The sequence below is a fragment of the Pecten maximus genome, chromosome 11 (genome assembly GCF_902652985.1).
Source record: "Pecten maximus chromosome 11, xPecMax1.1, whole genome shotgun sequence".
Taxonomy (NCBI): Eukaryota; Metazoa; Mollusca; class Bivalvia; order Pectinida; family Pectinidae; genus Pecten; species Pecten maximus.
The window spans coordinates 21,961,562-22,096,507 of NC_047025.1; the positions used below are offsets into that span (position 1 = coordinate 21,961,562).

General features: G+C 37.1%; 5 protein-coding genes across 7 annotated transcripts; 2 read left to right on the forward strand and 3 right to left on the reverse strand.

Annotated features, from left to right (window-relative positions):
* The first annotated feature begins 17,523 nt into the window (after positions 1-17,523).
* Positions 17,524-66,749, forward strand: LOC117338357 (alanine aminotransferase 1-like). The gene is made up of 13 exons (XM_033899682.1): positions 17,524-17,904; positions 18,725-18,814; positions 19,324-19,435; positions 20,060-20,190; positions 20,461-20,577; positions 22,087-22,216; positions 23,576-23,655; positions 24,003-24,136; positions 24,802-24,910; positions 25,226-25,291; positions 26,808-26,963; positions 58,157-58,269; positions 58,525-66,749. The coding sequence occupies exons 1-13, from the start codon at positions 17,662-17,664 to the stop codon at positions 58,613-58,615; spliced, it is 1,572 nt and encodes a 523-aa protein (XP_033755573.1). The 5' UTR covers positions 17,524-17,661; the 3' UTR covers positions 58,616-66,749.
* On the reverse strand, positions 34,572-40,677 carry LOC117338360. Its single transcript, XM_033899685.1, has 2 exons — positions 40,417-40,677; positions 34,572-39,571 (listed from the first exon to the last, which is right to left on the reverse strand). The coding sequence occupies exon 2, from the start codon at positions 39,535-39,537 to the stop codon at positions 38,365-38,367; it is 1,173 nt and encodes a 390-aa protein (XP_033755576.1). The 5' UTR covers positions 39,538-39,571; positions 40,417-40,677; the 3' UTR covers positions 34,572-38,364.
* On the reverse strand, positions 44,734-53,629 carry LOC117338358. 2 transcript variants are annotated; one of them, XM_033899684.1, is made up of 2 exons: positions 53,543-53,629; positions 44,734-48,171 (listed from the first exon to the last, which is right to left on the reverse strand). In XM_033899684.1, exon 2 carries the CDS (start codon positions 48,135-48,137, stop codon positions 46,965-46,967), a length of 1,173 nt encoding a protein of 390 aa, XP_033755575.1. In that variant the 5' UTR covers positions 48,138-48,171; positions 53,543-53,629; the 3' UTR covers positions 44,734-46,964. The 2 variants fall into 2 exon arrangements, with proteins under 2 accessions (XP_033755575.1, XP_033755574.1); XM_033899683.1 differs by lacking the exon at positions 53,543-53,629 and adding an exon at positions 49,719-49,825.
* Positions 66,750-89,794: 23,045 nt separating the features above from the next.
* Positions 89,795-116,344, forward strand: LOC117338646 (RNA-binding protein fusilli-like). 2 transcript variants are annotated; one of them, XM_033900004.1, is made up of 13 exons: positions 89,795-90,331; positions 90,885-91,028; positions 93,271-93,496; positions 102,008-102,097; positions 104,575-104,629; positions 105,417-105,527; positions 105,874-106,049; positions 106,366-106,460; positions 108,100-108,315; positions 109,851-110,105; positions 110,364-110,622; positions 111,033-111,322; positions 112,464-116,344. In XM_033900004.1, the coding sequence occupies exons 1-13, from the start codon at positions 90,206-90,208 to the stop codon at positions 112,620-112,622; spliced, it is 2,202 nt and encodes a 733-aa protein (XP_033755895.1). In that variant the 5' UTR covers positions 89,795-90,205; the 3' UTR covers positions 112,623-116,344. The 2 variants fall into 2 exon arrangements, with proteins under 2 accessions (XP_033755895.1, XP_033755897.1); XM_033900006.1 differs by having other exon boundaries at positions 111,033-111,192; positions 112,464-112,577.
* Positions 116,345-127,967: 11,623 nt separating this feature from the next.
* LOC117338273 lies at positions 127,968-134,719 on the reverse strand. The gene is made up of 5 exons (XM_033899560.1): positions 134,214-134,719; positions 133,171-133,267; positions 132,378-132,525; positions 130,304-130,453; positions 127,968-129,822 (listed from the first exon to the last, which is right to left on the reverse strand). Exons 1-5 carry the CDS (start codon positions 134,397-134,399, stop codon positions 129,621-129,623), a joined length of 783 nt encoding a protein of 260 aa, XP_033755451.1. The 5' UTR covers positions 134,400-134,719; the 3' UTR covers positions 127,968-129,620.
* Between the last annotated feature and the right edge of the window lie 227 nt (positions 134,720-134,946).

Here is a 134,946-nt window from a genome sequence, read left to right on the forward strand (position 1 = left end):
TATACAGCATGAATTATTATAACGACTCCAGGCAATGGTATACAGCAGGCCTTCTAATAAAGACTCCAAACAATGGTATACAGCAGGCCTTCTAATAAAGACTCCAGGCAATGGTATACAGCAGGCCTTCTAATAAAGACTCCAGGCAATGGTATACAGCAGGCCTTCTAATAAAGACTCCAAGCAATGGTATACAGCAGGCCTTCTAATAAAGACTCCAAGCAATGGTATACAGCAGGCCTTCTAATCAGGACTCCAAGCAATGGTATACAGCAGGCCTTCTAACAAAGACTCCGAACAATGGTATACAGCAGGCCTTCTAATAAAGACTCCAAGCAATGGTATACAGCAGGCCTTCTAATAAAGACTCCAGGCAATGGTATACAGCAGGCCTTATTATAAAGACTCCAGGCAATGGTATACAGCAGGCCTTCTAATAAAGACTCCAGGCAATGGTATACAGCAGGCCTTATTATAAAGACTCCAGGCAATGGTATACAGCAGGCCTTATTATAAAGACTCCAGGCAATGGTATTCAGCAGGCCTTCTAACAAAGACTCCGAACAATGGTATACAGCAGGCCTTATTATAAAGACTCCGAACAATGGTATACAGCAGGCCTTCTAATAAAGACTCCAGGCAATGGTATACAGCAGGCCTTCTAATAAAGACTCCGAACAATGGTATACAGCAGGCCTTCTAATCAGGACTCCAAGCAATGGTATACAACAGGCCTTATTATAAAGACTCCAAGTAATGGTATAAAGTAGGCCTTCTAATAAAGACTCCAAGCAATGGTATACAGCAGGCCTTATTATAAAGACTCCAAGTAATGGTATAAAGTAGGCCTTCTAATAAAGACTCCAAGCAATGGTATACAGCAGGCCTTATTATAAAGACTCCAAGCAATGGTATACAGCAGGTCTTATTATAAAGACTCCAAGTAATGGTATACAGCAGGCCTTATCATAAAGACTCCAAGCAATGGTATACAGCAGGACTTCTAATAAAGACTCCGAGCAATGGTATACAGCAGGCCTTCTAATAAAGACTCCGAACAATGGTATACAGCATGAATTATTATAACGACTCCAGGCAATGGTATACAGCAGGCCTTCTAATAAAGACTCCGAACAATGGTATACAGCATGAATTATTATAAAGACTCCAAGCAATGGTATACAGCAGGTCTTATTATAAAGACTTCGAGCAATGGTATACAGCAGGCCTTCTAATCAGGACTCCAGGCAATGGTATACATCAGGCCTTCTAATCAGGACTCCAGGCAATTGTATACATCAGGCCTTCTAATAAAGACTCCAAACAATGGTATACAGCATGAATTATTATAACGACTCCAGGCAATGGTATACAGCAGGCCTTCTAATAAAGACTCCAAACAATGGTATACAGCAGGCCTTCTAATAAAGACTCCAGGCAATGGTATACAGCAGGCCTTCTAATAAAGACTCCAGGCAATGGTATACAGCAGGCCTTCTAATAAAGACTCCAAGCAATGGTATACAGCAGGCCTTCTAATAAAGACTCCAAGCAATGGTATACAGCAGGCCTTCTAATCAGGACTCCAAGCAATGGTATACAGCAGGCCTTCTAACAAAGACTCCGAACAATGGTATACAGCAGGCCTTCTAATAAAGACTCCAAGCAATGGTATACAACAGGCCTTCTAATAAAGACTCCAGGCAATGGTATACAGCAGGCCTTATTATAAAGACTCCAGGCAATGGTATACAGCAGGCCTTCTAATAAAGACTCCAGGCAATGGTATACAGCAGGCCTTATTATAAAGACTCCAGGCAATGGTATACAGCAGGCCTTATTATAAAGACTCCAGGCAATGGTATTCAGCAGGCCTTCTAACAAAGACTCCGAACAATGGTATACAGCAGGCCTTATTATAAAGACTCCGAACAATGGTATACAGCAGGCCTTCTAATAAAGACTCCAGGCAATGGTATACAGCAGGCCTTCTAATAAAGACTCCGAACAATGGTATACAGCAGGCCTTCTAATCAGGACTCCAAGCAATGGTATACAACAGGCCTTCTAATAAAGACTCCAAGTTATGGTATACAGCGCAGGCCTTAATATAAAGACTCCAAGCAATGGTATACAGCAGTCCTTATTATAAAGACTCCAGGCAATGGTATATAGCAGGCCTTCTAATAAAGACTCCGAGCAATGGTATACAGCAGGACTTCTAATAAAGACTCCAGGCAATGGTATACAGCAGGACTTCTAATAAAGACTCCAGGCAATGGTATACAGCATGAATTATTATAAAGACTCCGAGCAATGGTATTCCTAGTTTCTCTAATACCCTCTTACCAAAGATAGCCGTAAAATTACCACACGATTGCCACAAAACGATGTCAGTAACCTCTACAAAAACTCTGACAAGAAGCTACGTACTCCAGACAGGTAATTTCCTGTTGTGGTACATAAGTCATGTTTTACAGAAACCCCACAACAACAAAAGAAAGTGATCAACAATCCAGTATGACAAGGCATGACCGAGGTTAAAGTCACGTGAACTACGATAATCATGTGAAAAATACATAGGGAAACAACTATCAAGGTGAATAAATTAATTTATTAAATACCTGACACTATTCTATTTTCATTTTGATAATCATACTTATGAAGACATTGCCGATTGCAGACTTTAAACATGAAGTAAAATAGCTGTAAGTACAGGACATTCACAGTGAGACAGATGTCTGTGTATTACGTTAGTAAAAATTCGACTTTTGGGATGTTGGTGTCCAAGGGATACCAAAACCATCAGCATCAATACTAGCGGTAGCTATAACACGCCAACCATGCAGTGTACCGGGAATTAGAAAAAATGTAACATTGAAGTAAGAAAGAGCATTATATATGGTGACCTCAGCAAAGAGTGAATTTTATAGAATAAACACAAACTGCCTACACAGGTTTTAGGAGGCTCTTGAGATACAAATTATATAGCTTTCAAAAAAGTGTTTGTGGCAATGAAGTTTTTCTTTAATTACATTGATATAAACTTATGAAAGACTACTAATCTAATTACGACAACGGAAATACTGTTGTTTCAGAAGGCATCCATGTTTTTTCACTCAACAATCGCCTTTCCGGTCAACAATAAAAAAAAAACCAATAAAAATGTAGTAATTGAATCGAAAATGCACACGTTGTGCATTTACGATAAGAATTGATTAAAGAACGAAGGCGACTGAAAAGGTTAGATAAATGAGGTAAGGTCGACTGTACATTCCATACAGAAGAAACATAACAATGTAAACATTTGTAACAAACTTCATAAGCTACACAAAACATTGATTACAAACAAATAATGTACCAAGAACATAGGTTACACACATATAATGTACAAAGAACATTGGCTACAAACGTCTAATGTACACAGAACATTGGTTACAAACATATAGTGTACACAGAACATTGGTTACAAACATATAGTGTACACAGAACATTGGTTACAAACATATAGTGTACACAGAACATTGGTTACAAACATGTAATGTACACAGAACATTGGTTACAAACATATAATGTACACAGATTATTGGTTACAAACATATATTTACATTCTGTGTTGCATTTGTCTATATGTCGTTAGTAAACCAAATTGTATTCATGAGACTGTATACTACAATTTACAGTGATTAGGTCAGTGTAGGAATACAGCCCCATGTGTTGCTGGTCAAAACAATGGCCGCCAGTTACTTTCGGCCTGGAGAGATTTCGAATGCTAGCATTTATTATCCACAACACAAAAAATTAAGCAACTTCACAAGTTATGAGAGTAATATTTTATAATTAAAACAATATGTAGTCAACACAAAATAACTATAATCGCCGTTCTTGATCTAAGAATGATCAAATTGTCAATGTCGTCACACTCACAGGGGTTCGTTTCCGAATTTTCAGAAATGTAAGACACGACAACATTAAAAATCCAGTATTTATAAAAATAAAAATAAAATAAAAATCTTGTGAAAAATCGGAAGCATCGACATGGTTTCCGGTTGTGTATGTATATTGGATTTTAGTTTGATGGTTATGCACTGATGTTAAAGGCCTACCTTACAAAATCGAGCCCCTGTGAAGTTGAAAATCGTCTGCTAAGATGCGACTTGAATCTGTTTCGAACGAAATATCGTTGGAATCGTTTTCACCTACTGTCAAGACGACTTTCATTTAGAATTTAGGAACTGATATTCTTCTGAAAACAATGTAAATAAAGTCGATAGAAACTGAAGTACAAAATGTATTTCCGAGGAATCGAGTCTGTCCTGTGCAATACCCGTTCAAAGCCGCATCACTTCTAAATGTTAACCGTATAGCATTGCGCCGAAAAACGGCTTGGATTTTAAACAATCAGAAATTATGCAATTGTGAATAATTTGACGATATCTACAAACGTATATGAAGCTACAGTAAATATGAAAAAATATGAATGTAAATGTAAGCATTGAACTGTTACCAAATGGTAGTATACAGTCGATATGAATACAATTTGGGTGACAGATAAATATTCCATGTCGCCCTAACGGGCGACATTCTATTTATCTGTCACCCAAATTGTATTCATATCGACTGTATACTACCATTTGGTAACAGTTCAATGCTTAAGTAATGTACACAGAACATTGGTTACAAACATATAATGTACACAGAATATTGGTTACAAACATATAATGTACACAGAATATTGGTTACAATCATGGCAATATACTGTACAGAGAACATTGGTTACAAACATATAGTGTACACAGAACATTGGTTACAAACATATAGTGTACACAGAACATTGGTTACAAACATATAGTGTACACAGAACATTGGTTACAAACATATAGTGTACACAGAATATTGGTTACAAACATATAATGTACACAGAACATTGGTTACAAACATATACATTGTAATGTACACAGAACATTGGTTACAAACATATAGTGTACACAGAACATTGTCACGAATACATCTTAATTTACACAAAACAATGGTTACAAAATAAAAATTCAATAGGTAAATTCATCTCTGCACACGTGTTATTGACATATATTGCATGAATTAAGTTAACCTGGGAGTATAAGGTGACGATCGATTTAAAATACATCAATAAAATCGACATCTTTTTGCTAAATGTCTGATGTTTTTACATAAAATGCTTCTAATGAGGGGCGTAATACGCATTAAATCGATCTTCACCTTAATATACACTGTAATACCCGTGTTCGTCGTGATTGTGGTAGAAACACTACATGAGACATTTATTTGCATTTGGCGACACAATAATTCTTAGATTGTCTCTAAAAAGACAAAATTGACTGGGCAATGACATCCGATCGACTGTCATATTTCTTCCCCCCCCCCCCCCCCCCCCCCCCTTTCTAATAATGGAATAAGCGCCGAAAGTCATCGTTTAAGGATTAACTTAATGTTGCTCCAAGAAGTTTCTGGTCGGACTTGCCGCAAATGGGTGTCCCTTGGGGAAAATGAACACGCAGAATTTCCCCAATTATACTAACCACCAAATATACGTTGTATTCTTTCATCATACTTGACCTCCCTCCTGTCATGATAAGGTGTGTGTGAGGAATACCGGAGGTGTGGTGTGTGGGGACGTCAAGTCGCCGGGGACTGAAGAAGAGAATGAAATATGGTTTCGGAGGTCTTGATAAATGGGTATATATTTGTTTGTGAAGCTCGACAGTTTGTAAAAATGTGAAATATGTGCAGATGATTGATTAAAAACATACTGAATGGATCCGTTTTTCATCTTAAAAACAACGGAGAAGAAACTGGAAAAGAGAAAAGATCAATTTTCGAAATCCATGAATATTGACAAACCAAATATTTATGAAAGCTGTCCTAAAACAAGCGGCAATTCTTTTAATGAACCCGCGCATATATAGATTGCCGATGAATAGTATGACTCAGTGCTACACTCGTTATCTCCGGGTACCGATGATGAGAGTGACATTTAATAACGGAGCTATTTCGAGAGAATCTACTACAACCATTTCCTCCTGTATGTTATATACTGGAATACTTAAGGAAGATAAGTCAACAGCAAAGTCAACTACAACCTAAAAAAATGAAATTAAAACCCAATAAAACCCGTGGATCTCATGAAATGTACGAAGTACACCATATCATGTGTCCGTCCCAAGAATTTAAGATACGATGTCAAGTTGTGTAATTGATTTAGTCTCAACACTTTTTTCGGGATATATTTTATGGATATTTAAGAGAGAAATACGAGGATGTCTCAAAAATTCTTTTTCTCCGGAATAAAGTTGGCGCCACCGATGTAATCATTCGAAAACTATTGTTGCTAGAAAGAAAAGAGTAATGTGTTATATAAATATAGGATAAGATCGATTTATCTGCATACATTTTGAATACCAAAGTGGACAATTTCTGCTGTCTCAAGTTAAAATTGTCGTCGCTGGCAGGAAATCGCCACTCTATATTGGTTTCCTGGAAATGAGATCGCCATGGACAGGATGTGACTAAATGGGTGTTTATAGATTTTGTAAACTTGAAAGCTATGGAAAGGTCTCTCTCATATATATATATTGACACAAATGTATGTAATGTATTCGGCTGAAAATGAAATTAGTGATTACGTACAGGTACCACGTGGGCTAGGTCAGGTCATTGCTTAATGTCTTAACTGTAATCTTAAGTATAAGTAAGGACTTGAAACTGGTGTTGGAAATGTAACAATAATAAAATCCACAAAAGATGAAATAATTCGGGAATAACAGTATCCTGGCCCACATGTGGTTATCTGCGTGATGTTTCCTGTAACTAGAACAGGTGGTGAAAAGTCTGTTGTTTATTGAACGTCTCTGCCAAAACCAGGTTGATATGAGGATATGGGTTTAAGAAGAACACAACAAAATGCAAGTTCTATGTGATACAGTTACTTTATAAACTGACACTTTCTTTTGTGTGCATTAGAGAGCATTGCAGCTCTTATTTTGGCATGGTAAAGCATACGTTGATTTGGAGTTAGGATATTTATTTTTTGTCTTCCTCATTTTCCCAGGCAATTACTTATATCCAAATTTCATACGCATTACAGTTTGTTCCTATATCATCACATTTAGGTCATTATTAGCGAGACGAACTCAAAGGACATCTCTCAGCGCTACGTCACCGACATGTCATGTCGCATGCACAGTGGCATGACATCTCTCCCGACACCCAGATATTTCCTAATTGTGTATCCCTTCCATAGCTGAGCGTCATGCAGCGAGCATCCAGACACTTAATGATTTTGGTTGATATGCCATGACCTGGGGACAGAATCCTTAGTCTTTCACAGGGGGGACGCTCAACTCAAAGGCCAAAAGTGAGATATGGTTCAAAGAAATGTTCGACAGAAAAAGATTTAAATTGAGAGAAGACAATTAAATCACAGATTTGGTCGCCTCTTCCTAATGTTACTGACCCTGTTAAATACTAGCCGCAATATACCACTCGACTAGAGAGATCTGTTTAGCTCGATCGGTTGAGCGTAAGACTAGTAAGCTAGAGGTTCCGGGTTCGATCGCAAACGGAGGCAGTGATTTAAATCTGATTATTAACCATGAGCTCTGTTACATATGCCGTGGTCCTGATGGGATCTGTTATCGCAGCGATATGAAGCGCGCGGCACCTGTTATCATAACTGAGGATGCTTAAATATGTCACTGGACTTGATGATACACGTATCTAAAAATACCGAAGTTCATATTTTTCGGCATAGCCGTATAATATTCTTTTGTCACCGGATATGACGCGACAAGTGGCGTTACTGGTCAAGATGAAGTATGTGTTTGGTCAATGTAGTGTTAAATGCAAAATGCGGTTATACAGTTAAAAACGAAACAAAATATTGAATGGAAGCTGAATAAATGGTGTATTTTTTCAAATGACACATTAATAAAATTATATTCCTGATTCAAATGCAGTCTTATTATCACCAAAAATGATTCAAACTGATTTGTTATCATTGCTAAAATGCATTAGTTCGTTAATTTATTTTACCAGCAGTTTTACATTATAACCACCAGCATTAAAACTATGCCGTTTATCTTTTTTAAAGATATTTCTTGTTGGTATACAGTTCGCTGCCATATAATTATGTTTTGAAAACATCCACAATCAAGTTTCACATATTATACCTCCCCGTTAAAGTGCGGAGTGATTCGACCTTTAACATTGTGAGACATAAATTAGACCGTGCCTACATTGAAGGAAGCGAGGTAACTCACGTGGGAAACATTACGCTGGGTAATCAAGCAGTTAACGTAGACTTCTCGACTCTAACTATCACTACAAATCCACATTTGTCTCCACATTCCTGTTAAGTCACACAAATAGAACACAACTGATCCCAATACCATATCACCTCAGGTGACTCTTAATCTGTTTGTCTAATTCTAGTTTTGTTGATTTAGTATATAAGTATTTATAATATATTTCAAATGACGCATTTAGGCGTCAGAGGTTGGTCCCTGTAATGATGAAATGTGCGAATAAAAACTTGACTTTTGATATAAAAAAAAAAAAAAAACAAAAAAAGCAAACAAAAAGAAACAAAAGAAACAAAAAAGAAAAAACAAACAAACAAAAATACACGTTAATTGTTTTGAATGGCTTGGCATTTTGATGCGGGAAGGACGTTGTTGCTACACATGTTGTCCTGTTGATCGAGTTGTGGTCTTTATCTTTACTTTCCTCCTACAAAACTGGATGTTGTTTTTCTTTCTTTCTTCCTTGACATTGTCTCACTTCTGGTCTTTAGTTGAGCGATTTATTTTGATAACATGCTAGGGATATGTTCAGGATTTACATAATCCTTTGATATGTTAAGCGATATTTTGAATATTAGATTCAAAGTTCTTGGCACACCAAATCCGACGTGATAATGGGATGAACAACAAAAAATCTATGTCCTTTCTGATGACGTTATTCTGATCACGTTATAGAGGATGGTCCTTTCTGATGTCGTTATAGAGGATGGTCCTTTCTGATGACGTTATAGAGGATGGTCCTTTCTGATGTCGTTATAGAGGATGGTCCTTTCTGATGTCGTTATAGACGATGGTCCTTTCTGATGTCGTTATAGAGGATGGTCCTTTCTGGTGACGTTATAGAGGATGGTCCTTTCTGATGACGTTATAGAGGATGGTCCTTTCTGATGTCGTTATAGACGATGGTCCTTTCTGATGTCGTTATAGAGGATGGTCCTTTCTGATGTCGTTATAGAGGATGGTCCTTTCTGATGTCGTTATAGAGGATGGTCCTTTCTGATGTCGTTATAGACGATGGTCCTTTCTGATGTCGTTATAGAGGATGGTCCTTTCTGATGTCGTTATAGAGGATGGTCCTTTCTGATGACGTTATAGAGGATGGTCCTTTCTGATGTCGTTATAGACGATGGTCCTTTCTGATGTCGTTATAGACGATGGTCCTTTCTGATGTCGTTATAGAGGATGGTCCTTTCTGATGTCGTTATAGAGGATGGTCCTTTCTGATGTCGTTATAGAGGATGGTCCTTTCTGATGACGTTATAGAGGATGGTCCTTTCTGATGTCGTTATAGACGATGGTGCTTTCTGATGTCGTTATAGAGGATGGTGCTTTCTGATGTCGTTATAGAGGATGGTGCTTTCTGATGTCGTTATAGACGATGGTCCTTTCTGATGACGTTATAGAGGATGGTCCTTTCTGATGTCGTTATAGAGGATGGTCCTTTCTGATGTCGTTATAGAGGATGGTCCTTTCTGATGACGTTATAGAGGATGGTCCTTTCTGATGTCGTTATAGAGGATGGTCCTTTCTGATGACGTTATAGAGGATGGTCCTTTCTGATGTCGTTATAGAGGATGGTCCTTTCTGATGTCGTTATAGAGGATAGTCCTTTCTGATGACGTTATAGACGATGGTCCTTTCTGATGACGTTATAGAGGATGGTCCTTTCTGATGTCGTTATAGAGGATGGTCCTTTCTGATGTCGTTATAGAGGATGGTCCTTTCTGATGTCGTTATAGAGGATGGTCCTTTCTGATGTCGTTATAGAGGATGGTCCTTTCTGATGACGTTATAGAGGATGGTCCTTTCTGATGTCATAATAGAGGATGGTCCTTTCTGATGTCGTTATAGAGGATGGTCCTTTCTGATGTCGTTATAGAGGATGGTCCTTTCTGATGTCGTTATAGAGGATGGTCCTTTCTGATGACGTTATAGAGGATGGTCCTTTCTGATGTCGTTACAGAGGATGTTCCTTTCTGATGACGTTATAGAGGATGGTCCTTTCTGGTGACGTTATAGACGATGGTCCTTTCTGATGACGTTATAGAGGATGGTCCTTTCTGATGTCGTTATAGAGGATGGTCCTTTCTGATGTCGTTATAGAGGATGGTCCTTTCTGATGTCGTTATAGAGAATGGTCCTTTCTGATGTCGTTACAGAGGATGGTCCTTTCTGATGTCGTTATAGAGGATGGTCCTTTCTGATGTCGTTATAGAGGATGGTTCTTTCTGATGTCGTTATAGAGGATGGTCCTTTCTGATGTCGTTATAGAGGATGGTCCTTTCTGATGTCGTTATAGAGGATGGTCCTTTCTGATGTCGTTATAGAGGATGGTCCTTTCTGATGTCGTTATAGAGGATGGTCCTTTCTGATGTCGTTATAGAGGATGGTCCTTTCTGATGTCGTTATAGAGGATGGTCCTTTCTGATGTCGTTATAGAGGATGGTCCTTTCTGATGTCGATATAGAGGATGGTCCTTTCTGATGTCGTTATAGAGGATGGTCCTTTCTGATGTCGTTATAGAGGATGGTCCTTTCTGATGACGTTATATAGGATGGTCCTTTCTGGTGACGTTATAGAGGATGGTCCTTTCTGGTGACGTTATAGAGGATGGTCCTTTCTGATGTCGTTATAGAGGATGGTCCTTTCTGATGTCGTTATAGAGGATGGTCCTTTCTGATGTCGTTATAGACGATGGTCCTTTCTGATGACGTTATAGAGGATGGTCCTTTCTGATGTCGTTATAGAGGATGGTCCTTTCTGATGTCGTTATAGAGGATGGTCCTTTCTGATGTCGTTATAGAGGATGGTCCTTTCTGATGTCGTTATAGACGATGGTCCTTTCTGATGTCGTTATAGAGGATGGTCCTTTCTGATGTCGTTATAGAGGAGGGTCCTTTCTGATGTCGTTATAGAGGATGGTCCTTTCTGATGTACGTTATAGAGGATGGTCCTTTCTGATGTCGTTATAGAGGATGGTCCTTTCTGATGTCGTTATAGAGGATGGTCCTTTCTGATGTCGTTATAGAGGATGGTCCTTTCTGATGTCGTTATAGAGGATGGTCCTTTCTGATGTCGTTATAGAGGATGGTCCTTTCTGAGTCGTTATAGAGGATGGTCCTTTCTGATGTCGTTATAGAGGATGGTCCTTTCTGATGTCGTTATAGAGGATGGTCCTTTCTGGTGACGTTATAGAGGATGGTCCTTTCTGATGTCGTTATAGAGGATGGTCCTTTCTGATGTCGTTATAGAGGATGGTCCTTTCTGATGTCGTTATAGAGGATGGTCCTTTCTGGTGACGTTATAGAGGATGGTCCTTTCTGATGTCGTTATAGAGGATGGTCCTTTCTGATGTCGTTATAGAGGATGGTCCTTTCTGATGTCGTTATAGAGGATGGTCCTTTCTGATGTCGTTATAGAGGATGGTCCTTTCTGATGACGTTATAGAGGATGGTCCTTTCTGATGTCGTTATAGAGGATGGTCCTTTCTGATGTCGTTATAGAGGATGGTCCTTTCTGATGTCGTTATAGAGGATGGTCCTTTCTGATGTCGTTATAGAGGATGGTCCTTTCTGATGACGTTATAGAGGATGGTCCTTTCTGATGTCGTTATAGAGGATGGTCCTTTCTGATGTCGTTATAGAGGATGGTCCTTTCTGATGTCGTTATAGAGGATGGTCCTTTCTGATGTCGTTATAGAGGATGGTCCTTTCTGATGTCGTTATAGAGGATGGTCCTTTCTGATGTCGTTATAGAGGATGGTCCTTTCCTGATGTCGTTATAGAGGATGGTCCTTTCTGATGTCGTTATAGAGGATGGTCCTTTCTGATGTCGTTATAGAGGATGGTCCTTTCTGATGTCGTTATAGAGGATGGTCCTTTCTGATGTCGTTATAGAGGATGGTCCTTTCTGATGTCGTTATAGAGGATGGTCCTTTCTGGTGACGTTATAGAGGATGGTCCTTTCTGATGTCGTTATAGAGGATGGTCCTTTCTGATGTCGTTATAGAGGATGGTCCTTTCTGATGTCGTTATAGAGGATGGTCCTTTCTGATGTCGTTATAGAGGATGGTCCTTTCTGATGTCGTTATAGAGGATGGTCCTTTCTGGATGACGTTATAGAGGATGGTCCTTTCTGATGTCGTTATAGAGGATGGTCCTTTCTGATGTCGTTATAGAGGATGGTCCTTTCTGATGTCGTTATAGAGGATGGTCCTTTCTGATGACGTTATAGACGATGGTCCTTTCTGATGTCGTTATAGACGATGGTCCTTTCTGATGTCGTTATAGAGGATGGTCCTTTCTGATGTTGTTATAGAGGATGGTCCTTTCTGATGTCGTTATAGAGGATGGTCCTTTCTGATGTCGTTATAGAGGATGGTCCTTTCTGGTGACGTTATAGACGATGGTCCTTTCTGGTGACGTTATAGACGATGGTCCTTTCTGGTGACGTTATAGACGATGTTCCTTTCTGATGACGTTATAGAGGATGGTCCTTTCTGGTGACGTTATAGACGATGGTCCTTTCTGATGTCGTTATAGAGGATGGTCCTTTCTGATGTCGTTATAGAGGATGGTCCTTTCTGATGTCATAATAAAGGATGGTGCTTTCTGATGTCGTTATTCTGGTGTCGTTATAGAGGATGGTCCTTTCTGATGTCGTTATAGGGAATAGGTAGTAATGTCGCCAACATGTCTTCGACATGACCTTTTATTGAAATGACACTATAAATGTCTCTTTCGTAGTCCCGTTTGAAGGGTCGTACTTTACGACCTTAACGATTTGACAGGACGTTATCAAACCGTCTAACTAATCATTCCAGACGGAAAAATATAGAAATAAAATCGATAGTTAAAGTCACCTTGTATGTATATTAGGAAGGTTATATACTTTATATCCCAGCATTGTTCGCGTAAGGTACAATGCATATTATCTTAAAAAAAAACCTGTCCTATTTGTAAAATTTGTAAAAATCAAACTCACATCTTTTTCGACGCTCGGCCTTTTGCACTAAATTTACAATCAAAAGTAACATTCAGACGACTTATTCTTGATTTCGAGTTTACTCCCGGAAATAGGTAAAAGGGAATGATGTCTGATGGAGTTATCTTAAAACTCATTAAAAGAGAAACGCCACCCCAGACTTAGTAGTTATATATGACATCACCCATTAAGATAGAATGAAATAAGTTTTTATTCTAATTCAGGACTACATAAACTACATAAAGTCCTCTATAACAGATTCACAATAGATACATGACAGATCAATACATTAGTTACTTTATCCGGTTATATGTCTATTGCTCTCTGTGTTCTGATTGTAGCTTTATAATTGAAATAAAATTCTTGATTTAAAAAAAAAAAAAAATTATTGCTGACACTACATGTTCTGTCAGTTCATTCCAAATTGTTATTGTTCTGATCGAAAAATAGTTTATTCTTAGCGCGGTAGTTGCTCGTTGAGGGAATATTCTTTTTGTGTGTCCTCTTCAGCTGTGGCGATCGGATACATCTTTCCAGAGTGATATGGCAGTGAAGCATTCCTTATCATACATCTGACTTGTTGTTTTGTATACTTCAATCATCTCCTCTGATTCCCCTAAAGGTCAGCGTTGGCAGCTTTAGTTTCTCCAGCCTCTCACTGTAGGTTAGGTTCTTCATTCCTGATAGACACTTTGTCGCTCTCCTTTGAACACCCTCTACCTTATCAGATTGTTTTTGTACTGAGCCTTGTGGGATTCCTGATGTGACGTTGGTCCAATAGGAATCTGCACCATTTACAAATACATTTTGCTGTCGGCCTTTCAAGAATGATGATACCAAGAAACCATTTGGCTTGAAAAGTTATATGAACATAATGCATTGATGAGTCTGTTGTGTGGAACCGTATCAAAGGCTTTTGAGTAGTCCATGTAAATACAATCTATAAGTTGTCCTTTATTCAAAGCTTCTGTCCATTTATCCAATACTTCTAATAGTTGTAGACATGTTGATCTCCCCGATATAAAACCGTATTGCTTGTCCGAGAAGAATTTGTTATTCCTCATGAATTTAGTTCCCTTACTACGAACTCCAGAATTTTACATACCACAGACGTTAGGCTAACTGGCCTGTAGTTACCAGCTTCACTTTTATCTCCCTTCTTAAAGATAGCAGAGACTCGAGCTTTCTTCCAATCGTCTGGTAGTGTTCCTGTTGAAAGTGATTGGAGGGTAAATGGATCTGATAATGGTGCCGTAGTGTTTTTGAGAGACATTGGGTGTAGCTCGTCCAATCCAGGCGACTTTTCTGGTTTCAGGCTAGTCAGCAATTTAAACACCATCTCGCATTGGCATTTCCTCGGTTACCTCCTGTTGTTTTTGTTGAGGTGTCTTTTTCATTTGTGGTGTTATACCTTTTCATACATGTACGTGATCATGGTAACCTGTTCATACGCGATATCACCTAAACATAAGTGTATCACATATTCATAACTGACATCACTTATTCGTAAGTGAATTTTCCTATTCATAAGTGATATCACTTATTCATAATACAAAATGTAGCAACCCCTATTCAAAAGTGTATATTTGTATATTTAACATGCATCAGTTAAACGACTTTGTGATATCCTTTAGAAGTTTAAATGGTGATATCACTTAATTATTGATATATCTTATTATTCATAGGCCGAATTCTACAATTCCCGAGGTTGAAATCTAAGGTGCATAGTCCCTTTAAACGACTTAGCGACATCACTTATTGAATAAGTGATATTATTTAGTCGTTTAAGTGATATTGCCACTTAGTGACATCACTCAGTCGTTGAAGCGACGTCATATTAACAACTAAATGTTTTATTTTAATCAAAAGTTCATACAATATTCAAGAAACTTTTACTTCGAATTTACACAACCGGATGCGAGAAGATTAACATTACTGTAGTTAAGCAACATTAATATATTCGTATCGTTTATCATTGCATCAATACCGTTCGAATGAAAAATAATATTTGGAAAGTTAAGTTTGATTTCGTTCCCCCTTAGCAGCTAGGATTTTTTTGAAAAAAAAAATTGATGGCAGTTTTGACGGGGAAAAAAGATTTTGTTTGTAAATTGGAGCTAAAAAAAGTTCGCTCCTTTAAGATTACAAAAAAAGTTTGATTTAATACATTAAGAAGAGTCGAGGTTTGTCCGAGGTTTCCAGAAAAACGTGGTCGAAAAACTGCATATGCAGTTGTTTTTTGCCCAGTGTCGGACCGATTTCATCGTTAGATTTTGCGTTGCTTTTTGTTTATTTTGCCAACGCAATGTTAGCCCATAAAACAAATCCCGACTGCCTGATGAAGCACAGGTGGCCCATTGAGACAGCCCACTTGACCTTGTAAGCTTAGGTGTAACGTGTCGGTAAAACCATTAGGTACAAAGGTTAAGGGGAGGAGACATGAATATAGCCGGATTCAAAGAATGAAAGGTTGGGCAACTTTGATTGTCGATCACAGGAAAACAATACGTGCAGTCAAAATGGACGAAGAATTGAATGGTGCATCCATGATCTCAATGGGCCACCTGTGCTTCATCAGGCTGTCAGGATTTATCAAATGGTATGTAGCAAAGCTCTAAAAAGTGTCAAGGCGGCTACGGGCCAACACTGTGTTGTCAAAATAAACAAAAAGTAAAGCAAAATCTGACGATGAAATGTGTCCGATACTGGGCAAAAAACAACTGCATATGCAGTTTTTTGACGACGCATTTTAGGAAACTGCGGACAAACATTTAGTGCTTATGCGTATTTTGTAGAGGCGTATATGGGCCGTCGTATTTTGCCCCCGAATACTAGTATAGGTCTAATTGTTTTTCGGCATAGCCGTATAATTTTCTTTTGACCCCGGATATGACGCGACATGTGGCGTTACTGGTCAAGCTGAAGTATGTGATTGGTCAATGTAGCGGTAAATGCAAAATGCAGATATGCATTTAAAGAAGAGACAAAAGATTGAATGCAAGCTGAATAAGTGGATGTATCTATTCAAATGACACATTAATAAAATCATATATGCAGTCTTATTATCACCAAAAATGATTCAAACTGATATAATTTTGTTATCCGTGCTGAAACTGCGCATTTATTATTTCGGCATAGCCGTATAATTTTCTTTTGTTCCCGGATATGACGCGACAGGTGGCGTTACTGGTCACGATGAAGTATGTGATTGGTCAATGTAGCGGTAAATGCAAAATGCAGATATGCAGTTAAAGACGAAACAAAATTAAGATTGAATGCAAGCTGAATAAGTGGAGGTACATGTATCTATTCAAATGTCGCCTTAATAAAATCATATTCCTGATTCAAATGCAGTATTATTATCACCAAAAATGATTCAAACTGATATAATTTTGTTATTCGTGCTGAAACTGCGCATTTATTAATTAGTTCGTTAATTTATTTCACCAGCAGTTTTTCATTATAACCACCATCATTAAAACTATGCCGTTTATCTTTTTAAAGATATTTCTTGTTAATATCTAATAATTGTGTAATTTACAAATTCACAAATTATTGTGTGAAATCCATTCTAACAATAGCATAATAAAAGTGGTTGTGATGTATTAAATTGTTGTTTTGTTTCAATCTGTTAATACTTAATATATACAATGTACAATTGGGAGCAAACTAAACTTGGTACCAAGTGCACTTCGTAGTGCACACGTAGTGAACAACGTAGTGCTTAGACTAAACATCGTAGTGCACTTGAGTGCACTACGATGTTAACTCCAGTGCACTACAATGTTAACCCAAGTATTGCTTTATTTTAATAAACTTATTGATCACACCAAAAATCCTTAATTATCTCCCTTCACTGATATTTTGCTGATATTTACATTAGATCTGTATCCTTCTTATCAATTAAAAGATCAAAATTTTATAAACTGATATAGGCCTAGAGAGCAACGGGTGATGAAATCACAAATATTAACACTTTATTTTCAAAACGAATGAAATATTCACCATGCCATTGGAATTTATTTTTTTTAAATTGAAAAGTTCAAATGGAAGTAAAAATATTAAAGAGTTATTAAACTTTAATATAACGGATATGAAAAAAAAAGGTTGTTGCTGAAATGTTTTACAAAAAATCCACCCGGAAGTTAATGGTCGGTGCCTTAACAGAGTGTTAGAGTGACCTCCCTTCGTATAACAAAATATCCGGTTTCATTTCAACATTTTAGCGACACGTTTTATGCTGTTTACTTGTGGTTTATTGAAGTGAGTCCAGTTGTGAGTGACCTGGCATCACCTTTTGTATGTAAGACGCTCCGTGCAAACTGCTACAGCCGTCAGAATGTTTCGGAATTGCTCGGCACGACTGTGTCGAATTTCACCTGTTTGTCCTCTATCTCAAACCCAGGTCAATGGGGCTTTATTTTGTAAACAAGGAAAGCACAGGCGCTTCCACTCACAAACACCATGCCGTGGAAAGGTACTGACGATAGACAATATGAACCCTCATTTGAGGGTGATGGAGTATGCTGTGCGTGGCCCGATTGTCATCCTGGCGGGTAAAATAGAAGAGGAGCTAAAAGCAGTGAGTGTGAAAGATGATGCCTAGGCGGGGCACCGTGTAAACAAAAACAAGAAGGATTGAAAGTGATAAATTTGTAATAGGTACTAGTAATTCGACTTTTAAATGGTTGTGACCAACGCATTGAAGATAATGTCAATAGAGAGAAAGAGATTTAGGTCGATTCCGCGAAAGCTAAAATGATATACATACTTTTGTACATACAATGTATGCTGTTCATAGATTTAATTGTGAGTTGGTACAGTGACAGGACAAGTGCAATTGTATGTTTTTTTAAACACGTTTTACTTTAAAAAATCAAAAGGAATATTAGACACATTGAGTATTTCTCAGTCTTGGAGATAATGTTGATTTTGAAATTTTCAAACCAAATTATCAATCTATTCTTACCATTGATAATTAATGTTAATTAGATTCTAGTATACTTTTCATTGAATATGCATTTGAAGATGCATGTTTTATATTTTGTGACTGCTTTACAACTGAAATTATACAGGGAAACTGTATATATATATATTACAACAGAAAATATATAATTATATTTGTTTATACAGTATTTTTTTGTTATCTTGGTACAGAATAAGCTCTAGCCCAAGTTTCCTCTGGCTCTGACACCATGTCTGATGTAGGACATGGTGTCAGGGCCAGAGGAAACTTGGGCTAAATATACTCATGTATGTACATGTAAAAGGAAATGGGGATTCATGATTCATACTATTGTGAAAGGAATGCATTATGAGAAATATGGTAAATTGTTAATTATCAAGGGCTTTATATATGTATGTCTCATGTTTATCCTGAAGTATTTTATTTTATTTTTCAGGGTGTGAAGAAGCCTTTCCCAGATGTGATCAGAGCCAATATAGGAGACTGTCATGCTACAGGACAACAACCCATCACATTCCTCAGACAGGTTGGTACTTTTTATACCTAGTACATCTACCCAAATCACTCTGCTACAGGACAACAACCCATCACATTCCCCAGACAGGTTGGTACTTTTAAACCTAATAAATGTGTCCAAGTCACTGATCAGGATAAATATTTGTTTCAATGAATAGTTGTTGTTGAATTGGAATGCCACATGTGAATGAAAACGTATGTATTGTTTTTCATTAAACAAATGTTACATACATGTATTAAGCTATGACGGAAATGATTTTTAACATTTTGACAAAAAAAAAATTACAACTGCAATGATTTCATTCAAAGCTCATTCAGATTGTAATTATCAATTATGTGGTATATATGTTGAGATATGTTCATGTATATATGTGATTTAATGTTAAAAAGTTAATTAAATACAAAATATGTATTAAGTTTTAATATAGAACAATATATTGTATATAATTAATATTCTGTGTTTGGCTTTTTATTTTATTATTAATATTCTATATATTTAAACATTCTGTGATATTGTAGGTGGTGGCCTTGTGTACAGACCCAGGTACACTAATGAACGACCCACGTTATCCATCTGATGCTAAGGAGCGAGCCCAGCGTGTCCTTGATAGCTGTGGAGGTGGTAGTATAGGTACGTGACCAGTGATTTTCTCACCCTTATTTCACAGGGGCCTTGACCTTTGATGGGCATTGGGGGAATACAGTGGTATCTTCTGCTAATTTGGGAAATATCATCAACAGATCTTTTTTATGTTTAATTTCAGTGAATAGAAACCAGTAGCATGAGTCCGTTTGCTTGAAATTCATTCTGATCAACATTTTTTCATACTAACTGATGTATTCTTTAACGATTATAGATTGAGAAAAATATATGAACATGAAATTGGGGAAATACAACAAAATCTCTATAAGGGAAGAGGCCTATATTTAGTTTCCAAATGTACAAAAAAAAATCCCTGGTGACATGTATATCATCATACTCATGGGATAGGTTTCTTGTGATATGAGTTCGATGTTTTGTGTGTAATTTATTCAAGCTTAGAACTGCAGTCTCACGAACCATTAAAGTAAACTATTTAAAGAAATATGGATTCTACTTGTCTAGAGCTCAAAATTCTCCTTCAATTTGTACTTTGTTAATTCAAAGAATTAAACTATATGTTAATTGATTGAATTAAAATATAAATAACTTAATGTGTGAAGAGGATGTCCTGTTAAGTGTGTATATAATTGTAGATGACTGTTGTGTTTCCAGGTGCCTACAGTGACAGTTCGGGGGTACCCTCGGTGAGACAAGACATAGCTAACTATATCCAGGAGCGAGATGGACTCCCTGCTTCCTCTGATGATATATTCCTGTGTACAGGTGCTAGTGATGGTATCAAGGTATAAAATAGTTTTATACAACAAATTTTCTGTGGTGAAAAATATGAGGAGAACTAGTCAGTCTGGCAGTTTGCCATTGGCAGTGTAAGGATATATCTAAATATTCATCATCAACAAAGAGTTACTTTATTTCTGTGGGCGAAATTTTTACACTTTATGTATTAGTGAAAAGTGTGAATATTTCAAAGTATGAATACTGTCTTTGAACATGATCTAATAACATCTTACTATTATTCTCATGTGATTCCATAGCTGAATGTTTTATTGTAGACAATAATGAAGATGTTGATGACTGGGGAGTCGGGTCGTGGTCGGGCAGGGGTGATGATCCCCATTCCCCAGTATCCTCTTTACACAGCAACTATAGCCGAGTACAACGCCTATCCTGTAAGTTTTCTATGTACTGTGTCTCTGTGTCTTTCTATATACCTTTATTGTATTTGTCTAAACACACCACAGTGTTTCCTTATCTATGCAAATCCTTCATAAGTTTCAGATCTACAAATTATTACATACCAATGTAAGGTTCTCGTGACTTTCTTAAATATATGTATACACTTTGGTTACAGTCTGTTTGAGTCTCAGGCCAGACTCATGATAGCTTTATCGTTTGTCTTGCATTATGCTTTAAATTGCCGAATGTTATATTTGTTCTACATTTGCATAAATAAATTTTTCTTCGACCATCTGATGAGAATTGGCTATTAAAATCGCCCTTTCACCCTTTGTTCGTTGTCGGTCGTTCATCCTTCTATCCGTCCAGCCAACTGGCCATCTGTAAACACCACTTGTTACGGCTGTTTCTCATAAAGTAATCTAATTAATTATTCTCAAACATAGGAAGGTTCCCCATGGTTCCTATTTGTGCATGTTAAATTTTGAGACTGATCAGAAAGAAAATGGCTGAAGATTACCATTTTGATTTTTGACAATTGAAGTTTATTATTGGTATTTTTGAGATTATACCCAATAGATCTTTCTCCAATATCATGGGTAGATTTTCTTTTGTCCTTCATTGTGTATATTCAATTTTGAGACTGATCAGAAAACAAAATGGGTGACAGTTGGCCATAAATGTTGACAGATGAAGTTTGTAATCACCATTTCTAAGAAATGATCTAATGAATGTTTCCAATATGTTGTTTGTTATTATCATTATTACATTCTTAATGACTCATCCACACTGAAAAGGTCATAAGGGCCAATGAATAGTAAGTGTAACAAGTATTAAATGGAACAATATCAATCAAACAAAATATTTCAAAATCTCTTGTGACACCACACTTCAATAAGTAAGAATATATTCATATGAACCATGCTAAGATGGGCAAGGGCAACCTTGTCTTGGCCATTGTCTCTGTAGCAAGGAGACCATTCACCAATTGTTGCTTTAATCAAATATAATCAGTTATCTACATGTATATATTGACTCCATTCATTTTTCAACTGTGATATTAAACATGGTTTAAACGGTTTTAAATCAGTGAAATTATGTAGTAACATGAGTATTTTTTGTATAGAGATAGTGTCCAGATATCTGAGGTTCTGTAAAACAGACAGTCAGAATAGATCCTTTCTCTCAGTACATTGTTGGGTCAGATGTGTTCCAGGGTATTGTGGATAGTGTGGACTTCTGCTGAGAATTTTGAAGCATCATTTTGTGGTTTATTCTTTGTCACTTGTAATACTTGTTCAATATTGAGAATGAAGAACTTAAATACAGTAATGTTTTGTCAATGTCATTTATGTCAAAGAGTAAATATGATGAAAAAAGGGAATAGGAGAAAAGATCACTCTTACAAAGAACCAATAAAGAACTTTCAATGAAGGGTGTCAACATCACTCTGGGATCTCCTGTTAACATAGATATCAAATGGATGACGTTGTGTTTTCCAGATAAAATATTACATGAATGAGGACAAGAATTGGGGACTAGATGTAAGTGAACTGAAGCGATCAGTCGATGAGGCAAGACCAGAGTGTAAACCCAGAGCTATTGTCATTATCAACCCTGGCAACCCAACAGGTAAGATTTAGTAACCAGACAACAAAAGAGGTAGGCTTTACTGGTAACCTGACAACCCAACAGGTGAGATTTAGTAACTGGACAACAAAACAGGTAGGCTTCACTGGTAACCTGACAACCCAACAGGTGAGATTTAGTAACTGGACAACAAAACAGGTAGGCTTTACTGGTAACCTGACAACCCAACAGGTAAGATTTAGTAACTGGACAACAAAACAGGTAGGCTTTACTTGTAACCTGACAACCCAACAGGTAAGATTTAGTAACTGGACAACAAAACAGGTAGGTTTTACTGGTAACCTGACAACCCAACAGGTAAGATTTAGTAACCAGACAACAAAACAGGTAGGCTTTACTGGTAACCTGACAACCCAACAGGTGAGATTTAGTAACTGGACAACAAAACAGGTAGGCTTTACTGGTAACCTGACAACCCAACAGGTAAGATTTAGTAACTGGACAACAAAACAGGTAGGCTTCACTGGTAACCTGACAACCCAACAGGTAAGATTTAGTAACCAGACAACAAAACAGGTAGGCTTTACTGGTAACCTGACAACCCAACAGGTAAGATTTAGTAACTGGACAACAAAACAGGTAGGCTTTACTGGTAAGAGGGAGAAGTTTGAAGATTTCCCTACCGGAAAAATGATGTTATTGGATAGGTTTATAGCATATATTAGCACACCAATACTTGAAAGTCAGTAACCCTGATATTTACAGCGAACTGGGGAACCCCCACCTGGGAAATTCCCGCCTTTTTACATCTGGAATCCTATGTCTTTCTATTTATACCAGGAGTGTATATTTTTAATTTTCAAAATCCCAAGCGCCTTCTCTTTATTCTCATATATAGAAAGTACCCAGTTCATATGTTATTTACTCAGGAAAACAGCTACAAACCTAAGGAACACATTTTCTTCAGGGACTTGGTTCAAGCTAGGTGAAACACCAGCTGTGATTGGCTGAATAAGTAGTGCAAGACCTCAAATAAACAGGAGTTATCTCCCCTATTTATTTCATCACATTGTTCTGTTGTTTTCCTGATGTCACAAACCAAAATGACTCCAAACTACATTAGCATATGTATCAATGTTTGTAGTAGGGTAACACTATACTCAAACATAAATCTGACATTCGACTGGAAATCTTTTTCTCAGGAGGTAGCATTTTATGAGTGATATCATATCACATTAAGACATCATTTCATTATAAAATACCATTTACAGAGTTATGTTTCAGCGTTACTTTGTTTGATTAGAATGATTGTTCTGAACCACTCACAGTAATTTGATGTGTATAAATCACTATGGTTGAAACATTCTCACTTGTCTACATAAAAGCATTCTTGACTTTTAGGTTCAGTTTTATCCAGAGAAAATATTGAAGATGTTATAAAGTTTGCCAAGGATGAAGGACTTTTTATTTTGGCTGATGAGGTAAGGAAATAAAAAATGAATATCTTAACCGCCAATCTTAATGATCGATTCTATATTCGAGATGAAATAGGAACACTTTGGTACTGAATTATCATAAAACGATACATGTTCATTTATTTAACAAATCATATCAGGCTATAATTCTATTATTTATACTTGATGGCTTCAATGGAAGCTTACCGTGGGAAACCTACTTCGTTTGTCCGGTGACCAATACCATTTTGCGTCCTTTTAGAGTTTTGAACATTGATCACTGATATGGAAGGCATGTACATAATACAGGTGTATATTGTTACCTGTGATTTGGTTAAAAATAATACTTTATATTTTCTAAATTCTCTGTCCAGGTATACCAACACAACGTATATGCTGAAGGATCTGCCTTCCACTCGTTTAAGAAAGTGTTGACAGAGATGGGAGGAGAATACAAGGATATGGAGCTTGCATCATTCATGTCTGTCTCCAAGGGATACATGGGAGAGTGAGTATTGACAGGACAGTATTACATGGGAGAGTGAGTATTGACAGGACAGTATTACATGGGAGAGTGAGTATTGACAGGACAGTATTACATGGGAGAGTGAGTATTGACAGGACAGTATTACATGGGAGAGTGAGTATTGACAGGACAGTATTTTAGAGGAGAGTGAGTATTGACAGGACAGTATTACATGGGAGAGTGAGTATTGACAGTACAGTATTTCATGGGAGAGTGAGTATTGACAGTACAGTATTATACACAGGATAGTGAGTATTGACCAGACAGTATTTCAGAGGAGAGTGAGTATTAACAGGACAGTATTTTAGAGGAGAGTGATTATTGACAGGACAGTATTTCAGAGGAGAGTGATTATTGACCGGACAGGTACCACAACAAGGGAAAATACACTGAGGATTATAGACAGACATTCATGTTTAAGATGACAGTATACTATACTTCTCATACTATGCCCTTGTCAGTGTTACATATGAAACAAATGATTAATTATTAGAGGTGACAAAAAATTATGGTGGCCGATTGTTACTGTTAAGTGTCATATCGATGTATTTTACAGGTTAGATAATATCCATGATAACTCCAACCTCTCAGTATCCAGATTTGTCACAGCAATACCATACCTTAATGGTTCCTTTCATGTTTTGCAGATGTGGATTTAGAGGAGGTTATTGTGAGGTCATTAACCTTGACCCTGAGGTTAAAGTTCAACAGTTGAAATCAATATCAGCCAAATTGTGTTCTTCTGTGGCTGGACAGGTAAATTGATGTTATATCTGCTTCGTACTCAGGTATGCCTTGTCCATACAGTTGGGATCAATTGTGAAACATTTATTACCTGGTATATGTAACAAACAAAACTAAAACTATACAAACATAATTTTGTGCTATGGAAATAATTAACGTGTGAATGAAGTCATTTAAACATTTATTTAATACATTCTAAAATTATTTTAAGTTATGTTTAGTGCGGGATGAATTTTGCTTATTTGACATGTTTACTGTGCAAACAGAAGACAATGGTGATATTGTGTTTTTCCTCATTGTTTTATTATTGATGGATGTTATTTGTAGGCAGCAATGGATGTAGTGGTGAACCCCCCTCGCCCAGGAGAACCATCATATGATCTGTTTATTAAGGTAAGTGTACAGGTGAACCTTAATATTACCTGCTTAATATAAATGCAACAAGTTTATATTAGATTATAGTAATCACTGCATGTGTTTGTACATGTCTGTCTGTGTTCATGCTTCCATAACACCTACCCATGTACAAGATAGCTCATGAACGTTTTGAGAGATTAATAACAATAATTGAATTTATTCAGGTAAAATAGGCATATAATTACAAGATATCACAATTTAGAGTAAAACATAGGATTGAGATAACAATGCAGCCTGTACTTAGATATTTTATATTAAGATTGAGTATAAGTAGAGTTTTATCAGGATAAAAGGTTTCCGACATCAATCCTTGTATATCAGAGTAAACAATCTAACCATAAAATGAGACTGACTATTTTTAGCAGATGAATATAGATATAAGTAAGTTGTATAATAGGAGTGATATGTGCCATATATATATAGAAAACAATATATCATACCTAACAATTATCTACAGTGGCAGACGTACAGCTTCTTGTAGTATCAAACTATCAAATATAGACACATAGTTATTTTCAAAGATATCAAATATTGAAAAAAATAAATTAATAAACATACCAACATATCATTTCTTTTCTGTTTACAGAAATTAAAATTTGAAATTAATATGCAATGTCACAAGTCAAGCTTGATGGTAGACAAAGAGATCATCCAATTCATTTTTTTGCTTGAAATGCAACTTTTTTTTTTGCATTTGCATTTGGTAAAGAGTTCCAATCTTTAGCAGCTGAAAAGAAAAAAGTAGATGTGTTTTCTACCCTTGAGATAATTTGAATTTCCCTATCAAGTACCATATATGTATATATACTGAGGGCATATCTCATTAAAGATGTTAAATGCATTATTTAAATGAAGTTGACAAACTTTTCCTTCTACATTGAGCATATCAATTTTTTGAAGCTCAGTAAATGTAATTCTTGTCCAAGTTTTTTTGTCCAGTTTAGTTGACAATTGATAGTTCTGGGAGGAAAAGAATATTGAAAATTTTGAAGATTGAAGTTACTAGACCATATAAAGGATTTAGGGAGAAGATGTAATGATATTTATTGTCAATAAGCCAAACCTGACAGGAATTCAAAGCCAGGGTTAGGATTTCAGGGCATTTATGTGAGAATATGATAGTACTGTCGTCCACATAGAGACAAAATTTACATGATTTAGTCCATAAGTTCTACAGTTGATGAGGTTTTAGTGATCATCAGTCGAGGATAAGGGATCCAAGGTCACACTTTACCACTTTTGAAAAATTATTTAGGATAGTAATCAACATGCACCATTTGCTGATGACAAGACAGGAAACATCTATTCCCTCCCTGATTTTTTTTGTATATATACTGTATGTTTCAACAACAGATGACTTATTGTGTAATACATTGTTTTTGAAATATACAATCTGAGAAATTCAAAATTATGATGTTATTCCAGTTTTTACAACAAATACTTGTCATACTATACCGATATATAAAAGATATTCTGACCTTTTCATTTTTAGGAAAAAACGAAAGTCCTGAATGATCTGAAAGTGAAAGCAAATATGGTGACAGAGACATTTAATAGCATGGAGAGATTTTCATGTAACGAAGTTCAGGGAGCTATGTATGCATTCCCCCAGATACATATGCCAGAGTCTGCAATACAGGCTGCTAAGGTAGGTCATCACTATATTCAGATAATATTTAGACGGACCGTTGATGATGTAATGCAGTATTCAGAAGATAAAAATAAACCTGTTGGTTGAATTGATGCGGGAAAAAGTATTTATAAAGCTCTTGGGATTTTATGGCAAAAACTTTTAAATTAGACTTTTATTTTGGTTTTAAAAATAGAGCCTACCATCAAGTGGGTTATTTTTGAGAATTAAAATTTTAGTGTTTTTACATAAAAATCAAGGGTTACATTTAAATGGAATTAAAATTTAGCTGTTTTGAAAGTATGTCTAGATTAAAAAAAAACCAAACATCTCTAAGACAAAGGTAGCATAGATGAGGAGCAAACAATACAGTGAGAACCTTGTAGTACAAACATTGACTATTTAGATGGTGAAGTTCTTATCTCTGTTAGGCATAGAATATGATGTAGACATTGACAAGAAAACCAAAAATTCACTGTACGTGTTGACTTTAAAAACCTGCCACCATGTATTTCTGAGTCAGGTGATAAAAAGTATCTTGAATTTGTTACACTTCATATGAGATTTTATGAAACTCATCTCCAAGTTAAAATTTTTGGAAGCCTTGTCCATATTAAGATGGATGGGAGACTTAAAGTTGGCTATAATAATGCATGGTACAAGAAGAGGTATATCTTATCAACATTATTGTTGAAACCAAAAATTATGGTATCGAAGACTTTTAAATGAAAAAAATCCTCATTCATGCTCATATGTTTCACTACGTCAACGGCGTCTGCATCAATGTTTTGTTGATATCTGTGTCGGCGATGTCCGCACAGAGATTTCCGTGTGATAACTCAAGTTCCTTTGAGCCAATCAAACTCAAACTTAATGCATATCTTCCTTACCAAAGTGCTCGCTTCCCAGTTGGGATTACTTTTAAAGTTCGAAGGTCAAGGTCACCGTTACTAAAAATAGAAGATTTGTTTTCTTGTGATAACTCAAGTTCCTTTGGGTCCATTAAACTCAATTTTCATGCTGTTACTAAAAGCTTACTATAAATAGAAAATCTGTTTCTGGCAATAACTTTTGTAATCATCCAGCTGTCTGCGCAGACGACACATCCAATTACGTGGAATTCTTGTTTGTCATCAGGGAATGTAAGATACTGTTTATAAGAATGCCCAAAGAAAATGGAATGCAAATTTCAGTATCGATGAAGATACATGGGAAGATATATGAATTCTTACAACAAACAGAATGATATTAAAGAATTCAAGAACACTTATCTTACCCGTTTTACCTAAAAGTAATTATATAGATAAGATACAGATAAGCACACTGAAATAACGAATACATCATCAGATCATTTAAAGCATTAGCTGGCATGGATTCTGATTCTTCATTCATATACAATACATGTATATGAAAAACAATACATTTTCATTTGTAGGATGTACTCGTCACTGACAATTCAGTGGATACACTGTTACCATTGCTTAGTCCTAGTACAATATGCCATATTCCTGGGTATCAAAACTTTTAATAATTGGTTCAACATAATGTTTGATGTGGTGTGTATACCTTGATTTATTTAGAGTTATTTACATTCAGTATGCTTGAAAGTATTGACGAAAATTGTATTTATTTTTTTATAAGACATTAGCCTTATCACAGTGTTTAGTAATGTCGGGGACCCCATAACCACAGATTGTACTCTCCGATGTTGGATTTTTTCTTCTCTTCTTCTCGTATTCTTTTAAATAAACGCGATCCATGCTATATTTACATAAATCCAATATTGTTACGATCTTCTAAATTTTTAAAACTTTAAAAAAAAATTCTCCAAAAACCTCACAGAAAAAATGTTGTAGATGGATCTATATTCTGTTTGTGTTGTTGTTAAAACGGTTGATAAGACCGTGCCAAGAACTGTCTGACACTTTCCCGCGAAAACAGCTGTTCTCTCTCTGACGTCACTACCGGGTAAATACATGAAAAATATGCATTTTATATTATTGCGTGCTTTAACAGATAAAATAAAAAATAATCATAATGTAAATATAAGGAATGTTATTTATTTTTCAACATTCATGGGGGCATAACAACATTGGCTTTCTGGACATATTTACCGTGAATCGCTAACTGTCCAGAAGCTAATGTTATTATGACCTCATGAATGTTGAAAAAATAAATTTCATTCCTTCAATAAATTTAGGTACCCAAGAATCGGGATGTAGAATGATAGACCACCCAGGTGCTCTTATTAAAGGATTATTTATCTTATTTGGAAAGTTATAGTGTCCTATAGTCTTCACAGGATTGCAGACAATTAATCATAACACACAAAATTTCCGAAGAAGGCATAAATAAAAACTGACTGGGAGAAAGACACTATCGTGCTGTCCGTGCAGGGAACCATGTTGTCCATTTAGTGTAATACCTGACCGGTTTAGATACTAAGTCATAGCTCATCAGAGGTAAAGTAAGTGGAGTCTGCAGCCCTTTTATAGAGTTAGACAATACAGAGACAGTCCACTAGCACTCCATTTCAACTTCCAATCACACTTCAAACTGGAAACGATCAGAATACTACTAGATAACCAACTCTTTACCATGACACCACTAGGGAGCAATGTCCAAGGGTAATTGTTGTATCCTACTAGTTACACCAACTCTTTACCATGACACCACTAGGGAGCAATGTCCAAGGGTAATTGTTGTATCCTATTAGTTACACCAACTCTTTACCATGACACCACTAGGGAGCAATGTCCAAGGGTAATTGTTGTATCCTATTAGTTACACCAACTCTTTACCATGACACCACTAGGGAGCAATGTCCAAGGGTAATTGTTGTATCCTATTAGTTACACCAACTCTTTACCATGACACCACTAGGGAGCAATGTCCAAGGGTAATTGTTGTATCCTACTAGTTACACCAACTCTTTACCATGACACCACTAGGGAGCAATGTCCAAGGGTAATTGTTGTATCCTACTAGTTACACCAACTCTTTACCATGACACCACTAGGGAGCAATGTCCAAGGGTAATTGTTGTATCCTATTAGTTACACCAACTCTTTACCATGACACCACTAGGGAGCAATGTCCAAGGGTAATTGTTGTATCCTATTAGTTACACCAACTCTTTTTTTATATTTCATTTTCAATTGCATCATTCATTTCAACATTTCATTTACATCATGTTACATATCGATTCATCAGTAAATTCCATGAGTCATATTATTGAAATTGTTGGATTTAGATAAGGATAGATCGGACACTTTCCCACTTTTGCCGGGTCTTTTGAGCCATACTGGTTGGAAGATTGTAGACCGAATATAGATCTAAATTTCTATAATTCTTAATAAAGGTTTTACAAGTTTCCCAATTTAGAATTTGTTGGTATTGTCTTTGCAGAGATATGTACAAATGTATTTCTTAATTAAAAGAATTACTAGATTAAGACCCATTGGTTGTCTATCATCTGTGACACCAAGTAGGAAAGAGTCAGGTTTCCTTTCTAGCCTTATATTATAACATTGATAAAGAGAGTTAATAAGACTTGTCCATAATGATTGGCTATGAGGACAATCCCAAAAGAGATGGCAAATTGTTTCTGGTGCTCCACTACAAAAACTGCACTCTCCGTGTTCAAGAACTTTCATTTTTAATAACATTGCATTAGTAAAGAACACTCTATGAGTAATTCTATATTGGAGACTTTGTTGTTTAGAGTCATTTGTTTCCTGAAACGGAATAACATGGATTTTTTCCCACTCGTTTTTGCATAAAGATATATCGAACAAGGTATGCCATCTCTCATGAGTTTGAACAGGCCATTCTGCCACCTTTAAAATAATCTTTTTATAGAAGTATCTTGATGGTTTTTCAATACTTTTAACTTGATTTAAGTTGTTATGTACAATATTTTCAATATTTTGTCTGTAGTCATTGACCAATCTCTTCCAGCCTCTTGGAATGGCCCTAATGAGACCATAGAAGTTCATGAAATTAATGTGAACTTGATATTTTTGTATAAATTGTTCATATGTCAAAAAAATTCCATTTCCATCAACAAGGTCCTTTACATAGTATATATCAGCATCACATAATTTCTTTTGAAAAATAGGGCGTCTATTTATTTTAATAGTTTCATTAAACCATAAAGGCTGGAAGAGAATATCCCCAGGGGCTGCGGGGAGGTATTCATAAAGAGAACCCCAAATCTGTAAAATTCATCCCAAAAAGGTCCCAAGTTTTCCCTTTTTCTTAATTCTGTAAGACCCAAAATTGGTTAAACTCCATATTTTATCGCAACCATATTTTTCAATATGGTCAATGAATAGTTTTTTCCAGTCTGAATGGTTATCATAATCTAAACTTTTTTTATCCATATTACTTTTAATGCTTTAAGCCACTGTCTTTATAGTCTGCTATTAAAAGATTTCTTTTTAATTTATCTACATTGCTATTCCAGATAAGATTATAGAATAGCTTTTTGAAAGACTTCAGTACTTTTTCATTTGGGCTTGCAAGAACTGTCAAAACTTGCACCATGATAGGGAACGTTACTTTACCAATGATTGATAAATTCCTGAGAGACGAATTAGACAAAAGATTCTCTATTGCTTTTAATTTTTCAGTGAAATTGCTATCAAAAATATTTTCTTTGGATAAATCATATGTGATTCCTAGTAGCTTGAATTTACCACTGTGGTTCCAATAAACTTTTGGAGGTTACACCAACTCTTTACCATGACACCACAAGGAAGCAATGTCCAAGGGTAGTTGTTGTATCCTACTAGTTACACCAACTCTTTACCATGAAACCACTAGGGAGTAATGTCCAAGGGTAATTGTTGTATCCTACTAGATACACCAACTCTTTACCATGACACCACAAGGGAGTAATGTCCAAGGGTAATTGTTGTATCCTACTAGATACACCAACTCTTTACCATGACACCACTAGGGAGTAATGTCCAAGGGTAATTGTTGTATCCTACTAGATACACCAACTCTTTACCATGACACCACAAGGGAGCAATGTCCAAGGGTAGTTGTTGTATCCTACTAGTTACACCAACTCTTTACCATGACACCACTAGGGAGTAATGTCCAAGGGTAATTGTTGTATCCTACTAGATACACCAACTCTTTACCATGACACCACTAGGGAGCAATGTCCAAGGGTAATTGTTGTATCCTACTAGATACACCAACTCTTTACCATGACACCACAAGGGAGTAATGTCCAAGGGTAATTGTTGTATCCTACTAGATACACCAACTCTTTACCATGACACAACTAGGGAGTAATGTCCAAGGGTAATTGTTGTATCCTACTAGATACACCAACTCTTTACCATGACACCACAAGGGAGCAATGTCCAAGGGTAGTTGTTGTATCCTACTAGTTACACCAACTCTTTACCATGACACCACTAGGGAGTAATGTCCAAGGGTAATTGTTGTATCCTACTAGATACACCAACTCTTTACCATGACAACACTAGGGAGTAATGTCCAAGGGTAATTGTTGTATCCTACTAGATACACCAACTCTTTACCATGACACCACTAGGGAGCAATGTCCAAGGGTAATTGTTGTATCCTACTAGATACACCAACTCTTTACCATGACACCACAAGGGAGTAATGTCCAAGGGTAATTGTTGTATCCTACTAGTTACACCAACTCTTTACCATGACACCACTAGGGAGCAATGTCCAAGGGTAATTGTTGTATCCTTTTAGTTACACCAACTCTTTTTTTATATTTCATTTTACATTACATCATTCATTTCAACATTTTGTTTACATCATGTTACATATAGTTTCAACAGTAAATTCCATGAGTCATATTATTGAAATTGTTGGATTTAGATAAGGATAGATCGGACACTTTCCCACTTTTGCCGGGTCTTTTGACACTTTTGCCGGGTCTTTTGAGCCATACTGGTTGGAAGTTTGTAGACCGAATATAGATCTAAATTTCTATAATTCTTAATAAAGGTTTTACAAGTTTCCCAATTTAGAATGTGTTGGTATTGTCTTTGCAGAGATATGTACAAATGTATTTCTTAATCAAAAGAATTACTAGATTAAGACCCATTGGTTGTCTATCATCTGTGACACCAAGTAGGAAAGAGTCAGGTTTCCTTTCTAGCCTTATACTATAACATTGATAAAGAGAGTTAATAAGACTTGTCCATAATGATTGTCTATGAGGACAATCCCAAAAGAGATGGCAAATTGTTTCTGGTGCTCCACTACAAAAACTGCACTCTCCGTGTTCAAGAACTTTCATTTTTAATAACATTGCATTAGTAAAGAACACTCTATGAGTAATTCTATATTGGAGACTTTGTAGTTTAGAGTCATTTGTTTCCTGAAACGGAATAACATGGATTTTTTCCCACTCGTTTTTGCATAAAGATATATCGAACAAGGTATGCCATCTCTCATGAGTTTGAACAGGCCATTCTGCCACCTTTAAAATAATCTTTTTATAGAAGAATCTTGATGGTTTTTCAATACTTTTAACTTGATTTAAGTTGTTATGTACAATATTTTCAATATTTTGTCTGTAGTCATTGACCAATCTCTTCCAGCCTCTTGGAATGGCCCTAATGAGACCATAGAAGTTCATGAAATTAATGTGAACTTGATATTTTTGTATAAATTGTTCATATGTCAAAAAAAATCCATTTCCATCAACAAGGTCCTTTACATAGTATATATCAGCATCACATAATTTCTTTTGAAAAATAGGGCGTCTATTTATTTTAATAGTTTCATTAAACCATAAAGGCTGGGAGAGAATATCCCCAGGGGCTGCGGGGAGGTATTCATAAAGAGAACCCCAAATCTGTAAAATTTCATCCCAAAAAGGTCCCAAGTTTTCCCTTTTTCTTAATTCTGTAAGACCCAAAATTGGTTAAACTCCATATTTTATCGCAACCATATTTTTCAATATGGTCAATGAATAGTTTTTTCCAGTCTGAATGGTTATCATAATCTAAGCTTTTTTTTATCCATATTACTTTTAATGCTTTAAGCCACTGTCTTTATAGTCTGCTATTAAAAGATTTCTTTTTAATTTATCTACATTGCTATTCCAGATAAAATTATAGGATAGCTTTTTGAAAGACTTCAGTACTTTTTCATTTGGGCTTGCAAGAACTGTCAAAACTTGCACCATGATAGGGAACGTTACTTTACCAATGATTGATAAATTCCTGAGAGACCAATTAGACAAAAGATTCTCTATTGCTTTTAATTTTTCAGTGAAATTGCTATCAAAAATATTTTCTTTGGATAAATCATATGTGATTCCTAGTAGCTTGAATTTACCACTGTGGTTTCAATAAACTTTTGGAGGTTACACCAACTCTTTACCATGACACCACTAGGGAGCAATGTCCAAGGGTAATTGTTGTATCCTCAGTCAGTCATATTGTCATTTCCGAAGAAGACAGTATAATACTTAATACATTTCTGTTTTGAATAAAAGCTTTTCTTAAATTCAATCAGTAATAGTGTTATCACACTCCAAAGTCAAGTTTTGCTATCACTAGGCACGACCGTTTCTGGCAAAAATATAGTTTGTGGAAATAAATACGAAATGAGCAATTTAATTTCAACATTTTAATCAGTATATTCCACTGTAGTGATATTCATTCACATTTCATGCAACAAAACTACATAAATTGTTGGAAAGTTAAATTGATCAATCGGGTTTTTAATCTCGTTGCACAAAATTTCGTGACATCAAAGTTATTCTTGATTTGGTGACTTCTGAAAAAATGTTATTTAGTGACATCACAACCATTGATCTTGCTATCACTACACCAACGGGAATTATATGAGAATTATAATCAGATTACTTTCTATATTGTCTGGTTAGATTACATACTGACAATGCAGAGCAAATAGTCAAGGGACACATGTAGAGGGGAACACATGTCGGAGAACATACAGGGGTGGTGGGACACATGTGGAGGGGAACACATGTCGGGGAACATGCAGGGGTTGTGAGACACATGTGGAGGGGAACACATGTCGGAGAACATACAGGGGTGGTGAGACACATGTAGAGGGGAACACATGTCGGGGAACATGCAGGGGTGGTGGGACACATGTAGAGGGGGAACACATGTCGGAGAACATACAGGGGTGGTGAGACACATGTAGAGGGGAACACATGTCGGGGAACATACAGGGGTGGTGACACACATGTAGAGGGGAACACATGTCGGGGAACATACAGGGGTGGTGAGACACATGTAGAGGGGAAAACATGTCGGAGAACATACAGGGGTGGTGAGACACGTGGAGGGGAACACATGTCGGAGAACATACAGGGGTGGTGGGACACATGTAGAGGGGAACACATGTCGGAGAACATACAGGGGTGATGAGACACATGTGGAGGGGAACACATGTCGGAGAACATACAGGGGTGGTGAGATACATGTAGAGGGGAACACATGTCGGGGAACATACAGGGGTGGTGAGACACATGTAGAGGGGAACACATGTCGGAGAACATACAGGAGTGGTGGGACACATGTGGAGGGGATCACATGTCGGAGAACATACAGGGGTGGTGGGACACATGTAGAGGGGAACACATGTCGGGGAACATACAGGGGTGGTGAGACACATGTAGAGGGGAACACATGTCGGGGAACATACAGGGGTGGTGAGACACATGTAGAGGGGAACACGTGTCGGAGAACATACAGGGGTGGTGGGACACATGTAGAGGGGATCACATGTCGGAGAACATACAGGGGTGGTGAGACACATGTAGAGGGGAACACATGTCGGGGAACATACAGGGGTGGTGGGACACATGTGGAGGGGAACACATGTCGGAGAACATACAGGGGTGGTGAGATACATGTAGAGGGGAACACATGTCGGGGAACATACAGGGGTGGTGAGACACATGTAGAGGGGAACACATGTCGGAGAACATACAGGAGTGGTGGGACACATGTGGAGGGGATCACATGTCGGGGAACATACAGGGGTGGTGGGACACATGTAGAGGGGAACACATGTCGGGGAACATACAGGGGTGGTGAGACACATGTAGAGGGGAACACATGTCGGGGAACATACAGGGGTGGTGAGACACATGTAGAGGGGAACACATGTCGGAGAACATACAGGGGTGGTGGGACACATGTAGAGGGGATCACATGTCGGAGAACATACAGGGGTGGTGAGACACATGTAGAGGGGAACACATGTCGGGGAACATACAGGGGTGGTGGGACACATGTAGAGGGGAACACATGTCGGAGAACATACAGGGGTGGTGAGATACATGTAGAGGGGAACACATGTCGGAGAACATACAGGGGTGGTGAGACACATGTAGAGGGGAACACATGTCGGAGAACATACAGGGATGGTGGGACACATGTAGAGGGGAACACATGTCGGAGAACATACAGGGGTGGTGAGATACATGTGGAGGGGAACACATGTCGGAGAACATACAGGGGTGGTGGGACACATGTAGAGGGGATCACATTTCGGGGAACACATCGACAATAAATTCAAGGAAATACTTATGTCTAAACAACTGTAATTCAGTCTAGCTAATAATGAATATATGATATATGTATATAATGCCTCTCATTCTCAGAAGTTCTCAAATTATGTAAGTCCTAAAACTACATTAAAATAATATGGAGTAAACAGTGAAAAGACGAAACAATGATGAGTAATTTACTGGTATACTTACATGTATACGTACATGCTTATGAGTAGTAAAAACTTACTAAGGGTCACTTATTAATGCATTTTGTTTGTAAGAATAAATGAGAAAAAAATGGTTCTTCACAAGAGGGGCTTATTAAACAACCATTTCCTACACTGGAATGTCATGTGACATGCACACTGACTAGCCCGAGTATCATCTGGCCCTGCCACCATGTCTGGTGTAGGTGTCAGGGCCAGAGGGAACTCGGGCTAGCGCACTGATATGCTATCACCCCTGCTCAATTACTGACACTTAAATGTTAGATGATATCTGAGTTAATAAATACGTTATAGGTACATTAGTATATCAGTTGAACTAGCAATGGACATAAACACATTCATCAGCTCAACTAGGCATTGATGAGTCAATAACTGATAAAATTACATGTGCATTAGTATATGAGTCGAACTAACAATCGATAAAATTATGTGTGCATTAGTATATTAGTCGAACTAACAATGGACACGATTCTCTCACAAGCTAAACGAGTTATTGATGAGTCAATAACTGGTTAAAATATATGTACATACAGTAAGTTTATTAGTCAAATCAACAGTGAACACAGTACTCTTATTAGGTAAACTAGTTATTAATGAGTCACTGACTATAAAAAATATAGCAGTATACGAAGTCCAACTAATCATAGATATGTACTCTTAAAAGTTAGCCTGTGTATAGATATGCAACAACTCCTTAAGTAATCTATAAATAGAGATGATGCAATAACTCATTAAGTTATTTATATATAGATGATACAGTACATTTTGTAACCTTGTAAGTTATCATAATGTACATATATATACACTCGCAGTTTACGCTAGGTAAGGATGCCTCAATGACTGGTATACTTAAATGTACAGCAGTTTATGATACGTCGATAAAAACATGGGCACAATGTTAATGCTGTCAGTAGTTACACTAATGACTCAATGAATGAATGGCGGCTTCCACATTCTAATTAAATTGTTAGATGTAATTTTTCATTTCTAGATAGTAACATCCCTGCTACGCCTATCTGCGATGCTTATGTCCCGTATGTATTCGATAATCAGCGGCTTGTTCCCATCATCACGATTTCCGTGACAAATGTCAACTACTGACTGAATATAAACAAAGTGTCCAAAGATGCACGTTGATGGAGATCATTGGAAAGTTCTATTTCCTTTTGCGATATAAGTCAGACGTACTCGATGCTCGTTGAAATGGCTAGTGGCTCCGTGGTTCTCACTTTGAGAATGTGACTAAACTGATTTGATTTAGATTTGTATGGTCGATGACGCAGAAGAGCCTTACTCCACTAGAACGCATGATCTTATTCTTGTTCTCAATTGTCTTCTCCATGCAGATATAGATTTTTTTTGTTCATATTTACCCTAGTTTTATCGGTTTTGAATTAGAATTACGATTTTGTTATTTTGATGGCATTCCCTGTTTTTTTGTTTTGTTGGGTTTTTTTTTGTGTTTTTTTTTTAATGAATGAAACCCTAACATTATAACATTTGCTAACCAAGGCGTGTTCAGGCCAGATGGAAGTATATCCAGGAAAATACCCAGTAGGAAAGCCTCATGCTGACTAGCCAACCTCTTACACTCGGGTTTAGATATCCTTCCTCTCCACGGAACAGGCTCATATTAGATTGTGTTGATCTACCCCAATTGCACACAGGGTACGTCCATCGTAGAGGATAATTTTGGACGCTCGCGCGCGGTGCTCTTACAAGATCCCCTCCCAGTCTTCCATACTTCTCGTACATCTTGCAGGTCAGACGGTGGGATCAAGATCTGATCGTCCTTCCTGTCTGATTTACCCTTAAAATACTTCAATGTCACGGGTGGTGTCGAGACGGGCGTGCAGTTTTGGTCAGTAACTTGGTAATTGTACAGTATATCTCCCAGTGGCTGTCTCCTATTTGGGACCACATACGTTAGCTTCACCGTTATGTACCTACTGTCCTCTGTAAATAACGGAATACCTGGACATTGTGCCGGCGGGAGAGGATTGAGTATCGATGCTTGTGTTATATTGTAACATGGCAGCGATTCCCCAGATAAAGTGGGCACCTTCATCATCCATACGTATTGTGCTGTGACGAGGAGCCCTACTGACTGAGACTGACTAGGTAATCTTGTTATGGTTTGTATACTCGTAATATTCAACCATTGATCACTAGTGATACTTGGAAGGGCTGAAGATTTCATAAAGATATCCACTCCCAGAAGATACCGATCTGCTTCTGGGCCTTCCAAGCCATGGCTGTCAAAGTTTATCCGTGCCTTTGCGAAGTTGGTTTCCAGGTAAAAGACAACTGCGGAAAATGCTAATATTATGGCTGAAAGAATTAATGTTGCTTTGAAGCAGCATTTCCTTAGTTTCCCTTTTTCGTCTTTTCGGCAGTATTTCACCAACATGATGATAACTGCTATAATTACCTCAATTATTGATGATGATGCCTTCATTATTTGTACGATGTTGGTGACGTCTTCTCGACACAAAGCAATGACAAAGTTGATGAGGACCTGAGGCAAGTCTTCGATCAATAGTGTTATAACTGTCATCACATCTGAGATATCAGATAGTAAATCTGTGTTCCATTTGTAATCGAGTATGTCGATAATCAGTTCTATCAGGAAAGTAATTGTCCCTATAATACAGAAAACAAATGATGCGGTGACCAGTTGATTTTTCTGTGGCCCAAACACCAAGCCGTCCTCTGCATTCTTGATGTCGTCATAGAACACCCAATCCATTATAAAGTCGCTCAAGTTACAACACAGGACCAACACAAATGCCAGTTTTAGACACTTAGGATGATTTGCCATCTTGATTTTGACTTTTTTGGGCAACTGCTAGATTCTGAAAAAAAAAAAATTCTTTCAAGTTGTTATCAACAGTTTACGTAATAATATTTCCCATCTCGCATTTACAAAATCTCCATAGCATGATTTCATCCGGCGTGCCCGAGAACGCAAACCATACGTAATTCTCAGCTCAATAAACAAGCACTGGCTACAACGCTAGGTATAACTTCCAGAGAATTGTTCTGATATTATGTTCAATGTAAATTATTAACTCTTCATTATGCCATATAAATATTCCCCTTTTTTTCCGGAAGACCTTTATCAAACATTATTTGCAGTAGATACGAAAACAGAAGTTGAAAAATGACGTCATGTTACCATGGTTTCCATTCGCTGGTATTTAATAGGTGAATAAGGATGTTGATAATCTAAATACGATTTCTAATCGGAAGAGTATTACACTACATGTATTGTAATGCGCATGAGCAGTGAAACCCTAAATGACAAGATGCTTGGTGTTACCTGAAATATGACTCCTGTCAGAATCTTTTACCTTTTACTCATATAATTTACATGTTTTTGTGTCGTTTAAAGCTTATTTTCAAAGATGGCAAATTGAAAATAAATTTTATTCTACTTATATTCCTCAATGTGTAGTAATATTCTTAAGTAAGTATAGTGGAACGTCTACAATTATCAAAATAAATAATCAAGTTCAAATCAAGTACATCCTTTTCTGTTATGGATATCAATAACACGTGGGAAGAACACATTTCGGCCGATATCACTTTCCGAAAACACATTTTGTCAGAAAACGAAAGTGAAAGATGTGAACGTAAATTCTAAGAATAAGTTATTCATAGTAACATTTAGTGCTAATATTTGATTTAAAAAACTTACTTATGTATTGGTTTCTTCTGTACAAAACGGTGACCGTCTTCTATAACAATCATAACAGATCTTCCTCTCTAAGAATCCTAACGAGACTGCCTTCTCTATAATATGATTCTTTTTCGCTAGTTTAAGAATAGCACCGGAATTCCGATTCTATTAATAGATTGTGAAAACCTGTTAGGACGCCACGTGGACGTATGTAATTGGATCAAGCTAGATCTATAAAAATATTCATAAATTAAATATATCTTGTTTTTATATGGTACATTGAGGCGTACTATCTCCTTAAAAAATGCTTTAATGCATTTTTTTTTTATAATTGATCATGCCGTTATAATGTTATATCAAAGCAAATGTATGGGTTTGTACTTTTATAGTGTTTAGAACTTGTTTTGGCTCCACGTTGATGTTACCTTCTCATTATTAACTGAAGTATAGTATTATTATTATTATATTAAAGGTAATGTTTGGTTTGTACTTTTTTTGTTGTTGTTGATAGCTGCCTCCCTGATATAACAAAATTAAATATTTAAAGTGAAAGTGAATCTACTGTTCCGAGAAAACTTCCATACTATGATTAAGTAGAAGACTAGATTATGTCCCTGAGGTTTCAGTAATCATGACGCGTTGTACTAACGCATTCTGAATACTTAATTATACATCTTTGAAAATCATTTTCATATATTCATGTTATTTACATTGAAAAAGTCCATTCAAGTTAAATTGACCTTCTGAATTACTGCTGTAAAATATAAAGAAGTAAGTGTCTTGTGTGTCTTTCTTGCAATCCTTTGAAACATTTTTAGAAAGCAGAGCTTATTGACAAATATTATAAGATTAAAGACCGTTTTTATTTATAAAATAATATCAGTCACCTAAGCAACAGTTTATTAGTCAAAATGCAATGATATTATATAGAGTTTGTGCACCTTTCAGAAATGTACTGCTGTAAATATCAATCTGAGTATAAACTTTAGTGTGCAAACCACAATGTTATATGGAAACTGTACAGCATAACCGTGTAACACTAAGGTTACCCAGCTGTTTATGGTGGTTTATGTATTGAAGTAATCAACAAAATACACGAGAACTTGAATTTGGAAAATATACGAACCATATAATACATTTTAGTACTCGTGAAACAAACAAAGAACTAAGCGAGAAAATATCGTTATATAATCGGAATTAATATTTGATTTAAAAAACTTACTTATGTATTGGTTTCTTCTGTACAAAACGGTGACCGTCTTCTATAACAATCATAACAGATCTTCCTCTCTAAGAATCCTAACGAGACTGCCTTCTCTATAATATGATTCTTTTTCGCTAGTTTAAGAATAGCACCGGAATTCCGATTCTATTAATAGATTGTGAAAACCTGTTAGGACGCCACGTGGACGTATGTAATTGGATCAAGCTAGATCTATAAAAATATTCATAAATTAAATATATCTTGTTTTTATATGGTACATTGAGGCGTACTATCTCCTTAAAAAATGCTTTAATGCATTTTTTTTTATAATTGATCATGCCGTTATAATGTTATATCAAAGCAAATGTATGGGTTTGTACTTTTATAGTGTTTAGAACTTGTTTTGGCTCCACGTTGATGTTACCTTCTCATTATTAACTGAAGTATAGTAGTATTATTATATTAAAGGTAATGTTTGGTTTGTACTTTTTTTGTTGTTGTTGATAGCTGCCTCCCTGATATAGCAACATTAAATATTTAAAAGTGAAAGTGAAACTACTGTTCCGAGAAAACTTCCATACTATGATTAAGTAGAAGACTAGATTATGTCCCTGAGGTTTCAGTAATCATGACGCGTTGTACTAACGCATTCTGAATACTTAATTATACATCTTTGAAAATCATTTTCATATATTCATGTTATTTACATTGAAAAAGTCCATTCAAGTTAAATTGACCTTCTGAATTACTGCTGTAAAATATAAAGAAGTAAGTGTCTTGTGTGTCTTTCTTGCAATCCTTTGAAACATTTTTAGAAAGCAGAGCTTATTGACAAATAATATAAGATTAAAGACCGTTTTTATTTATAAAATAATATCAGTCACCTAAGCAACAGTTTATTAGTCAAAATGCAATGATATTATATAGAGTTTGTGCACCTTTCAGAAATGTACTGCTGTAAATATCAATCTGAGTATAAACTTTAGTGTGCAAACCACAATGTTATATGGAAACTGTACAGCATAACCGTGTAACACTAAGGTTACCCAGCTGTTTATGGTGGTTTATGTATTGAAGTAATCAACAAAATACACGAGAACTTGAATTTGGAAAATATACGAACCATATAATACATTTTAGTACTCGTGAAACAAACAAAGAACTAAGCGAGAAAATATCGTTATATAATCGGAATTAATATTTGATTTAAAAAACTTACTTATGTATTGGTTTCTTCTGTACAAAACGGTGACCGTCTTCTATAACAATCATAACAGATCTTCCTCTCTAAGAATCCTAACGAGACTGCCTTCTCTATAATATGATTCTTTTTCGCTAGTTTAAGAATAGCACCGGAATTCCGATTCTATTAATAGATTGTGAAAACCTGTTAGGACGCCACGTGGACGTATGTAATTGGATCAAGCTAGATCTATAAAAATATTCATAAATTAAATATATCTTGTTTTTATATGGTACATTGAGGCGTACTATCTCCTTAAAAAATGCTTTAATGCATTTTTTTTTTATAATTGATCATGCCGTTATAATGTTATATCAAAGCAAATGTATGGGTTTGTACTTTTATAGTGTTTAGAACTTGTTTTGGCTCCATGTGGATGTTACCTTCTCATTATTAACTGAAGTATAGTATTATTATTATATTAAAGGTAATGTTTGGTTTGTACTTTTTTTGTTTTGTTGATAGCTGCCTCCCTGATATAGCAACATTAAATATTTAAAGTGAAAGTGAATCTACTGTTCCGAGAAAACTTCCATGGTATAGATAATGTGTATTTCCGTTCAAGTATTAATATCTAATCAAAGCGCCGAGGTCGCTGATGGACGATGGACATATCATTATTCAGTGATTGTGTTAAATAACATGTAATACTCACTAAACACTCGTAGGGTAGGAGTAATGTTCAGTGGTCAAGTGTGTGTTATCTCGCCTGTACACATTGTCAATGTTATAGTTATACCTAGACATCTGCCGTCAGTAATAATTACTACCGTCCTAGACTGATTTTGTAACAAGTATACTTATACCAGTATGCTGAGGTATTACATGCATTTATACCGAGTTACAACTGTCAGAATGAACAGTTCATTAGAACTATATTCTGTGATAAGGTATCCATACACAGAAATCGTAGAATTCAGAGGGAACTATGAAATTAGGAAACAGCGGAAGTTATCGACGAGGAACTTTCACCGTTCATTCACCGTCAAAAGCGAAAGTATTTCATTTTCAGTTTTCATTTCAATGTTAACTCACGACAGTCTCGAGATGTACTTGTACCATCCTCAGGCATATCAGTACGATACTAGAAAAGCGTATAGTTTCCTGTCCCTTTTACGATTAATTTTTTTTTTTTTATTTATTCAAATTTCGATTTAATTGTGTTGATTCTGGAGCATTATTCGGCAGTTTCCGTCCAATAACTGCAAAAAAGTCTTAACGAATTTTCTTCAAACTATGTAACAAGGTTAGATGCCTTGATGGCTAGCCAAATTCGATTACCATTTTTGCCGGACTCTATTTGACTGAGTTATGGCCCCTTGAGTAACTGTTTCCGTGAAATAACAGTTATTTCCCTTTTTTCTTCAACAAGATTAAATGCCGTTAGGGCTCCGCCAAGTTCGATCGCCGATTATCATCAAACTTAGTAACAAAGTTATCGCCCCTTGATTTTTGAAAACATTGTTTTTACCCTTAAATAACTTTCTCAAATATTTTCCGAAAGTCTGCAAACTCATAGGAACAGGATTCACTGTATTAAGGGCTTAGCCAAATGTGTGATAGAGTTTCGTAATGGCAGATGAGAAGTCTTGCAAGATATTTTACTTTACCCCGTAATACATGTTCAATAAAACATCAAACTTTTGTAGAAGGCTTTACTTTTTTCTTCGTGTTACAAGTGATACATTTTGGTTCAACAGAATGTATCATTTTGTCGAGTTATAATGACATGTTTACCCCTTACCTCAAATGTTTTTCCCTTCAATATGTCAGGAAAGCGGTATACAAATTCCTCGTGTTTTTTTTTTTATTTATTTAAATATCATTACTATTCTTAGCTAAGTCTTATGACGTAAAATGACTTAAAAAACAAAAATGATTGTCTGAAGTCATTCGAGATACATTGATTTATTCTAAATATACAGTGGCCTAAAGTGTTATAAGAAAATTTAAAAATATTATCTGACATGAACAATACTCGCATGACGTCAACAAAGAACGCAAGCGAGATTATGAACTGATGTCCGTGATGCGACGTCCATCTTTTATTCTTTCGGTGTCAACTAACCTAAATACATGGCAGTGATATTGGTGCTGTAGAATACGTGGGTGAAGGGCTTCCAAGTTCGTTCAAATAAATTACGCTGACCTCCTTTCAAGGCCAAAAGTCAAATGCTGTAGAGGTTTTAGGTCACTCCTCACTCTTAGGCTGGAGTGGTGGAACCAAATAGGGGATATAGATGGAATCGTGCGCTTCCATCCGAGCCAAAAAGAGTGATTAATATATGTTGATATCACTTGTTTTGCATTTGTTATAAGGTATAAATTAGAAATATATCCTATAAATAGCTTCAAGTCTAAGCGTCCAAATGGATTTTCATTAAAATTGGTTCGAAGCATTTTTGGGTGAAGACAGCAGAGAATACTGACGCCAAAACGAAGCCGTAGTTCATACTCAAAATCCCCAAAACAAGGGCATTAAACGAACAAAATAAAGGTTTGTGAGAAGACACAATTGTTTTTCCATAATCACTGAAATATCCTAGAACACGATGCAGGCCCTGTCAGTCTGGCCATATTGTTAAACACCTTCCCATTAACCTAGAGGACCAGGGTCATGACGCTGGACCAGTAACATGCTCGGATGAAGGGCTACAAGTTTTGTCAAAATGAAGACCATTGATCTTGTTTCAAGGTCACAGAGGTCAATTGTTTAAGCATCTTCCGTCGATCAATCACGTTAACCTAAAGGCCCAGTGTTCGTGATATAACCTAAAGTCCAATTGTTTGTGATATAACCTAAAGGCCCAGTGTTTGTGATATAACCTAAAGACCAAGTGTTTGTGATATAACCTAAAGTCCAATTGTTTGTGATATAACCTAAAGACCCATTGTTTGTGATATAACCTAAAGACCCATTGTTTGTGATATAACCTAAAGGCCCAGTGTTTGTGATATAATCTAAAGGCCCAGTGTTTGTGATATAATCTAAAGGCCCAGTGTTTGTGATATAACCTAAAGGCCCAGTGTTTGTGATATAACCTAAAGTCCAATTGTTTGTGATATAACCTAAAGACCCATTGTTTGTGATATAACCTAAAGGCCTAGTGTTTGTGATATAACCTAAAGACCCAGAGTTTGTGATATAACCTAAAGGCCTAGTGTTTGTGATATAACCTAAAGGCCCATTGTTTGTGATATAACCTAAAGACCCAGTGTTTGTGATATAACCTAAAGGCCCAGTGTTTGTGATATAATCTAAAGGCCCAGTGTTTGTGATATAACCTAAAGTCCAATTGTTTGTGATATAACCTAAAGACCCATTGTTTGTGATATAACCTAAAGGCCTAGTGTTTGTGATATAACCTAAAGACCCAGAGTTTGTGATATAACAGAAAGGCCTAGTGTTTGTGATATAACCTAAAGGCCCAGTGTTTGTGATATAACCTAAAGACCCATTGTTTGTGATATAACCTAAAGGCCCAGTGTTTGTGATATAACCTAATGACCCAGTGTTTGTGATATAATCTTAAGACCCCATTGTTGATGATATAACCTAAAGGCCCAGTGGTTGTGATATAACCTAAAAACCCATTGTTTGTGATATAACCTAAAGACCCAGTGTTAGTGATATAACCTAAAGGCCCAGTGTTTGTGATATATAACCTAAAGGCCCCGTGTTTGTGATATAATCTAAAGGCCCAGTGTTTGTGATATAACCTAAAGGCCCATTGTTTGTATGGTCGATGACGCAGAAGAGCCTTACTCCACTAGAACGCATGATCTTATTCTTGTACTCAATGGTCTTCTCCATGCAGATATAGATTTTTTTGTTCATATTTACCCTATTTTTACCGGTTTTGAATTAGAATTACGATTTTGTGATTTTGATGGCATTCCCTGTTTTTTCGTTTTTTTGTTTTTTTGTGTGTGTGTTTTTTTTAATGAATGAAACCCTAACATTATAACATTTGCTAACCAAGGCGTGTTCAGGCCAGATGGAAGTATATCCAGGAAAATACCCAGTAGGAAAGCGTCATGCTGACTAGCCAACCTCTTACACTCGGGTTTAGATATCCTTCCTGTCCACGGAACAGGCTCATATTAGATTGTGTTGATCTACCCCAATTGCACACAGGGTACGTCTATCGTAGAGGATAATTTTGGATGCTCGCGCGCGGTGCTCTTACAAGATCCCCTCCCAGTCTTCCATACTTCTCGTACATCTTGCAGGTCAGACGGTGGGATCAAGATCTGATCGTCCTTCCTGTCTGATTTACCCTTAAAATACTTCAATGTCACGGGTGGTGTCGAGACTGGCGTGCAGTTTTGGTCAGTAACTTGGTAATTGTACAGTATATCTCCCAGTGGCTGTCTCCTATTTGGGACCACATACGTTAGCTTCACCGTTATGTACCTACTGTCCTCTGTAAATAACGGAATACCTGGACATTGTGCCAGTGGGAGAGGATTGAGTATCGATGCTTGTGTTATATTGTAACATGGCAGCGATTCCCCAGATAAAGTGGGCAGCTTCATCATCCATGCGTATTGTGCTGTGACGAGGAGCCCTACTGACTGAGACTGACTAGGTAATCTTGTTATAGTTTGTATACTCGTAATATTCAACCATTGATCACTAGTGATACTTGGAAGGGCTGAAGATTTCATAAAGATATCCACTCCCAGAAGATACCGATCTGCTTCTGGGCCTTCCAAGCCATGGCTGTCAAAGTTTATCCGTGCCTTTGCGAAGTTGGTTTCCAGGTAAAAGACAACTGCGGAAAATGCTAATATTATGGCTGAAAGAATTAATGTTGCTTTGAAGCAGCATTTCCTTAGTTTCCATTTTTCGTCTTTTCGGCAGTATTTCACCAACATGATGATAACTGCTATAATTACCTCAATTATTGATGATGATGCCTTCATTATTTGTACGATGTTGGTGACGTCTTCTCGACACAAAGCAATGACAAAGTTGATGAGGACCTGAGGCAAGTCTTCGATCAATAGTGTTATAACTGTCATCACATCTGAGATATCAGATAGTAAATCTGTGTTCCATTTGTAATCGAGTATGTCGATAATCAGTTCTATCAGGAAAGTATATGTCCCTATAATACAGAAAACAAATGATGCGGTGACCAGTTGATTGTTCTGTGGCCCAAACACCAAGCCGTCCTCTGCATTCTTGATGTCGTCATAGAACACCCAATCCATTATAAAGTCGCTCAAGTTACAACACAGGACCAACACAAATGCCAGTTTTAGACACTTAGGATGATTTGCCATCTTGATTTTGACGTTTTTGGGCAACTGCTAGATTCTGAAAAAAAAAATCAGAACATTCTTTCCATTTGTTATCAACAGTTTACGTAATAATATTTCCCATCTCGCATTTACAAAATCTCCATAGCATGACTTCATCCGGCGTGCCCGAGAACGCAAACCATACGTAATTCTCAGCTCAATAAACAAGCACTGGCTACAACGCTAGGTATAACTTCCAGAGAATTGTTCTGATATTATGTTCAATGTAAATTATTAACTCTTCATTATGCCATATAGATATTCCCCTTTTTTCCGGAAGACCTTTATCAAACATTATTTGCAGTAGATACGAAGACAGAAGTTGAAAAACGACGTCATGTTACCATGGTTTCCGTTCACTGGTATTTAATAGGTAAATATCGATGTTGATAATCTAAATACGATTTCTAATCGGAAGAGTATTACACTACATGTATTGTATAGTTGTAATGCGCATGAGCAGTGAAACCTTAAATGACATGAATGCTTGGTGTTACCTGAAATATGACTCCTGTCAGAATCTTTTACCTTTTACTCATATACTTTACATGTTTTTGTGTCGTTTAAAGCTTATTTTCAAAGATGGCAAATTGAAAATAAATTTTATTCTACTTATATTCCTCAATGTGTAGTAATATTCTTAAGTATAGTGGAACGTCTACAATGATCAAAATAAATAATCAAGTTCAAATCAAGTACATCCTTTTCTGTTATGGATATCAATAACACGTGGGAAGAACACATTTCGGTCGATATCACTTTCCGAAAACACATTTTGTCAGAAAACGAAAGTGAAAGATGTGAACGTAAATTCTAAGAATAAGTTATTCATTATAACATTTAGTGCTGGCATGCCCTACATCTTCAAGCCGATGGTGTTGTGCAACAGGGACATGTCTAGTCATATTAAAAACTAGTCAGAAATACCTTACTATGATTAAGTAGGAGACTAGACATGTCCCTGAGGTTTCAGTAATCATGACGCGTTGTACTAATGCATTCTGAATAATTAATTATACATCTTTGAAAATCATTTTCATATATTCATGTTATTTACATTGAAAAAGTCCATTCAAGTTAAATTGACCTTCTGAATTACTGCTGTAAAATATAAAGAAGTAAGTGTCTTGTGTGTCTTTCTTGCAATCCTTTGAAACATTTTTAGAAAGCAGAGCTTATTGACAAATATTATAAGATTAAAGACCGTTTTTATAATAATATCAGTCACCTAAGCAACAGTTTGTTAGTCAAAATGCAATGATATTATATAGAGTTTGTGCACCTTTCAGAAATGTACTGCTGTAAATATCAATCTGAGTATAGACTTTAGTGTGCAAACCACAATGTTATATGGAAACTGTACAGCATAACCGTGTAACACTAAGGTTACCCAGCTGTTTATGGTGGTTAATGTATTGAAGTAATCAACAAAATACACGAGAACATGAATTTGGAAAATATACGAACCATATAATACATTTTAGTACTCGTGAAACAAACAAAGAATTAAGCGTGAAAATATCGTTATATAATCGGAATTAATATTTGATTTAAAAAACTTACTTATGTATTGGTTTCTTCTGTACAAAACGCCTTCTATAACAATCATAACAGATCTTCCTCTCTAAGAATCCTAACGAGACTGCCTTCTCTGTATGATTCTTTTTCGCTAGTTTAAGAATAGCACCGGAATTCCGATTCTATTAATAGATTGTGAAAACCTGTTAGGACGCCACGTGGACGTATGTAATTGGATCAAGCTAGATCTATAAAAAATATTCATAAATTATATATATCTTGTTTTTATATGGTACATTGAGGCGTACTATCTCCTTAAAAAATGCTTTAATGCATTTTTTTTAATAATTTATCATGCCGTTATAATGTTATATCAAAGCAAATGTATGGGTTTGTACTTTTATAGTGTTTAGAACTTGTTTTGGCTCCACGTTGATGTTACCTTCTCATTATTAACTGAAGTATAGTAGTATTATTATATTAAAGGTAATGTTTGGTTTGTACTTTTTTTGTTGTTGTTGATAGCTGCCTCCCTGATATAACAAAATTAAATATTTAAAAGTGAAAGTGAAACTACTGTTCCGAGAAAACTTCCATGGTATAGATAATGTGTATTTCCGTTCAAGTATTAATATCTAATCAAAGCGCCGAGGTCGCTGATGGACGATGGACATATCATTATTCAGTGATTGTGTTAAATAACATGTAATACTCACTAAACACTCGTAGGGTAGGAGTAATGTTCAGTGGTCAAGTGTGTGTTATCTCGCCTGTACACATTGTCAATGTTATAGTTATACCTAGACATCTGCCGTCAGTAATAATTACTACCGTCCTAGACTGATTTTGTAACAAGTATACTTATACCAGTATGCTGAGGTATTACATGCATTTATACCGAGTTACAACTGTCAGAATGAACAGTTCATTAGAACTATATTCTGTGATAAGGTATCCATACACAGAAATCGTAGAATTCAGAAGGAACTATGAAATTAGGAAACAGCGGAAGTTATCGACGAGGAACTTTCACCGTCCATTCACCGTCAAAAGCGAAAGTATTTCATTTTCAGTTTTCATTTCAATGTTAACTCACGACAGTCTCGAGATGTACTTGTACCATCCTCCGGCATATCAGTACGATACTAGAAAAGCGTAAAGTTTCCTGTCCCTTTTACGATTAAATTTTTTTTTTTAATTTATTCAAATTTCGATTTAATTGTGTTGATTCCCTCAACATTTCCTTTCAATCGATAACAGTCCTGAACGTCTGAATGGAAGAAATTTGGGTCTGGAGCATTATTCGGCAGTTTCCGTCCAATAACTGCAAAAAAAGTCTTCAAACTATGTAACAAGGTTAGATGCCTTGATGGCTAGCCAAATTCGATTACCATTTTTGCCGGACTCTATTTGACTGAGTTATGGCCCCTTGAGTTACTGTTTCCGTGAAATAACTGGAACAGTTATTTACCTTTTTTCTTCAACAAGATTAAATGCCGTTAGGGCTCCGCCAAGTTCGATCGCCGATTATCATCAAACTTAGTAACAAAGTTATCGCCCCTTGATTTTTGAAAACATTGTTTTTACCCTTAAATAACTTTCTCAAATATTTTCCGAAAGTCTGCAAACTCATAGGAACAGGATTCACTGTATTAAGGGCTTAGCCAAATGTGTGATAGAGTTTCGTAAGATATTTTACTTTACCCCGTAATACATGTTCAATAAAACATCAAACTTTTGTAGAAGGCTTTACTTTTATCTTCGTGTTACAAGTGATACATTTTGGTTCAACAGAATTTATCATTTTGTCGAGTTATAATGACATGTTTACCCCTTACCTCAAATGTTTTTCCCTTCAATATGTCAGGAAAGCGGTATACAAATTCCTCGTGTTTTTTTTATTTATTTATTTATTTAAATATCATTACTATTCTTAGCTAAGTCTTATGACGTAAAATGACTTAAAAAACAAAAATGATTGTCTGAAGTCATTCGAGATACATTGATTTATTCTAAATTTACAGTGGCCTAAAGAGTTATAAGAAAATTTAAAAATATTATCTGACATGAACAATACTCGCATGACGTCAACAAAGAACGCAAGCGAGATTATGAACTGATATCCGTGATGCGACGTCCATCTTTTATTCTTTCGGTGTCAACTAACCTAAATACATGGTAGTGATATTGGTGCTGTAGAATACGTGGGTGAAGGGCGTCCAAATTTGTTCAAATAAATTACGCTGACCTTTCAAGGCCAAAAGTCAAATGCCGTAGAGGTTTTAGGTCACTCCTCACTCTTAGGCTGGAGTGGTGGAACCAAATAGGGGATATAGATGGAATCGTGCGCTTCCATCCGAGCCAAAAAGAGTGATTAATATATGTTGATATCACTTGTTTTGCAATTGTTATAAGGTATAAATTAGAAGTATATCCTATAAATAGCTTCAAGTCTAAGCGTCCAAATGGTTTTTCATTAAAATTGGTTCGAAGCATTATTGGGTGAAGACAGCAGAGAATACTGACGCCAAAACGAAGCCGTAGTTCATACTCAAAATCCTCAAAACAAGGGCATTAAACGAACAAAATAAAGGTTTGTGAGAAGACACAATTGTTTTGCCATAATCACTGAAATATCCTAGAACACGATGCAGGCCCTGTCAGTCTGGCCATATTGTTAAACACCTTCCCATTAACCTAGAGGACCAGGGTCATGACGCTGGACCAGTAACATGCTCGGATGAAGGGCTACAAGTTTTGTCAAAATGAAGACCATTGATCTTTTTTCAAGGTCACAGAGGTCAATTGTTTAAGCATATTCCGTCGATCAATCACGTTAACCTAAAGGCCCATTGTTTGTGATATAACCTAAAGGCCCATTGTTTGTGATATAACCTAAAGGCCCATTGTTTGTGATATAACCTTAAGACCCATTGTTTGTGATATAACCTTAAGACCCCAGTGTTTGTGATATAACATAAAGGCCCATTGTTTGTGATATAACCTAAAGGCCCATTGTTTGTGATATAACCTAAAGACCCAGTGTTTGTGATATAACCTAAAGGCCCATTGTTTGTGATATAACCTAAAGGCCCAGTGTTTGTGATATAACCTAAAGGCCCATTGTTTGTGATATAACCTAAAGGCCCAGTGTTTGTGATATAACCTAAAGACCCAGTGTTTGTGATATAACCTAAAGGCCCAGTGTTTGTGATATAACCTAAAGACCCATTGTTTGTGATATAACCTAAAGGCCCAGTGTTTGTGATATAACCTAAAGACCCAGTGTTTGTGATATAACCTTAAGGCCCAGTGTTTGTGATATAACCTAAAGGCCCATTGTTTGTGATATAACCTAAAGACCAAGTGTTTGTGATATAACCTAAAGGCCTAGTGTGTGTGGTATAACCTAAAGGCTCATTGTTTGTGATATAACCTAAAGACCCATTGTTTGTGATATAACCTAAAGGTCCATTGTTTGTGATATAACTTAAAGGCCTAGTGTTTGTGATATTCGACCTGTACCATAATGGGATGATTCAACGAGAAAGTTATGACCATCATATTATGTGAGTAGTGTAGGAAGCACGGATGAAGAGCAAACATTTGTTTAGATTAATAGATTTGACCTACTCTTATATTTTGGAATAAAGGGGTAACCAGCTAAGTTTCATGAATGACAGAAATCAATTTTAAAGTTGCATTAGTAGAAAGTGAGCGATACGTGCCAAGCAGGTCTCTTGTTATACTTCGTCACGACAATCTCTTGTGTGAAGTGTAGATGCGCTTTCGGGATGTAATTCACCTAACACCAATGAATTTACTTCCATTCAGAAATAAAGATGAATATGATAAATTTGAAGACTTACTAGTTTCTTTTTAAATGTTTCTATCGGTGTCTGCCTTTTGTGATCGTTCCAGCTGTTATGCCCTCTGTGATAATTCTGGCGATGAATATCGCATGCACATTTTCTAGCGGTGATGGTTGCCTTCGGTTACCCTATCAGTGACTGGCTTTCTGTGAATAACTCTAATGGAAATCCACATACATTCTAGTGAGGATTTTCATACTATTAATATACTGAGTATTATTGCTCGAACATGCACCGTGACCTTTGGAGAACAAAGGTATAGGATATACAAAATACATTTCAGTCTTACACCACTACATCTGCTTAATGAATAAGTAATGCTAATGTTTACTATACATGTTATCTATGGCCGAGGTGTTTATTAAAGAGTGAATATGTTTATTAAATGTAATCATTCATAATTGTGTGTTTTATGCACAAGTTATGAAAAAAGTTCATTGTCTTCCTTTTCTTTTATGAACCCATTTAGCGACATTTGGCGTAACATAGAAAAGTTTTAACGTGTACACATGAGAGATATTGCATGTGAGCGGAGACGTACTATGCACACGGACTTGGACTATACAAAAACTGGGTTCGTATAGAAAGAAAAGTACATGTGCGCGTCCTGTATAACAGCTTACGACACCTTATCGTATACGATTACGTTAGCACAGCGAATGTTTATTAGAACCGTGTCCATTAAGAGATCATTTTGTTACGTGATCTATGGATAGGGTGATCGGGTGGCACGGTGGTAATATACTTGCCTTTCACCAACGTACCAACAGGAGTGAACGTTTGAAAATTGTTGTAGTATGTACAGCCATTATGTAAGTTTGATCATACATATAGAGCGAGATGGAATACCGGCACTCTAAAGTCCAACACAGTCGAACACGCGTTATTTTTTAATGTAATATATTTTAGGGACAGATAATAACGGACCTGCTGATGTTTATACAGGCCATGGAAGTCTGTATCAAGGCTCGTCTAAAAACAAGATACAATCACCAGATCCATCCTCATTTAACAAACGAACAATTCTGGTCAAAGAGGCTCAGACGATAAAGGAAAACATCCCAGAACAGAATATTACGATACAGTGTACATGAGCAACCTACAAGTTAACATGGAGACTGAAATGTCTGCAAAACAGAACGACAGAAAGTACATGAACTGTTCAATAATATTGCATTAGCTGTATACAATAAGTCAGAATATCCCGTAAGTTCCGATATATAGGAATTAGTGACATGTTGAGATTTACTATAGATTACAGGAGCACCAAACTACCGTCGATCTGTCACCAACACAGGGACCTGGCACGGATCCTCAAACCACGGCCCATACACATGCGTTAAAGTATTCAGTTCTTTTTTATACTGAATTCATTATTTTGGAAACATTTTCCTATATAACCAACTATTTCAGTTTTTCAAGAATCAGACTCTGCCACTATATACTGACAACGGGCAAACCAGTCGTCCCACTCCAAATATGCTGAGCGCTTAGCAGGAGTAGCAACTACCATTTTTAATGACTCTGGTATGTCTCGGCTAGGGGATAGAACCGAAATCATTGCTAACAGGGGCAAACGCTCAACTAAAGGCCACAAGTGAAGTATTGTCAAGGGAGACACTACAGGTGGGGTGCCCAGTTGGGTGTCTTCGGCAATATGCTTCAGTGAGGAAGCACTATAAATCGGCAAAAGGTCCGGCCTATCACAAGGAGACTTAAACAAACATACCCAGCCTCCCAAAACACACATACGCACTCACCACACGCATAACATATCGCACGCACGAGAGGCCGTCCTTAAATGACCTTAGCTGTTGATAGAACATTTAACAAATAAAACCCAAACCCAAACTCTGACTCTGCCACCTAGACTGGCTCCCTGTCTCTAGAATATTAAAATTATAAATAAAATCGACCTTTATGATTTTGGTCACTAGGATATGTCTGAAAAATTTCAAACTAAGGGCAGATAATCTAGTATTAAAATTTAGTGGAGCAGTTCTAACAAAAAACATAGGGGCTGGTGGCCAGTCCCTCTGCCACCTATCCATGGGTTTTTATTATATTATCAATGTAGGAAGAATTAATCAATGTGTTGTGTTATTATGTTTTCACATCCTGAAACTTTTAATCTTAACTTTTAGTCATACTGAGTCGGAAGTTAATTTTGTACAACGATATAGATAAAATAATACTTAGAATGATAAGTTCTTAATTTGTGAAACAATACGTTTTATTTCAAATGAGCAGATGCAATATGCGCGATTTAAATGAACATGCATAGTACGCGTCCGTTAACAAAACAAGTACGTTGTACGTCCACACTCAGAACTGGAATTGTCTATTTGCTGAATCCACCAGCTATAAAGCGTTAAAATATATTGGCCTGATCTACCGAGAACCTTCCAGCGGCCTAGTATTAAGTTAATTAAAAAGTACAATGACCATGACAATACTAGTGAAAAAAAAAAGCATAATGGACATCGTTCTTGAATCAGCAAAGTGAACTACATTCGCTATTTGTTTTTGGAGAAAACGGAAGTGAAACAATGACAGGGTCTGTTATTGGGAAAATTAAATTCGATGGTAATGTAACGTTTAGTCATTTGTAATCAGGGGCACTTTTTATCATTTTTACATAAGTCGAAGATAAGCGTAGTGATATACCTATTAAAATATGAAATTATCATAATATTAAAATTGTATCAAGGGCAGACAGCTGTATATGAGTTTTTTGTATTAATGCAAAAACATAATTCTCGCTATAAAGTTTAGGGTAGGAAACTACTTTTGCCTAAGATTGACTCAACAAATGCTATTTATACTCTATTATCAGGCCTGTACTGAGTGAATCAATCAAAAGATCGTTCTAATCAATTTTGGAATATTAAACAGGAATACAGGAATATTGTTTGAAAATATCTTTCAAGCGGGAACGAGCGAGATGTTCTTTTTACAAAAAGCGGAAGTTGCATTTGATTGATTGAAGACTATGTCGCTCTACAGTATAGCATATATCAACATCAGATATGTGTTACGTACTTGAAACGTCATTTGACATAAATTGAGTAAATTGATATCATCTTAAATTTCAACGAGATTTCAACGAAATTTTATTTTTACTCACCAATACTTCGTGTGGAACAAGAGCTCAATGCAAACCGCAAGACAGACTCGTGATGTTTGGATTGCATCAGGGATATGATTTCAGGAAAATCTTCAAATTACATTGGAATTGAACTTCTGAAGACCCTTTCTTCGTCGTCCCCATAGGCGACTCTTTAGATGAGTATGCGGCCTATTGAAAGATTAACGCTATGACAAAAATGGCCGCTAAGTAATAATTTGCGTCGAAAACAATGTACAGAATCTGTATTTAGCGCAACCATGATTAAGTGGAATACTTTCAGATCGATAAACCACTAACATAAGATTACCACTAACACATGAACGTTTTAAATGTATATACATTATATCGACGTTATATTAAATGTATACCTTATAAAGACGTTTTATCATATGACTACCGTTATATACGGTGTCATAAACCCATCACATAAATTTTCTTTATGACTCGTTTAGAATTTTTTATTTTTGCTCGCCAGAGGCTCGCAAAAATAAAAAATTCAAAACTCGTATCATAAATCTAATATGAAGGGAAACTCATGACAGATCCTCTATATATTAAATGTACACCTTATATCGACGTTATATTAAGTGTTTACCTTATATCGACGTTATATTAAATGCACACCTTATATCGACGTTATATTAAATGTATACCTTACACCAACGTTATATTAAATGTATACCTTATATCGACGTTATATTAAATGTTTACCTGATATCGACGTTATATTAAATGTACACCTTATATCGACGTTATATTAAATGTTTACCTGATATCGACGTTATATTAAATGTTTACCTGATATCGACGTTATATTAAATGTTTACCTGATATCGACGTTATATTAAATGTACACCTTATATCGACGTTATATTAAATGTTTACCTGATATCGACGTTATATTAAATGTACACCTTATATCGACGTTATATTAAATGTATACCTTATATCGCCGTTATATTAAATGTACACCTTATATCGACGTAATATTAAATGTTTACCTTATATCGACGTTATATTAAATGTACACCTTATATCGACGTTATATTAAATGTACACCGTACACCAACGTTATATTAAATGTACACCTTATATCGACGTTATATTAAATGTATACCTTATATCGACGTTATATTAAATGTACACCTTATATCGACGTAATATTAAATGTATACCTTATATCGACGTTATATTAAATGTACACCTTATATCGACGTTATATTAAATGTACACCTTACACCAACGTTATATTAAATGTACACCTTATATCGACGTTATATTAAATGTACACCTTATATCGACGTTATATTAAATGTATACCTTACACCAACGTTATATCAAATGTATACCTTATATCAACTTTAAATGCACACATCTTTTATTGAAGCTATGGTTTTTACATTGTGTTTATTATTTTGAATGAGACATCTACATTTATGATCTTCAGTCTATATTGAAAACTGTTTTCTTGTATTAAACAGGCATTGGGTAAGCCTGCTGACGTAATGTATTGTGAGAACCTGCTGCAAGAGACTGGGGTATGTGTTGTTCCAGGTTCTGGATTTGGACAAAAACCTGGCACATACCATTTCAGGTAAGTTGAAAACATTCCGATTGTTTAATTCTATATATAAACCTTGGATTTCTACCACGCTGTCACGAAGGTGATTTCCTAGTAATATACGATACGGCTAATTGATAATTAACATTATTTTAGCAGTAGTACTGTAGTACTATTCACCGTGCGTGTTTATTCGAAATCAAGCAGGGTGTGAATACGAGAAGCACACTGTCATTTAGTTACCTCTTCTCATATAATGTTTACCACGAGTTGTTTTTTAATTCACAGGACCACCATTCTTCCTACTGTTGAACAACTGGCAGATATGCTTGAACGATTCAAAGTATTCCACGAAGGATTTCTGCAAAAGTATAAGTAGGGTATTTCAAAAGGAAATCGAGTGGAGTATTCTACTAGAAAGACCCTAAATATTACACCTAGATCTGCTCACAGTTACCAAAGCATATAACATCCTGTTAAATTTTAAGATATACAATACATGCCTGTTTGTATCATTTAGATATTGATTAGTTATCCCGTAAATATGAGTGTGTTTATCTTATGTAAATCCTGTAATAAATATGCTTTTGTTTATTTTATGCCCAGCTATTTAAGTGGAGAGGTATTAAGTGGTTGACATTTGATTTTGATTCCTAAACGCATTATTTCAATCCGTTTGCCTTTCCTCCCTGGGTCCATTTTTATGAGACTACAGGTCTCGGTTTTGCGTTAGTGTGATCTATATTTGACGTTCCATTGATCTTGTTTTTTTTTCACGACCTATATTTGACGCTTCGCTTATCTTGATTTTGTCTGTGAGATTAATTCACTCATGTTCTATTAAAGCGCAGTATAAACATGTATCTGCTCTACAAACATTTTGACTCAATCATATTTTTTTTAAAGAATTGTCTTACTCAAATAAGCATTTCATACCAAGAAATTTAAGTATGATTTTATTTTCTGCTTTTTAAATGACTTGGGTCTTCCTCACTGCATGTAATTCCAGAACGTTTTAATATCAGGACATTAACTTCAATGACCCAATAGTCTGTGATAATTTTGAACGACACATTTTGGAGATATACCATTTCCACCTAATCGGCCGTAAATAGTAAACCAGTATTCGTTCAGCGTTCATTTGTATGTTTACTCATGTCCTGGTGCTTCCCTTGGTCCCAAGTTGTGTCCATAATTTTGAGTATTATCGAGAAAACAAAATAGCCAACAATTTTTCATATTGGATTTTGACAGTTGAAGTTGTTTGTTATTGATACTGTAAGATGGGATTAAAGAAATATATGTCTTACACGAAACCTCTAAAGATCATTCAATGATGGGTACCAAGATCCCTCTGGGATCTACTTTCTGGTATACATTTAAGTTTTTGAAGTTTTAAGATAAAAAAAAAAAAAAGAGATTATATTCCAGGCAATGGGTTCACGCAATTTTCTAAATTGCTTTTAGTTTTGTTACAGGTTTTTAATGAGTTTTTTGTAGATGTATAGTACATTGTCTACTAGTCGACACCAATATGATGTTAACGCTTCCGTGATGTTCGAAACACAAGAAGGTTCCAAGACAATCATGATTGTTATGGCTTTAAAAACAGTATAAACATATATTTGTTGACAAGTGTCTTTCTTCACTCATGACTAAAAATTCGGTTATATTTATGTTATAACCAAACCCTGCTGACAGCGTTTTGTACAGATACTGTACATCGGTAGGATCGGTAGTGTAAGGACTTACCTAATATAGAAGGTGTCAGTAGCCGGTATGATAGGTAGTGTAAGGACTTACCTAATACAGAAGGTGTCAGTAGCCGGTAGGATCGGTAGTGTAAGGACTTACCTAATATAGAAGGTGTCAGTAGCCGGTAGGATCGGTAGTGTAAGGACTTACCTAATACAGAAGGTGTCAGTAGCCAGTATGATAGGTATTGTAAGGACTTACCTAATACAGAAGGTGTCAGTAGCCGGTAGGATCGGTAGTGTAAGGACTTACCTAATATAGAAGGTGTCAGTAGCCGGTAGGATCGGTAGTGTAAGGACTTACCTAATACAGAAGGTGTCAGTAGCCGGTAGGATCGGTAGTGTAAGGACTTACCTAATATAGAAGGTGTCAGTAGCCGGTAGGATCGGTAGTGTAAGGACTTACCTAATATAGAAGGTGTCGGTAGCCGGTATGATAGGTATTGTAAGGACTTACCTAATACAGAAGGTGTCAGTAGCCGGTAGGATCGGTAATGTAAGGACTTACCTAATACAGAAGGTGTCAGTAGCCGGTAGGATCGGTAGTGTAAGGACTTACCTAATACAGAAGGTGTCAGTAGCCGGTAGGATCGGTATTGTAAGGACTTACCTAATACAGAAGGTGTCGGTAGCCGGTAGGATCGGTAGTGTAAGGACTTACCTAATATAGAAGGTGTCAGTAGCCGGTATGATAGGTAGTGTAAGGACTTACCTAATATAGAAGGTGTCAGTAGCCGGTATGATAGGTAGTGTAAGGACTTACCTAATATAGAAGGTGTCAGTAGCCGGTATGATAGGTAGTGTAAGGACTTACCTAATACAGAAGGTGTCAGTAGCCGGTAGGATCGGTAGTGTAAGGACTTACCTAATATAGAAGGTGTCAGTAGCCGGTATGATAGGTAGTGTAAGGACTTACCTAATATAGAAGGTGTCAGTAGCCGGTAGGATCGGTAGTGTAAGGACTTACCTAATATAGAAGGTGTCAGTAGCCGGTAGGATCGGTAGTGTAAGGACTTACCTAATACAGAAGGTGTCAGTAGCCGGTAAGATAGGTATTGTAAGGACTTACCTAATATAGAAGGTGTCAGTAGCCGGTAGGATCGGTAATGTAAGGACTTACCTAATACAGAAGGTGTCAGTAGCCGGTAGGATCGGTAGTGTAAGGACTTACCTAATACAGAAGGTGTCAGTAGCCGGTAGGATCGGTATTGTAAGGACTTACCTAATACAGAAGGTGTCGGTAGCCGGTAGGATCGGTAGTGTAAGGACTTACCTAATATAGAAGGTGTCAGTAGCCGGTATGATAGGTAGTGTAAGGACTTACCTAATATAGAAGGTGTCAGTAGCCGGTATGATAGGTAGTGTAAGGACTTACCTAATATAGAAGGTGTCAGTAGCCGGTATGATAGGTAGTGTAAGGACTTACCTAATACAGAAGGTGTCAGTAGCCGGTAGGATCGGTAGTGTAAGGACTAACCTAATATAGAAGGTGTCAGTAGCCGGTATGATAGGTAGTGTAAGGACTTACCTAATATAGAAGGTGTCAGTAGCCGGTAGGATCGGTAGTGTAAGGACTTACCTAATATAGAAGGTGTCAGTAGCCGGTAGGATCGGTAGTGTAAGGACTTACCTAATACAGAAGGTGTCAGTAGCCGGTAAGATAGGTATTGTAAGGACTTACCTAATATAGAAGGTGTCAGTAGCCGGTAGGATCGGTATTGTAAGGACTTACCTAATATAGAAGTTGTCAGTAGCCAGTATGATAGGTATTGTAAGGACTTACCTAATACAGAAGGTGTCAGTTGCCAGTAAGATAGGTATTGTAAGGACATACCTAATATAGAAGGTGTCAGTTGCCAGTAAGATAGGTAAGTATTTACGATATGAGAAGGTTAACCCACAACATCATAAAACGGAATCATGTTAATCATGAAAATGGTGTAAACACATTTCTAACTGTAGGTTTTAAAAGAAAGAAAAGTTGCAACAAAATAGTCTGCATATTGTATATAAATTATTTTGTTTAATTTACTTTGAAGTGTGGTCAGCATTTCCTTTATCAGAGTTAGTAGTTTCAGTAGTTGTGTGTTTTGGAGTCGACTTTTATATGTATACACCAATAGGCTCGTTTACCAATGTTGACTGATACAATTTGTTTGTGTCATTGAAGTTGACAGTTACATACCTATATTTTTGTTTGCTACAATGAAAGCACGGGTTTGTTGCATTTGTTATCAAAACCACGGGTTTGTTAAAGATATTTACACAGGTTAACTAGTGGTCCAAGAAGTAATTGATTAGAATGTCTGATCTTGCACGCTCTTATATATTTGTGATATAATAACCTTTGTTTCCGCGCTAGAAATGCTCTACGTACTTCACCTTTCTTTCTGTGGTAGACATCTTCAAAAAACTTCTGACATATTTTTTCTTGTGAAATATCAAATTCGATTATATAATAGGAATTTTGTGTAATAATGGTAGTGTAACCTGCTTTAAAGTTTTATAAAAATAGCCTACAAATTAAATTTTCCGTAATGTTAAAATATCAATAGACAATATATATACAATATATGTATTTTAAGTTTCACCATACTTGCACTGCTATTGGTGACATTTGAATTGTGGCAAATTTGTTTTACGCTCCATGTTATAAACTAAAGGCAAGATAGCGCTTTATACATACAATTTGATTTGATCTGCATTATAAACCACACATTTGTGTTTCTGTAAATCATATCATGTGTTGAAAATATCGGTTCGTAAAATACAATCTTGTTTTATTACCATGTAAAGTACAATGCGTTGTGTTGACACAGAAAAATCGTAGAATACAATGAAATATATGCGGACATCGTTCAGTAGTGATACACAATATTTGTATGCTTACTCTCAATTCCAACCTTGTGATATACTTTACGGAAGTTAATACATGTCTGGGTTATACTCAGGTAAGTGGATGCATCGCCATTACAATAACTATAATTATAATATTTCTGGAGACCATATCCTCAAACAGGAGTAATATTTTTCATGGGAAGTACTTTATTTTACTGAAATTACGATCTTGTTCTCAACTGAATCTCATTTCCCCTCAATTCTTTGAAAGTTATGTTGACAATACTTATCTATAAACTCCGTAGGTGTTCCAAAGTTTTACTTTAAGTAGTTATACATTTGTTTTATTGCACATGCATTTACTGTCTGTTACGATGTATTCATCCGCCTAGATCTTGTCCTTTATTTCAGATTTTCTCATGCAGTATTGGTGAAATCTGTATATTAAACATTGGAAATAAGACATAATATCTCAAAAGGATTAATTCATCCTAGTCGTGTTATTTTCTATAGATTATTATAAATAATACTATAATATAATATATATATTTATATATATAATATAATAATACTATAGATTATTTTAAACTTTTGTATTAGATATTATAATTTTATGTAAAATGACACCCGTCATTATGGAAATAAGGCATTACTCAGATCGTTTTGTTGCTTAACTGCTTGATATCAGATCACAAGATTTATGAGCAAATATCACGTGACTATCTATATAGTTAGGAATTTGATCACGTGATTTATTGGGGAAGTGCACATGATTACCTATATAGTTATATAAGATCACATGATAAATCAGCATAGATCACATGACTATATGTATAGTAAAACAGATCACGTGATTTATCTATAAAGGGGATCACGTGGTATAACTGCTTACAGTGACCATGCCACATCATTTTGATGTCAATGGCAAAACATTTGTGATTGCTATGAACAATAACATTTTCTATCCGACAGTTTTGTTTCAGCGTTGCAATTTCATCATGAAGATATTAGTGAATGAAGGCAGCGCTATTTATAGACACTAACTTTGATAAAATAAACAAGCATTAATAATGTTTATTTGGTTGTAGTATGTCAGAGGACAACAACTTTAGTTATTATATTTTATCTTATTATCGAAATAACCACAAGGTATATGTTACCTCTTATATTGTTTTAAAATATATCATTCACATATTATTAAGTCTTCTTGTTAGGCATTTTAGAACTTTTTAACCTGTAGGCAGAATGTTCTATTTTTTTTTACCAAATATTGTTATTTTGTGACACTTTAGCGAGCAGTATACCAAACAGGAGCTTGTGTGGAATTAGTCAAAATTGCATTCTTACTTTGAATAATTAAGTATCGTTGAGAAAATATATATTTAATCTTGTACTCCATACTGGGACTGTAATCCGGAGCTTGCATCATTTCCGTACTACTTATTGTACTATAAGTTAGCATAACATCACGGAAAATATATCTCACAGTTTGATAAAGACACCTCATCACAAAATATAGATGACAAACACTTAATTAACCACAAAACTTGATGACGAACACCTCAAAGGAAAACTGTATGACAAACACCTCCAAGAAAAACTTGATGACGACACGAAACGCTACATCATGTGACAGAATATATCATCACAGTAGCGGAATGTCATACATGTGATATTATTCAATGATATACTTTGTTTGTGTTAATACAATGAGGCCTCAGGGAATATCACCTTTCTCATGTTAACAATTCCTTGTATTAACCGTAACAAAGTCGATAACTGTTTTGTTATAAGAAAAGATTCCTATAATACCATTTTTGCTAAGTTCTAGGTTTAAAGCCGAGAGTTCTCAGGTTAACAATTCCTTGTTCAACAAGTCTTTTGGAGGAGTAAAAAAGTGAAAATGAAAAAGACCACTTCAAGACAACATATATTTCTGTACATGTACATGTGTTTTTAGAATGTTGAATACAAATACGAAGACTTATTTTTGTGTTTTGTCAAGATATTGATTGATTTTTTAAAAATTATATGTACCAAAAATACGAATAAGGTATTTGAAATGTTCTAGACGTAGGTATAATTTTCATGAACATCAAAACCGAAATGTAGGTGTTATGATAATAAATAAAATACATTATTTATCTTACTGCGTTACGTATAATCTGTCTCTAATCTTAAAATAATTTTGTATAGGAAAAGAGCACTTTACGTCTGCAAGAAAAATCAAACCGTGTATGCATTACAAGACATTTGTCAAGTACAGTGCACTTTTACTTGAGAAATGAATGCTTCCTGCTTTCATATCAAGGGAGGTAATTACATGTAATCTTATATATTATCGGTCTGCATTTGTATTTGGAAGTAAATGTTAGGCTGGAAAACACCTAGTATGATCGTCAGTCATTATAATCACTCATTATCATAAACCATTTGGATGTTTTTTAGACATATACGGACAGTAATGATGTTATTTATAAGTATTAAAATGCCTTCCTAGGAAAGTTATTGCCCTGTAATTCTCACGGAGTAGCAGACAAATTAAATCAGTGGCGTTATTAGTAACACGTTAGTAGCACGTTATTAGTAACACGTTAGTAGCACGTTATTAGTAACACGTTATTAGCACGTTATTAGTAACACGTTAGTAGCACGTTATTAGTAACACGTTAGTAGCACGTTATTAGTAACACGTTAGTAGCACGTTATTAGTAACACGTTAGTAGCACGTTATTAGTAACACGTTATTAGTAACACGTTAGTAGCGCGTTATTAGTAGCACGTTAGTAGCGCGTTATTAGTAACACGTTAGTAGCACGTTAGTAGTAACACGTTAGTAACACGTTAGTAGCACGTTATTAGTAAGACGTTAGTAGCACGTTATTAGTAAGACGTTAGTAGCACGTTATTAGTAAGACGTTAGTAGCGTGTTATTCAATTTGTCTGACATCCTGTGAGAATTATACAACTATAACTTTCCAAAGAAGACAGTTTAATATTTATATTTCCGTTTTAAATTTAAGTTTTCTTATATTAAACTTGTAACAGTGTTATCACATTTAAAAGTCAATGGGACCTGTTCTTGTGACGTCACAGGTATACATGACGTTCTCGTTAATTTCAACATTTTAAAAGAATTATTCCGCCGTGAGGATTTTCACCTTTTACATCTCGTAACTATATAAAATGTTGCGAGTTACGGTGCTCAATCGGGGTTTTTAATCTGGTAGCATGAATTTCATTACGTCACAGATACATATAATGTAGTGACGTAAGACAAAACACGTCATTAAGTGATGACGTCTCGATCATTGTTCTTTGTGTCACTTCACCCATAGGAAGTTATGTGAGATTTATGATCTGGTAACTTTCTATTTTGTTTGGTAAGGTTATAAAATGACATTGCAGTGTAAATGGAGATATTCAAACATATCGTATTGTCTAATATGACAAATTGGTGAGAGACACGTTCTAACAACATACGAGCTCTTCTCCATACATACAGCATAATAGAAATACATCACGAGATATACACTGTACATTACTCGTGTTCACAGAAGTTTACTAAAATAATAATATAACAGATTATTTTCTTTAAATCAATTTTTGAAAATGATTTAAAGAGAAATTAGATGAGAGGCAAGTAGAGAAAGTATAGATTCGGTGCCGATGATAAATGGTTCGATTGTAATATTGTAACGAACAGGAGTCTTTAACAGAACCAACTTCCTTTATTAACGATAGCGTCTACTCTAAAACAGATAAACATAAACATTGGATTACTGCCCTTACCACTCCCGTCACGAGCGGTAACTCTTCTGTCCTTGTACTGAACTCGACTCCTCAGAACTGTTTCATTCAGAAAATCTACAAGCATGTGAGACAGTGTATCCTGTGAAAGTAATAAAAGCACAAAATCAGTACGTTTGTTTATTATTATTCTGATCATGCTGTTTTAATTATTTTATACGGTTTGTAAATAAATCTAACCCTTACGAAATTATCATAAATGCTGAAATGTTCCTAGTAAAGCAAAATGTATCGTTTTAAAATTGACACCACCAAACGTTTGTGAATTTCGAATATATCAACCATTTCATTCGGCATACAACGTTAAACACAATGTAATGATGTTGACGATTATAATGTGTGGTGACATTAACGCACTATACAACATGGAGGAATAACGCCGTCAAAAATTAATAGAACTCGGTGCCATACAGCTGTTTTGTCATTCTTGGACTACTTAAATATGTGAAAATCCAGAAAGGAAATCAGGAAGATCAAAGCCTGCAAAATGTTTATGTATATATTTACATCAGAATCATGGTGTCTGGAAATTAGAAAATATTATAGAGGTAATGGAATGCGGGTGTATATTTTGAACGGGCGCCGCTGTTCTCAAGCAGTTAAATATTTATGATTCTTTTTATATATTTTTGGAACAATCTAATCATTTGATATCGACTGACATGTATATGCGAAAGTATTACGATCAAGAATTGGAAAATTCACAATTACGGACTAGAACGTCACATTAATCACACATATTATTAGGGAGCTGTCCCTGTCGGATACGTAATAGTCATGATATATCTAATCATATCCCTCTCCAGGCTTTAACGGTGTACGATTACCTAGCACTGGTCTTTATAAACCGTTATTGTATTGTGTGATGTGGCCTATTATAACATTATTTGTTTCTTGTCTATTCCGTCTTTTCGTAATGAAGAGTTATCTGCTCTTGTGAGTAGGTATTAATTGACATTAACGTCATTTGTTTGTGAGAACACGACGTAATTTTTTCGCAAAAAGTAATGACTTAGCAATTAATTTGGAGCATATTAATCTGCATTGCGAAAAAGACGGAATCTAAATAATAACAATAGCTTCTCTGAGCTGGATTCCTTCCATCTGCCTGTCATAATAACAGTACCTACAGAGAGCTGGACTTCTATACAACAGAGCGTTATTCGGTCTGTGAGCTATCCAAACAGAGATGACAGCATTGTGCCACTAGTATGTCAAAAACTTATTGTATAACCATGAGCATTTCCGTTGTTTTATCGCAATCCTTCAAAAACGATAATGCGCATTCCCCATGGACGAGTAAGACGTCGTCCTACATATTGTATTATAAAATGTACTTTGAACGTTTGATGTATAAAATGCAATACTCTGGCTCCGTGTAAACATTGATTTGTCATTTTCGGTTTTTCGTAAGAAATTTATCAGAGTTAGATGATTATATATATAATTAATAAACGGGTTGAATCAATTCAAAATTCTATGAAAACGAGTGTCATACCCTCCATATAGACTGCTTTACACGATTTACCATTTCAGTAAGATTTATGCAACGGGTGTTGAGAATTCTTTATTTCAGCGAGCCTCGTGCCAACAGTAACGAAAATTTCGCGACGAATGTCATAGTCTTATATAGAGTATCGATTTTAAAAAATATTTATTTAATATTAATCAATACAGTACTGTCCATGCTGATTTAAATCTCAAATAGTTAAGGAGTGTGTCTGTGTGGATATTGCAATACGAAAACTAGGAGAATCTATAGATGTTAGTACATTTGTAACTGGCTCTAAAGAGCTTATTGTGACTGATAAAAAAATATATCAAATATATTTGCCATTTTCCTGTGTTCCAACCCATTGAACGCCTAAAACGCTTTTTTACCCGATTCGCTTTGCAAACAGATACATACAAATAAATGTATGTTGGATCCTGTTATCACGTGATTCGGATAGATATGACAACTGGCTACCTTCTTTAAGTTCTCAAAATATTAACTTCGGCAACTTCTACGTTCAATTAACATGTAGAAACAGAGTACATGGCATTGTATACAATACACAAATACATATACCTTTCTCTGGTTTTAATTGGAATAGCTTTTAACAATTCCACAGATACCTAATCATTATTGACAATTGCAAGCACTTAGAAGTAATGATACTGACAATACACGACAATGATGGTGTGTAGTGTGTCTCCGTACGTATTGTTTGGTCGGGGACATGTCTAATGTTTCACGGCTACCTGTATAGAATCTATTTGTTCGGTCACAATAAACAACAGTACATACCAGGTCTTTGTCCCTCAGCTATACGACACAGAACACACAAAGTGTACAATACCATGATCTTCTAGATCACTTTCCTTTCTCGTGGAAACAAAGCAACTTTTGTTCGTCGTTGACAAACATATACTGATTATATCGAAGACGTATACAGCGAAACCTATGACTAGTTATGCTAATTATCACCATAATTATAACTAATTATAATCTAAAAATTGTCTTTGTCTTGAATCTAGTTAGGACACGTTAGTTTGTACCGTTTGTTTAAAAAGAAATTTAAGAAATATTTGTTGTATGTAGGTTTAGGTATCTTCTTGCATAGACTGACTTTTCATTATGAACTTAAAACATAACGACGTTTTTTTTTTTACTAAACATGTATGCACACCAAATAGCAATAATGTGAAATACATCAATATATTTGTCTATATCACAGAACAAGCAATCCTTATAATAAAATGACAACTCGTCCACTTTTTTTTCGCAAATAATTCGTGATCAATGTAAACATATTTATATATCTGTCTATCGACAAGTTGCTTCGAATGACTTCTAACACAAGTGTTTCGCCAACGTTTCACCAAATTTGAAAACAAGTTTGACTGGTTCTTTGGTTTAAGGTATCCAAGACTTTATTAGGTGTATGAACTGAGAAATGTTAAAACGATGTAGAAGAAACATGAAATAGGAGACCTCAAAATAAGGGTGAAGACATCATGGTCTGCAAGAAATCAAAACAACAGGGAACATATTATGAGCTGAGAGATTGGAGAGTTCAAATATAAAGGGGAATATATCAATAACTGGGAGAATTCAAATATAAAGGGGAATATATCAATAACTGGGATAATTCAAATATAAAGGGGAATATATCAACAACTGGGAAAATTCAAATATAAAGGGGAATATATCAATAACTGGGATAATTCAAATATAAAGGGGAATATATCAACAACTGGGAAAATTCAAATATAAAGGGGAATATATCAACAACTGGGAAAATTCAAACATAAAGGGGAATATATCAATAACTGGGAGAATTCAAATATAAAGGGGAATATATCAACAACTGGGAAAATTCAAACATAAAGGAGAATATAATATTAAATTGGAGAGTACGAAACAAAGGGGAATATACCATTAACTGGGACAGTTCAAAACAGATGGTAATATACCATTAACTGGGACAGTTCAAAACAGATGGTAATATAACATTTACTGGGACAGTTCAAAACAGATGGTAATATAACATTTACTGAGAGAGTTCAAAACAGATGGTAATATAACATTAACAAGGAAATTGAATTATATCATAACTGAGTACACAACGAGGCTGTATCGCACCCTGTCCCACATGTGGCTACAAGCAGGAACCGTAATACTGTCTCCGTGGCTGAAGTCATGACGTCTTCTGTCACTACATGCAGGGGTCATAATTTCTCCTATCACCACATCTGGCTCAAGTCAGGGCGTCTTCTGTCACTAAATGCAAGGGTCGTGATAATGTCCCCCGTCACCACATGTGGCACCTATCATCTTGGAAGAAAAACAGGTGAACACATTCAATTATGAATTTAGTTATCAACACAGTTTTATGATGGGAAGAGAGCACATTGCGTGATGGCTGTAAGTTCTTGGGAGGGGATGGGTCATTGAGATAAATTAAGTGCTGGATAATAAAATTAACAGCACTAGAACATCGTCAATAATCAGACTATAAAGTAGGCGGTCTAAGATGGATCCGTCGTGTGGTATGACCCTTAAGTTTAAAAACGAACACTTTCATCGAAAAAAACTATTATGGTCATAAAGGAGACATCAATAAGAATGTTAATTATTTTTTTCAGCAAAGTGACCTTTTAATTGATACCACCAATAGCGGCTAACATTTTTTGACAAAAGGAATTATGTGTTTTAGTATATGACAAGATGAAAAAAGACGTGTACGTTTATTATGTCTGGTTTGCATCTTTCTAAATGGACTCCAAAAAATAACGTTTGATGTGTTATTGTAAGCATTGATACATTATGTATGTTATAATTGTACATTAATGTTTTATAATTGTAATGGGTTACTTAACCTAGTGTTCTAATTATACAAAGTGTCTCCATTCTACTCTAATTATAATAAACAGTCTCCATTGTAATCATAATGATTAGTTTTAATGTCTTAGCTGTTGTGACATTTTTATCTACGTTTAATATACATTTTATTCCCGCATATTTTTCTTTTCAACCTAATTTTCTGAATTTTCCTGTTAAATGTTTCATACAGTACATGATATGATGTGTTTCTTTTTGCAATCTCCCTTTTCATTATATCTTACCCTTTGTTTTGCAGTCTCCCACACCATGATGTCTTCCCTCTGTTTTACAGTCTGAGTGCCAGTCTCCCACACCACGATGTCTTCCCTCTGTTTTACAGTCTGAGTGCCAGTCTCCCACACCACGATGTCTTCCCTCTGTTTTACAGTCTGAGTGCCAGTCTCCCACACCATGATGTCTTCCCTCTGTTTTACAGTCTGAGTGCCAGTCTCCCACACCACGATGTCTTCCCTCTGTTTTACAGTCTGAGTGCCAGTCTCCCACACCACGATGTCTTCCCTCTGTTTTACAGTCTGAGTGCCAGTCTCCCACACCACGATGTCTTCCCTCTGTTTTACAGTCTGAGTGCCAGTCTCCCACACCACGATGTCTTCCCTCTGTTTTACAGTCTGAGTGCCAGTCTCCCACACCATGATGTCTTCCCTCTGTTTTACAGTCTGAGTGCCAGTCTCCCACACCACGATGTCTTCCCTCTGTTTTACAGTCTGAGTGCCAGTCTCCCACACCACGATGTCTTCCCTCTGTTTTACAGTCTGAGTGCCAGTCTCCCACACCACGATGTCTTCCCTCTGTTTTACAGTCTGAGTGCCAGTCTCCCACACCACGATGTCTTCCCTCTGTTTTACAGTCTGAGTGCCAGTCTCCCACACCACGATGTCTTCCCTCTGTTTTACAGTCTGAGTGCCAGTCTCCCACACCATGATGTCTTCCCTCTGTTTTACAGTCTGAGTGCCAGTCTCCCACACCACGATGTCTTCCCTCTGTTTTACAGTCTGAGTGCCAGTCTCCCACACCATGATGTCTTCCCTCTGTTTTACAGTCTGAGTGCCAGTCTCCCACACCACGATGTCTTCCCTCTGTTTTACAGTCTGAGTGCCAGTCTCCCACACCACGATGTCTTCCCTCTGTTTTACAGTCTGAGTGCCAGTCTCCCACACCACGATGTCTTCCCTCTGTTTTACAGTCTGAGTGCCAGTCTCCCACACCACGATGTCTTCCCTCTGTTTTACAGTCTGAGTGCCAGTCTCCCACACCACGATGTCTTCCCTCTGTTTTACAGTCTGAGTGCCAGTCTCCCACACCACGATGTCTTCCCTCTGTTTTACAGTCTGAGTGCCAGTCTCCCACACCACGATGTCTTCCCTCTGTTTTACAGTCTGAGTGCCAGTCTCCCACACCATGATGTCTTCCCTCTGTTTTACAGTCTGAGTGCCAGTCTCCCACACCACGATGTCTTCCCTCTGTTTTACAGTCTGAGTGCCAGTCTCCCACACCACGATGTCTTCCCTCTGTTTTACAGTCTGAGTGCCAGTCTCCCACACCATGATGTCTTCCCTCTGTTTTACAGTCTGAGTGCCAGTCTCCCACACCACGATGTCTTCCCTCTGTTTTACAGTCTGAGTGCCAGTCTCCCACACCACGATGTCTTCCCTCTGTTTTACAGTCTGAGTGCCAGTCTCCCACACCACGATGTCTTCCCTCTGTTTTACAGTCTGAGTGCCAGTCTCCCACACCACGATGTCTTCCCTCTGTTTTACAGTCTGAGTGCCAGTCTCCCACACCATGATGTCTTCCCTTGTTTTACAGTCTGAGTGCCAGTCTCCCACACCACGATGTCTTCCCTCTGTTTTACAGTCTGAGTGCCAGTCTCCCACACCATGATGTCTTCCCTCTGTTTTACAGTCTGAGTGCCAGTCTCCCACACCATGATGTCTTCCCTCTGTTTTACAGTCTGAGTGCCAGTCTCCCACACCACGATGTCTTCCCTCTGTTTTACAGTCTGAGTGCCAGTCTCCCACACCACGATGTCTTACCCTCTGTTTTACAGTCTGAGTGCCAGCCTCCCACACCACGATGTCTTCCCTCTGTTTTACAGTCTGAGTGCCAGTCTCTCCACACCACTGATGTCTTCCCTCTGTTTTACAGTCTGAGTGCCAGTCTCCCACACCACGATGTCTTCCCTCTGTTTTTACAGTCTGAGTGCCAGTCTCCCACACCACGATGTCTTCCCTCTGTTTTACAGTCCGAGTGCCAGTCTCCCATAACCACGATGTCTTCCCTCTGTTTTACAGTCTGAGTGCCAGTCTCCCACACCACGATGTCTTCCCTCTGTTTACAGTCTGAGTGTCAGTCTCCCACACCACGATGTCTTCCCTCTGTTTTACAGTCTGAGTGCCAGTCTCCCACACCACGATGTCTTCCCTCTGTTTTACAGTCTGAGTGCCAGTCTCCCACACCACGATGTCTTCCCTCTGTTTTACAGTCTGAGTGCCAGTCTCCCACACCACGATGTCTTCCCTCTGTTTTACAGTCTGAGTGCCAGTCTCCCACACCACGATGTCTTCCCTCTGTTTTACAGTCTGAGTGCCAGTCTCCCACACCACGATGTCTTCCCTCTGTTTTACAGTCTGAGTGCCAGTCTCCCACACCACGATGTCTTCCCTCTGTTTTACAGTCTGAGTGCCAGTCTCCCACACCACGATGTCTTCCCTCTGTTTTACAGTCTGAGTGCCAGTCTCCCACACCACGATGTCTTCCCTCTGTTTTACAGTCTGAGTGCCAGTCTCCCACACCACGATGTCTTCCCTCTGTTTTACAGTCTGAGTGCCAGTCTCCCACACCACGATGTCTTCCCTCTGTTTTACAGTCTGAGTGCCAGTCCTCCCACACCACGATGTCTTCCCTCTGTTTTACAGTCTGAGTGCCAGTCTCCCACACCACGATGTCTTCCCTCTGTTTTACAGTCTGAGTGCAAGTCTCCCACACCACGATGTCTTCCCTCTGTTTTACAGTCTGAGTGCCAGCCTCCCACACCACGATGTCTTCCCTCTGTTTTACAGTCTGAGTGCCAGTCTCCCACACCACGATGTCTTCCCTCTGTTTTACAGTCTGAGTGCCAGTCTCCCACACCACGATGTCTTCCCTCTGTTTTACAGTCTGAGTGCCAGTCTCCCACACCACGATGTCTTCCCTCTGTTTTACAGTCTGAGTGCCAGTCTCCCACACCACTCATGTCTTCCCTCTGTTTTACAGTCTGAGTGCCAGTCTCCCACACCACGATGTCTTCCCTCTGTTTTACAGTCTGAGTGCCAGTCTCCCACACCACGATGTCTTCCCTCTGTTTTACAGTCTGAGTGCCAGTCTCCCACACCACGATGTCTTCCCTCTGTTTTACAGTCTGAGTGCCAGTCTCCCACACCACGATGTCTTCCCTCTGTTTTACAGTCTGAGTGCCAGTCTCCCACACCACGATGTCTTCCCTCTGTTTTACAGTCTGAGTGCCAGTCTCCCACACCACGATGTCTTCCCTCTGTTTTACAGTCTGAGTGCCAGTCTCCCACACCACGATGTCTTCCCTCTGTTTTACAGTCTGAGTGCCAGTCTCCCACACCACGATGTCTTCCCTCTGTTTTACAGTCTGAGTGCCAGTCTCCCACACCACGATGTCTTCCCTCTGTTTTACAGTCTGAGTGCCAGTCTCCCACACCACGATGTCTTCCCTCTGTTTTACAGTCTGAGTGCCAGTCTCCCACACCACGATGTCTTCCCTCTGTTTTACAGTCTGAGTGCCAGTCTCCCACACCACGATGTCTTCCCTCTGTTTTACAGTCTGAGTGCCAGTCTCCCACACCACGATGTCTTCCCTCTGTTTTACAGTCTGAGTGCCAGTCTCCCACACCACGATGTCTTCCCTCTGTTTTACAGTCTGAGTGCCAGTCTCCCACACCACGATGTCTTCCCTCTGTTTTACAGTCTGAGTGCCAGTCTCCCACACCACGATGTCTTCCCTCTGTTTTACAGTCTGAGTGCCAGTCTCCCACACCATGATGTCTTCCCTCTGTTTTACAGTCTGAGTGCCAGTCTCCCACACCACGATGTCTTCCCTCTGTTTTACAGTCTGAGTGCCAGTCTCCCACACCACGATGTCTTCCCTCTGTTTTACAGTCTGAGTGCCAGTCTCCCACACCACGATGTCTTCCCTCTGTTTTACAGTCTGAGTGCCAGTCTCCCACACCACGATGTCTTCCCTCTGTTTTACAGTCTGAGTGCCAGTCTCCCACACCACGATGTCTTCCCTCTGTTTTACAGTCTGAGTGCCAGTCTCCCACACTCACGATGTCTTCCCTCTGTTTTACAGTCTGAGTGCCAGTCTCCCACACCACGATGTCTTCCCTCTGTTTTACAGTCTGAGTGCCAGTCTCCCACACCACGATGTCTTCCCTCTGTTTTACAGTCTGAGTGCCAGTCTCCCACACCACGATGTCTTCCCTCTGTTTTACAGTCTGAGTGCCAGTCTCCCACACCACGATGTCTTCCCTCTGTTTTACAGTCTGAGTGCCAGTCTCCCACACCACGATGTCTTCCCTCTGTTTTACAGTCTGAGTGCCAGTCTCCCACATCACGATGTCTTCCCTCTGTTTTACAGTCTGAGTGCCAGTCTCCCACACCACGATGTCTTCCCTCTGTTTTACAGTCTGAGTGCCAGTCTCCCACACCACGATGTCTTCCCTCTGTTTTACAGTCTGAGTGCCAGTCTCCCACACCATGATGTCTTCCCTCTGTTTTACAGTCTGAGTGCAGTCTCCCACACCACGATGTCTTCCCTCTGTTTTACAGTCTGAGTGCCAGTCTCCCACACCACGATGTCTTCCCTCTGTTTTACAGTCTGAGTGCCAGTCTCCCACACCACGATGTCTTCCCTCTGTTTTACAGTCTGAGTGCCAGTCTCCCACACCACGATGTCTTCCCTCTGTTTTACAGTCTGAGTGCCAGTCTCCCACACCACGATGTCTTCCCTCTGTTTTACAGTCTGAGTGCCAGTCTCCCACACCACGATGTCTTCCCTCTGTTTTACAGTCTGAGTGCCAGTCTCCCACACCACGATGTCTTCCCTCTGTTTTACAGTCTGAGTGCCAGTCTCCCACACCACGATGTCTTCCCTCTGTTTTACAGTCTGAGTGCCAGTCTCCCACACCATGATGTCTTCCCTCTGTTTTACAGTCTGAGTGCCAGCCTCCCACACCATGATGTCTTCCCTCTGTTTTACAGTCTGAGTGCCAGTCTCCCACACCACGATGTCTTCCCTCTGTTTTACAGTCTGAGTGCCAGTCTCCCACACCACGATGTCTTCCCTCTGTTTTACAGTCTGAGTGCCAGTCTCCCACACCACGATGTCTTCCCTCTGTTTTACAGTCTGAGTGCCAGTCTCCCACACCACGATGTCTTCCCTCTGTTTTACAGTCTGAGTGCCAGTCTCCCACACCACGATGTCTTCCCTCTGTTTTACAGTCTGAGTGCCAGTCTCCCACACCACGATGTCTTCCCTCTGTTTTACAGTCTGAGTGCCAGTCTCCCACACCACGATGTCTTCCCTCTGTTTTACAGTCTGAGTGCCAGTCTCCCACACCACGATGTCTTCCCTCTGTTTTACAGTCTGAGTGCCAGTCTCCCACACCACGATGTCTTCCCTCTGTTTTACAGTCTGAGTGCCAGTCTCCCACACCACGATGTCTTCCCTCTGTTTTACAGTCTGAGTGCCAGTCTCCCACACCACGATGTCTTCCCTCTGTTTTACAGTCTGAGTGCCAGTCTCCCACACCACGATGTCTTCCCTCTGTTTTACAGTCTGAGTGTCAGTCTCCCACACCACGATGTCTTCCCTCTGTTTTACAGTCTGAGTGCCAGTCTCCCACACCATGATGTCTTCCCTCTGTTTTACAGTCTGAGTGCCAGCCTCCCACATCACGATGTCTTCCCTCTGTTTTACAGTCTGAGTGCCAGTCTCCCACACCACGATGTCTTCCCTCTGTTTTACAGTCTGAGTGCCAGTCTCCCACACCACGATGTCTTCCCTCTGTTTTACAGTCTGAGTGCCAGTCTCCCACACCACGATGTCTTCCCTCTGTTTTACAGTCTGAGTGCCAGTCTCCCACACCACGATGTCTTCCCTCTGTTTTACAGTCTGAGTGCCAGTCTCCCACACCACGATGTCTTCCCTCTGTTTTACAGTCTGAGTGCCAGTCTCCCACACCACGATGTCTTCCCTCTGTTTTACAGTCTGAGTGCCAGTCTCCCACACCATGATGTCTTCCCTCTGTTTTACAGTCTGAGTGCCAGTCTCCCACACCACGATGTCTTCCCTCTGTTTTACAGTCTGAGTGCCAGTCTCCCATATCACGATGTCTTCCCTCTGTTTTACAGTCTGAGTGCCAGTCTCCCACACCACGATGTCTTCCCTCTGTTTTACAGTCTGAGTGCCAGTATCCCACACCACGATGTCTTCCCTCTGTTTTACAGTCTGAGTGCCAGTCTCCCACACCACGATGTCTTCCCTCTGTTTTACAGTCTGAGTGCCAGTATCCCACACCACGATGTCTTCCCTCTGTTTTACAGTCTGAGTGCCAGTATCCCACACCACGATGTCTTCCCTCTGTTTTACAGTCTGAGTGCCAGTATCCCACACCATGATGTCTTCCCTCTGTTTTACAGTCTGAGTGCCAGTCTCCCACACCACGATGTCTTCCCTCTGTTTTACAGTCTGAGTGCCAGTCTCCCATATCGCGATGTTTTCCCCTTTGGTTTGCAGTCTCCAACTTAATGATGTCCCGTTGTTTTACAGTCTTTCCTTTTGTTACCGTGTCATGATGTCTTTCCTTTTGTTCTTCCTCTAGATGCCTAGATATAATATATTATATTTGTTGATAATTGTACGGTTATTTTTATTTATTATTTTGCCTAGTGTACATATTTAGTTACACTGTACGAACATAGTTATTAACTGTACCGTATATATAAGTTACACTGTACGTACATACTCATTAACTGTACCTTATATATAAGTTACACTGTACGTACATAGTTATCAACTGTACCTTATATATTAGTTACTAGTACACTGTACATACATAGTTATTAACTGTACCTTATATATTCGAGCTCTTCTCATGCATTTCTCATTTTTGTCGTTATCAGAAATAAAGTGGGTTTTGTTATTATTATATAACTGACCTCATTATAATTATAGAACGTAAAACAACTCCAAAACAACTCTTAAACGCCAGTAAATCAGTACAACGTTACAGTTGTCTGGCTGTATCTGGAATGCCCTCCCTACGACCTCCCATCATGAACAGTTTTTGTGAAACGACTGGGACAGTAACCTTTCCTCGGGCAATTTCTTTGACATTGGACAACTTTTAAGCCTTCCTAGATGAATAAAAGGATTGCAGTATTTTTATATATAAATGGACAAGTCTGCGGATTGTACAGGGTCACTCTGTCATAAAGAACCACTAGATGTTATGATAATACCCGCAATTTATCAGTACTTTATCGTCATCCATTTATTTCTGTTTTCTAAAACTAGCGTGCGTGTTTGTGTGCGTGTGTTAGTATGTTTGTTTGTATGCGTGCGTGCGTGTTAGTGTGTGTGCGTGTGTTTGTTTGTATGCGTGCGTGCGTGCGTGAATTATATTAGATAAAGTTAACAAACAACAGACACAATACATGTATAACATCATTCTTGTAAAATTATATTTCTCCTTGACAGTGGAAGGCGTGTCTTGAGGGAAAGGCTATAGCAAGAATCACAATGGAGATAACATCAATTTGGCGAACTGAAATAAATATTTTCAAACTTCTGATAAATACTGACTGTTAATTCTTGTTTTGGTTTGATTTTCTGTTATATTATGCAAAATATTAGTCATCTTTAATTATCAGCATTCTTGTCATGATGTAGGTACGTGTACTCTATTCATTAAAACAGCAAACGTTGTAGGCCTATTTAAATACGAGCCGAAAACTCTGTCTTAGTCATATGTTCATTGTCTCTCAGTGTTGACAAACGTACAAGGAATCCACCAATATTGTGTAGTAACGGAATGTAACACAATGGTCTATAGGTAATGTTAACGCTGATCGCCAACTTGTGTGTTATAATTACTGTCGTACACAGTAATGACTTCATTTGGCGAGGATAGCATGTAAAGGCATTACGACACCACGTGACTACTTCGCTCTGTAGAGCTCGAGTAACAATAACTATGTCACACTCGTACTCAATCTAGTCTAGTTACACGGTAATGGGCGCCGCGGTTCCCCGTGGTCAGCTATACAGGTACCACAGAAGAGGTTAACTATATATTGTAGTAACACAGTGAGGGTCAGTTCCTCCCCGGGTCAGCTATACTAGTAACACAGTAAGGGTCAGTTCCTCCCCAGGTCAGCTATACTAGTAACACAGTGAGGGTCAGTTCCTCCCGAGGTCAGCTATACTAGTAACACAGTGAGGGTCAGTTCCTCCCCAGGTCAGCTATACTAGTAACACAGTGAGGGTCAGTTCCTGCCCTGGTCAGTTATAGCAGTAACACAGTGAGGGTCAGTTCCTGCCCTGGTCAGTTATTCTAGTAACACAGTGAGGGTCAGTTCCTCCCCAGGTCAGCTATACTAGTAACACAGTGAGGGTCAGTTCCTCCCCGGGTCAGCTATACTAGTAACACAGTGAGGGTCAGTTCCTCCCCGGGTCAGCTATACTAGTAACACAGTGAGGGTCAGTTCCTCCCCGGGTCAGCTATACTAGTAACACAGTGAGGGTCAGTTCCTCCCCGGGTCAGCTATACTAGTAACACAGTGAGGGTCAGTTCCTCCCCGGGTCAGCTATACTAGTAACACAGTGAGGGTCAGTTCCTCCCGAGGTCAGCTATACTAGTAACACAGTGAGGGTCAGTTCCTCCCCAGGTCAGCTATACTAGTAACACAGTGAGAGTCAGTTCCTCCCCAGGTCAGCTATACTAGTAACACAGTGAGGGTCAGTTCCTCCCAAGGTCAGCTATACTAGTAACACAGTGAGGGTCAGTTCCTCTCCAGGTCAGCTATACTAGTAACACAGTGAGGGTCAGTTCCTCCCCAGGTCAGCTATACTAGTAACACAGTGAGGGTCAGTTCCTCCCCAGGTCAGCTATACTAGTAACACAGTGAGGGTCAGTTCCTCCCCGGGTCAGCTATACTAGTAACACAGTGAGGGTCAGTTCCTCCCCGGGTCAGCTATACTAGTAACACAGTGAGGGTCAGTTCCTCTCCGGGTCAGCTATACTAGTAACACAGTGAGGGTCAGTTCCTCCCCAGGTCAGCTATACTAGTAACACAGTGAGGGTCAGTTCCTCCTCAGGTCAGCTATAGCAGTAACACAGTGAGGGTCAGTTCCTCCCCGGGTCAGCTATACTAGTAACACAGTGAGGGTCAGTTCCTCTCCAGGTCAGCTATACTAGTAACACAGTGAGGGTCAGTTCCTCCCTGGGTCAGCTATACTAGTAACACAGTGAGGGTCAGTTCCTCCCCATGTCAGCTATACTAGTAACACAGTGAGTGTCAGTTCCTCTCCAGGTCAGCTATAGCAGTAACACAGTGAGGGTCAGTTCCTCCCATGATCAGCTATACTAGTAACACAGTGAGGGTCAGTTCCTCTCCAGGTCAGCTATACTAGTAACACAGTGAGGGTCAGTTCCTCCCCGGGTCAGCTATACTAGTAACACAGTGAGGGTCAGTTCCTCTCCAGGTCAGCTATACTAGTAACACAGTGAGGGTCAGTTCCTCTCCAGGTCAGCTATACTAGTAACACAGTGAGGGTCAGTTCCTCCCCGGGTCAGCTATACTAGTAACACAGTGAGGGTCAGTTCCTCCCCAGGTCAGCTATACTAGTAACACAGTGAGGGTCAGTTCCTCCCAAGGTCAGCTATACTAGTAACACAGTGAGGGTCAGTTCCTCCCCAGGTCAGTTATACTAGTAACACAGTGAGGGTCAGTTCCTCCCCAGGTCAGCTATACTTGTAACACAGTGAGGGTCAGTTCCTCCTCGGGTCAGCTATACTAGTAACACAGTGAGGGTCAGTTCCTCTCCAGGTCAGCTATACTAGTAACACAGTGAGGGTCAGTTCCTCCCCAGGTCAGCTATACTAGTAACACAGTGAGGGTCAGTTCCTCACCAGGTCAGCTATACTAGTAACACAGTGAGGGTCAGTCACTTCCCAGGTCAGCTATACTAGTGACACAGTGAGGGTCAGTTCCTCCCCAGGTCAGCTATGCTAGTGACACAGTGATGGTCAGTTCCTCCCCAGGTCAGCTATACTAGTAACACAGTGGGGGTCAGATCCTCCCCAGGTCAGCTATACTAGTAACACAGTGAGGGTCAGTTCCTCCCCAGGTCAGCTATACTAGAAACACAGTGAGGGTCAGTTCCTCCCCAGGTCAGCTATACTAGTAACACAGTGAGGGTCAGTTCCTCCCCGGGTCAGCTATACTAGTAACACAGTGAGGGTCAGTTCCTCCCCAGGTCAGCTATACTAGTAACACAGTGAGGGTCAGTTCCTCCCCAGGTCAGCTATACTAGTAACACAGTGAGGATCAGGGAATTCCTCCCCAGGTCAGCTATACTAGTAACACAGTGAGGGTCAGTTCCTCCCCAGGTCAGCTATACTAGTAACACAGTGAGGGTCAGTTCCTCCCCAGGTCAGCTATACTAGTTACACAGTGAGGGTCAGTTCCTCCCCGGAGCAGCTATACTAGTAACACAGTGAGGGTCAGTTCCTCCCCGGGTCAGCTATACTAGTAACACAGTGAGGGTCAGTTCTTCCCCAGGTAAGCTATACTAGTAACACAGTGAAGGTCAGTTCCTCCCCGGGTCAGCTATACTAGTAACACAGTGAGGGTCAGTTCCTCCCCAGGTCAGCTATACTAGTAACACAGTGAGGGTCAGTTCCTCCCCAGGTCAGCTATACTAGTAACACAGTGGGGGTCAGTTCCTCCCCAGGTAAGCTATACTAGTAACACAGTGAGGGTCAGTTCCTCTCCAGGTCAGCTATACTAGTAACACAGTGAGAGACAGTTCCTCCCCAGGTCAGCTATACTAGTAACACAGTGAGGGTCAGTTCCTCCCCAGGTCAGCTATACTAGTAACACAGTGAGGGTCAGTTCCTCCCCAGGTCAGCTATACTAGTTACACAGTGAGGGTCAGTTCCTCCCCGGAGCAGCTATACTAGTAACACAGTGAGGGTCAGTTCCTCCCCGGGTCAGCTATACTAGTAACACAGTGAAGGTCAGGTCCTCCTCGGGTCAGCTATACTAGTAACACAGTGAGGGTCAGTTCCTCTCCAGGTCAGCTATACTAGTAACACAGTGAAGGTCAGTTCCTCCCCGGGTCAGCTTTACTAGTAACACAGTGAAGGTCAGTTCCTCCCCGGGTCAGCTATACTAGTAACACAGTGAGGGTCAGTTCCTCCCCGGGTCAGCTATACTAGTAACACAGTGAGGGTCAGTTCCTCCCCAGGTCAGCTATACTAGTAACACAGTGAGGGTCAGTTCCTGCCCTGGTCAGTTATAGCAGTAGCACAGTAGTGAGTAGCTGATAATTCATGACAAAGTGTTTTAATTCATGTTTTATTTCAGTAAGCATTATACATTGGTGTGTTTTCGTCTAGCGTATCTTCTTTAAAGACCGAAAACATTGGTTGTGTATGCCTGGATGATTTATTTTGATCCATATATACCCCATATAGGTAGCGATGTTATCTATCTAGAAATGTGAACTACAGCTATATGCCTCAGCCTGAAAAATATTTGTAATAAAACTCCGTTGATTGACAGAAACTTAATTTTGAGATGATATTTTTGCTTTTCCATAAGACCAGTCTTTATGTCATTTATCGGGAGTCATGAAAAGAAAAATGGACGTCATCTGGTAGATTAAGCAGGAACTGCCCGGAGGTGATGTCATTGAGGTAGTCGGCCGGGTATACTACCTACTGATAAAGATCACGTTCTGTATCCGACCGCTATCCCGGGGCCACGTACAGCCAGGCAATGTATAGATAACTCGTTAAACTTTCACTGAATACACATTCGTAAACACATACCCTAGCTCCGTATAGATGACTTTAAAATTCATCACACAGTTTCAGGTTTAAGAATACTATATTTTACCCAGTGTGGCTCTGTTGCGTTTTATCCAGAGTGGCTCTGTGGCGTTTTACCCAGAGTGGCTCTGTGGCGTTTATCCCAGAGTGGCTCTGTGGCATTTTACCCAGAGTGGCTCTGTGGCATTTTACCCAGAGTAACTCTGTGGCGTTTTACCCTGATTGGCTCTGTGGCGTTTTACCCAGAGTGGCTCTGTGGCATTTTACCCAGAGTGGCTCTGTGGCGTTTTTACCCAGAGTAACTCTGTGGCGTTTTACCCTGAGTGGCTCTGTGGCATTTTACCCTGAGTGGCTCTGTGGCGTTTTTACCTAGAGTAACTCTGTGGCTTTTATCCCAGAGTGGTTCTGTGGCGTTTTACCCAGAGTGGCTCTGCGGCGTTTTACCCAGAGTGGCTCTGCGGCATTTTACCCAGAGTGGCTCTGTGGCGTTTTACCCAGAGTGGCTCTGTGGCATTTTACCCAGAGTGGCTCTGTGGCGTTTTTACCCAGAGTAACTCTGTGGCGTGTTTACCCTGAGTGGCTCTGTGGCGTTTTACCCAGAGTAACTCTGTGGCGTTTTTACCCTGAGTGCCTCTGTGGCATTTTACCCAGAGTAACTCTGTGGCATTTTACCCTGAGTGGCTCTGTGGCGTTTTTACCCAGAGTAACTCTGTGGCTTTTATCCCAGAGTGGCTCTGCGACGTTTTACCCAGAGTGGTTCTGTGGCGTTTTACCCAGAGTGGCTCTGCGGCGTTTTACCCAGAGTGGCTCTGCGGCGTTTTACCCAGAGTGGCTCTGCGACGTTTTACCCAGAGTGGTTCTGTGGCGTTTTACCCAGAGTGGCTCTGTGGCGTTTATCCCAAAGTGGCTCTGCGGCGTTTTACCCAGAGTGGCTCTGCGGCATTTTACCCAGAGTGGCTCTGTGGCGTTTTCTGTTTCATCGTATCTTATGATGTTATATCGTCGTTATATTGTACAAACGCTTCGTAAATAACCAGGAAATATAACAATAAAGACGTGTATCATTAACTTATGTATTTTGCATGTTTGAAATATGTGATTCTGCTTGTCCCCAGACACCCCTCGTACTGTCGTGGTAAGACAGTTTACTCCCATTTCTCTCGATAACAGATTGTCCAGTGTGGTAAGAAGGAAACTTCGCCAAAAACGACTGTAACTCCATACAGTAAACAAACGAGCAAACACCCGACCTGTTTTGTTAACCTCCAATCACCATGGCGATTGCCGACGAGTATAGATGACAAAGGTATTTATCCATGTAAATGACAATGAGGTGTGGTGGTGCAAGGAGTCACGGTCACGTGATATTGAAAATAGTTTAAATAACAAACAAACAATAAATGATAACGTAACAGTCATACATATAAACAACTAATCGCCATCATCCAAACGAAAGTTTATGTGAAAAACTCAATATCTGGATTTTATAGAATTATCTGAGTTGATGATTGTGTTTATAAAACACACACACACACAACTACTACAATAACGTTTATAGTTACGGCGCACATGTTACACGTAATTGAGAATAAACAACCGCTCACAGATAATAAAACATCACATAGCAGACGAGTATTGATGAATACGTCTCGTCCAGTCTCGTCAACAGTCGGAATTGCCCCAGATGTCACCAGGCGCATGCGTTACAATACGCAGACCTTTGAGAGAACAGCTGTTGTCCAATCGTCAGGGCATGTTGAGGTCCGTGACTAGGAGGGTGGAACAGCTGGTAGAATCCGGTTTCTGTTAGTGAAGTGGACGGAAGCCGCGTCACAGCTGGAAGGGTTAATTTTAACCCCTAAATAGTTCTCATTGATGTCCAGCGCGTTTTAATCAAGAGAGATGTATTAAACATAACGGTATCGAATCGATATAAGATAATTTTTTACAACCAGGCGTCAGCTTGAAGAACAGCTCGTGTGCTAAACTAACTGAGGAGTAATATTATAATAATCATCTGCTTGGACTTCCATTTCAAATCAGAAATAAAGGAACTGGGTATTTTGTAGTAGATTATGTATTTGTGCGTTCACCTATGGACGCAAATAATACCTATATCAACAGTGCGAATACACACTAGGTTTTCCTATGCGAGTGTGTATGGTACACAACGAAAACCCGTAAAAGGATGTATTCTTTGTGTTTTAAAGTACGATTTAAAACAAAATGCTGCGTTACATGTAAGTTTGACGTCGATCTCACTAACAATTCGCTGTTATTTTCAATCAATTGTTGGGTTTTCCTTACATATTGTCATCAATGTGTGTCAATATGTGATGTCTCTTACCCACCTTTGATTTGTTTGTTTGTTTGTTTTTTTTTTATCCTCCCTAACAATTTTAATGGCTAAATTCCGAGTTTTCCAGGTCCCGTTCCATCAACGTTCCTTAACTTATGGAAATTCCTTAACAGAATTTTCCCCCCGGGAAAGCGTTATTGGATACCGGGGGAAATCTTACTTAATGAACGTTTCTTAGATAATGTTATTCTTTCCTAAGGAAAAAAAATCAAGTTTAGGGATTTGGGGCCAAAATTCATAAACAGACAAACTAAATCATCCGTCTAGTTTACGGATACGATATATAAAATGTACAGTCTTTATACAGACTTAAAGGGTAATCTTCTGTCTTAGTCTGTAAGCTATTAGTCGCCATTGTTTTAATTAAATTTTATTATTTATCATCACTATTATGTATGCAGCAATAAATTAAATGTTGGTTCGCTAATCCTGACAATGTTTTCATTCCTTTTTCCGACGAAAATCTGTTTTATAAGTGAATTCTCGTTTATCCGGAATACATTGACTCTGGATAGCAAAATCCGGATAAACGATCCAGAATTTTTCTTACACCTTGTTATATTCTCCCTGGCGTTTTGTAATCAAGTGTATGGTTTATTGGCGATTGATTGTACCTATATATCTATATAAGTGTCTACACACGAACCATATTGACTCTGTCAACAACTTACGTACAGCTAGAGTCAATGATTGACCACTACAGACCCGAGTGCTGAGGTAGTGTTGTCCTAACTGTTTCCAGTAGTGTGTACACGTCACATTTAATCTGATTCAGAAGTGTGCACTCATTGAAGGCCATCCCGTTAACTGTTCATAGACTAAATACATACTTCACAAATATTTGTACTTGCTTTCTTGTAACACACTGTTCACGTCGGTATTTGTTCTACACTACTACAAAGGGTTTGAATCTTAAAAGGAACAGACCTCGATCGAACATAAAAATAGTCTGAGAACGTATATATATATATATATATATATATATATATAGACAGCTGCCCACTGTCAAACTGATTTCTGTACTTTTCTTGAGGTGGATATGTGATTATATAAACATAAGAAAGATATATTAACCGAGATGAAAACAGAGGTCAATACCAACGATTTATATTATCACATATCAACCGAAATAAAAGCTTAAACAAACTGGACGAAGAAGGAAATCGTTAAGAGATGCGTCAAACATAGACATTATTATTGGAACATTAAAATTAAAGTGACGTTATAAAAGTAATATATCATTTTAACCTTTTGTTTCTAAAATAATAACATCGATCTTAGATTCACACGTTATGATAAATTAGTTATGAAAATGGACAGCGATTTTCACTCAGGTCAATTTCTTCTGCATTTTTATTGTTACAATTTTATATTTCCATTTTGTAATGTTTAGTCATCAAATTACATCTGTATAATTATAAAAGTGCTAATAAAGTTGAATTTAATTCAATTAATACGCGATTCGGTAAGAGATAAAAAGAAAGAACAATTCTCCTCAGTTAAACGTCAGGAATTCTATATTGAGTTGTGTAGGAACTTATAAAGCGGGTGTCCCATAATGGTAACAAAAATCCTACTGCACAGGTGGATTACTGGGCAGAATGCACACAATACCGTACGTAACTTCAAGCTAATTTTCAGATAATATCTTAATTAATACCAATATATTCCAATACCGTAACCTAAACCTCCGGGTCATTCACTTTGACCATAAAGTCGCCGCGGCGGCTTCAGCCTCTGGACCAGTCAGACACCCAATTGAACCGCCGCGGCGGCTCCAGTCTCTAGACAATCCAGACTTCCATTGAACCGCCGCTGTAGTTTTTGCTGAACAAGATAACAGTTCGTGTTTTTGTCTTTTTCATCGCATACGAGTTTTACATCGCCATACGTTATTAAGTATACCTGATGCAATCTATTTAAAACGACCGTAAATAACGTACCTGTATATTCGCACAAAAACTTTATACGGGTAGTATAATACACATATAGATACATACATCTCTAGTCATCAAGACCGACTAATCCAAACTGAAATTTCGCGAGGAAACTGTCGGCCCATTAGTAGGGAATAAATAGATAAATGTCAACCATGTCTGTACTAAATACAGCAAATAAAGTGATATAGAAAATAAATAGCCGTTGGCCATAACTTTGATTTGTGTTTGTGAAATAGCGTATGTCCATAACGTGATACCCATGAAATAGGTCAACTTCATAATTTGTTGTGCTGTCCATTTTTTTTTAAATGTTTTAAAGCGAGCAAAATATTATTAAGTTTTCAGAGCTATCGAATATTGTCAATAGCAAAATTTTAAGCAAGTTTATCAAAATAATTGTCTTATCTGCTAACAGTTGTATGTTCACATTCAAACAAATAATGATATTCGTCACCGATTTCATTAAAACATAGATTACAAGTTCTATTTTCTTTCGGTATTCCAATCCATCTTCCAATTTCTATAGGTAAGCGCATATTTGAAGTTCTAAATTTAATAATGATTTGTCTTTCTTTTTTGGATAAACTGGTCTTGTATTCTTTGTTTCAAAGCAAACTTTAGGTAATCTCTTTTAATGTTTTTTTTTTTTTTAATATTGTGTGATAATCCCAAGTTCATACCAGTTTCTATCAATATATTATCAACATTCTTTAACCATTTGTCTTCCATGATTCCATTTGCCGGTAAATCAAACATTATGTTAAACATAGCACTAGACAGATAACTACCAGTTATCAGTTTATGCCAAAGCATAATTAATCTTGTTTTAACTTCTTTATTAATGGAAATCTTCCGATTTCACCATATATCATGTAATTTGGCGTACTTTTTCAATACCTAGTATACGCTTGCAGAACTCTATATGTATTTTTTTGATGACACTTAAATTTTCAAAGCCTCATACTTCTTCTGAATACAGAAGCATCGGTAATTTCGCATTCTGAAAAAACTGCTAATATTACATATAATTGTTACTGTAAAAACTGCTAATACATGTATTATATATAATTGTTACTGTAAAAACTGCTAATACATGTATTATATATAATTGTAACTTTAAAAACTGCTAATATCATGCATTATTGTAAGCCAGCCTCGGGACCAGGTACACATCCAAGTGTTTCATTTACAATGAATTCTTGGAGCAAAGTTTAACTTCATATTCGTGCTATTTTCATTCCTTTTTTGTTTCGAACAAAATGGAAACAAAAACAAAAACAAAACAAGAAAACTCTGGCATACGTTTCAGATTGACCCGTATCAAGAAACATACATATGCACGCTTTCTGACATTTTGTCGTTTTCTTTTCTGGTAAAATTGTAGTTAATTTCTCGGTTAGCAATCCGCATCCATTCTAATGGAGCCTGACACAGAGACAAGATGAGGGGCTAAAATTTTGAATTAATTTAATGACAACTTAATTGTCACCAATTACCGATGGGAATCGAGTAAATCTTGAGCCCCGGCAATTAGCACTAGTTGACTGGTCCAGTATTACCGGCGATTGACGGTATTGACACCCAGTGTCATATCGCTGTCTTTGTTAACCCTCAACACATGCCCCGTCCATAATTGTCGGGGAGTTTCATTATAAATCTGGTTATTAATTGTAGTAACCGTTTATTGGCTATAAACACGTGTGTTCCGATGATATTGGAAGGAACATATGCGGGATAACGGTACACACACGCATAACTGTTCTTTCTACATCATGGTGTACAATTACTCGCCAAAATGAGATAATTTGAATAATAGGTATAATTTGAGCTATTATCGTCTGAAATCGTCTGTAATCTGTATTGTAGGGCTCGCTACACGTAAAATCATGCATATTCTGGCGATATGAACATGTATACAACTGTGTCAAGTGCCATAACAGACCCGGGGGACTCGTGCTCGGAGGGACAGCCGCTAGAGGGCGGTACCGTAAGACTATAGAACTAAAGACGGCTACAAAAGACAGTCCAGCACCCACGGGGAACAGATTTTTTGTGGATTGTCAGGTGTGAATATCCCGGGGATAGAGTTCTCTACTGAAGCGATTACGAGCTGTATATAAGTAAAGGATATGTAATTTGGAGCTCATAACTTTGTTATTGTCCTGTGGAACACTAGTGCGATCCTGGATATATATGTCTGTGTGGTATCCGTGTCAACATACTTACTGTAGTACTCAACATACCTCGACTAACTCGCTACTGTTGTCTTGTCTGATTTAAGCATTTTTTATCGGATCAAAAATTTGCACTGTGAATAACAGACACACCGAAGTCCATTATACTTGTGAGGTGTGTTGACACTTCTTCTCGCCGCGGCCTTACAGAAGAATGTTTAAAACCCACTCGGGTTTGTCTTTACCGGGACGTTTTGTATTTAAATGATCTTCTTCATTGATTAGCACTACTATTGTGAACAATTTAACACCGTAACAGCTTATTCAGGAAACTTTACCTATTCTAGTGTTATCTCTTTTCGGAACTGTGCGTGCGCAGGGAGTCCCTTACTGCCACGTTAGGGCGAACCTCTGTCTGGCCAATAAGATTGCTCAGGGATAAAAAAGAGCGCGCTGTCGTCACAGCTGGTTGGGTCGAGTGACAAAACATTTCGTTTGCATTAGAGTTAGTTATACAGGTGAGGATCGTACACCGGTGTGGATGTGTGCCTCACTGTGACACTACACTAAACCAGCATGGCTGCCTCTCACCTTCTCATATGTTTCTGTGTGACGGCAGGAAAGAACGGAGAAGATCTAGGAGTGGACGAGCAACAGATAGTCGTATTCGTATCTCTTCTTTTCGATGTGACCAACTGTAAGGTATGTTACCTGTGAATAATATTTTATAAAACTTGAGAGAACATCTGAAGTAGTGTGTAGCTATTTATAAACACCCTCATCCGGCCCTACACGGTGACAGTAGTATCTAGTTTTTGATAACACGTTTCTCCCCAATAGGGACTCGTATCGCTAACTTAAGCTGCTTGTATTCTTGTTTTAAATGTGCACGTATGGTAGTGTTAAACTTACTCCTGCCACGTTGTTCTTGCAGCGTAAACACACAGCAGTATGTTGACAGCTTTACACCTGTGTATTTACACCTGTTTGGGGAGGGGTGTAACTCCACCAAATGTTTGTAATCAAGCACGTGTATTCGTTCGCATAAATATCCACATATCTCCATACTGATTAAAAACTTTGGAAACTTTTACAACCTGTAATTAATTTCATGCCTGTCAGATAGCTTGGCCCCAGCGTTAATGTCAGGCTACTGTATATATACACAGAGCATCATAAATGCTTCTGTATACGTTTTTATATTATATATCACAGGATTCATACCTGTATAATGGTCACGTATATTTATTAACAGGTCGTCGCCGTACAACACCAGTATGTCCGACCACAGCCAACAGAACTCTCAGAAACCGTCCTTACTGAAGAATGTAAACTCGAGACAGGATTAGATGAGGATGTCATAAAGAATTCTCAGCCCCTCGAACACGTCCTCGATGAGGTAAGACATTATGTGAACTCAACACGTTGCATCCTTATTCCACTCTCCCCTTCCAACAAAACCAACCGTAAATCTACCATATGTCATTTACAAACTTCAAAGCCGAATGCCCTAATAAAACGGACTACACAGGAGTTGGAAAGTTGATTGAATGTATATTCTAAACGTTTAAAATTTCTTTTCCCTGATATTTTTAATGTGAAGTAAGAGGTAAGATGTGGTTTGCTGAATGCTGGCGAACGAAGTACACTAGACTGTATTACTGGACCAAGGTGGAGCATCTCATGTCCACATTTATAACTAGCCCCAATGTATGTTAGAAAACTTCTTCAACACTGAGCAGTAGCGCGTGTCGCCCAGATACACAAGAGCCATTTGATCAATACACCGTGAAAATAAATATTGTGGCCGAGGAGGAATTACCTGCATTAAATTCACTGTAATATGTGTCACAGGAGGTTTATCAAGGACACGCCCACTTTCTGTCCTACTATATATGATACGGACTGTTTATGATTCATACAAATATCTTTGGTTACATTAATTTTACTCCTTTTCTAGCCAATATAGAAATGTATATGTAATTTGGATCGATTGGTGATATTTGGATTTTGGCTTGTTTACTTGAAACACGACACCACATTTCACTTTTAAGTGTTCCTCATATATAAGACACTAAATTTAATTCAATATATACTTTTTGAAAACGACGTTGTAAACTGGTATCCAGTCCGATATTAAAACAAATGTTTTAAACTGTGAAACTAGATTTTAAATGGTAATATGTTGGACATTAAGTTGACCATGCTTAGCGGTCTGTAAACAGCTGTTACATCAACTGTCCACGTGTTCGCGGTATATAGACATGGAAACAGGCCTGTGTAATATTAATATAACATATAATACAATTCACGCTACCACTTCGCAACCTGTTGCATCAGTAGTATCGATTTTCCGACAGGTAACTTCAAATTTTCCGCATATCGTAACTTAAGCCTGTAGCAGGTTTGAAGAAATTAGAAAATACAGTTCCATGCACGTGCTTACAGTTATATTTACTACTGTTTTTGTTAGGCGTTTACTTTTTTTACCTTTTGTTTTTTACTGGTGTGAGGAGGGTCATGTGATCGTGATTTGTTTACGTTTCCTGTAAAATGTCAGTCCTCTCGTACGATGAGAACCCATGTGTAACCTGTCCGACCACCATTGTTATACAGAGATTATAACGGTCAGGGACTTAACAGACGGTCCTATTATCTAATCACCTGACACACGAACAGGTGTCTCCACAGGTTAGGATAGACCACGAATAAATGAAAAATACTGGCGAGGATTTTAAACAAAATGGATAAGATAAAATCGCAGTATAGACGTGACGGTGATGTAACGGTCGCAAATCAAACCCTGTTTCTATCCCCGTCCAGTGGCCAGCTCACACGGCCCAGAATGTCCATCGGATAGGGATAAGATTATCCCTTATAACTCCCAGACCATATCAATGTTTTACACACAAATAGAGGTGAAGGAGAGCGTTTGTGGACAGTGCCTTATCGGAACATCTGACTACGGACGGGTGTTACTTCTCACACTTTAATTACATGCGATGAGAACCACACAATATGGTGGTCACGCAGACATACCTGTTTTTCAGTTTGATCAACAATAATTTTAAAAACAAAAATGCTATGCCAACAAATTTAATGACCTAGATCCCGAAGAATGCACTTGTTCACTTGCGAATCTTCCTACATTTTTAACCCGACCTAGACACTGATTTTATAAGTGAATGAATGCAATTCAGGTAAACAACACAGCGAAGTTAAAGACTGGCAATGTTCTCATAGTTTAAAGTGTTTATTGAACGAAAATAATTACCCAGGGGCCACATAGCGTGAATTTAACACTAACAAACGCTGGCTAGGGTAGGGCATGGATGACGGCTTCTGGTGACATTTTAAAAGTATACATTATACACGAGATATCTCAATTACTGCTAGACACGGGCTGTATGTGTTAATCTTATAACCCCCACAAAGGCTTTCGGAAGAGGGCGTTCGGGAAGGGGGTCCTTCCATAGAAGGGGGAAGGCGGGGATGGAAGTGATTGGGGGGGGGGGGGGGGGGCTATCCTCCCATAAAATACATATACTGTATATCCTTTTGACCGTATCAACTGCCACTACTTCCATTCAAATATTAAATATACTTTCATTATATTTTGTTATTTTCTTTTTGTATTATAGTTCGAAAGATTTCTCTCAGCAAAAGGAGTACACCCCGAGAACGGTGGCAAATCGTTTTGCCTATTGACTGATGGCCAGTCACATCTACGTCAGTGTCTTCATCCAGAGGCCAGTAATAAAAATGTTTCCATACCCAGCTACTTTAACAAATTCTTTGATCTGAGGAAACAGTTCAGGAAGTTTTACAAAACGGACAATATACACAACATCAAATCTATGATAGATTGTATCCTTTTTACCTGATATTAGTGTGTCTATTGGAATACCTGGTTCGGTAAGTATTTATTTATATACTGTGTTAAACTCGTCTTACTTTTCTGATCTCACTGTGGTGAGCCAGCTGTCAGTAACGTCCATCTGTTGACCTCCGGATGACCTTGACCGAAAGTGTTGATGCTTTTTTTACCTGTATCTATTATTGATATGATGACGAAAACAATACCCAGACCCTGTCTTATTAATTATCACCAATTATACACGATAACGCCACATATAAAACATCAGTTAATATTTATATATGCACCGAGTAGATATGGCCTAAAATAGAAACAAGAATTTTGTAATATCATTTGGCAAACCGCAGTGAAATAACCTCCATTCCTATGTAATACACGGATCACACGAAAGCTCCACGGGTCGAAATAAACTCACTAGGAATGTTTTAATTCAGGACGAAGTAATGGAAACCTTTTGTCAATGAGAAACCTACCCCGAAAACACACCAGTCCAATTGTGGAAGACACGATCAAACTCTGATAACATTGACGGCTGATAATACTGGGTGTTACTTGGAAATGTCTTAAACAAGTTTGTTATGACTGACAGAAACATTTTCTAGTCAGGATACTTTTGTTTCCCTGTTGCCTCTTCTATAGACGAACACAAATTTAAAATTTAGATAGGTGTCGTCTGCTTCTGTCAAAAACTGTGACGTCACATAACTTTACACTGAAGTGTAAAGCATAATCAACTAATTGTGACAGAGGAGGACATCCTGTGTCATATTTATAACGTGGAACAGCTAAATCATAAAAAACTTTTTGGTAATACCCTCGTTAAATAGCATTGTTGCGATGTGTACTTTATCCCCTACTCAGCGCGTGAGCTCGTGAGCTCATTGATCAGAAAGGCTTCTGAACAAATGACATTGAATTGCATTGTATAATACGTGGAGTAGTTGATACCTTAAATGCAGGTGTAAGTTTCAAGTCGAACTTTTTTATTTCGTTTTACCTGTAATCTTAATAATAGGATATGTATGTTTGGATAACATCCGGGCAATCTATAAGAAAAAAATGAATCCCCAAAACACAGCATAAGTTAATACGAAATTAAAACAATTATCAAAGTAAATGTGAAATTATTAAGAAGAAATACACCGTAAATTTTAATGATATCAAACTTAAGATGATTTTAAATGGACGGCTAGGACTTACAATATCATGATCTACTCAGAAATAAATGTCAAATATCAGTCGTTTACTGAATAAGTCTATTATACATGCATGATTCTCTCATTATAAATGAGTAATAAAAAATGCGGAATAATAACAAACTAGGTACAATGAAACGGAAACAGGATTACGTCTTACCTAATTGAAAGCGAGTGTATTTTAAAGTTTTGTCGGAGAATATATACTTATCACAGTGTTTGTTCAGGGAGGATTAACTATCAAAAGAGACAAAATAAATGAAAAATGGTTCCTTCAAATTGCCATAGGGGCTGTCGACTACGTTCCTGACATGTTTAAACTGTAGATTATAAATTGAGACTTTCTAATGAACTTAGAACTTGATGTTACTGTATATAATCGCACGGGACGTCGGTAAATGGAAGCGAATAACAAAAAGCGTAAGGGAAGGGACAAAGAGACACATCACCGCCACGATATGCCCTTACTGAACAGTGTTTCACAGATTGTGTACAGACATTTTTAATTTGGAAGGTTAAAATTTTAAATAGCCCACATACAAACTGGTTTTCATAACATTCAGCCGTAGCTCTGAGGGTTGGTTTACATAGCTAGTGACATTCTTTGGGTGTCAAGCTTTAAGCCTAGAGTTATCGGTCGGGTAGATGTACCCCAAAGTGTGGGGTCATGTACCCAGGTGCTAGGGACTTCTGGTCATTACCATATACGTAAATCTTCATTACGTGACGTTACTCGGCTGTCTGTCCAGTCCGACACTCCCCCCTCCCTTTCCCGACCCTATAGACATCTCTATTGCGGATCTGTCCCCCTATAGTCGTACTCGAGTGTTGTGTTATTGGAAACCTCTTATGCCGACACATGTTCGATACCTCACTGTGTATGTAATTCCTTCGGGATAGAAGTGTTACTGGGTTTGTAAGGCTTCGCGTGATAATCGTCTGCTAGATCAAAAACAACCCGAATCTGTATTTTAATACAATTTTACTTTATATCCATATGGTTTGTTTATACAAGTGTCATGTCTACAGTTCCTCAAAAATAGAGATATGAACAAATAACAGAAACATTGAAGGAACATACACTCAGCACGACTAATTAAAAAGACCGCTTCATATTTAAAATACTGCGAGTCATCTACCAAATATTTACATTTTAACGCAGTGTTTACTGTTGCGAAAATGCAATTAACAAAGTCAAAGTAAGAGCTTGAGAGGTCTTTAATTAATCTTTACTGTCATGTTGTCACTATTTTAAGAGAGCTATGGATGTTCCTTTTTATGGATATTAGCTGTAGACGAGTAGACGAATGGCCCTTTTTATAAAATCTGGACTGAAATGGTTCAGTGGTGTCGCACATCCATAACAACACGACAGAAGCACTGGTCGGTGAATCCATTGTTGTGTATTCCTGACGTTAGTCGCCACCAGGATAGTTCTCTATTGCCTCTCAACTTGTAAACAGTGAAAATGAAATCGCTTCAAAGAAGAAATAGTGAAGTACCTGGCGACACAGGTCGAAGTTTTATTAATTAGTACACCTGACAGGTGTTTTGGCTTCTACCATCTGTTCTAGAAAATATTTCGGAAAAGAGCCCGAACGTTGAGACCTAACATTACCACGAAATTCAAGTGAAGTTTTTAGTTTATTGGGTGAATGACAGTGCGACACTATCCCGCTTCCTCGACAAAAGTCCCCCCAGTTCGTGGTGTCACCATGTAAACACGACGTTTGTCTGGTGTAGAACATGCAGTGTTGTAAGCATGCCAAGCTTAACTGGGAAGTGGAAGCGGTTTTTATCGTTATATATTAACAGTTTGTATTTATTATAAAGTTATACAATATCAACCATTACAATATCATTTCCTCGTAGCAATGTTTTAATTTTGAGACCAAACATAAAGAAAATACAAGTCATTACGTTTCTAATGGGTTAAGAATATATAAAATAACATCCTGTGTTGTTTTCCTCGTGTTGAACGGAGCATTAAACATCCAGACTGCTTGATAACCTGCACGATATTTTGTTGCCGCCCGAACAAGTAGTACGAGCGACACACCAGTTTATGTGTAAAGGCCCGAGGCGATGTTTCCTGTGGACAGTGATGGATGGGACAGAATTCGGGGACTTTTGCCACGGCGCATTTCCCGACCTGGGGCTAAAAATGACTAGCATACAGAAGGCGTTATAATGTACAATTGTAAATACAAGTGTATATATCTATTTTCAATTAACACATCCACGCATACAATCTGAATTCCATTGGAATGTGTAATGGTGCGTTAACTGTACAAATAGTAACTACCGCTAACTTGTTGCTTTCTTCTCTTTAATTCCTGTCGACTTGTAGTCGATATCTCTCGGACTAGACTTCCTGTGGAAAAGTCACCCTTCATACATGTACGCAAGGAACAACCCTTAGCTTTCAAGGGAGTTCCTCGTCTAACTTTGTTTTATGAATTCGCAAGACGCAATTTAAGTCTTTTCGAATCATTCAACGTAAACAATTTGATGACAATTTTGGAGGTCATGTCTACGAATTTCATTGTCCACAATTTCACACTGAGAAAGTTTAATTATCATTTATAAATATACTAATTTCAGACCTTAGTCTTACAAAGTATAATTATTTATATCTTTGAGAGCTAATTTGATTGAGAAGTTTAAATTCGAATTAAAAGCTTTAAATACAAAGCACCCCTGAAAAACTCAAGATTCCGATGATATTATTCTACCTAAATAAACACCATTAGTATGTGCTAAACATAAGAATAGATTTACTTGTACAGCTGACTAAAATAAGCCGTGTTCTTTTAATTAGATAGCGCACTTGCTGTACTCTTTACTCCATACAATGGAAATAATCAGTTGACGTTAAACATTCTAACTTTAGAACGCGTGTAGAGTCTGGGTGATACCGATATAGTTAAAGCGAAATACTCTGTGTTTTCTATTTCGGTATTTGTTCAAATGCTTTGAATTAAAACTGTTTTATAGTGTATCTGTTAGTGTATAACACACAAGCCCGTATAAATGACTCCAATACGGTAGTAGGACATTCCGAAGTATTTTCACTTTTAGCGATACGATCGAATGTCTCCCTAATGTGTTCATTCACATGGAACAGTGCTACAGGTTTCTGTCCCTGTCGTTCACACGTACAAACGGGTAGATACCAAGTCAAACGTCAACTTCGGGGTAATTTGTAACGATCTGCCCTACTTCTCTCATCAACCACAGGGTGTTCAGTATGAATGGCTCAAAGAAAAATATGAAAATAAGTCAGATCAACCATTTCTTGCACTTGAACGTTTAGAAGTTTATGATTGGCGATGATACAATCTATATAATTAATTTAAAATTTAAATTACACATATTCTTATGATTAATTTTAACCCCTTGAGATGTGAATCTGTTCAAGGTAGAAGTTTAATTTATGTTCAATGTCAGAGTTTAACGCCGAGATGGAAATATTTTCTTACCTGTATCTACATTGTGGATTAACTGTCAGATAAGGGCTCGTGGCATACGTTTTACGGGATATCGTAAGAGCCTAGAGGGCACATATCGATAAAGATCGATAATAGCCTGATTGATTTTACGGACAGGTAACAGCGCTGACTGTAAGATATATGGAGTGGAGATCAAGTTTGTTTCTTTCACCTGTCAATATAAGCCAGAAATTTCACCGTGATGTGACTAGCTGTAGGGATCTCTGGACACATCCAAAGATTTATCCCGGGGCGTTGTGATACACTGAACATCAACAAACACACTTGTCCTTATTTGTCTAAAAATATACAGGGAGGAAGGGAACAATGTGCGCATAGTAAGGCTTCAAACGAGCTCTAGACAAAATATCTCTCATCTCGGGAAAATGTCTTATGACAACAATAGGTAGTTAAAGCTAACATACATACAAAACGCCTTTAGGGTTGTAGAGGATTGAAAGGGAGAGAAAACTAGAAAGATACTCATCAGGAGTATATGTATAGTGTATTAGATTCAATAAAAACGAGCTATCATCCAAAATATCATATTAGGCTTTAGCCATTACCAAAAAGAGTTAAAAAGAATATTATAATGCTGGAAGTTGTTTGAAGGAGGACAGAGTAGCGAGAGAGATGTGAATTTGCGGAGATACGTTTTGATTTGATGGGGAGGATATGCGAGCATAATTGGACAGCGTTATATAACGAGGTCCGCACGATGACAATGGGGCAGTGTTGGTTAGATATCATCCTCTGTTAAAGGTACACCAACTCGACATTAATGCCCCAAATACGGGCCTCGCACAAACAGATTAGCATAACATTCGCTGATACAACGTTTATTGGTCGTAAAGAATGTCGTCGGTTTTTAAAGATTAATGTAATTGTATATATTTTATAGAAAGTTTAATACAGCTAGCAGCACAATTTGCTAACATTGGACAGAAGTAAGAATTCATTTTATGACATTAATTGCGGAAGAGAATCCTTTCATGTAGAAAATGAAAAAAAACCGAACCTAGGTATATTTCTGTGTGATGTTTTCTGAAGATGCGAGCAATCTGTGGAGTCATCCGCCTCTTCATGTTATAAATGGGATGGATACGCCCCCTAATATGTCCACTGCCAGTTAACTTACAATACAGGAAGGATTACTTTTAGTCTCGTTTTTTGCACCATTTGCAACGTTTGTGTTCATGTTACTGTAAAGATAACTCATCTAAGATAATGCAAACTATATGATGCTGTTATTCAGTTAGAAATTAGCGAACAACATAAATCCGGTAGACTAGCTGGTCTAGCATGTCAACATCAATGACAGTCTATATTTGTTCCAAACCTACTGAGCACAACAGAAAGGTGGGACAGTCGTTACGGGGACTGTAAAGGTGGTCTGTTTTTATTTCAAATACTAAGTATACTTTATTGAATCTAAATAATTGAATGGAAATTAGGAAACAGGATTTATATATGCAATCCTTCTCCCCGCACTGTTTGTATATATTTGGTCAGTTGTTGCATTCCGCTACAGTTTCTTCTCTGTTCCACCTCATGACTCCAATATACCCTAACGCGCATTATATCACCAAGAAGTATGTTCGATTACCCATTTTCCAAGCGTCAAATTCATTTTCATCAGACCTGACCTCTTCCTGCCCACAATGATCACACCAATGACTTCACAGGCCGATCCAAACGTGTTTGTATTGTTTGAGTCACAATGCATTTGTCACCTAGTATGGCCACTGACCAGGTGATCATTGGGCATTGCTGACCAGTGAAGCTTATTCTACACATGGATGTGATAAGATGTTGTGTATAGACATTGACAAAGTGTAGCAAACGTCCTCGAAACAGGCCCCTACACGGTGGACAGTGATGGTTATCCGGCGTGTAACAAATACTAACGTTTCACTGTGCTTTAGATTGACTGTGATAACTAATGACTTTATGATGACGTAGATAGACATTTCCCGTTATCTCGTGCCTCCGAGACAAAACGGTAGGTCATATATACACAGGGTAATTAACCATCACACCTAGCTAGGGGGCGCTGCGCCATGTGGCCTCCAAACAGTCTGTGTCCACATTCGACTCCAGTGACACAAATTACTTCACCTTTAAAATTTGCTTGAGACCTATACCATATCATTCTAAACACACATATTTCAGACATATACTATATTTTTCCCCGGAATTCTGATAATCTGCCTAATACAATATGTTGCATTACCACAGTGTGAAGTCCTTTCTGATCATTTTGAGGTTGAAATGCAAAAATAAAAGGTTGCTCATTTTTCATATTCCCGTTTTGTGTCTTTGCGGGTCAGGATTTAGCTCATGTTGATGATCTGATATATTTTTGTTTTATTTAGATGTATAGAGACTCAGAAGTGTGCAGTGCTCGAGTAAAAGAGGTTGAACACACGTTTAAATTTAGATACGACTGTCATGTAATTGTCTCACATCACTCATTAAAATTCGTTTGCATTCTGCATTCATCACACTGCTTCAAATATTTAATATGTATGGATGAATTCGTCGACAAAACAAAAGACTCCTAAGTGATAAACGGGTCTCATGCTTTGTGAATTGATCTTTCGTGATATAAAACAAGCTAACTAGGACATGCTTGTCAACGCCCCTATTATTTATGGGAGTTTATAAACATATTCACAGACAGAATCATAATCATTTGATCGTGTTTGAAATCTAAACCAAAATAACGTTCTTCACAATGTTGCAGAAGATCAGCTGTGATAAGTTGTAGTTATTTCAAATAGAATTTGGCTTCTTAGTAAAATTAAAACAAAACAAAAACACTTGAATTAATTTATTAACACAGCTCCTGCTGCCTTGAAGTAAAGTCATCCGATTTTCCACAGCTTTACGTAACTTGCATTATAACCATGCATGTAAGATTTACATACGGACCACCACAATGTGAAAGTAAGCCCACCCTTCAGACGCGGATTATGTCACTTGTGATGGAGCAAGATAGTTGATGGTGATGAAAAAGTTTCCTTTCTCCAAGATTTTCAGTTTATGTACGTCTCCCAGATCGTATCAGCTGAATACGTTTGAAAATTGAGACTAACTAGGTCAGAGGAAATGAGACAGCGTTTATCACGTCTTGTTAAACAGCCGGATTGGTAGTACTAAAGCTCCAAATAAGGCTAATGCCTAATATTATTAGCATATTACATATCATTTTCGATCCGGGTCAGAGCCATTATGATTTCCAAGAGTTCAAAAATTCTTATCACAAGTATCAAGCTGGTGTGGTTTATCTATGTCATCATCACTTTGCATCATGTAGCCTTTGACAAGCAACGCTTCACACTTGTGCGAAGCGTTTCCTCCTATTACTGTATGTGATGTCCTTGGCTTGATGCAGTTACGGAATCTGATATTTTTGACAACCTTTCCCTTATAAACTCTGAATCCGTCCTCAGTTTACAATTTTGTTTCGTCGTAATATGATCAGATGGACAGTGATAAAGACACCATTCCCTTACTAGTTTTTGCACAATAGCTTTATCAAGGATGCTCGTTATTGGTGAAATGCTTCTTGATGAAGCCATATAGCTTTGTGTCAAATCTAAACACATATGGTAAACTCCAGATGTGATATTTGCCGTCCTTATATTGTTTTCATCGAAAAGAAAGACCAACATCTCTTTGTATAATTTTCTGATCAACAGCCAGAACGATTTAGTCTCGGTCTGTGGAGGATTACTCGATTCTAATGTTTTCATTTTCTATAAAATACATCATTTCAACAACCGTTACTATCCTTGACCCACTGCCTTAGATTTAGGATTACAAGAAGATCATTCTGTGGAATATGGTGTCCGTCAGGTTCAGGAAATGGCCTGCATAGTGCAACGACTCATCAATGATGGTAAGTACTATTATACTATATTGTACTGTAATAGTACTATACTTACAGTATGTACCTATCATGTCGGTCACACAGGAGGAACTGCTTCTTTTGTGTCTACTCTCATTCAGGGTTTTTTTTCTTTAATATATTATCCCTTGATAAAACTAGTATGCTGAAGGCACCGACACAATGGTATTCCATCATTTCTTAATCCTCACACGTGACACGAATGCAATTCATGTGGTAAAGTTTTGTTGTGCGATTATCTGGAAAATGAAACTTAATTAAAGATACGAATGTAAATGAAAGAATAATATTTAGAAATGGAGTTGTGTTGTATATTTATACAAACCCTTAAGCAGTACGCGTTTTACAGGTACATACATCCGATTAAAAGAATTACAGGTCCGTTTAGTATACTGGAATTATCCTGGAACTAAATTATATAAACACAGAGTAAAATCACCTGTCACAACAACGGTAGGATCATTTCTCGGGATTATCTGGTACATAGGCATTCTCTTTAGCTCATGCTTTGTAGGTTTCTGACAGATCAGGGGTTTACGGACTACACAGTAGAGCAGTAAGAAAGGTCCCATCAAGTTTACATAAATGATTGGAATGAATTAACTCACGACCCATACTTGGTGAAGCATTTGTTTTGTCATACACACCTTAATTCCAAATAAGTGCGCTTCAGTTGAAATTATGACTTGATATCTGATACAAATAGAGTTTATACCGAGTCACTGCGACATTCCATTTTCTTTCAGAGATGCTTAATTTATTTTTGTTTTATTCATGTCAGTTTAAATTTTCTTTTTCTTTGTTTAGATAGTCTATATTCTATTTCTTTTTATTCAGACACTCTAAATTCTATTTTCCCTCAGACAAGTTAAAAATCATATTTTTCCTCGTCCATACATGTTGAAATAATATTTTTCTTCATTAAGACATGTTAGAAGTCTATCCGAATTCGCATTTTTGTCCAATAAACTAGTTTTGTTGTGAATGTTTTAAAAAACTAAATCATTTCAATGATCACACACTAACAGAATCACTTATCAACTCTTGAGATCTTCTGTTGAGTTGTAACAAGTCGTGTACTGAAATGTGTTCATTTAACACATTATTTAACACGCGATATGAATCCCACTGCTCGAGAAACATTTAAATACTGTTCAGAAATCATTAGCCATCGCTGATACTTATCACTATGCCGTAGAAGGTAATCCTCACCGATCTAGAAGACACTAGTCCCATAGGTATGGTCAGGTCAGCCATTGTCCACAGACATTGTTTGTCGGTGACAGACATTCCTGTATTGTGGTACGTCTGTACAGATGATATACTGTAGACAATGGCAGTACTCAGGTGGCGGTACAGATATGAAATGTCGGTGTAAAATCAGCTGCAGTTATTGATAACGTGATGGCCTGTTTCGATTTGATATATTGATTAGAAGGTCTAATAACGGTTCCCTCTGATGTTTTTGAATTTTCTTTATGAAGTGTCGACAGATACGCTGTCTTGCATCATTGCTTAGCTGTCTGAAACAAAAGAATATTGTAACTAGTTGGACGATAACGGAAGGTGTTAAGCCTTATCTGTGAACCCAGCACCGGTCCGGAACATAAACCTAGTACATGTTGTTTCTTGTTTTGATTCTCTAAACTATGACCTATTTAGTTTTATTTTGTTTCGAAAAACTTAGTATTGTTTCTTCCACATATGCTGTCATTAAAATACTAAAACCATTTTAAGATTTTAAGTTACACTTAAAAACAATTGCTGATTAAGATTTCATAAATAAGTACGATTTCTTCTGTGTTTTCGCGTTACAGTTGGACTTTAGTTATAAATGTTACTGTTTTATATTAAAATATCCACCAGAGTTAAAGTATAATGAAATAGCTAACAATTTAACGCATTGGAAATTCGGAACTTCTATGGTGCCTATTTTCATTGTGGCCTTAATTTCGTAGTTTACATATGGAAGTGTTGGGATTTTGTTTCGTGTTATTATTGCTTGTTATATAAGTCAATTGTAAATAATAAAGAATTGTTCAGCACATGTTTGTAAGTACTACATCATCCCATCATCAGTGAAAATCGGATGCTGAATGTGATCTATATTTTAGGTTCCAATGCCTTGATTAAAGAGAATATTCTACTTCATATTACATGTATATTATTGTTTCATTATCATCTTGACACATAATACATATATTATTCTTCTAACTATCCATTTATTAATTTATTTTGGCCTGTAATTATGTTGCGGTATTAAAATATTTTTGCATTAGAGGACTGTTGCGTTAGGAGAGGCTTACGGGTTGTATCTCTGTAGGTTACCGTGCTGGATATCAACAATAGGCTCCTGTTTGTAATGTATTCCGATCAGATTCGTCATGATTCTACAAATAACACTAAACCAAATAATGCATGTAAATATCATTACTGATGCACTTACAGCTATTGATTGACATTTGCAGGTCATTCATTTGTGGACCCGGACATAATTAATGAGAGACTGGAACCAGGGATTTGGTGAGTCGACTAATACAGTGACATGTTTTATCATGATAACAATTTACATTAACACGTTTTATCATAAGAAGAAATGAATCTACGGTAACGTGTGTCAATTTTGAAGTGAGAATCTGTTGCATGCTTGGTAAAGAAAATAATTAATAACTTCAGTTTACACAAGCTGAAGTGAAGGAACAGTAATATTGTTCCAAGGCTAGTGACGAAAGCCCTTCAAGCAAGAGGTTACCCTTTGTTGGGCACGAGTTTTATTGATATCGTGCATTTAATGCATGTACTAGCTATCCGGTCAATACATCGTATATAGTTTTATCCGCTTTCTGACGAGGGCGTACTCGTGACTCATATGGAATGATGGCGACATCTCGTTCTGACCAGATGTTACCACTGTGCTGGACCAATAACCGTGACTATTTTAGCCGTCTAAATCATAACTACATTTAGCTATCATGATAGTGCATCTATGAGTTATGACACTTATGTGTAGGTATTGAAGAATGCATTCACAATTCCCCTTCAAAGAAATCTCCTCTCGTTATAATGTTAGATAATTTTGCGTCCTTGTTATATTGTTGAAATAAATTAAACTGTGGCTATTGATAATTATCGAGGCAGAGAATATAAATTATATCCGATTTGATATGGCGGCGACGCTTTGGAATTCTCCAACGTAATTGAATACTGTTTGCTTTATTTCTATATACCTTAATTAGGGTAAGACCAATGGAAAATAAGGTACCATGTCATAATTTAAGTGCTTCATTCATTACTTTTTGTCATTTTTCAGCTCTAAGTCTGATATTGTTGACGACAATTCTGTTGTACGAGCACGTGGTTTGCCATGGCAGTCATCAGACCAAGATATTGCACGGTTCTTCAAAGGACTCAATATAGCCAAGTAAGTTATTTAAACCATAAATATACTGTGTTAAAGCCATTAAGTCAAACTCGCGCATTATATATATACAGTCTGTATATACATTAGTTGCTCATTTCCTCATGTTTTTAGAAGTGCATATGAAAATTATTCAATCTAATTTATAAAACGTATACCTTGATTTTTTCACTGTTAGCTATTTACCATCCACTCTATAGCCTATTTGATATTCCCCCTTCATCACGAAGGCCATGTTCCAGATAATTGCCGACATGGTAGATTTTTTGACGATTTCTTGTACGCAGTATACAAACCCAAATAAGTACTTTGCAACACAGCATTAACACTGGTCATCACTTTTTATTAGGGGAGGTGTGGCCCTTTGTCTCAGCCCCCAGGGCAGAAGGAATGGAGAAGCCCTAGTCAGATTCCAGGATGGAGAACACAGAGACCTAGCCTTGAAAAGACACAAACACCATATAGGACAGCGATACATCGAGGTGTACAAGGCGTCAGGCAAGGACTTCGTGGACGTAGCAGGAGGTTAGTTCATTAATATTCAGCCTAGATATTAATATTTCCTACCGCTGTATATCAGAATATAGTGTGAAGATATCAATTCAAACGACTATTTTAATGTCCCTTTTAGTATCATATGTAGAATCAATGATAAGTTTGTTAGCTATTACATTTGTACTTAAATGCGTCAGGTAAGGAGATTGAATTGGGTATATAATTCCATCAAATTAACATAATACATCGTTGTCATTAATCAGTAAAGATAGAAGAAAGATAAGAAGCTGAAATGAATATTTGAATTGTGAATCTATTACTTATGTTTTGATCTTTTCGTATTTAGGAAGTAATACTGAGGCGCAAGCATTCCTTTCTCGTGGTGGACAAGTCATCATACGCATGCGCGGACTTCCGTTCACATCAACTTCACAGCAAGTGGTAGGTCGACCGGTACATTGGTAATGGGACCTAACATTAAAATCTATGCATGGACAACAATAATTAAAATATATCATGCACTTTTAATTGTTATCGTTAAATAAATATTTTATTATATTGTGATGATATGTCCATCCCGTTCGCTTGTAAACAACGGTCAGACAGAACCAATTATATTTAAAAGAACTTAGATGAAGGCAAATTTATAAACCTTATTTCGTCAAGGTAGAATATTCCTGTCTGACTGGTGTTGAGAGTTGGGATGATATTCTTTTTGTTGCAAAGAGTGTTTTCTGTTTTTGGTATTTGGGGATGGTAGTTCTAGTGTGATAAACAACGAAATGTTAACATAAACAAATCAACTTGCTGCGTTTTTTCAGTTTGAAGGCATAGTTCCTAAGCTATGCATTAATGTGCTATGAAGGTAAGTAAGCAATACAGAAGGTCATGGTTAGGGTTTCTGAGTGTGGAAGGGGTAGGGTTTGGACGGGTTGGTGCCAAAATGTGGAGTCGGAAAATTTGGTGTTAGTGACTGGTCCAACGGTATATTGCAAGTTTTACAAAGGTGCGGGGCGACAAGGTTGCTGGCTCAGTATAATATATGGAATTCTCCACCTAGGCGTGGGGATGGTGATTATATACTTATTGTAATATTGTGGGTAAATAGGTCACTCTCATAATTATCTTTCATTTCATGTATCTTACCCTTTCAAGAGTATCTCAAAATGAACTGATAAGTCAACTGATAGAGAAGCAAGTGTGTAGTGTGATTATGATCACAGTAGTAAAGCACAATACAACTCACTTTATATAGTCACGTGGTCACGTACATCACCTTGGTGATAACAATGGTGACAGGTGAATGGTCTAACGTCCTAATATCAATAGTTAGTTTATGTGTTTACATGTCAAATAAGCACAGTCAATTGTAACCAATGACATCATTTATATTCAGTTATCATAATTATGTAAAGTAATTCAAATTTTGATGATAGATAACTATTAACAATTGTTAATGTACTTTAAATGTGATTTGACGATTTGTATAAGTAGTATAGACCTTTCACACACATGTTATAGGTATGTTTTGTTCTCACAAAGTAGTACAGTTTTACAGGTTCATATTAATTATGATTAGGCTTTAATTAACACTCATTACAGTTAGTAAAGTAGCAAACGGTATATTTATATTATTGTTACAGAATTGTAGAGTAATCTTGAGTCTAGATTTGTATTCTGTCCGTGAACATCGGAAGTGAGATTCCTTTAGTCCATATATACAGTGATTTCCGTAATATCAAGTGTCCGCAACAATGAGATTCCACTGCTTGTTATCCATTCCCGTTCAGTTGTTATGATATAAATCTCGACATATTGTACATATTCCGAAAATATCTGATATTATATCAGACAAAATTGTTTACAAGAATATTGCTGTTTTTGAAATTGAAAATAAAATTAATAAAAAAACGTCGACGTTCGAAAAATATGACAGTTCATTTTGAGATATCTCCATATAGACTTACGACAGAAAAAATACAACGGTATCGGGTCATTGGAGTGCTTCTTACTGCATGATGGTACAGAGTTACGTTAAATCATCGACCGCTGTTGCTATTATATGTCTTTGCGCTTACAGCTAGAATTCTTTGCAAGAGAACCCAACCCGTGCACAGTTTTGGATGGCGAGGAAGGAATCCTGTTCGTTCACTACCCGGATGGAAGATCCACTGGAGATGCCTTTGTACTCCTGGCCTCCGAAGACGAGGCTTGCAATGCCCTTAAAAAGCACAGAGAGATAATGGGAACTCGCTACATAGAACTATTTAAAAGCACGACGGCTGAAGTACAGCAGGTACTACCTCTAACGTCAAACATAAGGGGGCGGGTTTCCATGACAACAAAAACAAAGAGGAAACAATTGTCATGCTAAAAGGGCGGGTATATGAGGGAATATTTGAGGGAAACAAACATTCATGATAGAAGAAATGATTTGACAAAGAACCCGTATTACCAAACTGAGTTTTAGTTTTCTTTTGACTCGGTTCAGTATTATATTGATATTGAAATTTAATTTAGTTAAGATTATTATTCAAATGTTATAATTGTATTGTCATTTGCTCTTCGCTTTTATTGTCTGGGGTGTTTTTGAAACTCGTAATGTATGTTGGGGGTGTGAAAAAGCGTGATCGGATAGAGTTTAAGCTTTTGTGCAAAAGACGACATTTGGGTCCGGATTATTATGGGATGGAGCTGAACTAACGGCAGAGATCCCTAGCTAACACCAGTGTGTTATGGTATTCTACTTGCATGCATATAACACTAACAAGGTGAATGTCTACACAAGTCTCGGTTACATCTAAATATAGTTCCAACTTTATTTTCTTTTAATTATATTCTATTAATATCAGAAATAGGAGTTGAAATAGAAATGAAGGCATTTACAATGAACGTTTATATTTCTATAAATACTATCTTATAACAGAGTCGTATATGATACAGTAATATCTTACCTACAAGCTTATACATTTATTATGAAATGTCATAATTCATGTTATATTATTCAGTGGAGAGCTGGAGTTCATGTAGTTGTAAAGTTCATAAATAATTTACATCATTTGCAATTTATCGGTGATATATTCAGTACGAAGCAATTTTATGTGACACCGGAAATACAAGAAATACTACTACTATGGTTGGATTAATAAGTAATGTTAAAATTTGTACGAGTCTAACCGTATTGATTTATATACGTGTTGTCGAGAAAAGCCGTCGTAGTGGATAAGTTAGTAACAATTCTTCTAATCCTTAATATTTTACTTTATTAAGTGCCGCATATCAACAGCTTCATTGTATAAAGATTTGCATATCCCATCACGGTAGTGACAGCCACACAGGTTGTTTATGATTAAGGAGTATGGGTCTCGTAAATCAGTTGCATTGGTGTCAGCTCTCTGGCAGTTTTATGTTGTCTCGACTCTCATTCATCGCATACAATTAAGAGAAGAAAATGCCCGAGGATTATGCATCTTTGTTGCCTCTGGTATAACATATCACGATATTTAATCGTGCGTGAATATGAAGGTGTAAATGTTGATGTTTTTTTTTAAGAAATCATATTTCATTGTACAGATATTACTAACACATATTTTATATGGATCGTTCTTAAGGGGTAAATTGAATAGTATTAAGATAGAGAACTCCTACACAGTTTAAGCTTAGATCGTTATTGACATGTTTAAATCCAAATAAAAGAAAAGTTAAAGTAGAGAACTCTCGTGCAATTTAACCATTGTTTAGATGTAATTAGCTTAGTTTGACCTACAACACTGTTATATTGTTCAAACACAGTAAATAATGACATAACAATGTTTCCATGTCGATATCCAGGTTCTGAACCGCAGCATGGACCCCCGCAATCCAGAACCCCTTGAGACGCAGTTACCTCCTCTGATTGCACAAATTCCTCAGCAGGCGGCGCTGCCTTACATTCCACAGAATCTCATCACGAGTGGCACAAAGAGAGATTGTGTGCGTCTGCGCAATCTGCCAAGTGTTGCCCAAGTGACAGATATTTTGAATTTTCTGGGAGAATTTTCACAGTTTATCGTCTACCAGGGAGTCCATATGGTTTATACTGCACAAGTAAGTATCATCATTATCAGTATATTAATAAAACGTAAGCTTGTGTTTTTCCCCCCGACTCCCCTCATGGTTTTACTTATATGTTTGAACTTTGATCATCTTAGCTTCACTGACAAGTCATAGAAGTACATTAGTTGTATGGCGCAGTTCTATCTATTATTTAGGCGTTCTTTAAATGTACTATTTACTTGTTTTCATTCATACAATAATACACACAGAACAAGAATACACCGTCTGACCTATATACTTCTATTCCAGGGCGAACCTTCTGGAGAAGCCTTCATTCAGATGGACTCTGAGGAGGCTGCGCAGCTGACAACGCTGAACAGATACAAAAAGGCGATGATTTTTGGTCAGAAGAAGAGAGTTATTGACGTGATTCAGTGCTCTGGTGAAGACATGAATCTGGTACTTACTAGTGGTATCAGTAGTTTTCCACCAGCTATTCAACAGGCCGCCATACCCCAACAACCACACACCCAGCTCGTTCAACGTCAGCTTATATCGCCAGCCTTACGTAAGTACTACCTACATTATTCTTTTAAAGAATTGTAAAAAAAATATTCTCGATTGAATGAATTGCATATCTGTGGAAACCTTTGAAAAGATGAGTTCAGTTCTTGATATAGTTATAACTGGATATATATACACATGTAGTATAACGATTTTGACATGTCTCAAAAGTATACAAATGGAAATTTTCGTATAGTTTAGAAGGGACGGACCACAAAATATATTCGACACGGCCACAGTATTCGATCCAACAGTGTTCTAATCATCAGTGTTTAATTTACTACAGATAAAGAAGGGGGAAATCGGGACCGAACGAAACATTCGACTATTCCGATGTATTTAATTCAAGCGTGTTTTACCGTATATGGTTTATGCTGCCAAATTTTTATTGATGAAGAAATAATACATTTTCAGATCCTGCCCCAACCATGATTCCGACATCGGCGTTATCTGCACTAACGACACCTACGCTGCCATATGCTCACTTGCCACAGCCCTTTCCGGCGGCCTTTCCACCAGCGACAATGACACCAATGCCACCACGGCCGGCGTATTACCCGCCAATAATTTACTGGTACCCTAGTCCTCCTATCTCTCCACAGACTATAGTTTCACACACAGGGCCTTGTCCTGTCGTCTTGCGAGGCCTCCCTTTTAACACCTCCATGCAAGATTTAATGACCTTCTTCAATGGCTTTCCAGAGGTATGTCATAGTTCTCCTCCCGGTCAACAATCATTTTCGATTTCGAAATTTAAAACAAAATGTTATTGAAAAATTAAGAAAATTTGAAATTAAAATAAAATTTGATCTCGATGAATTGAACATTTTTATGTTTGAGAAAAAAACTTAAGCAATTTTTGTAAGTCAGTATTTCAACAGGACCGTCCCAAACATAGGAGAGTAATGACCGACATCTTGTATGTGTTTTGTGTGTTTATTGGCTATTTTACACTGCTTCTAGTTAGACAAGTTTCCATAACACTGTTTTCTGTTAACCTTCTGTGGACTTTTTTTCTATCTTTTTTACTCGGTACTCACTCATTACTAAACACAACTGCGCTACAACCACTCACAGGCTTTTCGTCCTCAAAATGTCTACATTTTTTTCAAGCTTTGCTAAGTGTCTTTGAAATATTAGAAGTTTAGACGCAATTAAAGCGTTTTGCCGTTGAGAATAACACCGGTATTTCGCTGTAATATCTTTATTTAGAATCAGTTGATTTATTATTAAAAATCACATATTAAAATGAAATTACGTATTAAGTAATTGAAGGCAGCATTCAAGTTGCAAGTAATATTTCAAAGACACTTTTAATACACTTAACTACTACATATGAATATCTATGTAATCACTAAGCTATGTATAGTCATATTGAATAAGTGTATATTGATATTTATCATACAGCCACATTTCATAGTGTCTTCATGAAAATACATTCAGTATAATCATATTGCTAGCGTTTAGCATATTCTTCAAAGCTGTGCTGTATTATTCATGAAGATGATATGGAGTACCTAGTATTTAGTTTACTAGTTACGTATAATATATGCTAGTCTTCTAATATATGCCATTATAAAATATTAATATGCAATTAAACGAATGCAGAGGACATTTTTATTTTACTTAATTTACATACGAACATGCACGATTTTATGATAAGATAGCTTTCTTTGATTGTCATTTCCTATGTTCATTTGTATTGTTGTTTTTGTCTTTAATAGGAATTCAAAATCTCATAACATAAGATAATGAAATGCTATAGATTTTAAAACAATACATTCACGTGTTTCACTTTATGTATGTATTTACAGTATAATCAATTCACCTTCATGTTGATTGCAGGTAACTCCTGAAAGCATACAACTTCAGGCCCTACCAGACGGCAGACCTAGCGGGGAGGCTGTTGTGACATTTATGACACGTAATGAAGCTGAACGTGCAATAATTCAACTAAATAAACAAACCATTGGAAACTGTGTTATTGACCTGTTTCTCGTGTGATAGCCAGTGCATTCGGACATTACATGAAGACATGGATGATTTTAGATGTTTCAAGCATATTCATTTTTTGTGTCATCTCGTGATTAGAGTGAGGTTGAATATGACATTGTCGTGTGGGTGTGTGTGAATATGTAAATATATATTATGTATGAATGTGTTTATACTGTGATGAGAAAAGATACCATTCTATTTGGAATCGTATGATATTCCACTAGCCAAACAGCTCAAGCGAGTCAATATCTTGCCATGTCTCACAAACTTGGTCCAAATGTATCAGCCTTCCGAAATGTTTTTTAACACAAACAACAATGCAAATTCAGTAATTGTTAAACGAAGCGATATTATATTTTGTCTTAAATTATTTAATGAGTACACGTATTTGATACGGAATGGTGCCTTGGATGTTTAGATGAAAAATATATTTTTAAAAAGTACAGATATACCTTCTCAGGACGATTGTTTCCAATGAATTAACAGGCATTTTGTGTCAAGGTTGAGTACAAGAGTGGCAATGTATGTAGACTGAGCCGGTAGAATTTAGAATTGTAGTTTTTAACATTCGTTAGTAGAACTTTTAGGAAGCATCTATAAGTGCCTTGCTTATCTCTTTGATCTGAAATTGAGAAGCTTCATATTTCGAGTTATTTTATTTCAGATAACTAGTTGTACATATCATCATTCCATGACTTATAACTTTTTATGTAATATTTGTTTAAATTTTATTGTTGTTTTAGCGCTCGATAGTAAGACATTTTTGTGTCGTTGTTATTTTTGTGAATTTATATGCGTTACATTTTTTCCTGTTTTTTTTATGTACAGATGTTTTTTTCCAGTATACTTTCTAAGTATATACACATTTGATGGTTCGTTTGCCGAAAATATTTAAACAGATATTATACATGTGCAAAGCACTTTCAATGGATGCCCTATGTGTTAGGGTGCCAAAAACGAAAGGAAATATAGGAAAATATAATCAAATGTGATTTCTAGTCACTAAGTTAAAATATGACTTCTACGTCAATGAAATATTATACGAATATACCTACATATATGTAATGTAGATCTGAAGAACGCAATTTGAAGACAATGTCGCGGTAAAAGATGTAAATGAGATATATTTTTGATTGCTAATTGTTGTGTGTAATGCTGATACCGTGAAGGATAAGTGCTAGTTTGGAAGCTAGGATAAACGGAAAACATGACAACGTGATTGGCTGGAGAGAATATTAATTAACACGCAGAATCTCGGTTTTGAATAATTGATATATAATTCGTTGTTCTTGCGCAAAAACCTTATTTTTTATGTAGATTATTTATGTTGCAATAATTTGAACCAATCAAATTCACCTATTGTGTTTCGTTAGTGATAAAGTCATGTCAGGATAATCTGTTCAGGAAGAATACATATATTTCATGTTTATATTATAATTATTATTGAATGTTATATATGATAGAATCTCGCTTTGGATGTGAGAGGAAGGTGTCGTAAATTTCATTAATGTTTATATTATCTGTACATAACATTTGTATTGTTTTATAGCATGTATAGTTAATTGTTACAATATGCAAATGATGCGACATTAGAACGGCCTTCGATTTACATTCCCAGTTTGTGTAAATACCAGCCTATAACAAGCTACATTTCCACAGTAATGCCTGTACCTTGTGCAATAATGTATATATAAGCACGTGACTTAATACTACATCAGAAGCTCGGATAATTGAAATAGTGTTTATACTTGTCTAAAATTTGTAATTGCATATTCTTTAAACGAAAAATAAAAAAACAAGTACCTGTACAAACTTATGAGTGTATTTCTGAGAACTTCTTTATAAATCCTATAAAACCTAACCTTACGGTTTTATTGGAATAATATTTGAAAAAAGAAACAAATAATAGACATTACCATTTACTAATCGTGTTCTGGAAAACCCAACTGGTGATTGGCTGCTGGAGTGGTTTTATGTCACGTGGTTTGTTTGATCCAGGGAAACTTAGTGGAATCGCTGTGTGTAAATTGTGACACTAACAATGTTGTGGTACAACGGTTGGCGGTTTGGCATGCTGATGTGTTTGTTGTGCACATATGTATTTAGGGTTCCATTAAGGGAATATTTCGCATAATTAAGCGAAAATTAATGTTTTTAAATTTACAGTTTGGTACTAACAGACTGCAATGATTTATCGCTAATTATTTGAAATTTAGAAAACAATGCATAAAGCATGTAATTATTACATTACCTTATGCTACTATCCCTTAATGGAACCTACGTGTTTACGTTGAATAGTTTGTGACGGGATAATGAGAAAAAAAGACTATTAACAAAATCATTCCGATTTTACATATAAAGGGTATCTTTTCACTTTTATTTTCAGAATTTCATCTACGCATATGATATAAAATAATTTATGTTGTAATATCATGTTTATATTGTTGATAAATGATGTAGATACTTATATTATCATATATATATATATAAATACATACTAGCATATAGCTTTAGAGATTTACATATAAAATGGCAATAAACAATCTAGTTTGCATATTGGTGGTGGTTGCCGGGTTTTGGTGATTGGTGAAGGCTTCAGCTTTGTTTTCTTAGAAAACTGCGCATCACACGGTCAGTATAACATAATCATTCGTGTTCATGAAGTTACGCATATATTGCTTGCGTCACTGAATTTGCATATCAATAACTGGATCAGTCTTGCTCTGACGATTGTAGGGTTTGGGACTAATATTTTCAATTTTTTATTACTTAGAAATTTTACCTAGCGGTTTGGGTAACAAATATATTTTCCTTTTGAGATAATCTGTGATAGCATTATTTAATTTACCTTTTACCATTGTTTTCTGAGAAATTTTATTTTTAACTTTTAATTTTATTCCTAGACCAGCATTACTTAAGAGATGAATACTCTTTTGTTATGATCTTTTATTTGTTTTTTTTTTATTTATTGCAAATTAAATATATATATATAAACAAACCTTTGTGATGCGCAATTTTCAAATTACGTTACTGGAGGACGGACGACTCCACTGTCGCGACGTTCACTCGAGGTGAGGGCTAGACTGATGATATGGAGCTGTCCATACCGATATTCGTGTTCATCTCATAAAATAGTTAAAATGTGATCTAGAATATATTTTTGCTTTTACAAGATGCAAGATGGTTAAGCTGTTGTGTGCCATATAATTTATATTCTAAAACGCCAAATACTCATCATAGACGCAGGACCTGAAGGGCCATAATTAGTCATATGGCCAATGATAAGCCTCCAGAATCCTACTATTGACCAGTGCATTTGTCTCGATCGGGCTTTCCGGTCAGTCTTGTCAGCCATAGGCCATCTTGCTAGGTGGAGTGTCCCTGTGCAATACAATCCTTCTGCTGACTGGGATTCTTCAGGGTCATTCAGGCGCATGCTGCTGATATAACTAGTCAAATTGAAAAGATAGCATTCCATTCACATTTGCATGTGTTTTAAGTTATTTATTCCAACATATCACTTTTAAAAATGTTGCTTTATTTTTTCTTTCCTGACGTTTAATCAAGAAAAGACATATCCTCGTATATTTTATTACGACTGAAGATGTTATTATTTGACGTTTACGAGCTGTGTTCACTTTTTGTGTTCAGTCAAGGGAAGAGTTTGTTGATAATGTATCTTAGTTATTTTGATTAATAAATTCTATTTCAAAGTATACACTATAAAATTACTTAAGTTGTGCGCGATAATTTATTTCATCTCCTGTGTTCTATTGTGAATCTAGTTGACCACTTACATACTGCCAACCTAGACAAAAGGCACACACTCTAATCCAATCGATATCAAACAAGCATTTTAGATCAAACTACTTCTGTACTACTGAAGCTTTATAAATTTACGTTTTGTTGAAATATAATCATATCTAAAAATAACTATTCTAGGAACCCGTACATGTCACTCATGTACATCTGATTAGCTTTTAACAATAACATTGTTTCACTTAATGGGACTCAACTAACAGTCAAAATCATTTATGAAAAAATGTTGAATTGATGAGTTATATAACGTTATCTAATATACTAAATTATTGCTAACTTCATCTCACGTAGCTATATTTTTACTTCATTTGTAAACATCCTAAATTAATATCAATGAAGAATGTCGATTATTACAGTAACCTTTAATGTAATACATGTTTTGACACAATTGGTTAATATCCTACATTTTTTTTCGGAAAAGTATGCTATCGCCAAATATGCAAGTTATCTGACATGTTTTCTGAATGAATTACACAGAAAGTAACATCCTGGTTCGCATTTGAAAATTCAAGGTCTTGTATAGAATCTTTCAGTCAAGATCCAAAACAATGTATTGACTTTGTTACGTTGCTTAACAAAAGGTGCGTTGATGGAGAAATTTTTTTATAAGGTTAGGTCAGTCAGTGTGTCAAGGGTCAAGTTATTGCCCTATATTGGGTTCCCTAGTTCTTTAGCGCCACTCTTAGTTATGAAGTGGTGTACTAAAAACAAGTGGATAGCATATTTGAATGTGAATTTAGAAATAGATTCTCAAAACAATTAATTAATACAGCCTAACAATTTATATAAAAAATGTTTCCGACGACTTTTTTGCGCTTCTTGGACACGTCATTTTCGATAGGATGCCAGAAGTTGAAATTCAGAAAGAGATATTTAAAAAAAAAAATCAAAATTGACTAATTAATACAGCCTAACAATTAATATCAAAAACGTTTCCGACGGCTTGTTTTGCCCTTCTAGGACACGTCATTTTCGATAGGTGCCAGAAGTTGAAATTCAGAAAGAGATATTTAAAAAAAAAAAGGAAATCAAAATTGACATCACCTCTTTTCACAATATTATAGGAGAGGTGCGACGGTACGGCAATTCGATTTAAACTCTTTCATTCATATTATCTTAGCAAAAACACTATATACGTGTGTACTTTGTGAACGGATACCAATACTAAAACATTCAGACGTGCCCATTGATCGAGATAGGTCTTGTTATCAAACTACTGAACTGCAACATGATTAGTGTTGAATTTGTCTCTAGGGAAAAAAGACAATGTTCAATCATAATACTTCAGTTTAACCCATTTACTGTTACCAAAATCCTAACTTTAAAAGTCTACCATTTGGAAATACAGGCCAGGTAATAGGAATTTTATCTACCGGTATGTTAATTTACGTGGAATATTAAGGCCGGGAACGAATCGTTAACACAGTATTTTTATTTTGCAGAATAATATACTTTGATAATTTCGATACATGCAAGCATACCGTCTTGTTGGGCAGATCAGTACTGGTTTTAAGATATAGAAACGAAACTGTCGAAGTTCAAATGAAACCGTAATTCTAACTCTATATCAAAAAATGAGAAGTATAAACAAAATATGGACTTACACAGAGACCTGACGAAGCTCAGGGAGAATAAGACCAGGTGTTCCACAAGGATAAGTCTCGTGTCTCGTTGATGAAAAATAAGAATACAAGGTTAATTTGGTCTAAATAAGGAGTACAAGGTTAATTTGGTCTAAATAAGGAGTACAAGTAACAGACAAAATCTTATAGGTGACGTTAAGGAGAAATGTGTCGTATATAAACATAACGTGTCCAATTCGCCATAACTTTAATTGGCATTTGTCATTTATATATATGTATTAAAACATCTATAACTTCGGCAGTAGAGTGGATAACAGGAACCTTACATCAATACAATATGATCAAATATCAACGTGATAAGAAGCATTGCCGAGTATCTCCAGTGGAAGTTATCGCACTGTTAGTACATCTTTATAAAATATAACAGACATACAAAGGGCAAAAGGACAAAATCTACAACAGCAAACATACATTGACAAAATATAGCACCGGATCACACGACAAAATATAGCAAAGGATTAACAAACAATGACAAAATATAGCACATGATCACACAACGATAAAATATAGCGCATGATCACACAATGACAAAAAATTAACAAAGGATCAACACAATAATGACGAAATATAACACAGGATCACAACACAATGACGAAATATAGCACAGGATCACACACACTGACGAAATATAACACAGGCTTACACACAATGACGAAATATAACACAGGATTACACACAATGACGAAATATAACACAGGATCACACACTATGACGAAATATAACATAGGATCACACACAATGACGAAATATAACACAGGATTACACAATGACGAAATATAACACAGGATACACACAATGACGAAATATAACACAGGATCACACACAATGACGAAATATAACACAGGATCACACACACAATGACGAAATATAACAGGATTACACACTGACGAAATATAACACAGGATAACACACAATGACGAAATATAACACAGGATTACACAATGACGAAATATAACACAGGATCACACACTATGACGAAATATAACACAGGATCACACACAATGACGAAATATAACACAGGATCACACACAATGACGAAATATAACACAGGATCACACACAATGACGAAATATAACACAGGATCACACTATGACGAAATATAACATAGGATCACACACAATGACGAAATATAACACAGGATTACACAATGACGAAATATAACACAGGATCACACACCATGACGAAATATAACACGGGATCACACACAATGACGAAATATAACACAGGATCACACACAATGACGAAATATAACACAGGATCACACACAATGACGAAATATAACACAGGATCACACACTATGACGAAATATAACATAGGATCACACACAATGACGAAATATAACACAGGATTACACAATGACGAAATATAACACAGGATCACACACAATGACGAAATATAACACGGGATCACACACAATGACGAAATATAACACAGGATCACACACAATGACGAAATATAACAGGATTACACACTGACGAAATATAACACAGGATCTCACACAATGACGAAATATAACAGGATCACACACTATGACGAAATATAACATAGGATCACACACTATGACGAAATATAACACAGGGTTACACACAATGACGAAATATAACATAGGATCACACACTATGACGAAATATAGAATAGGGTCACACCATGACGAAATATAACACAGGATCACAACACAATGACGAAATGTAGCACAGGATCACACACAATGACGAAATATAACACAGGATCACACACAATGACGAAATGTAACACAGGATAACACAATATGACGAAATATAGCACAGGATCACACACAATATCACGAAATATAACACAGGATCACACACAATGACGAAATATAACACGGAATCACACACAATGACGAAATTTAACACAGGATCACGCACAATGACGAAATGTAACACAGGATAACACAATATGACGAAATATAACACAGGATCACACACACAATGACGAAATATAACAGGATAACACACAATGACGAAATATAACACAGGATCACACACAATGACGAAATATAACACAGGATAACACAATATGACGAAATATAACACAGGATCACACACAATATCACGAAATATAACACAGGATCACACTAAATAAACGAAATATAACACAGGATCACACATATGACGAATATAACACAGGATCACCACAATGACGAAATTAACACAGGATAACACAATAGACGAAATATAACACAGGATCAACACAAATGACGAAATATAAACAGGATCACACACAATGACGAAATATAACACAGGATCAACACAATGACGAAATATAAACACAGGATCAACAATATGACGAAATTAACCGGATCATACACCTGACGAAATATAACACAGGATCACACATATGACGAAATATAACACAGGATTACACACAATGACGAAATATAATACAGGATTACACACAATGACGAAATATAACACAGGATCATCACACAATGACGAAATATAACACAGGATCACACAATGACGAAATATAATACAGTATCACACACAATGACGAAATATAAACAAGGATCAAACACTAATGACGAAATATAACAGGATCAAACAATAATGACGAATATAACACAGGATCAACACATAATGACGAAATATAACACAGGATCACACAATAATGACGAAATATAACACAGGATCACACATAACGAAATATAACACAGGATCAACACAATGACGAAATATAACACAGGATCACACATAATGACGAAATATAACACAGGATCAACACAATGACGAAATATAACACAGGATCACACACAATGACGAAATATAACACAGGATCACAACACAATGACGAAATATAACACAGGATCACACACAATGACGAAATATAACACAGGATCACACACAATGACGAAATATAACACAGGATCACACAATGACGAAATATAACACAGGATCACACACAATGACGAAATATAACACAGGATCACACACAATGACGAAATATAACACAGGATCACACACAATGACGAAATATAACACAGGATCACACACATATGACGAAATATAACTCAGGATCACACACAATGACGAAATATAACACAGGATCACACACAATGACGAAATATAACACAGGATCACACACAATGACGAAATATAACACAGGATCACACACAATGACGAAATATAACAGGATCAACACAATAATGACGAAATATAACACAGGATCACACACAATGACGAAATATAACACAGGATCAACACAATGACGAAATATAACAGGATCAACACAATAATGACGAAATATAACACAGGATCACACAATAATGACGAAATATAACACAGGATCACACAATATGACGAAATATAACACAGGATCAACCAATGACGCGAAATATAACAGCGCATCAAACACAATAATGACGAAATATAACACAGGATTCACACATATGACGAAATATAACACAGGATCACACACAATGACGAAATGTAACACAGGATAACACAATATGACGAAATATAACACAGGAATACACAATGACGAAATATAACACAGGATAACACAATATGACGAAATATAACACAGGATTACACACAATGACGAAATATAACACAGGGTTACACACAATGACGAAATATAACACAGGATCACACACAATGACGAAATATAACACAGGATCACACACAATGACGAAATATAATACAGGATCAACACAATGACGAAATATAACAGGATCAAAACAATAATGACGAAATATAACACAGGATCACTCACAATGACGAAATATAACACAGGATCAACACAATGACGAAATATAACAGGATCAACACAATAATGACGAAATATAACACAGGATCACACATAATAACGAAATATAACACAGGATTACACAATATGACGAAATATAACACAGGATCACACACAATGACGAAATATAACACAGGATCACATATAATGACGTAATATAACACAGGATCATACACAATGACGAAATATAACACAGGATCACACACAATGACGAAATATAACACAGGATCACACACAATGACGAAGTATAACACAGGATCACACACTATGACGAAAAATAACACAGGATCAACACAATGACGAAATATAACACAGGATCACACACAATGACGAAATATAACTCAGGATCACACACAATGACGAAATATAACACAGGATCACACACAATGACGAAATATAACAGGATCAACACAATAATGACGAAATATAACTCAGGATCACACACAATGACGAAATATAACACAGGATCACACACAATGACGAAATATAACACAGGGTCACACACAATGACGAAATATAACACAGGATCATACACAATGACGAAATATAACACAGGATCAACACAATATGACGAAATATAACATAGGATCAACACAATGACGAAATATAATACAGGATCACACATAATGACGAAATATAACACAAGGTTACACACAATGACGAAATATAACACAGGATCACACACAATGACGAAATATAACTCAGGATCACACACAATGACGAAATATAACACAGGATCACACAATGACGAAATATAACACAGGATCAACACAATGACGAAATATAACACAGGATCAACACAATGACGAAATATAATGCAGGATTACACACAATGACGAAATATAACACAGGATCACACACAATGACGAAATATAACACAGGATCACACACAATGACGAAATATAACACAGGATCAACACAATGACGAAATATAACACAGGGTTACACACAATGACGAAATATAACACAGGATCACACACAATGACGAAATATAACTCAGGATCACACACAATGACGAAATATAATACAGGATCAACACAATGACGAAATATAACAGGATCACACAATAATGACGAAATATAACACAGGATCACTCACAATGACGAAATATAACACAGGATCAACACAATGACGAAATATAACAGGATCAACACAATAATGACGAAATATAACAGGATCAACACAATAATGACGAAATATAACAGGATCACACATAATAACGAAATATAACACAGGATTACACAATATGACGAAATATAACACAGGATCACGCACTATGAAGAAATATAACACAGGATCAACACAATGACGAAATATAACACAGGATCAACACAATAATGACGAAATATAACACAGGATCACACAATATGACGAAATATAACACAGGATCATACACTATGACGAAATATAACACAGGATCACACAATATGACGAAATATAACACAGGATCAACACAATGACAAAATATAATACAGGATTACACACAATGACGAAATATAACACAGGATCACACACAATGACGAAATATAACACAGGATCACACACAATGACGAAATATAACACAGGATCACACACAATGACGAAATATAACAGGATCACGCACAATGACGAAATATAACACAGGATCACACACAATGACGAAATATAACATAGAATCACACACTATGACGAAATATAACTCAGGGATCACACACTATGACGAAATATAACACAGGATCACACACAATGACGAAATATAACACAGGATCACACACACAATGACGAAATATAACACAGGATCACACACAATGACGAAATATAACACAGGATCAACACAATGACGAAATATAACACAGGATTACACACAATGACGAAATATAACACAGGATCACACACAATGACGAAATATAACACAGGATCACACACAATGACGAAATATAACACAGGATCACTACACAATGACGTAATATAACACAGTATCACACACAATGACGAAATATAACACAGGATCACACACTATGACGAAATATAACTCAGGATCACACAATATGACGAAATATAACACAGGATCACACACAATGACGAAATATAACAGGATCAACACAATAATGACGAAATATAACTCAGGATCACACACAATGACGAAATATAACACAGGATCACACACAATGACGAAATATAACTCAGGATCACACACAATGACGAAATATAACACAGGGTTACACACAATGACGAAATATAACACAGGATCATACACAATGACGTAATATAACACAGTATCATACACAATGACGAAATATAACACAGGATCACACACAATGACGAAATATAACACAGGATCAACACAATATGACGAAATATAACATAGGATCAACACAATGACGAAATATAATACAGGATCACACATAATGACGAAATATAACACAAGGTTACACACAATGACGAAATATAACACAGGATCACACATAATGACGAAATATAATACAGGATCACACACAATGACGAAATATAGCACAGGATCACACACAATGACGAAATATAACACAGGATCAACACAATGACGAAATATAACACAGGATCACACATAATGACGAAATATAACACAAGGTTACACACAATGACGAAATATAACACAGGGTTACACACAATGACGAAATATAACACAGGATCACACACACAATGACGAAATATAACACAGGATAACACAATGACGAAATATAGAACAAGATCACACAAAATGACGAAGCAGGAAAGTCATAGACAACATAAGGATATGAGAAAACAGTACGCAGGGCATCATCAGTCTCCGCAAGAACCACAATATAAAGTAAGTTGATGACTATATAGCATACGTCATGAATTGTTCAGTGAAAATACATGTAAACCTAAGACAAATCCAAATATGGTCAGTTCCGAAATGAGAACTGGGATGACAACAGCATATGAGCGAGAGCTCTTAACTTTTCAGTCGTCATCAATTTCCAACTCTCGAAACCCTGTGATGCACAAAGGACATCTAAGTGAAGTAAATCAAGTGATAGGGGCTTACCTGTCACCAATTACGAGGGATCTTACAAAACAGAAGTGAATAACACCTTTAATATGAATTTTACCATATCAATATTTCGAATGATAAATATAAACAAGATCAATATATGATGAATATGAAATTGTGCGATACAGCTGTTCCACCTGAATCTCATCCTGTAATTTAATCAAGTTGATGCATTTGAATTTTCAATTATTATCCATCTAAAAGTGGTTAAAGAAAAAAACCTATAAAACACATGTCCACATCAATATGCATGTGACACCTTTACAAAGATTGCAGATCTACATGTATATCTGGAACATAAATTTTGTTTAACTTTAAGGTAACGATTAAAATAGACCATAAAGAGAGGTCGCATACATGTACATTGTAACACAGACAGTGTTATCCTCCATCGGCTTTTGTAAGTGGTTTTATAATGCATGTATATGGACTATGGATATTGCCTCAGTTGAAGGCAATAAATTAGCCAATCTTATCTAGAATATAAATATGGGATAGTACAGAAAATACAGGTAAACTCTCGACATCGCTAATACAAATTAAGATATAAACCCGGGATAGTACAGAAAATACAGGTAAACTCTCGACATCGCTAATGTTTAAAACATAAACCCGGGATAGTATCGAAAATACAGGTAAATCATCGACATCGCTAGTGTCAATTAAGACATACATGTAAACCCGGGCTGGTACAGAAAAACAGGTAAATACTCGGCATCACAAATGAAGTTAACGATATAAAGATCTCATTGAAAGTTACGATAACCTTAAAGCATCCTAATTGTAGATTTATATAACCACGGAACACCTTATCCCAAACTAGGGTAACAACAGACAAACATTTCATAGTACATCTTTCTTACAGAACATAAATGATATATAAACAGTATATGTTTGGGCGAAGAGGTAAAGATCAAATATATGGAAATATTTTCTAGCTTCTCAAGTACAGTAAAATTAACTAAATAGTTTCACCGGATGAAATCGAAAGTAACTACGTTGCTGGACAATGCTGGTACTCTGGCAAGTAAGCTGTTTCTTGTGTCATAAGTTCCTATCAGACACGCTATTGTTTTTATTTCGGAAAGAGACAATAAAATTATTAATAGTTATCGCAGAATGGGTATAGTTCTCAAAGCAGTTAAGGGATCAGTTAATGACAAATGCATGATCAAGTCTTTCCAATGGGTTTTATTTCATCAAGATTCTTAGATGTTTTGAACTATTGCAGTAGAGCGAACTCCATTGGATAAATTTTGAGCATCTTCCACTATGTAACAGGTTTATATTTACACTAATGATACAGGTTCCCAGACACAACGTTAAACATTTTGCTGTACTTGAGAAGCTAGAAAATATTTCCATATATTTGATCTTTACCTCTTCGCCCAAACATATGCTGTTTATATATCATTTATGTTCTGTAAGAAAGATGTACTATGACATGTTTGTCTGTTGTTACCCTAGTTTGGGATAAGGTGTTCCGTGGTTATATAAATCTACAATAAGAATGCTTTAAGGTTATCGTAACTTTCAATGAGATCTTTATATCGTTAACTGATACTTGCGGAACAATTATTTTCCAATGGACGTGCCACATATACCAAAAACAATTGATGGTCGTGGCTTAGCTTCTATCCAAACCACACAAATGAATGTTTTAAGTCAAACAACGTACATGACAGAGAAATACAATGCGACAAGTGTTCGTGTAAGGTCGCGTTCTTAGTCTCACAAATACAGACAACATACAAAACGTATAGGGCATACGTGTTCAAACAGAGTCCTCCAAGACGCTTGTATCTTTCACACGATCACCTTGCTTTGAATCTGCTTATTTGGCATCATCAAGACGTTTGTTCTTGTTCATTTACACGTAATTCTCCTCATTGTTGAAGATATATTTGTCCCTCGTCAGAAGTTTCTGGTATTCATTGTCTGTCGGCTATCCATTATCCCCGGTTAAGGAGGAACATGATACGTGTTAAAGTGACCTCTGACATCACACGATTGTTTTTGGATACGCTCGAATGATTGAAAAATATATCAAGACAGCCATTGATCCCGACACGCGTGATCACAACATTTCTTTTGTCTTCTTGTCTATTGTGCACTCCACAGAATTAGCATGGTGTGTATCTGTAGTAGTGTGAGGGAACTGTCCTTTACTTGTTATTTCTGACGATCGTTGAAACATCTTAATTACATATACAATGTATATTGAATGACTGTGTTGTAACTGGAATACTAAACATAGTTATACTATCATTGTATATAACAACATTAAAATATATATTTATATTCGTAACATAGTCATGTAGTCATGATGTGGTGACCCTGTCGCTGTGAATATTTTAGAGAGTATCCAATCTATCCATTACCTAGGTGATGATACTTTCATCGAGAAAACCTATAAATGTCGCAGGCCAAAATCATATATATGGACTATATGTTCAAAAGACGTAACATTTTTCATCTTTATTTATCCGATCAACTGAATTCAACTTCAAACGTGTATCTTCATTACCCGATCAAATATCATAATGTTTATCATGAACAGCTGTATATGTAAGGGGAGATAACCGCGTTAGCATATAATTATATACACATACTGTGCTTACTACATATCTAATCTTCGTTAAATCATTATGTCTCTCGGCTACATTCTATCTTATAAAACATGTGCTTCTCTCTAGAGGCGGATTACATGCCTTGACAAAAAGTGTACAAACATTTGTCCTACTAATTACTGTAACCAGAGAAATGAGGTTTGCCTATATAATGAGTACAAACAGTCGGAGATGTATCATTTTTTAAACCCTTTCAAATGATGAATATTATTCTAATTGAATTATCCTGTGTTAAAACACCCAACCCAGTCCAAGAAACGTATATATCAAAATATGATATGATCCACTGGTAGAATACGCACAATAAAATGTACTTAACATTGATATATATTTATTAACCATGAATACAAACTACAACGTTTTCAAACAAACCATTTGTGTTCAAACTTATTATGGTCAAAGTAAGTTTTCTTTTAGTAAACTGTTATCACCACACACAATAAACAGCAGGGATACTTCATAACATTCATAACACCATTGCTTTATTTATAGAATATTAGTCTTTCAATACAAAATTGTACATATATATAATAAATGAATCTTTATAAATCTTTATAAAATATTGTAGAAACATATTAACAGTACACAGGAAATGTTTATAACCAAGCAGCACGGCGGACCTTATGGTACCTAAGTAATTTTTAATTACCATGGTAATTTTAACCCGATTATTATTTTTCATAATAAATATTAATAATAAACTTAAACAAGAGGACTCTCATAACGAGTTTCAATAACGATAACTATGATGATGACCACCCCTTGGAGACATACAGGGATATCACTTTAACACTGGATACGTTGAAGACATAGGTTAATAAGTGGTTCTGACAGAACAACTACAAAGAAGAGACAATGACCAGAGGTCAAATGCTCACAGAAAAACAGATTTTTCTCCGAAATGTTACCATGTTACGGAGATTTTTTTTCGTTATCCATTCACACAGAAACAGAAATTGGAAGCTTTACTATCATACTATGGATCAGACATTATATACCCCATTTTAGGAGTTAAATCGGTTTTCGAATTTAGCCAGCGTTTATATCTTTATCAGAAATACGTGTATTTACTTAATTACCAAGCTCTACCGTTGTACAGAAGTTTAGACAGAATTACCAAGCTATACCGTTGTACAGAAGTTTAGACAGAATTACCAAGCTATACCGTTATACCGAAGTTAATACACAAAGCAAGTAAAATTTGGAATCAAGGTTCTACAGAATTTCCTTTAGTTCGAGGGACCCTCTTTTGATAAGTACTTGTAAGACAAATGATGTCGCTCTCTCAAACCTTTTTTGATGATAGTTCACTTTTACTCTGTTAACATTACCAACAACGTTTCTCATATTGATAAAGCTTTCGGGACCATCTATTTACGTCCAAAAAGTACTAAGAAACCAGATATTTCTACCGCGTGCGACTTGTTTTTGCAAATAATTTGTTGGTTTATACAGTAAAACGTGTTTATAACGAATTCCAGCGGACCCAAAGAAATACTTCGTTATGTTCGCATTTGAATATAGGAATTTAAGATAAATACGGTTGCGTCAAATGCATTATACGAATTTGAGACAATTACGCCTGTGTCAGATTAATTTTAGGAATTTAAGATAAATACGGTTGTGTCAAATTCATTATAGGAATTTAAGATAAATACGGTTGTGTAAAATTCATTATAGAGATTTGAAACAATTACGGCTGTGTCAAATTTATTATAGGAATTACGACTGTGTCAAATTTAGTATAGGGATTTAAAAGATAAATACAGTTGTGCCGAATTCGGGGATTCTACTTTATCATGGATAAGCAAAAATTCGTATTAGGCCTGTTTGCCTTAGGACGGTTTTACTGCACTTCATAAAGTCCCGTCAACCCTTTTTGCAGTTTATCCCGAATCACCCTGTTATAGACTTGCCATACATGTACGTTATAAAAACAATACTCGATCCATTCTTTATGAGGACCGGAATAACCACGGTTATTCTATAGTAAACACAGTTGTTTAACATCATCACTTCGAATCGCAATACTGCAATAATTCTGTATAACGAAATATGTTTTATGTTCGTTTGTACAACCCATTCGAGTGACACCATTAATATTCCAAGCGATTTACCATAACGCCCGGTTGAGATCCATAGATACGAGTACGGCTATGGGTAACATGACAACACAACCCGACAGTCCCTCGCCGTTAATCTTCCACTGATGTCCACAGTACACCCCGGGGGTGTTGGTGTAGATACTCCCCAGTACGTGGGGATTCAACCTGTTCCACCAGAAATGAAGTAATGTACTTGGCCAGACGGAGTAGCTGAAACCAAATACAATCATGTTTATCGTGTAATCAAATACAAAACAGTGGTAAACCGTCAAAAAGTAAATAAAGTGTGGTCTGGCAAAGTGGTAACTCTGTTGCCTTTCACCTAAGAGTGGATCAACACAGTAGGTAGTATATAGATTGATATATAGAGGAAATATAATAGTGTCTTCAGTAAAACCAAATATATTTCACGATTTGGGCATCATTTTGATATTTTTTGATGAGGGCGTATCACGAGTGAAAAATATCAAAATGTTAGCCTCACTGGTGAAATACGTTTGGTATTACAGAAGATACTGTTGGATATTCTATACATTTTATAGCCAAATCTACCTGGGCATTGCCGTTTGTAAGCAATGTTTTGATTGGTGAAATCACTAGGGAAAATATCACTCTTCACTGGTAAAATGAATTAAAACTAGATATCTGCTACTAAGGAATACAAAAATAACCTTTTACTTCATCAAATTACCTAGCTTTAATGGCGAGCCAGCCATGGGGGTAGGCGGACATAACACAAGACACACACTGCACAATTACTGTCCGGACCGGATGTACCATTTTCAGCTTCTTCGTTAGCAAGATCATCACAGCTACATGGAACAATCCCCAAGCAATTCCACTGCAAAAGGAGTGCTAAGAAGTAAATATTACTTACCTATTGAAAACCGGTGTAATTGTCGCAGTTTGAAGATGGGGTGCGCAAAAATTAATAGCTATAGATATTTTCAAACTTCATTAGTAAATGATGGTCGATTAGCAATTTTAGGCCATCTTGGAAAATCCCTCTGGATTTGTAGACAAATGAGCATTCAGCAATTTGTTTTTAAACATAAGAATTAATAAAATGATGAATATCACATATGTTTTGCTATCCGAGAGTTGATTCGGTATTTACTATTAATAAAAATAGCTTATGAAAAATGTTACAATGAAACATCGCCACATTAGGCCTAGCAAAATCATATTAAAATATCTTACAAAAAAATGTTCCAAACGGAACATATCACACAATAGCCAAGCGCGTCTCTATAATTCCAAATTTTCAGCTTCTTAGCCTTTGATGGAGAAACAGACTCTTTACACTTCTCAAGTCACCATCTTAGCTAGTTTTCCTTGTCAAAGGACAGGAAGCCAACAATTTAAAATTGTAGAGACGTGTTGGTTTATTTGTATGATAAAATAAATACCTAATAGAAATTGGTAAAGTAACAAGTATATCATATTTAGAATAATTAAATCCACCTTTGAGTGCTATTCCGTATTAGACCCGATCTTAATATGAAACACTCCGCTAACCAAAAAACTAACAGCATGCAATTACTGGGTATGGCAACAGCATATCTCATCAGCTCATAATGGAACACCGAACTACTTACGCTGCCCTTGCACCGCCCCATAAGGAAGCACGTTATTCAAGACTTATCAATATTGGATCGAGGAGTGGGTATCAAACTCAGCATTTCACATGGTCGATGGCATAAAAGGCAATGGGCAACCGTATATCTATTACCTTACTATCCTTGGATGCCCTCAGTGATCGCACTCAAAGGACGCAACTGCATATTCTAGGTAAAAATATCGAATATGAAAGGGAACTCCATATCTTTTCTAACCCATGTTTGACATTGGCGTTGTTTAAACCCATTGAAAACACTGACATAGACAATGCCTTGTCCATGATTGAAGCTTTCAAATTAAATTATAATTCACCCGTGGACAATGGCGATAATTGAGAAATCTGTTTCATCACAAGCCTGATTTGTGATTTAAGATAGCTATTGAGATCTATATACATGTACATTGATGTACATGTTGTGACGGAAGAACTTTTACCTGAGAAACGTTTTTTTTTTGGTTGCGAGAGAAGAACTAATAGATTTTTTTTTCGGGAAAGAAATCAGATTTACCCGAGATTCGCTAACTATATTGTATGTTTAAGAGAGGAAACAAGAAATTACCTGATGAGAAAAGTTATCCTTGTTTAGGAAAAAGCTACGATTATTACATGCGAAGAGCTATATAAGTTGTAAGAGAAGAACATTGAGTTTTACATGATGAAAAGCGTTATCCATGTTTTAAGCAATAACTATGGGTATTACCTGAGAAGCGTTATGTATAAGTTGTAACAGAAAACAAAACAAGAGGTTTACCTAATGAGGAGAGGTTTACCTAATGAGGAGAGGTTTACCTAATGAGGAGAGGTTTACCTAATGGGGAGAGGTTTACCTAATAAGGAGAGGTTTACCTAATGAGAGGTTTACCTAATGAGGAGAGGTTTACCTAATGAGGAGAGGTTTACCTAATGAGGAGAGGTTTACCTAATGAGGAGAGGTTTACCTAATGGGGAGAGGTTTACCTAATAAGGAGAGGTTTACCTAATGAGAGGTTTACCTAATGAGGAGAGGTTTACCTAATGGGGAGAGGTTTACCTAATGAGGAGAGGTTTACCTAATGAGGAGAGGTGTACCTAATGAGGAGAGGTGTACCTAATGGGGAGAGGTTTACCTAATGAGGAGAGGTTTACCTAATGAGGAGAGGTTTACCTAATGAGGAGAGCCACCTGTGGCGTAAACTGAGACATGAGACAAGGAAGGAGATAACAACGCCAGCCCATCTCTTCTCCAGCCGCTCTTATGAAACCCGTGTTCGAGATGTGGTTCTGTGTGGGCACTGAAGAAGGCTTGGACTTGGCTAATTAACAAAATGAGAGATGTATAGTACATTACACAATTGGATGAAATTATATTTATTGTTTCAAATGGAGATGTGGTTATTGAAAAGTGTCTTTTTGATAATTAGAAGACTCATTATGTAATACTGTGATGCCTGCCATCATATATGTTACTCCGTAGTAAGTGGACGTGTAGCAGCCACTCACGTTTAGCAGTCAGACTCACATGCAGCAGCCAGACTCACATGTAGCAGTCAGACTCACGTGTAACAGCCAGACTCACGTGTAGCAGTCAGACTCACATGTAGCAGCCAGACTCACGTATAGCAGCCAGACTCACGTGTAGCATCCAGACTCACGTGTAGCAGCCACTCATGTGTAGCAGCCAGACTCAAGTGCAGCAGCCAGACTCACATGTAGCAGTCAGACTCACGTGTAACAGCCAGACTCACGTGTAGCAGCCAGACTCGTGTATCAGTCAGACTCTCGTGTAGCATCCAGACTAATGGTGGTATGTATATAGTCCTTACTAAGTAGAGTTATTTTGATTGACTAACTACAGCAGATGAATTATTTATTTGTTTCGATCGTATGCCCAGAGTTAAATAGTTTGAAGTTGATCACATTTCCCTACTTTACTTGTAAATGATACGGAATGATATTACCTGTCCATCCGAGGCAGACCCCCAGGCCTACACACCCATACACCAACACGTAGGTCAGAACGACAGCCACCACCGAGTATAAAACACTTGTATATACCTGAAAAATTAACGTAGTAGATGCAAGTGCATATTTATTAAAACGATATTCTGATTATCCTTATCCCACCAACCCAGACAGATATTTATTGGTTCTGATGTTGCCTCGGTTATACAGAAGGCAGGTATGGAAGTGTTAATTTTGTTACTGTCCTTGTCATCGAAGAAGACCTATAGCAATACTGGGTCATAACAATTAAAATTTGTTAACATCAGAAACATTGAAACGTTTTGTACGAACACTGATAAATCTAAGTGTCAGTTCTACAAACACATATTGTATACATGAACTCTTGTTTATGAACTAGGACCGAACACGTTCCAGATACACTTACAGTCTACACAAGTTTGTTCTGAGAGCTGACAAGACAGATAATCATGTAGTATTTTTTAATTATAAAGTAATGAAAAACAAGAGGTCAAATGGGTCCGTATCGCTCACCTGTTCAGGGAAAGAATAAGACTTCAGCACAGTTGACAACTGTGAGCTTGAAAGTAGGTGAAGATTATTAATTTGAACAACAAATTTGGTAACCTGTTATCCCAGCATGCTACTGACTCAATATCATGACATTGAAAATCTCAGTTTACACGTTATTTAAAGATTTAAAAAAATGGTCGCTGCGACTGTTAAAGTACGCCAAAGTCATTGATTTAAAAAACTTGGTAGCCCTTCCTCACAGCATGCTACTGACCCAGTATTGTAATCCTGAGCCTCTCGGTTAATGACACACAGTTGTTTAAAGATTTTAAGTAGGTCAAGGTCATTCATTTGAACAACTTTTGTAGCCCTTCACCCCAGTATAGTACACGCCAAATAGCAGGTCTTTGGGCCTCTTGGTTAAAGAGAAGAGGTTGTTTAAAAGGGAAGGTTGACATTGAACGAACGGCCGGACGCCACACCACGGAAACTTCGCCGCCCGAGAAGCTTTAAAGACACGACCTACCGATTGAGTGCCCGCTATCTGCCACATATAGTCGCCCACATCATCCACAAAGGCCAGCGATATGACGCCTGGCAGGTACATCGCCTTAGCCAAGGTTGGGAACGACATGTCCCTGGCGAGGTAAACATATAGTGACGTCACAATGTCCACTACTGCAGCAAACAACAGACACGAGTGCAGGACCATCGTCTTTGAATCCTTAGTGAAGATTGCTGAAAATATTGTCAACCGTGTAGTATCGATTGATATGCACAGTCATGTAAACTGAAAGCGCCGTCAGCCTGAGAGTGGTTGTCCCGTACTGTTCTACTATCTCAGGCGTGCCTCTGTGTGTTACCTGTAAACGAATATTTTATCCTCGTCACAATAAATAAAGCATAATCCACGCACGGTTTCTTACGACAGAATCTTAGTGTCGAGTTTCGTTGAAATTAACAGCTCAAAAATCCGCTGTAAGTAAACCCTTATACAGCGAACCACAGACTCACCGTCGAGCTGACCTTAGACTTCCGGGAGGGAAAATGATATTACATTAGTATTAATGGACGTGAACAAATATCGTGAAGGGGGGTCAATGGCTACAGTAACGTGACGTACAAAATGTAGTAACGAATCCCTAAACAGATGATTATAATCAGGTGGACACAAATGAGATATTACATAAATACCAGAGATAAACGGTAAGATTAGCTGTCCTGTTTTCAAGAAACAAAACGTTAAACCCTGTTATGAA

Excerpts from the sequence above, each read along its gene's own strand:
- LOC117338358 (XM_033899684.1), bottom strand. The coding sequence starts at position 48,137 with ATGGCAAATCATCCTAAGTGTCTAAAACTGGCATTTGTGTTGGTCCTG.
- LOC117338273 (XM_033899560.1), bottom strand. The coding sequence starts at position 134,399 with ATGGTCCTGCACTCGTGTCTGTTGTTTGCTGCAGTAGTGGACATTGTG. Across the intron at positions 130,454-132,377 it reads CAGGTGGCTCTCCTCATTAG|TGGAATTGCTTGGGGATTGT; the intron begins GTAAACCTCTCC and ends CTCCTTTTGCAG. Across the intron at positions 129,823-130,303 it reads TGGCTCGCCATTAAAGCTAG|CTACTCCGTCTGGCCAAGTA; the intron begins GTAATTTGATGA and ends ATTTGGTTTCAG.
- LOC117338646 (XM_033900004.1), top strand. The coding sequence starts at position 90,206 with ATGGCTGCCTCTCACCTTCTCATATGTTTCTGTGTGACGGCAGGAAAG. Across the intron at positions 91,029-93,270 it reads TCGAACACGTCCTCGATGAG|TTCGAAAGATTTCTCTCAGC; the intron begins GTAAGACATTAT and ends TTTGTATTATAG. Across the intron at positions 111,323-112,463 it reads TCTTCAATGGCTTTCCAGAG|GTAACTCCTGAAAGCATACA; the intron begins GTATGTCATAGT and ends TGTTGATTGCAG.
- LOC117338357 (XM_033899682.1), top strand. The coding sequence starts at position 17,662 with ATGTTTCGGAATTGCTCGGCACGACTGTGTCGAATTTCACCTGTTTGT. Across the intron at positions 17,905-18,724 it reads TAGAAGAGGAGCTAAAAGCA|GGTGTGAAGAAGCCTTTCCC; the intron begins GTGAGTGTGAAA and ends TTTATTTTTCAG. Across the intron at positions 22,217-23,575 it reads CAACCCTGGCAACCCAACAG|GTTCAGTTTTATCCAGAGAA; the intron begins GTAAGATTTAGT and ends CTTGACTTTTAG.
- LOC117338360 (XM_033899685.1), bottom strand. The coding sequence starts at position 39,537 with ATGGCAAATCATCCTAAGTGTCTAAAACTGGCATTTGTGTTGGTCCTG.